Genomic DNA, 126,850 nt, shown 5'->3' on the forward strand with positions numbered 1-126,850 from the left:
AATCATAGGCTTTGATACAGAAAATGAATTACCCTTTAGGTTTTGAAAAAGATTCAAATGCAAATGACAAAAAATGACAGAGGTTGTGTCCCTTTGTGTGAGTTATAAATTAAAAATCACTTGCCCTAACCGGTTTAGCTCAGTGGATAGAGCGACGGCCTGCGGACTGAAAGGTCCCAGATTCGATTCTGATCAAGGGCATGTACCTTGGTTGCGGGCACATTCCCAGTAGGGGGTGTGCAGGAAGCAACTGATTTATGTTTCTCTCTCATCGATTTTGCTAACTCTCTATCCCTCTCCCTTCCTCTCTGTAAAAAAAAAAAAAGAAATCACTCTTAGAAAACTAGACACGGCCATATATATCTTTGATTTCAGAGAGGGAAAGAAATGGAAACATCAATGATGAGAATCATTGATCATCTACCTCCTGCAGGTCCCCCCACTGGGGATCAAACCTGCAACCCAGGCATGTGCCCTTGACCGGGATCGAAATAGCGACCCTTCAGTCCGCAGGCCCAGCTAGGGCTTCTTTAATTTTAAAAAAACCAACAACGTTTTTTATTGATTTTTAGAGAAAGAGGAAGGGAGAGGGAAACATTGATGAGAAAGAAACATCCACTGGTTCTCTTGCACACCCCCCACTGGGGATTGAGCCTGCAACCTGGGCATGTGCCCTGGAAATCAAACCAGTGAACTCTTGGTACATGGGTGGATGCTCAACTACTGAGCCACACCGGCCGAGCTCATTTTCATTCAAACATTATTTCAGCACTCCATCCTGAAGTTACCTAGCTTAATAATAATTTTTAAAAATTCCTGCAAATGAATGTTTGGATATAGGTGTGATAAGTGCACCAAAATGTATGTTTCTCCAAGTCGGGTTGGTCACTCCCAAGTCCACACTTTACTGCTTTAAGCTGGCACCACCGTAAACACGGGAGGTGCTCCCAGGAGGGTTCTTTCTCACGGAGGCCTGGAGCGCCTAGCCGGGTGGTTGTGGGGTCTCCAAAGAGTCAGGGCCAGAAAATCAGTCCCAGGCCGCCTGAAGGAAACGAAACCACAGTCCGATCACCTTGACTGCACACTCTCCAAGATCGTCTCTCGATTCTTCACACGGACAGCAGGAAGGTGCAATCGCAGGCACCCCAGCAACCAGCTCACACCGAGAGGACGTCGAGCGTCTGCCAATGCGCCTGCGCCGGCCGGCGGGGGCGGGGCGTACGCGGAGCGTGCTGGCGGGTCGGGCGGGGAGTAACCGCAGCCGGGCTTCGCACCTCAACTGCCGTGGCAGTTGTGCCCCGGAGTCACTCTTTTAAAAGTCCTGCGACGCTGTGTGTTATGCTTCCGGGGGGTCTTTAGTGGGTTGCGCCAAGCGGAGCATTGGTGAGTATCCGGCGCAGGGGCGGAAATGGTGGCTGGGGCAGGGCGAGCTCAGGAAGCCGGTGGTGCCTCGCCCCGACCACCTCTCGTCACCTTTGACCAGGAAATCCTCTCTTTGGCTTCCCCTCCACCCCGGCTTTCCCCTGGTGCAGACTCCGAGGTGGTGTCTTAGGGCAGTGTGACTAAGTACATCGCTCGCGACGAGCATTATTTAGGGAGTTCGATTCCACTGATATGGCGTCGTCTCTCTCAGGTTCTCACAATGTCAACGGTCAAGGAGCAGCTTATTAAGAACCTGGTTGTGGAAGATAAAACCTCCCACCAGAAGATCACCGTCGTCGGGGTCGGTGCGGTGGGCATGGCTTGCGCCATTTGTATCTTATTGAAGGTAAGTGATCAGCCCGTTCTGGGCTGAGGGTCAAGCGCTTCGGGGCCTTGTCGATGGATGAGTTCAGGTTTGCAGGGCTAATCCCTTGGCCGCAAATATGTATCCTCTTCATCTGACTCTTTTTTCCCTCTTGGTCGTATTCCTCTCCTCTGATTTTGACGCAATTTAAGAAACATTTAGCCCTGACCGGTCTGGCTCAGTGGATAGAGCGTCGGCCTGTGGACTGAAGGGTCCCAGGTTCGATTCTGGTCAAGGGCATGCACCTTGGTTGCGGGCACATCCCCAGTAGGGGAGTGTGCAGGAGGCAGCCGATCGATGTTTCTAACTCTCTATCCCTCTCCCTTCCTCTCTGTAAAAAATCAGATATATATATTTTTAAACATTTACTTGGAGCTTACCATTCTTAGACTAGTTCAGATTTATTTGTAGGCACGTTGTTAAGCATTATGACATTGCATTATAACAGTTCAATCCATGAATTGTCTTCCTTGAGGAGGAATGGATGAAAATTATATTTCCCAGTGGCTTCCACTTTACAATAAAAAAAAATGGTATGACATGCTCGTTATAAAACAAAAAGTACACGATTTGATAAAGTTATTTTGAAATGGAAGTTCCTTAATTTTCCTTTCTGTTTCCAGAGCATCGTTTCATGTGCTTATTGGCCGTTTGTATATCTTCTTTGGAGGAATGTCTATTTAGATCCTTTGCCCATTTTGCCCGTCCAGCATGGCTCAGTGGTCGAGTGTCTACCTATGAGCCAGGAGGTCATGGTTCGAGTCCTGGTCAGGGCACGTGCCGGGGTTGAGGGGTCGATCCCCAGTGAGGGGCGCGCAGGAGGCAGCTGATCAATGATTCTCTCACTTCATTGATGTTTCTGTCTCTCCCTTCCTCTCTGAAATCAATAAAAAAATACTTTAAAAAATCCTTTGCCCACTTAAAAATCCAGTTATTTGTTGTTTAGTTGCAGGAGTTCTTATATTTTAGATGTTAACTGCTTATCAGATACATGATTTTTACATATTTTCTCCCATTCCCTTAGTTTCCCTTTACTCTCTTGATTGTGTCCTTTGATGCACAGAAATTTTTTAGTTTAATGTAGTTCAGATTATCATTTTTACTCTTATTGCCTGTGCTTTTGGTGTCATATCTAAAAATCATTGCCACATTCAGTGTCATGAAGCTTTTCCTCTGTGTTTTCTTCTAAGAGTTTTATAGTTTTAGGTCTTCGATCCATTTTGAGTTAACTTTGTATATGGTATAAAGTAAGTGCTCCTACTTCATTCTTTTATATGAAAATATGCCATTTGTTAAAAAGATAACCTTTCCTGGTTGAATGCTCTTGGCACCCTTGCCAAAAATCACTTGATCATATGCATTAGAGTTTATTTCTAGGCTCCCTATTTTGTTCCATTGCTCTATATGTCTGTATTCTATTACCTCACAGTTTAGATTACTGTAGTTTTGTAATAAGTTTTTAAATCAGGAAGCATAAAACCTCTGTTATTTTTCAAGATTCGCTATTCATGCCTTCTCCCTCCTCCTCCCCTTTCCTTTCCCCTTCTCTCTCCCCTCCCTTCCCCTTTTCTCTCTTCCCCTTCTTCTTTCCTTCCTCCATCTCTCCCTCCCCACTCCCTCCTTCCCTCCCTCCCTCCTTCCTTCCTTCCCTCCCTCCCTTTTTCTGAATTTGTGGGGGGGGGCGGTTTGCCCCCAGTTTGTTTTGGAGCTCGAGCATTGGCCTCATCTTGCCCATTCAGTGCTAGCAGCAGCAGCAGCAGCCAGATTTTGCCTCCTCCAGAGTTCTGAGACTAGTTCCTGAAGCACCTGTTTTAGTCTTTCTGTGCCTTCAGCCTTAGGGGTGATAGTTTCAAGCTGTGGTTACAATCTTTGGGTTATCTCAAGTGTTACCTTTTTCTTCTTTCATCCGTCCAACATCTGTCTAAACAATTTCCTATATTAAATTCCTTCGGTTGAAATGCTTAGAATGGTTTCTGTTTTCCTGTTCCAGACCCAGACAGATACATAGACTGATGTAAAAACAGATCTGTAAACATATAGTTTTTTAAAAATCAGCTAGCCCTGGCTGGTGTTGCTCACTGGATAGAGCATCAGCCTGCAGACTGAAGGGTCCTGGGTTCAATTCTCCATTAGGGCACATGCCTGGGTTGCTGGCTTGATCCGCAGTGGGGGGCATGCAGGAGGCAGCCGATCCATGATTCTCTCTCATCATTGATGTTTCTATCTCTCTTTCTCTCTCCCTTCCTCTCTGAAATCAATAAAAATATATATTTTTAAAAATCAGCTAGCCAAAAGTTTCATTCTTCTGGATGAAACTCCTTATCCTCCTCCTATTCCTGATATATGACACATAATTTAGTAAATTTTAGAATTTACAGTTGTCCTTTAAGATGACATGGTATCTGATTTGAGAAAAAACCGTTAGTAAATAGGGACTTGTATCCTTTTTTGTTATTGCTCACCTTTGGAATCTGGCCACTGGAATCTAAGGGAATACACTCCTATATAGTTTTATATTCTGTTGAATCTGATGAAAACCCAATTCAAATTAGAGTAAGCATATAAAGAGACTATATATATTGTTCACATAACTGGAAAATCTAAGAGCAGAGCTAGCTTCAGGTACTACTAGATTCTAGAATTCATACATATTGAGACACAGTATTTGTATATCTTGGTTTATATTTCCTCTATTGGCTTAATTCTCAGGCAGGGTCTTTCTGTGTAGTGGTAAAGATAACTATACAGTTTATTCTTAAGAGTCTTATGTCATTCTTAGAGCTATGATTCCAAAGAAAAATGACACTTAATTTTCCATCTTCCACTTCAAACCTTATAGACATTGTGCCCATTTGTTATGCCTGGGCCATATGCCCATTTGTGAACTAATTTCTGTGATCAGAAGGAAGAATGGAACAATGGTTTGGGTCTGGTTATATGCACATCTACTGTTAGGTTGGAGGGCTGATATTAATTGTACTGTACTGACCTACATGGAAAGGATTCCTATAGGTGGCTACTTTTCTATTTGGCCATAACGATGCATACTGAAAACAACTTTAGCCAATTTAGAAATAAGGCATATGGGCTAAATATAGTAAAATCCTTGGAAAGAATTTAATAATTTCTCATAGGCTTTATTTTTTAAATTGATTTGTAGAGGGAAAGAGGAAGGGAGAGAGGGATGGAAGAGGGGAAGGAAGGAAGGAGGGTAGGGAGGAGAGAGACAGAGATAGAGACAGAGAGACAGAGACATCCCTTTGTTGTTCCACTTATTTATGCATTTACTAGAGGCCTGGTGCACAAAATTTGTGCACAGGTAGGGTCCCTAGGCCTGGCTGGCGACCAGGGCTGATGGGGGCCTCCTACCTACTGGCCAGGGACTTCCTTCGTTCCGTGCCAACCCCGATGGCCAGTTCATGTCATTGTGATCAAACTCCCAGTCTCCTGGTCGAACTCCTGAGGGGATACTTTGCATATTAGCCTTTTATTTATATAGACTAGAGGCCCAGTGCATGAATTTGTGCATTGGTGGGGGCGTGGCCCCCGGTGGTCAGTGTGCGTCATAGCGACTGGTCGACTGGTCATTGTGGTTGTTCTGCCATTCGGTTGCTGGGCTCTTATATGTATAGATTGTATATGCCTTGACCATGTCATCTTACTGCAACCTTGGTGTATCTGGACATGCTCCAACCAACTGAGCCAGCCAGGGCAACAGTTTTAAACTATTATCTGAAGTGGAAGAAACACAATTCTAACAAAATTAACAATTATATGAAGGCAAAACAACGACTTTTTATTATATGCTGTTGTTTACCATGACTTCTGGCCCATTCTAGGCATATTAAAAAACTATCATTTTTTGGGGGGGGGGGGTGCGGTAAGAGATCAACCAAAGGACTTGTATGCATGCATATAAGCATAACCAATGGACACAAGACACTGGGGGTAGGGGAGGCTGGGGGAAGGTCAGGGGGAAAAAAAAAGGAGACAAATGTACTACTCTTTGTAATATTTTAAGCAATAAAAAACAAAAAAAACATCTTTTTTATATAATTTTTTCTATTAAAAATATAACTCTCCTGCTGTAGCCAGTTTGGCTCAGTGGATGGAGCATCGGCCTGCGGACTGAGGGGTCCCAGGTTCGATTCCGGCCAAGGGCATTTACGTTGATTGCGGGCACATCCCCAGTGGGAGGTGTGCAAGAGGCGGCTGATCGATGTTTCTCTCTCATCGCTGTTTCTAACTCTCTATCCCTCTCCCTTCCTCTCTGTAAAAATTCAATAAAAAAATATATTTAAAAGTATATATATATATATATATATATATATATATATATATATATATATATATATATCTCCTTTGAGTATAAAATAGCCACACAAAATTTTTTCTCATTCTCCTAAAATAAGAACATTTTCCAGAATATCTTATTCATAACTTTAATGTATTTTAGGATTTGGCTGATGAACTCGCCCTTGTTGATGTTGCAGAGGACAAGTTGAAGGGAGAAATGATGGATCTTCAGCATGGCAGTCTTTTCTTTGCTACTTCAAAGATTGTTGGTGGAAAAGGTTAATTTTAGTGTTTTTTTTAAAATTTTTATTTATTGATTTGAGAGACAGGGAAGAGAGGGGGGGCATTGATTTGTTGTTTCACTTATTTATTCATTCATTGGTTGATTCTTATATGTGCCTTGACCAAGAATCGAACCCAGAACCTTTTGGTGTATGAGATGATGCTCCAATCAATGAGCCACTCAGCTAGGGCTATACTAAATTCTTATGGTTTTCCTTCACTTTTATTTTTCTCATACTTAAAAGGACAATTTTTAAAATATATGTTTTTATTAATTTTAGAGAGAGAGGAAGGGAGAGGGAGAGAGAAAGAAATATCAGTTGGTTGCCTCCCACACATGACCTGACCAGGGACTGAACCTGAAACTCAGGCATGTGCCCTGACCAGGAATTGAACTGGCGACCTCCTAAGACATAGGTAAGTGTTCGACCACTGAGCCACATCAGTTGGGCAGGACAATTTTTAAACAACTTGCTTTTAATGTCTTTTTAAGATATTCAAATTAATATTCATAGAAACAATTATTTTAAAATATTAATTTTGAAATATAATAAGAGTTTAAGTATAACAAACATTAGTGCATCCCAGTGAAATATTACCAATTCAGTTGATACATTATATAATATCTATTCAAATCTCATTCAGAAATTGAAGTCCAAGACTAGCCTAGACAAGGTGCTTTTTTAAAAAATATATATTTTATTGATTTTTTACAGAGAAGAAGGGAGAGGGATAGAGAGTTAGAAACATCGATGAGAGAGAACACATTGATCAGCTGCCTCCTGCACATCCCCTAATGCGGATGTGCCCACAACCAAGGTACATGCCCTTGACCGGAATCGACCCTGGGACTCCTCAGTCCATAGGCCGACACTCTAGCCCATGGGTGGGCAAACTTTTTGACTCGAGGGCCACAATGGGTTCTTAAACTGGACCGGAGGGCCGGAACAAAAGCATGGATGGAGTGTTTGTGTGAACTAATATAAATTCAAAGTAAACATCATTACATAAAAGAGTACCGTCTTTTTTTTCTTTTTTTTTTTAGTTTTATTCATTTCAAACGGGCCGGATCTGGCCTGTGGGCCTTAGTTTGCCCACGGCTGCTCTAGCCACTAAGCAAAACCGGTCAGGGCTATTTTTTTTTATTTTAAAATTTTGTTTTATTGCTTAAAGTATTACAAAGAATATTACATATGTCTCCTTTTTTTTTTTTTCCTTGACCTTCCCCCGGTCTCCCGTACCCCCCAGTGTCTTGTGTCCATTGGTTATGCTTATATGCATGCATACAAGTCCTTTGGTTGATCTCTTACCTCCCCCCAAACCCTCCCAGCCTTCCTGCTGTAGTTTGACAGTCTGTTCGATGCTGCCTCTGTGTCTATTTTTGTTCATAGGTGAAACAGTTTTACAACTGATCATCAGATTTAGAAGGTAGTTTATTTTCTTTTCTGGATCAAGAATGTGCCTGTGATCTCAAATCCAGTCCCTTCTAATTAGAAATAAATACATTCCTACTCTTGGAATCCTGAAACAGATACATACATTTTCAGAGTTTTAAGCTTCTGATATATATAGTGTTTCTAAGAAGCCAGAGAGTTGATTTGCATTGCCTCAGGCCTTAATAACAAATGAGAATGTCTGCTTAAAAGCATAGTATGTTCTATTTTTTTTAAAAAAAGCTGTTTGAAACTTTTAAGTCATAGTGATAAGACTTCCTTCAGGTTATTCAAAATAATATCACTACATGGAAAGTCTATTCATTTCCAAATGCCAGACATGAAAGTATATAAATGCTTTAATACCAAGATCATACAATACTCTTTTAAAGAATTAAGGAACAATGATTATGGCAGTCATGATCCAAATATTGTCTTTTGTTTTTCTTTTAGATTATCGTGTATCTGCAAACTCCAAATTAATTATTGTCACAGCAGGTGTACGGCAACAGGAAGGAGAAAGTCGTCTTTCCCTGGTTCAACGTAATGTGGATATCATGAAATCAGTTATTCCTGCCCTGGTCCAGTATAGTCCCGATTGTAAGATGCTTATTGTCTCAAATCCAGGTGAGTCTTTTCTCTTTAACTGCATAAGGATGGTCTTTCCAGACCATTCCTTTTTTTTTTTTTCCCCCTAGTGCAAGGGGAAGTTTATTTAGCATGCAAAGCAAAAGTACACTTAAAGAGGAGACTGGAGCAGAATGCTCAGAGAGGTGCCTTGGCCCTTTAGAAAGAAAGTCACAGAGGCAGAAGAAGTGAGCCAGCTGGGCTGTGTGAACTCAGGAATCAAGTTACAGAGGCAAAAGAAGGGGCTTGAAGGGGGTTAGCCCAGGATGTGCTGCTGTAGCCCGATACTCCCTTAGTTGCAAGTCTTGTGGGGACCCTAACAGAAAAAAAAGAAAGATACAAGCTTGAAGAATAAAGGCATGGGCAGGCTCTGGAGAGAGAGCATGTACTGGGTTCTTTATTTTAAGAGTTTATTTTTATTTTTATTATTATTATCATTATTATTATTATTATTACTACTACTACTACTACTAGAGATCCGGTGCACAAATTCGTGAATGGGTGGGGTTCCTTAGCCTGACCTGAGCCCTCTTGTAATCCGTGACCCCTTGGAGGGATGTCGGACTGCCGATTTCGGCCAGGCCTTCGGGGATTGGGCCGAAACCAACAGTCCGATATACCCCTGAGGGATGTAGTAGTGCCAAAGTGGCAGGTGGCTGGGGAGAACCCCAGCCGGGGCCGGGCACAGCTCTGTTGCCACTCACCCTGGCCCTGTTGTGCCTGCCACTGCCACCGCCACTTGGTAGTGCTGCCGCAGAGGCGGAAGAGGCTCCCACCGCCATAGCTGCACTCACCAGCCGTGAGCCTGGCTTCTGGCTGAGCAGTGCTCCCATTGTGGGAGCATACTAACCACCAGGGGCCAGTTCTTGCATTGAACATTTGCCCCCTGGTGGTAGGTGCGCATCATAGTGACTGGACATTCCAGTCGTTCTGGTCATTCGGTCATAATGGTTGCTTAGGCTTATATATAGATAGATATATATATAGATTTTTTTATTTTCAAGAAAAACAGTTTTAAATATAATGTTACATGCAATAAAAATTAATATTTCAAGAAAAAAGATTTTAACAGATTGTATGCGGGAAACGTATTTATACGTTTTACCAGTGTAGTAGAGCACGGGACACGTATTAATACGTTTTTTATAGACCAGTGGTAGAATGCAGGTAACGTATAAATACGTAAACTAAAGTTATCGTAATTTTACTGAATGTTGCCATTTGCGCAAAAAAATTAGCAAAAGTGGCCCGCGCCACCTGTTACCGCATGATAAAAACTACCCGCAAACAATGTGTTAAATATAATAATACCAAAACTGTACTAGCATAGTATCACAAAAGTTGTAGGAAATATTTAAAATCTGCAAATAACAGGATTACTTCTATTCGAAAATATATTTTTCTCTTTTTTTTTAAACAACTTTATTTTTTATTTATTTATTTTTAAAATATATTTTATTGATTTTTTACAGAGAGGAAGGGAGAGAGATAGAGAGTCAGAAACATTGATGAGAGAGAAACATCAATCAGCCGCCTCCTGCACATCTCCCACTAGGGATGTGCCCGCAACCAAGGTACACGCCCCTGACCGGAATCGAACCTGGGACCCTTCAGTCCACAGGCCGACGCTCCTTCCACTGAGCCAAACCGGTCTCGGCAAAACAACTTTATTGAGGTAAAATTTATGCACAATAAACTACCCATTCAAAATATATAATACAATGATTTTTTCCAGCTTTTTTGAAATATAATTGCCATATAACATGCAAGTTTAAGGTGTACAGTGTAATGATGATTTGATACATTTACATATTGGGAAATGATTACCACAGTAGGGTTAGTTAACAACTTCAACACATACAGTCATCCCTTGGTATTCTCAGGGCATTTGGTACCTCTGTGGATACCAAAATTGGACATCCTTAGCACTGCGCAGAGGCGGGAGACACTCCTGCCACTGCCGCTCTGCTTGCCAGCCTGTGAGCCCAGCTTCTAGCTGAGCATCGCAACCCCTGTGGGAGCGCACGGACCACCAGGGGGCAGCTCCTGCACTGAGCGTCTGCCCCCTGGTGGTCAGTGTGTGACATAGCAACCGGTCATTCTGCTGTTCGGTCAATTTGCATATTAGACTTTTATTATATAGGATACTATTTGTCTCTAAATTTTGCGTTACCCAAAAATAAACCCACACCTTTATAATAAATTAATATATGACAAAGGAGGCAAGAACATACAATGGGATAAAGATAGTCTATTCAATAAATGGTGTTAGAAAAATTGGACAGATATGTGCAGTAAAATGAAACTAGACAACCTTCTTACACCATACATAAGAATAAACTCAAAATGGATTAAAATTTATATGTTAGACTCGAAACCATAAAAATCCTTGAAGAAAACATAGGCATTATAATCTCGATGCTCAATCACTGAGCCATGCCAGACAATATGCCACATATTCTTCATTCATTCATAGATAGACACCTAGGTTGCTTTCATATCCTGGCTGTTGTGAATAATGCTGCAATGAACATGGGAGTGCAGGTATCTTTGAGATACTGATTTAATTTCTTTTGGATATATACCAAGAAGTGTGATTGCTAGATTATATGATAGTTCTGTATTTTAATTTTTTGAGGAACCTTCATACTCCTTTTTATAGTGGTTGTCCCAGTTTATATTACCATCAACAGTGCACACGGGTTTCCTTTTTTCCACATCCTCACAAAATGTCCCTAAATATTTTATGTTTTTGAGGCTATAAAAGGAGTTCTTTACATTTCATTTTTGTTTATTGTGAGTAAATAGTAATACTGTTGATTTTTATGTATTGACCTTGTATCTTGAAAAATTGCTAAATTCACTTTTTAATTCTAGTAATTCTCTTTAAATTTTTGGGATAGTCTCTATATCAGTGGTTCTCAACCTTCCTAATGCTGCGACCCATTAATACAGTTCCTCATGTTGTGGTGACCCCCAATTTCATTGTTACAGATTGAACATAATTAAAGCATAGTGATTAATCACAAAAACAATATGTAATTATATATGTGTTTTCTAATGGTCTTAGGCGACCCCTGTGAAAGGGTCGTTCGACCCCCAAAGGGGTCACGACCCACAGGTTGAGAACCGCTGCTCTATATATTATCGTGTCATCTGCAAATACAGTTTTACCAGTTTTAATTCTTTCTTTTCCAATTTGAAGACCTTTTTACTTTCTTGCCTCATTTCACTAGTTAGCACTTCTAGTAAAATGGTGAATGTAAGTAGTAATGACAGACAAATGTACATCACCCTGGAGGCTCATTTACTCCCTTTTTAAAAAAAAAAATTTTTTTATTGATTTCAGAGAGGAAGGGAGAGGGAAAGAGAGATAGAAATGTCAATGATGAGAAAGAATCATTGATTGGCTGCCTCCTGCTCACCTCTTACTAGGGATCGAGCCTGCAACCCAGGCATGTGCCCTTGTCTGGAATCGAACCTGGGACCCTTCAGTCTGCAGGCCACCGCTCTATCTACTGAGCCAAATTGGCTAGGTTCCTCCCTTTGTTTTGGTAGCTTATTAGAGAGTTGGATCAGCTAAATTGAGCCATTGAGCCAGCCTATGTAAAAACAGCAAGGTCTTAAGCTGATGTCAGTATTACTGGCATGCAAGGTTCTTTTCAGGGTCCTAAGGATATATCTTGGCTCTGGAAATGCATGCTGCTTACCACTGTTCGCAGACCCAGCTATCCTTTGATAAATTCCTTGTTATTTAAGGAAACTAGGGGTTCACTTCCCCCTCCAAAGCTACATACAGATATGTAACACAATGTGCTGGTGGAGCTCATTTTTGTTCTCAGAGGAGTTTCAAGAAAACAGCCAGCACATCAGCCAAGAGAGGCTCCTCTGCACTTGGCCATTTTGTATACAGAAGATCTGTGCCTAGCCCAGGGGGGGGCAAACTTTTTGACTCGAGGGCCACAATGGGTTCTTAAACTGGACCGGAGGGCCGGAACAAAAGCATGGATGGAGTGTTTGTGTGAACTAATATAAATTCAAAGTAAACATCATTACATAAAAGGGTATGGTCTTTTTTTCTTTTTTAGTTTTATTCATTTCAAACGGGCCAGCCCGCGGGCCGTAGTTTGCCCACAGCTGGCCTAGCCTATGCTGTGGAATAATGAGAATTCAGTGTACATAGAGTGGCTCCCTACTTCTCTGCTTCTAAGATTTTTCCAGTAAATACTATTTATATGTATGCCCTCTGGTAGTACATAACGGTAGTAGTATTAGTGTCCGTGATACCTTGTATAAGTGTTGAGAGTGGACATACTTGCCTAATTCTTTATTTCATGGCAAAGACATTCAGTCTTATTGATTATGATGTTTAATGTGGGCTTTTTTCCCCCTAGAAATTCACTTCTCTTCATAATTGTGGAGAGTCTTTTAAAAATCATGTATGGGGGTTAAATTTTATCAAATACTTTTTTCTGCATCTATTGATCCTTTTATCATTATACTAGAAACCTGGTGCACGAATTTGTGCACGGGTAGGGTCCCGCCGTCTGGCCAGTGATTGAGGCCTATCGGGGGTGCTGGCTGGCCAGAGGGAGGGACCCCGGGAGGTTGGCTGGCTGGCCCCCCAATTGGGGCCTATGGGCAGGGCAGTTGGCAAGGGTAAAAGGGCTGTAGGAGGTTGGCTGTGGGAGCGCACTGACCACCAGGGGGCAGCTCCTGCATTGAGCGACTGTCCTATGGTGGTCAGTGTGCATCATGGCAAATGGTCGACCGGTCATTCCGGTCATTCTGTGGGGAGTGGGCCTAAGCCATCAGTCAGATATCCCCTGAGGGCTTCCGGACTGTGAGAGGGTGCAGGCTGAGATGCGGGACCCCCTCGAGTGCACAAATTTCGTGCACCGGGCCTCTAGTATTACGTAAGGGTTAATAGGCACAGAAAAAACATTCAACAAAATTCAATACCTAATCATGATTTTACAAGTGAATCTCTCAGTAAACTATGTGTAGGAGGAAATTATTCTGATAAAAGATTTAACCTATAAAAAGATATAAAAGATGCAAAACCTATAACTAGCATCATACTCAGTGGAGAAAGACTTGAAAGGTTTCTCCCTGCTAATAAAATCAGGTAAGACAAAGATGTCATTTCACCACTTCCATTTAACATCATGCTGGAAGTTCTGGCTAGAGTCACTGAACAAAGATTTATCAGACAAATACTTTATTTATTTATTTTTAAATATTTTTTTTATTGATTTCAGTGAGGAAGGGAGAGGAAAAGAGAGATAGAAACATCAGTAATGAGAGAGAATCATTGATTGGCTGCCTCCTGCATACCCCACACTTGTGGATAGAGCCTGCAACCTGGGCATGCATCCTTGACCGGAATCGAACCTGGGACCCTTTAGTCCACAGGCCGACACTATATCCACTGAGCCAAACCAGCTAGGGCTCAGACAAATACTTTAGATCAACTATTATAAGTATGTTTAAAGAGCTAAAGCAGCCGAAACTGGTTTGGCTCAGTGGATAGAGCGTCGGCCTGCGGACTGAAAGGTCCTGGGTTCGATTCTGGTCAAGGGCATGTACCTTGGTTGCAGGCACACCCCCAGTGGGGGATGTGCAGGAGGCAGCTGATCGATGTTTCTCTCTCATCGATGTTTCTGGCTCTCTATCTCTCTCCCTTCCTCTCTGTAAAGAATCAATAAAATAATATTAAAAAAAAAAGAGCTAAAGCAAACCAAGCCTAAAGAAGTAAAGGAAATATGAGACTGATGTCTCACTACATATTGAATATTAATAAGCAGAAATTAAAAAAAAAACTAAATAGAAATTCTGAAGTTGAAAGCTAAATGAAAATTCAGTATATAGTGTTTAACATCAGATTGAAAAGGCAGAAGGAGAAGTCAGTAGACTTGAAGATAGGTTAGTTCAATGTTAGGGCCTTCTGAGTTTCTATTGATGCTTTTTTTCCTTTGGTGCAAACTACCTTATTTTGTTTCATGCCTCATAATTTTTGTTAAAAACTGAACATTAAAAAAATGATAGTATGAAAACTGTATAAATCAAATTCTTCTCTCCTAGGGATTTTTGTTGTTGATGCTTGTTGCAGCTGCCTTTTGTTTATTTCATGACTTTTGTACACTCATTCTGCAAGTCTGTATTCTTTGTTGTGCGTGGCCACAGACATCTTTTATCTCTTTGTTTAGTGATCAGCTAATGATTGAATGGAACTTTTAAAAAATGTGGAACCAAAAAGTATTTCCCAGTCTTTGCTATAGGCCTCTGTGTGCATGTTGGAGCATGCCTTCAACACTCAGCCAGTTTTACCACTGTGCCCTTCACTTCCTGCTTGTGCAGAGCCTCAAGGTCATACAGAGCTTAAGCTTAGGATCTTCTCATGTTTTTCCTGACATGCACACACTGGCACACTGCCCTGGGTATGCATGTGATTTTTGTCTAGGTAGAAAATGTTGGTAGCTTCGATGAGGCTTTGGTGATAGAGAGGAAAAATCTAGGCAGCCTTGAGGTAGAATTAACTAACTATAAAATATACAGATAGGCACATACTTTATCTTAAAAGAGAATTTAAAAAATTCTAATAGTGAATAATTTAACCTCTTAAAACCTATATGAGAGATTATCAGTATTTCCTTGTTGAATTGCTTTGCTTCAAACTTTGTAATCAACACTAATAAAAGAGAAAAATGGTAATTGGCGTACGAGCTACCCTTTTCATTGGCTAATCAGGGCTATATGCAAATTAACTGCCAACTAAGATTGGCAGTTAACTGCCAACAAGATGGCGGTTAATTTGCATATGTAGGCACAATGCAGGGAGGTGAAAGGGAAAGCAGGAAGAAGCCCCCTGCCACTGACAGTGATAGGAAACCCAGGGGGGAGCTAAGAGCTGGGGGGCAGGGCAAAGGCGGTCCTGGGGCCGCCTTTGCCCTGCCCCCCAGCCATGATCGGAGAATCAGGCGCCTTTTCCGCCCTGGCCAGTGATAGCAGGAAGTAGGAGTGGAGCCAGCGATGGGAGCTGGGCATGGTCGAAGCTGGCAGTCCCGGGAGCTAGGGGTCCCTTGCCTGGGCCTAAAGCGAAGCCCACGATCGTGGGGCCGCTGCAGCTGCGGGTCCCCGCTGCCCTAGCCGGACGCCTCAGCCAGAGGCGTTAGGCCTGGGCAGGGGCGGAGCCTGCAACCGCCCAGAGCTGGGGGTCCCCCGCCCAGGCCTGACACCTCTGCCGGAGGCCTCAGGCCTGGTCAAGGGGCCGATCCGGTGATTGGTGATCGGAGGGTGATGAGGGTCAACTCCTCTGGCTGAGGCATCAGGCCTGGGCGGGGGGCGGAGCCGGGGATTGGGGGGATATGATGGTCCCCTTGCCCAGGCCTGAAGCCTGGGTCAGAGGCATCAGGCTTGGGTGGGGGGTGGAGCAAGCGATCAGAGGGAGATGGGGGTCCCCTGCCCAGGCATGATTCCTGGGCCAGAGGCCTCAGGCCTGGGTGGGGGCCAGAGCCAGTGATGGGGGGAAATGAGGGTCCCCTGCCCAGGCCTGACACCTCTGTCAGAGGCGTCAGGCCTGGGCAAGGGGCCGATCCTGCAATTGGAGGGTGATGGGGGTCAACGCCTGAGGGTTCCCAGTATGTGAGAGGGGGCAGGCTGGGCTGAGGGACACTCCCCCCCCCACACACACACCCAGTGCACGAATTTCGTGCACCGGGCCCCTAGTAAATTTATATTTGACTAAGACATTTGATCTGTCTATTCAGAAAAGAAAACTGTAAAAGGAAGTTACTATAAATCTTTTTGTAACAAGAAATTTTTCTTCCTAGTGGATATTTTGACATATGTGGTCTGGAAGCTAAGTGGCTTACCTGCCGCTCGTATAATTGGAAGTGGTTGTAATCTAGACTCTGCCCGTTTCCGTTACCTGATTGGAGAGAAGTTGGGTGTCCATCCCACTAGCTGCCACGGTTGGATTATTGGAGAACATGGTGATTCTAGTGGTAAGTATAAACCCATTTTTATTATGTAATCACACTTATCTATAATGATGCTTTATTTTCTTTAAAGTCTATTTTTTGTGAAATTAATATAGCTGTAAAACTTTTGTTTTATTGGTATTTTCCTGGTGTACACTATCTTTTTTGATTTCGTTATTTTCAGCTTTTTGCATCATGGATTTAGTTACCACTCATTAAATTGTGCATAGAGCATATAACTATTTTAAAAGCCAGTGAATGTTTCTCTTATCTGGAGCACTTTCATTTATTGTTATTTTTTAAACATTACAAAGGGACAATACTGGTTTTTAGTATATTCACCGAGTTGTGCAGTCATCACCACAATCTAGTTATAGAACATTTTCATCACCCCAGAAAGAAACTTTTGCTCCTGAGCTCACTCCCACCCCAGCCCCACTCAACCACTAATTTACTTTCTGACTCTGTAGCTTTGTTTATTCCAGACTTTTCACTTAAATAAATTTATATAATTTGTGTTTAAACTGTTACTTAGGCCATACCTATCTTTTTCTTTTCTGAACTTAAACATTTAAGCTCTGCAGCACAATTAGAACTTTATACTTCTTACAGTGTTCTCTAATTGTATCATGTTTGAATCTTCTGTCCAAAGTGGCAGTAAACCCATTAATAATAAGGATCATTGATTCAGTTATTCATTTGTTTAGTCAAAACATTTAATAAGTCCTTCTTGTCTGTTGTGTTTTTTAAAAAAATATATTTTATTGATTTTTTACAGAGAGGGAGGGAGAGGGATAGAGAGCTAGAAACATCGATGAGAGAGAAACATCGATCAGCCACTTCCTGTGCACCTCATACTGGGGATGTGCCTGCAACCAAGGTACATGCCCTTGACCTGAATCGAACCCAGGACCTTTCAGTCTGCAGGCCAACGCTCTATCCACTGAGCCAAACCAGTTAGGGCTTGTCTGTTTTTTTGTGTGTTTTTTTTTTTACTCCAAATGTCATCCTATATAATAAAAGCCTAATATGCTAAGTGTCCAACTGTTTGTTCTACCGTTCAACCAGTTGCTGTGATGCACACTGACTACCAGGTAGCAGATGCTCCGACTGGTAGGTTAGCTTGCCGCTGGGGTCCGACTGAACGGGACTGGGGGAGACGGGCCGACACGCTCTGGAGCCCTCCCACGGTCCTTCACCAGCCCCAATCATGCACTGGTGGGGACCCTCAGCCAGGCCTGTGGGGATCAGGCCGAAACTGGCTCTCCAACATCCCCCGAGGGGTCCTGGATTGTGAGAGGGTGCAGTATTATAACAAATACTTTTGATTTGACTTAGACAAATACTTAATTTGACCTATTGGCTTGTGTTACTGTTCTAATTCAGCTCTTCCTCCTGGAAGTCATTAAAAATAAAATTTCCTAGTTATGTTTTTATTTTTCACTTTTAATATTACATTATTTTATTTGAAAACAAAGCAGTGTATTTTTAAAAATATATATTTTTAAATTGATTTTTAGAGAGACAGGAAGAGAGAGGCAGATAGAGATAGAAACATCAATTAGCTGCCTCCTGCATGCCTCCTACTGGGGACCAAGCCTGCAACTGGGGAGTGTGCCCTGACGGGAATTGAACCAGCAACCTCTTGATGCATAGGTTGATGCTCAACCACTGAGCAACACTGGTTGGGCAACATATTTTATTGACTTGAGAGAGAGAGAGAGAGAGACATATTAGATTGAGAGATTTGTTGTCCACTTATTTATGCATTCTTTTGTTGATTCTTATATTTGCCCTCACTGAGGATTAAACCTACAACCTTGGTATATCAGGATGATGCTCTAACTATGCTATTTGGCCAGGTTAGCTTCACCTTATTCTTTAATTGGATATGAGATTCTAGATTGACAGTAGTTCCCCCTCAGCTCTTTGTTACTGTTGAGAAGTTTGGTGTTAATTTGTTGCTCTTTTCCTGTTTTGCTTGTAATATTTTATCTTTTTAACCATCCTTTTCTTCGTGGATTCTGTAATTGTACCTTGCTTTAAAATATCTCCTATGTCACATAGTTACAAATAAATTCTACTACATATTTTTCTAAAGCATAATTCTATTTTTTACATTTCCCCTTTTGGCCATTTGAAACTTATTTTTATTATGTGGTATAAGGTAGTAATCTAAGTTTATAAAAAATTACTAAAACAACCGAAGCAGTGCTAGGAAGAATAGTTCATTCTGAGATACATTTCTTTTTAGTGCCCTTATGGAGTGGGGTGAATGTTGCTGGTGTTGCTCTGAAGACTCTAAACCCTAACTTAGGAACTGATTCAGACAAGGACCAATGGAAAACTATCCATAGACAAGTTGTTGAGAGGTAAAGTACTCATTAAGTTTCTTAAAGCATTAATAATCAGTATTAAGAACAAATGTCACAGAAAAAAATATAGTTGATCTTTGAGTTTTGTGTGGTAAATGATTCTAATCTCATGAAAATCCTTGAATTCTGACTTATATTACCCAATGCTTTATTTGGCGGCATTTTCACAAAGCAAATGTGCTTTACAAGAACTCATATGTGTTTGAGGGTAATTTAGCAAGTAATTATGAGCACTTTGGAACCAGCTTTCCTAGGTTTGAAACCTGACTTCACCACTTATTAAGTAGTGTGATATTGCCAAGTTATTTAAAACTTCAGAAGCTCAGTTTCCAAGTTTTTAAAATGGGGATAATAATAGAGCTCACTTTAGAGGACTGTTATGAAGTGTAAATGAGTTAATACACATAAAATGCTTAGAATAGCACCTAGAACTTAGATTCATCAAATGACTCGAAAAAAACAACACGAAGCCGATGCAGATGATCAGAAGTTAACTGGGTGTATTTATAAATGAAGTGTCTGACTCTGTGTAAATCAGCTTTAACAGCCCACATGATTCTCCTTTATGCTTTAGCCAAGTCACATATTAGTAAAAGTTACACAATCTAAAAATCACTTCTGAATCCTGGCTCCTGGGAAATGGATGCTTTATTTAAGGTTGATGAGCTTGGAGCTCTCTCACCAAGGCTTTGGGCTGTCGGCTCTCCTAGACAAGTGGACATTATGGTGAGGGAGGTGCCCAGAGGGGCCCTGCCCTGCAGCCACGCGTGCTGTGTTGATCCCCGGAAATGGGCGGGCACGGCTTGTCTTCCTAGGCCAGTGATGGCTGGCGAACCTATGACACGCGAACTCATTTTTTTGGTTGATTTTTCTATGTTAAATGGCATTTAAATATATAAAATAAATATCAAAAAAAAAAAAATTAAAAAAAAAATAAAATAAAAATCACTTCTGGATATTCTAAACTGGAATATTAAATTTATAAAAGCTCAAGTGTAATGTATATTTAGGATGTCAACTCTACAAAAATGTATAATAATTAGGGCAGAGACTAAAAAGGTACACAATATAGCAACAGTGATTATGGGCAAGTTTTTATTTTTTAAATGCCTTTTAGTTTAAAAAAATAAATTATTTTTTGATCATAAAATCACATGATCACCTTAATCCATATAGAGTTTCAATTGGGAAGATGACAAAGTTCTGGATAAGATGATGGTAATAGTTATACAACAGTGTTTATGTACTTAACTAGTAGCCCATCGCGCAATATCATGTACAGTAGACCACTCGCTGCTTCCACGGGAATCTGCGGGAACCACAGGGAGCCGCACTGCTTCCACGGGAGCCGCATTCATTCCTTGGGAGGTGGGAGGGAGCCGTGCTACTTCCGCGGGAGGCGGGCCCGCCATCTCCTCTCCGGGCTTGCACTCGGCCACGGAGGCTGCAGGCCAGCCCCCTGTCCCTGTCCGTGTCCACTCCGGCTCTAGGGGGCCGGCCCGAGCAGGGCGCAGCGACAAAGCAAGAATTCTGCCAGGCTGCTCATGCTGCCCGCTCTCAGCGGCCGCCCCCGCTTCCCCAGGACTGGGGGACTCTGGTGGGGCTGAGAGGACTGCGCACCACTATCTTTGTCATGGAGTGACAGTTAATTTGCATACAATCCTTTTATTAGATAGCATACCAATGAACTGTATACTCAAAATGGTTAAAATGGCCAATTTTACCACTATTTAAAAAAGAAAATAAAGTACATGGCTATACATAGTGTTTTGAAGTTCAGACTGTCAAGTTAATGAAGCATAATAAGCTTTAACCTAGCATTAAGTTTATCAAGCTTGGTGAAAGGACACTGGACAAAAAACACAGTTTAGAGCAGTGATGGCGAACCTTTTGAGCTCGGCATGTCAGCATTTTGAAAAACCCTAACTTAACTCTGGTGCCATGTCACATATAGAAATTTTTTGATATTTGCAACCATAGTAAAACAAAGACTTATATTTTTGATATTTATTTTATATATTTAAATGCCATTTAACAAAGAAAAATCAACCAAAAAAAATGAATTCACGTGTCACCTCTGACACACGTGTCATAGGTTCGCCTTCACTGGTATAGAGTATTAGCATTTTAAGGAGGTATTACAAGTGCTCAGGTGTAGCTTTCAGGCCACATCACTATCTTGTATGTTTTAAATACCAAATACTATAACATGTTACAGATCAGTACTTGTTCCAGTTAGTCCTCTCAACAATGCAGTGGCCAAAATGGAATTATTTGCCTTTTAGTCATTTAGCAGAGGATCTATAATAATAAAAAAAAATCCTCAGAGTACTGCTAGTATTTATCTAAAAAATGACTCAACTCTTTTATAATCTTTGATTTTCCAGTACCTAACCAATAATTGCAGAGGAGTGAGATCAGGATTTAATAAGATGTCCTTCCAGGTTCCCAATAGATCATGTAATTTAGAACATGGATCAGATGTCTTAAAATATCAGCCTTCGAACTGCTTGTTCTCTTTGCTCCCTTTAGCTTTCCTTTTATACCAAAAATTTTATTTTCATTAGGATGGTTAATAACAAGTAAAAGATTATGTTTTTAGCCATTTTTTCTCAATCCTCTTTCTCAAGCCATTTTTTGTTAATCCTACCTGGAGGATATTTTTCCATTGATTTTTAGAGAGAATGGAAGAGGGGCAAGAGACAGACAGAGAAACCTTGATGTGAGAGAGACACATGGATTGGTTGCCTCCTGCATGTACCCTGACCAGGACTGGGGATCAAGCCTGCAACTGAGGTACCTGCCCTTGACTGGGAATCGAACCCGTGACCTTTTAGTCTGAGGGCTGATGCTCTAACCACTGAACAAGCCGAGTAGGGCTCTCAGAGCGATTTTGTTAATTCCTGAGAGGATAGATCTGTCATCCAGATTCCACTGGTTAAATTTGTCCCCAGTTATCTATGCAGAGCTTTCTACTTATATACCATCAATTAATGACTTTCTAGGCATAATCTTCCTCCCTTTCCTTTTACTTACCCCACAGATGCTTGGTCTGAAAGCTAATCCTAATTTGACACCAATTAAGAGTCTGAAAGCTTATTCTAATTTGACACCAATTAAGAGTCTGAAAGCTAATTCTGATTTGACACTAATGTGCATGAATTCTAATAGTACCTCTGGTTCTGGATTGACAGTCAAATCCCAGCACACCACAATGAGTACAGTCCAACTGTTATGTGCTGAGATGTTCCATTTACACATCAGTCTTATATTTTGCAATCAAGTATGTTATGTGCAGTCCTGGTGCCTTGAAATTATGTGTAGGTGGTTGTTAGATAACCTGATAGGAATAACTATGCTGTACATTCTGTGTTTCCTATCGTATGTTCTTTTCTCAAAACTAAGTAAACTCAGTGCTATCTTAAAACCTCCTTGTCTTTTGAGTCAATCCAAACCTGAGACCACTGTTGGTGGCAGTACAAAAATATAATACATATATATTGTAGACAACAAGAATATTCAGGAAAGCATAAAGAAAATAATAGCAGCCCAGCTGGCGTGGCTCAATGGTTGAGCATTGACCTATGAACCAAGAGGTCACAGTTCAATTCCTAGTCAGGGCACATGCCCAGGTTGTAGGCTCGGTCCCTAGTGTGGGCCTGCAGGAGGCAGCCAATCAGTGATTCTCTCTCATCATTGCTGTTTCTATCTCTTTCTCCCTCTCCTTTCCTCTCTGAATTTAATGAAATTTTTTTTTAAAAGAAAATAATAGCACATGTAAGCCTGTCACTAAAAAATAATCACTATTCATAACTTGGTGGATTGATATTGTTCTAAAGTTTCTGTGAAAATGTGTTATGTTCTCTCCTGGCTGGTATTTCTCAGTGGATATAGCATCAGCCTGCTAACTGAAGGGTTGTGGGTTTGATTCCTGGTCAAGGGCACATACCTGGATTTTGGGTTTATTTCCAGCCATGATCACGGGATGTGGGAGGCAACTAATTGATGTGTCTCTCTCACATTAGTGTTTTTCTCTTCCCCTCTCCCTTGGTCCCTTCTACTCTCTCTCAGTGGAAAAAAATACCCTCCGGTGAGGATTAACAACAAAATAAAAGTATTGTGTATTTTACAAGTTTGAGATAAGAAATTACATAGTGTTTAGGACTGTGTTATTTTCTTTTGAAAATGTATCATGGCCCAGCCAGTATGGCTCAGGGGTTGAGTGTCGACCTATGAACCAGGATGTCACAGTTCGATTCCCTGTCAGGGCATATACCCAGGTTGCAGGCTTGATCCCCAGTGTGGGGCATGCAGGAGGCAGCTGATCAATGATTTTGTCTCATCATTGGTGTTTTTCTCTCTCTCCCTCTCCCTTCCTCTCTGAAATAAATAAAAATGAAGAAAGCGTATCAACATTTTCCCAAATTTCCATATATTACTGGTTTAATGATATATTCTTAGGAAAAATATGTGCACATGGCTTAAATTGTATACATTGCACCCCAGTAACAATTTTTAGTGGCTAGCAAGATATATATGCTAACTTTCAAGGTGAACAGATTCTGTGTTTGGATATTTAAGCAATAATATAAAATACACAATATAACATACAGATCATATATTGTAGAATTGTATACCTAAAACCTATGTATTTTTTAAACCAGTGTCACCCCAACAAGTTCAATAAAAAAGTTAAAAAAGCAATAATACAAAAAGTTTAAAACTAATTTTCATCTTGAATGGCATATATGCTTCAGTATTCTGCCTTTATAAAAGGAGGGTGAATTATTTAAGTGATAATGAAGTCTATGAGAGTAGTATTAAAATTTGTATTATTTATAACTGGTTTCTAGAAAATTTTAATGGAGTGGCATTGATATGTAGGTTGCTTCAGAATGGATGCTTGCAATATATTCTTTTCTCTAAGTTGACTTCTCATTTATTTGCTTTTCTTACTTTCTACAACTGTAGTGCCTATGAGATTATTAAGCTGAAGGGGTACACCTCTTGGGCTATTGGCCTATCTGTGACAAATCTGGTAGAATCCATTTTGAAAAATCTTAGGAGAGTGCATCCAGTTTCGACTATGGTTAAGGTAGGCTTAAATTGATCTTTATTATCATTAATGTTTGTTGAGTCCTTACTATGTGCCAGGCATATACAAGGTGTTATAATGGTGAACAAAAAAGACAGAGATCCTGCCCTTATAGAAGTTAATGAAAAATGGACTTAATAAAACAATTACAAAAGAAAATATCTAATAATAAATTATACTAAGTGCTATAATGAAAAACTAAAAAGTGCTAAGAGTACACAAGAAGAGAATTTAACTACTCTGGGAAGGGGCATGGGTGGTCGTTAGGGAAGTCTTCCCAAAGAAGTAAAATGACCTAATCCAAGTAATGAGTAGGAGTTAATTTGGAAGGCTGGATTAATATTCCAAGTAGAGGGAACACATGTGCAAGAGGATCTTAGGTAGATTTACGCAGAGAAAACTGAGGATCTGAAAAAAAAAAAAGGGGGTCATCTGTTGAAATGCAGAGAGCAAAGGGAGTGATGGGAAGTGCACAGTGAAGGGAAAAGCACGCAGTCAGGCCACCAAAAGGAAGAGGGTAGGCTGAGGGGTGGCAGCAGGTCATGGTCATCACACAGGGCCAGGCGAGGCCCCAGGGGTCTAGGACCTTGTTTTCAGCCCACTCACAGCCCCCAAATGGCATGATGGGAGGGGCATGCATTCTCCAGTTCTAGTCGGAGAAGCCCCTTCTAGAGGAAAGAGAGAGAGAGAAAGTAGAGAGAAACAAATTCCTGGAACACTGGCAGGGAACCGGAGGGCGTTCTTTCCCAGCATAGTGACCTTCTTTCTGATGCCACCCAACATCTGGAAGCTCATGAAAAAACTTCAAAAGTCACAGAGAGGTGACAACAGGATGGCCAAGTACAGGGAAAGTAAGGGAAGGTGAGTGGCGCTGGAGCTGGAGCTGGAGCTGGAGCCTGGCTGGGAATGGAATGTGGACTGACAGTCTGGTGGGGCAGTGGGCTTCCATAGCTAGGCACAGACCAGAGTGGAGTGAATGTGAGTACAGCCTGGAAAGGGGCCCTCAGAGGAAGACGTGTGGTTGGTCTGATGGAGCTCATGAGGTTGAATATCAAGTGGCTACCAAATGAGGAAGCTGGACTTCCGTGGAGGAGGCGGCCAGAGAATCCCTCTGTGGGTGACTAGAGCAAGACAGGAACAAGGTGTATACCCTGAGCTCCTGAGGAGAGCCCAGAAATGGTGAGAGGGACGCTTGGTTGAGTAGTGCCTGTGGGCTTTGAGCTATTGTGGGAAACTGGGAGGCACCACTCTAGAATCAAGGGACTTTGCCCTTCTCTGAATGCTAGTTCCTGGTAACTGTTTATAATCAGACCTGGAGGAATAACAAGACCTTTCCGTCACCTCCTCCAACCCTAAACTCAACCCCAAGGGTGGGGTAGGAAAGAGTGATGAGTGATGAGAGACAGGGAGGTCTGAGGGGTCTATTGGGTCTTCTTATCTTCCAGGGATAGTAGGGAGAGGCAGAGGCTAGTTTATGAGAATGCAAGCATTGTGTGAGTTGTGCAGGGCTGTTTTTTGAATATATTCTTATTGATTTCAGAGAGGTAAGGAGAGGGAGAGAGATAGAAACATCAATGATGAGAGAGAATCATTGATCGGTTGCCTCCTGCATGCCCCACAATGGGATTGAGCCTGCAACCCGGGCATGCGCCCTGACCAGGAATTGAACCGTGACCTCCTGGTTCATAGGTCGATGCTCAACCACTGAGCCACTCGGACCAGGCAATTTGTGCAGGTTTTAATAGGCTTTCTGGCAGCTGCTTCTGTGGCCTTGATTCAGCTGCTGGAGTGGAGGGAATATTAAGGCTGGAGACCAATGTTTCAATAGGACCAAGATAGGGCAGTGGTCATGACTGCACCTATGCCATGGGCCCTGTACATCATGGGAGGCTCAGGGTATCAGTCAGGTTGGAGCAGTGGATAGAGGTATCCTGGAAGGTAGGAGTATATTCCATTGGCAACTGGTGGGTGCCCTGCTAGGCATGAGAGGGTACCCATACCCATAGGTTCCATTGGAGGCTCACTTCTGGAGACTTGAGATTCCATCTGTGGCATCTTTTGTCCAAACTCAGTGGCACACCATGGTGTAAAAGTCAATTTATACAAAACAGAGCCTTCTCAGCCATTTCTGCTTCAGAATTCACTGTTCTCTTGATGTATCTCAAACACAGGCTGCTTGATTATACAGTTCTTTATCAGATGAAATGACATTATGAAGGGAGGGGCATGCATTCTCCAGTTCTAGTCGGAGAAGCCCCTTCTAGAGGAAAGAGAGAGAGAAAGTAGAGAGAAACAAATTCCTGGGCACCCTTACCCTTAGATAGAAGGATGACCTGGTAGGGGGTGAACAGTGCCTTTCTTGGTCCCCTTGAGGCCTCTGGCACGATATTCATGATACTGAACACAAGTTCCACATGGTCATAGGACATTAGGATGCTCTTGGTATTGTCAATGATCACTTAACCACCCGCTGAGGATTCTTGTTGTGCTCCAGTATACTCTTATTCTTAAGAAGCTTTCTAGCACAGCTGCTTTTCCATATCAGGTTAACTGAACAGTAATCTAATTTTGCCTTTTAGGGCTTATATGGAATAAAAGAAGAAATCTTTCTCAGTGTCCCTTGTATCTTGGGGCAAAGTGGTATCTCAGATATTGTGAAAGTTAACTTGAATTCTGAGGAGGAGGACCTTTTTAAGAAGAGTGCAAACACACTTTGGAATATCCAAAAAGACCTGGTATTTTAAAGCCTTTTAATGTTCCACTGTTTTATAGAACAGAAGATAACAAACTGTGTATTTTACATTTTGAAAGTATTTTCATCTGATATGAAAAATATAAGGCGGCATTGGAGACCTATAGCATACTCCAGCCTCTCAAGGGTAGAAAAAGGAAGTGGTAAGGAAATTTATCCTCTTTTATGAATCTCGCATTGCTCTATTCTAAGATACCCAACCTGTACAAATCTAAGAGTGGCCTTTGGGTTTAATAAAATATATATAACAATCCATTATAATATAGAACTTAAGATTTTTTTCACAAAACAAGCACTTTTTCTAGTATTGAAATTTTATCTTGTGCTTTCTTCCCTTAGGGAAACAGCATATTCACTTGATATTGCTTCATGTGTCTATGTGTAATTTTTACTGAGTGCTTATTTTTAAGACCATGTATTTCAGAAGGAAAATAGAAATATACCTTTTTGGTGTAAAAAAATTTAAATATCTTCAACCCTGCAAGTATAATACCAATTAATCTAAATTCAAATTGTGGATTTGGTGTCTTTGTTGAAATACTACACCGGGAGCTTAGACCATCACATTAGATATAAGTGAAAATTAAGCATTGTGGAAAATAAATATAAGGAAATGTCTTGGTTTGTGTGATTAACTGAAACTAATGTGAAACATGGAACCTCTGATTTCCAACTTTCAATTTGGAAATCGATTACATTTCTTTCCAATTCGTTCAGCAAATTACTATTATTCTTGCTGTGTAATGATTATAAGTCAATATGACATGATTTCTGCCCTCCAGTATCTTACAGTGAGTATTTAAGGTACATCAACTAATTAATTATTAATGTATGCTTTATACAAGTCAACTGATAGCTCCCTCTTTGTGTCCAATCTAGGAGTGAATGTTCTTCTTTTGATTTATATATACAAATATATGTGTATGTACATATAATATGTAACATATGTATTTCCTTTACTCCACAAAGAATTAAGGCAGCTGTAGGAAATACCAATGAAACAAAAGCTAAGAAATCAGGACCAAGGTGATTTACAAATTAGACTAGAGCAGTGGGAAAAGTTAGAAGGCAGCTGTGCCGGCCCTGAGGACTTGCATGGCTCTAGTGCAGGTGTACCTATTGCAAAGAGAGTCACAGTTCACCCTCTTAGTCTTGCTACTGTGATAGCTTTCATTCCAGTCATTTACTACCAAACATGATTCGTTCCCTATTATTTTGTTATTTAAATTTTTATTGATTTCAGAGAGGGAGAAAGAGAAACATCAGTGAGAGAATTATTGATCGGCTGCCTCTTGCACACCCCCTATTGGGGATTGACCCTGCAACCCCAGGCATGTGCTCTTGACAGGAATTGAACCCAGGTCCCTTTAGTCCACAGGCCGCCACTCTATCTACTGAGCCAAACCGCTAGGGCTATTTTGTTGTTTTTTTAAAACACACACACACACACACACACACACTCACACACTCACACACTCACACATACTTCCCATGAATACACAAAATATAGTAATGAGTTTAGGTAGGATCGAGGGAAAGGGGAATCTTCTGTGGATTTTGCCTTGTTTTAAAAGCTCCTCTTTGTATTCCAAATTACAATTTCATTTTAGGAAATCCTGGCAGAGATTGAAAAGCTGTAAATAGTTTCTACAGTGAATATTCTAGGAAGTACAACTATATCATGTATTCTCAGTGGGGGCAATATCACCCTTTGGGGTGTGTGTGTGTGTTTAAGTGAGACTCTTAGATATTACAAGGGTTTGGCTCTGTAAAGCTCAGCCCTACCAGGTAAAATCTTATTACTTAGTATCTAATTTCATGAGGTGGGAGGAACCGAATGATTAGGGGAAAATGTCTAAAAAAGCTCTTGAGGGAGAGATAATGAAAAAAAAAAAGTTAAACACTGCCCTACATTTATAAAATCATTTGTCAGATATGTATTGTCTATTATGATTCACAAATGAATTAGAAAAACAGTTAATTATGTAGAATATGGCAGAAGAGATGTGGAAATCTTGGTTTATTTCAGACTAAGGGATAAGTGGGGAATTTTGGATTCTACACTCAGATAATGAATTGTTTTCCCTTCCATTTGTAGAAATGGTTATCAGCACTGCACTGATCAAATTCTTAGGGTTTCATATCTTATTTAAAAATCCTGTTGCAGGCCCTAGCCAGGTAGCTCACTTGGTAGCTCCCCGTATGTTAAGGTTGCAGGCTTGATCTCTAGTCAGGGACCATATAAGAAGCAACCAGTGGCCTGACCGGCGTGGCTCAGTGGTTGAGCATCGATCTATGAACCAGGAGGTCGAGGTTTGATTCCCGGTCGGAGTATATGCCTGGGTTGTGGACTTGATCCCCAGTGTGGAGTGTGCAGGAGACAGCTGATCAGTGATTCTCTCTCTCATTGATGTTTCTATCTCTCTCTTCCTCTCCCTTCCTCTCTAAAATCAATAAAAATTAGAACAAATCCATGTTTCTCTTTCAAATCAATTTTTAAAAATTAAAACATCTTCATTGCATAGAGGGTTGAAAAATTATTATATTTTTCTACTTAAGCTCACTTTTGCGAGTGGTAAAAAGTAGTCCTGAGGGGTTGTGGGCTCAGTCCCCAGTAGGGGGGCATGCAGGAGGCAGCCGATCAATGATTCTCTCTCATCATTGATGTTTTTATTCTCTCCCTCTCCTTTCCTCTCTGAAATCAATAAAAAATGTATATATTTTTAAAAAGTAGCCCTGTGGTATCTTTCTCCTACAGCCCTAGTGAAAAATTCCCAATCAAGTGTAAAAAACCCTTATTGTATACATCTGGACAAAGTTTGGTTAGAAATAGTTGGTTGTTCTTTAAAAAAAATTTAAAAAATATATATATATTTTATTGATTTTTTTACAGAGAGGAAGGGAGAGGGATAGAGAGTTGGAAACATCGATGAGAGAGAAACATTGATCAGCTGCCTCCTGCACACCTCCTACTGGGATGTGCCCACAATCAAGGTACATGCTCTTGACTGGAATCGAACCTGGGACCTTTCAGTTCGCAGGCTGACGCTCTATCCACTGAAGCAAACCAGTCAGGGTGGTTAGAAATAGTTTTACTTGGACTCTCCGGTGGTTGGGTTCTGGGGAAGCTGTATTCCTTTTGATAGCTGAGGCCCGCTAGTTCAGTGTGCCTGCTGCACCTCCTGCAGTTGGAGCCCAAGGAGCCTCTGAGCCTCTTTGAAGATCGCCAACTACAGATACCTCAGCCCATCAAATGTGCATAGGTGACAGGCATCAGAGCCCCTATCTCAGACCTCGTGCTTACGCCAGGTGTGCTAGGCCCCTATGAAGGGTGCACGAGCTGGGCACAGCTTCAGTAATCAACGGTTTTCCTCCTCGGACCTCAGCCAGCTTTTCTGCATTCTCATCCTCTACCTCTCCAGTGAGAGCGGCCATAAGCTGGGCCGCAGAAGTCCTGTGCACCAGCAGGTGAGAGGATGCAATGGGAGCGAATTTCTTACCCTGGGTCCCTTGGGGGCGGGGGCTGGCCTTTCTCCCGTGTGAGTGTGGCTGGAGGTACCTTGTGCCTGGCTGTACTTGGCCTTGGGCTGTACTTGGCTCTGTTCTGGAGCTGACAACTAGGGCAGGGGGAGGATGATGGTGGAAGGGGAGTAAGAGCCAACTGGCTGTAGTCTCTTTGGTGAAGCAGCCCCCTTTCCTTCCTTCATTCCCTCTTGTAAACACCTTCCTCTTCCTCTCCTTGCTTTGCCTCCTGGATGCTGGGCTGCTGGCCAGAAACTACCCAGCTTGATAGTCAACTTTGTCATTCCGTTGTGTCTGAAGCACCTCCTTCCTCACTGGCGCCCAGGAGTTCTCTACAGACCAATTTCTGATGTGGATGTGACTTTGCAGTTTTCCTCTATTAGATTTCCACGATGGCGACTGCCAAGCATGAACTTAAGAATTGCACTTCAGAGAAGGCCATTCATCACAGTAAGATCCCCGTTATCGGAACTGGAGCAGTTGGTGTGGCCTGTGCAATCAGCATCTTATTAAAAGTTATGTGCTTTGTGCCATAGCGTTAATCAAGGTTTCCTCTGTTGGAGGTAAGGCTACCACATGTGGTTGTACAAGTGTGTCCAGTTCAAGGGTTGAGCGGGAGCCCTACCTGGCTTAACCCAGAGGAAGAGGTGACCTTTTATTTTAAATCCTTACCCAAGGATATGTTTTTATTGATTTTAGAGAGGAAGGGAGAGAGAAACATCAATGTGTGGGAGAAACATGGCCGGTTTCCTCTCGTATGTGCTCTGACTGGAAATAGGACGACACTCCTAACAACTGAGCCACACCAGTGAGGGCCAGGTGCCCTTTTTAATTGCTCCACCCACAGTAGGCTTCTTTTTCTAGTGCTTATGATAGTATCATGTGTTAGAAGCATCTATGTGAAAGCATGTTGACATTAGACTTTCACTCATTTGCTTGACTAAGAAATTGAGCTCACAGCCCTAGCTGGTTTGGATCAGTGGATAGAGCATCAGCCTACGGACCAAAGGGTCCTGGGTTCAATTCTGGTCATGTGCCTTATATATTCTTAAGTAGTGATGTCTGTCTTACTGCTGAGCCTAACCCAGTGTCTGCCATCTAGTAGGCACTCACTGTTGACTGACAATATGTGCTTTTAAACTGATGCTACATAGACTTTACTGTTAGTGGTAAAATTGATTTAATATTAACTTCTGGATCTCTGCACTTTACCTTAAATAACCAACCCTTCTAAGAAATTTCTAGTAGTAAACTGCCTACTCCCTAAATATCTTGAAAACATCTCAGAATTAGGACATTCACTTTTTTATAACCTCATGAGCCTTCTGTTCTACTAGATGAACTCTGCAGGACAGTACAGTCATTTAGTGGTCCCAAACAGAACTACTTGCCAGGAAGGCGGACTTCAAATGACAATAGAAGAGTAGTTCATTGCCCTAGCTGGTTTGACGCAGTAGACAGAGCGCCGGCCTGCAGACTGAAGGGTCCCGGGTTTGGTTCCGCTCAAGGGCACATATTGGTTTCAGGCTCGATCCCTGGCAACCAATCGATGTCTCCCCCCTCCACTCTGTCTAAAAATAAATGGGAAAATATCCTTGGGTGAGGATTAACAACAAAAGAGTAGTTCATCGCACCTTCTTCCCCAGTTGTGGCCAGACCATCTTGCCTAGTTAACGTGAGTTCTTAGGTGTAGAGGTTGGCCACTTTCTTCTTGATAAAAAGTTATGGGTTCGTCAGGCCTAGAGAGGAAGCAAATCTAAGTAGGGACTGATTGGCAGGAGGGTATCACTCAGGACGTCTTAAGGTTTCATGGACTTTTCCTAAAAATGTTCAATAAAGAAGAGAACAGTTATGCAACAAATTTTATTTAGCAGTCAGTCCGAACATTCAGCACAAAAGTTTACAGAGGATAGAAAGTGCATTAATAAAAGCCAGTCTTTACCAAAAGAAAACAGAAAATATATTATTGATTCAAAATATTTTACACTTGAGTGATAAACTGCAATAACTTATTCTGGTCACCTACTGATCAGAGAAAGAAAGAAGAAAAGAATGCCTTAAGAAGAGCTCGTCTCCAGCTGGTGTCAGAGAAGTCAGTAAAGGTCACTGAGACCGGCAGTCTTTCTTGCTTTTTGCATTAGTGCTCTCAGCTGGAACTGTTTACGGGACAGAAGACGTACATGCTGGAAGTGGGGGGAAAGTTTCAACAGTTTAGAATGGCTTTGGCCCAGGTATAAAGTATCAGACAGTCTGTAACAAAGATGCGACCTGAGGATCCTAAACTCATTATATCAACCTTCCTTTGAAACCAATACTTCATTACATGTGGTTTTTTAAACTCCACTAGATTCATGCTGGTAGATTGTGTTAAGGAAAGTAATCTTCTGAGACCTTATAAAGATATATTTCACAAGAAAAGCACCATATTGCAGAATCTAGCTCAGGAATTTGAGCTACATCTTGAGACTATCAAGATGCCAGGGAAATCTGTACTGTGATCCTAATGAAGTTACAAAAAACTTTGATAACTATGACTGTTTGTCCTTACTTGGCTAGGAAGGGCAGGGATAAGCAACGCAAGGCCAGCTTTTGTCCCATGCTTAGCAAATAGCATACCTCTCTTGCCTCCTCTCCCTGTGCATCTGTCCCTCAGCTATGCCACCTAAGCAGGGGACAGTGTATGGAAGGGAGTCCCCTTTGGTCTCGTGTTTATACCCAACCATCATGAGCTTGCACAAGGTCCAAGAGTGGTTTGGGCCCTCACTGAGATAGGCAAGATCATCGCGTGACCGCTCGACTAGCCTCACATGTACAGTGAACCATCAGCAGCAGCCAGACTGAATATCCAAAGGGTGGCTACTGCTCTTCCCAAAACCATGCTGCTTATCACCCAACAAAGAACAGTAGTCAGATTTGGCTTACAGGATCTTTTCTTTGTGCCTGTACAATAGCATTAAGCCTGAAACAACCTGCATTCAGAGGGCTTTGGTACCAGCAAGGCAGCCCTAACTTTGCAGGGCTGGAAAAACTGGTCTAAAATTATGTAAACTTAAGAAAATTATCAGAAAAATAATGGGGGTGGAGGGTTGTCAGTGATTTCATTTACATGGTATGACCAGAAAGAGCCAATGGAAATGTGAGTGTACCTCCTGACCCACCCGAGCTCAGCTGTAAGAACGATACTCAGTGTAATGCTTCCGGGGGGGGGGGGGGGGGGGTCACTAGTCCACTTTCCTTCCCCTGCTCAGACAGGTCCTCAGCCTTTGTACGTGAGAAGACACTGCCATATATGTCTACTTGCTCTCTTTTGGGGAAAATGAGGAATTTTAACCCACACCCTCCAGAGAAACTCTCTTGGGTTTGTGATTTTTAAGATCAGTGTCTCTAAGATTTCCAAAATCTTGGAAAGCAGAGTGAGGAAGACATACCTTTAAGAAGACATCCAGGTCTATTACTCCCCGCCTCAAGGCTTCTCCCAGGTAAAAGATAGTGTCTTCAATAGCATTTTCTTCTGCATACAGATTTAGGATCTGTTTATATAGTGGGGCTGTCGGAATGATAACTTCATCAATATCGTTGTTTTCAGATTGATTTTCCATTTTTTCCAGAGCAGAGCTGAGTTCTTCATCCTTCTTTCTCAAAAGTTCTATGTTTTTATCAACCTCAGCCTGAAAACAGAACAGTCCAAGCATGATGACTTTATACTAATTGTGTGTAATTATCTGCTTGTCAGACATCTACAACTCATGGATGAGATTAATGTTTCATTCAGCACATTGGTCAAAGGTAGAGGAGAAGGTATGATGAGTGAAAGCGGGATAATGTTGGAAATACCTTGAGCTGAACCCTTTCAGTGGCAGTGATAACCTTATCACTTACCACTGACAAATGATATTGCAAAATAAACCATCAGACAAGACACTTTACAACCAGCGGTTCTTTATATGAAAACTACAAGATACCTTTCTTTCAAACAAGTGGGCATCTGCCACAAAGGGATTACGCTTCCTCAGTCTACAGAGATTCAACAGACAGAACCCTACACAGTTGAACACAAGTCACAAGATATCACAGGCGGTAGCTGCAAGCTCTGAGATAGGCAAGATCACTTTCCTGAACTTTTGAAAATAGCTGGCTACTGGGAAGCTCACTTTACACTAGAACCACCCCAAAGCCCTCAAAACATTCACTAACTCTTAACCCTTTCATCAAAACTGCACATTTATTGAAATGAGTTGTCCCTTGCGGGGATGAAAGTAGAGAGTGAAGCTGGCACTCAAATTATGTTATTGCCTCTATTTCATTGTTAAAGTCACAGGGCTGACTTATACTGACTATCTAGGGCACAACAGGCTGATAAAATGTAAGAAAGCTTAAGAACTAAAGGTTGCAAACTACATTTATATCTTTGAACTAAGTCAGAAGGGCTCAATGGAGATGCTTTAAATATAGCGCAAACAACATTTGGAAACAATACAAAGAACTAACACTGAGGTCTGCACCAGGGTCTGCAGATCTTTACCATGGCTAAGAGCTCTCAAATTCTTATTTCCTGGTAACTGGCAAAATCAAGCACTCAAACACACAGTCCTCCTCTGTGTCAAAACACCACCCCCCAGGGTGAAGGTGCCAGCAAAAATGCTCTAAATACCATCCACCTTCCAATCAGATATGAGACACAGGCTCCATTTAAACAAAGCTATACAGAAGCTACCTTCAAATGTGTGAAGATGTATAAGTTTCTGAACTGACTGTATCCTACAACGTCCAGTGTAACGAGGTAACACTGCCTCTACCATTCAATCTAAAAATTGCAACTATTCAGTGAGTTACTTACTACTTCTTGATCTAAACGGGTAACCATCTCTTCCAGTTTTTGGTGACCTTTTTTCAGGTCTTCCTCTGTTCGTTTCAGGGCATTGAGCTCTGCCTGAGCGCGATCCATTTCCTCCTTCATCCGCCATCTCAGTTTGTCACTGACCGCTGAGATGAGAGAAGCTCGAATGGTGTCCTCACTGATTGTACCATCCCTACTGGGACCTGTAGGAGAATAGGGCAAAACACACTTATTTCCCAAGTCCTTCTATTTCTTTCACAGGAACCTTCAAAAACAGGACAAAGTATAAGCTGACACTTTCGAAGTAGGAGGAATGAAGAACGTTTAAATGTTACAATTCCATAAATAACTTTGAAATCTGAGTTGATTCAGAAATACTTTTCCTTCAAGAGGTTATCAATTCACATATTTCTCAACAACAAAGTTATACCAATGAAAAGCATTTTATTTAGGCCAAGACCATTCTCAGGCCTCACTGCTAAACTGAAGGAGACAGGAACCCATGTGAGAAGCCTGTAACAGGACAGACCAGGAAGAGTCCCTAATGTACGGGTTAATAAGGCTTCCCTTCTGCAAGGCTTTATTCCTTCACTTTTTTTTTGAGAGCGGGAAAGGAAAGGAGGGAGACAGGGAGGAGAGAAGGGGGGAAGAAGAGAGAAAAACTTGAATCGCCTCTCATACACACCCTACTAGGGATGGGACTGGCAACCTGAATATGTGCCCTGGTTGGGAATCGAACCTGCCACTTCTTGGTGCATGGGACAGTGTTACAACCAAATGAGTCACACCAGCCAGGGCTACTCCTTTCTCTTGACCAGAACCAATGAGCAAGACAATGACATCCAGAAAATCTCAACAGCTGATAAACTTACTCTCGGATTCTTTACTATTCTCTTCTAAATGACTTTTCCTAGCCAGTGTCTTACATAATGTCCTTGCACATTTCAGATCAAATAAATGCTGCAGATATTTTCTTCAAAAGGTCCTGGGTGGTGAAGGCCTGGGAGGGGTGGGTGCAGGGTGGATGGGGTCAATGAGAAAAAAACGGGGCAGGGAGGCATCTGTAATACTTTCAACACTAACAACACATTTAAAACCAAAAAAAAAAAAAAAAAAACACCCACAAAATGTCCTGCATTTAACATAAGTAAGGATTCTCTTTATAATTATCAATGTTTTTCACTTAAGGTCCTAAATCAGCAAATGTATAAATGGCATTTGATTTTCAATTATGTTCGATGATGGAATACTATGTGGGGAATTACTCTAAGTATGTTTACCTTTTATTGCCTCCAATGCATAGGAATGATTACAGACTAAGGAAGTATACCTCCACTTTGAGCTGAAAATTTTTATCACCTTGACAATGAATTCACTCATCAGGGAAAAAGCCCCTTTAGTTTGTAAGAATGTACCTAAACTCTCACCACTTGTTTCCATCTATTACAAGCCCCTTCCTGGCCCCAAGTTACAGATGTAAAAGGAACCTGCTGTCCAAACCACAACACAACCAGCTCCACACATGCTCTTCAGTGTCCCATTTGATCACAACTCCCACTATTCCATAAACCGGTCTCTTCTCCCAGAAGCTGTTCCATACCCAGGTTACCCTGAGTGCTCTTCTGGGCCTTCGAAAATGACATGGGGAGGAGACGTTGGTGTTCTCAGGGGTCATGGGTGTTAAAAGTTTTGCTCCCCACCCCTTTCTCTTGTTTCCACCCCAGAAGGACTGTTTTTGTTTTTCTAAATTGAATTTTCTTTCTCTTGCAAGTGAAAATTAGTACAGTGTCTCACATGGCCAGGTTTTCCTGAGGAGTGTCCTTTGTCCATCTGTTCAAAGGACACTGCTTATGCACAAGGAAGAGCCCAATATCAGATTCCTAGTTCTACCTACCAGGGTCTCGACTTCTTTCCACTAGAAACTTATTGCTGAGGAGAGCCCAAACAGTATCCATCCTACCAGAGGCAATTCCTGCTTTTGGTTGATTACTAACACACAAATCCATAGTATATACTTTCTAGAATTCACTTCTGATCTTACCAAAGTATTTCAGCTTATTTCATTTTTCTGAGAAACAGAAGTATTAACTCAGACAACCTGTGCTTTGGAGTTCAGAATTGTAAAGCTAGAGGCTAATCATATTTTCCCAGTTAAAACTGAGGTCTTATTATTTATGGCTTCTTAGTACCTAACTTTTCCAGAGTGTTCTCAGGAATTTACCAGCTACTGCATCACCTCTAGGCTCCCTTCACTCAATTTTTCTTATTTTCCTCTCAGATCTATCAGATTACCAGGACTTCTAACTCCAAAGGCCTCATCTGCCAAAATGTAACAAAAATCCTCAGAACATTTTCAAAGAAGATTGAAACCATCAGATGGAAGTCTTCACTTATTCTCTCCTTTGGAATAAGAATCCAGACCCCTTTAAATACGTGCCTGATTTCTCACACTTCAAAAGTACTAACCTTTCTCAGCAAGACAACTTGCTTTCTTCCAGATCCCTTTGAAGGACCAGGTGCTTTTAAGCTTTCATGTATCCCTCTTTCTAATTTGCACGCGTCTAAAAGCACAGTGACTGCCTTATCTCCTCTGCTTTTGTTCTGGTTCACTGGTTAAGCTCTGTTCTTGGCTAAGGAAAGGTCCATTGATTACCTCTTTCCTAACCCCAAACCTCAGATAATCTTTGAACTCGTTTTCTCTAGTTCTTACCTCTGAGTTCTAGTCCACTTTTAGCCACCATCACTGTAATCCATGCACATTCTCAATGCCTGTGACATTGCTTCTCTAGTTCATGAAAATTGGCTTTGAGGAGATTAAAAAAAATCTTGCTCCTTTTATGTATAAATTGGAGATATATAGCACATAAACAGATATACAGTATAAACTATGGTATTAACAGTTCATGGGGGGGGGGGGGGGGGATGATTAAGAAAAAAATGTCTAAAAAGGTTCCTGAGGTTAAGAAACACTGCTATAATCCATCTGTAATTCTTATTTTTACCAGAAATTTTGTTGCTGTTGTAAACTTCTACTTGCTGGCCTTCACATCAAACCTCATTCCTAAACTTATGATCTACACTTGCTACAACATTGAAGTTATGCTAATTAAAACCTATGAAAGGCAAACTTCTTGAAGGTCCTGTAAATAACGACCTGCTAGATCAGTGGTCGCCAAACCGGTGGTCCGTGAGGTCCGAAAGATTGTTGACCGCTGTGCTAGATACTGCTTTTTTCCATAACCAGCTCTACCTCTTCCATTAACAAACTCTGGTCATTCTGAATTTACAAAAAGTTATACTTAGGATAAAGTTTCAGATACCCATCTCTAAAAACATTTAAATCCTGGAATTTACACTGTTTCTCTTATATGTTAAGACAAATGCTACCACATAGCACCAAATAAGTTCCTAGCTAAAGCCATTAACACTCAAAATGGGAACCCCACTGTGGCAGCAGTTGCCTGGTTTTCTACGAAGACTACAGTTCATCTATGGAGGCTAGAAATGCCAAGACAGACCTATTCCTTTCCTCTCACAGACAGACCATTTTACACAGCATATTTGAGTACTTTAAATCCACCTGCTGCCGAAGCCGGTTTGGCTCAGTGGATAGAGCGTCGGCCTGTGGACTGAAAGGTCCTGGGTTCGATGCCGGTCAAGGGCATGTACCTGGGTTGTGGGCACTTCCCCAGTGGGGGATGTGCAGGAGGCAGCTGATCGATGTTTCTCTCTCATCGATGTTTCTAACTCTCTATCTCTCTCTCTTCCTCTCTGTAAAAAATCAATAAAATATATTTTAAAAAAATCCACCTGCTTTCTAAAAAGAATTATAATTAAGATCTGAAATGTAAATGCCAAAAGAGAAAACCCACACTGAAGTTCAAAATTCAATAAACCCTGACATTTAAAGAGATTGTTTACATAAACAACAAAAAATATGGTGGAAGATTCTCCTCCTCTGGTTTCCTTCTCAAACAAAGCAATTCCCCCCCACCACCCCCTTAAACATCTTAAGAAAAAATTTTAACATTCTTTAACATTTTTATTGCTTTTAGAGAGAAAGAAGAAGGGAGAGAGCGAAACACTGTTCCACTTATTTATGCATTCATTGGTTGATTCTTGTATATGCCCTGATAAGGGATCAAATACGCAACTTGGCGAATCAAGAAGATGTTCTAACCAAATGAACAACCTGGACAGGGAATTTTAATATTTTTTTACCTGCTAACAGGGGTGGAAAACGTCTGGCCCACGAGAAATCATTTGGCCTGACCCTGCTAAGGCACTAGATCTAGTGTGCAGTATATTGTATTATAATTTCATAAGTGGCATTGCTACAATGGCAGGATTACAACATATAAATGTATCAAAGTAGCATGCTGTACTCCTTAATTTACACAATGGTACAGGTCAAATTTATTCAATAAAAAAAGTGAAATGTACTCTTCACAACAGGAGACTCACTCTCCTTATGTGGAGAAATACAATTTTTAAGGCTACTTACCAACAGTGGTCACGGGAGGCTGAGAAGGGTACTGGGAACTTGTTGTGGCAGGATACGGACCACCAGGTGGGTAAGGACAGCCTGGGTAACCACTAAAGAGAAGAACGGAAAACATTAAATATTAAGATGACCCAACACTACAGTGTCTTTAGAACCCCATTCAGGAAGTTAAACTTGACAGGTCATTCATTTACTAGTTCATGACTTCACAGTTTTGGAGCTACAGGTGTCTATTCAAGCAACGTTCTATAGAAATTCCATAAATAAGCCCTAACCGGTTTGGCTCAGCGGATAGAGCATCGGCCTGTGGACTCAAGGGTCCCAGGTTCAATTCCGGTTAAGGGCATGTATCTTGGTTGTGAGCACATACCCAGTAGGGAGTGTGCAGGAGGCAGCTGATTGATGTTTCTCTCTCATCGATGTTTCCAACTCTATCTCTCTCCTTTTCTCTCTGTAAAAAAATCAATAAAATACATATATTTTAAAAAATGTCCTCCTCATCTCTAGAGGCTAAGGATGTCCAATTTAAAAAAAAATTCCATAAACGACACTAGCTTTAGTCTCAAAGTGAATGCTTAAAATGCTCTTGCTTGGCCCTGGTTATCTGAAGGTAACCTTCATAGCAACAGAAAGCAACTAGACGCAGTGGTTCTCAACCTTTCTAATGCCGCGACCCTTTAATACAGCTCCTCATGTTGTGGTGACCCCCAACCATAAAATTATTTTTGTTGCTACTTCATAACTGTAATTTTGCTACTGTTATGAATCATAATGTAAATATCCGATATGCAGGATGTATTTTCATTGTTCGCGACCCACAAGTTGAGAACCGCTGAGTCTAAGGGCAGTTCAACAGCATCAGAATGGGAAGCAAAAAATATTTTGTGAGAGAATTTTTTCATTCTGATTTCCTAGCAAATAGGGAAATTACACTATTTAGTTTTTACCTGTGGTTCATTGATAACCTTTGTTAATATTTGATCTGAAAATACTACCTAAATAGTTTTAAAATTTTTCTTCTCATTCTATAGAAACTTTGTGTTATTCGTGCATTCACATAGAGTTGGAAGGAACTTTCCTTAGAAGCATTCTCCTCCTATCTTCTAACATTGTTTCATAAATACCATTTACAATATTCCTGACAATAGTATCACTCCTCTTGCATTCTGGAGCCATTACTGAGTAAAAGAAGAGCTATCTGAACACAAGCACTGTGATACTGTGAGACAGCTGATTTGATAACTAAGAGGGTTACTAGGTGACTAATGGGCAGGTAGCGTATACAGCATGGGTACACTGTACAAAGGGCTAATTTATGTCCTAGGCAAAGCGGAGTGAGACAGTGCAAGATTTAATCATGGCACTCAGAACGCCATGCAGCTGAAAACTTATAAACTCTTAATTTCTGAATTTTCCATTTAATATTTTTGGACCATGGTTGGCTGTGGGTAACGAACTATGGAAAGCAAAATCGCAGATAAAGGGGATTACTGGACTATTTTCTACCTTTGCATGTTATTAAGCAATTTGCCCTAGGTACCAACTCTCTTTCAGGTTTTTAAAGAGCCCTTTTTGATCTAAGTGTATTTTTTAAAAAAATTTCCAACATTTTTATGTTCCTTTTTCTTTATGTATCTCTTCAAAATTTACTATTATATTTAAGGCACCATGTCAGTACTTGAGGCAGAAGCTAAGATGTGAATCCATTTCTTCCTCAAGATATTACTAATTTTACAGGGCAAGATCCCTGTAAAAAAAAATCTTGCCGAAACCGATTTGGCTCAGTGGATGGAGCGTCGGCCTGCGGACTGAAAGGTCCCGGGTTTGATTCCGGTCAAGGGCATGTACCTGGGTTGTGGGCACATCCCCAGTGGGAGATGTGCAGGAGGCAGCTGATCGATGTTTCTCTCTTTTTTTTTTTTTTTTTTTTAAATATATTTTATTGATTTTTTACAGAGAGGAAGGAAGAGAGATAGAGAGCTAGAAACATCGATGAGAGAGCAACATCGATCAGCTGCCTCCTGCACATCTCGCACTGGGGATGTGCCCGCAACCCAGGTACATGCCCTTGACCGGAATCGAACCTGGGACCTTTCAGTCCGCAGGCCGACGCTCCATCCACTGAGCCAAACCGGTTTTGGCCGATGTTTCTCTCTTATCGATGTTTCTAACTATCTCTCTCCCTTCCTCTCTGTAAAAATTCAATAAAATATATTTTTTAAAAAATCTTGATAGGATAAAGGAAATAACATGCTAAATCAAAGTTCAGGAGAAGGAGAACAGAAAATCAATACTAGTTAGAGGAGATCAGGGAAGGTTTTGGGAGATGTGTAATACCTATGAAAGTTGTACCTACCTAATTCTCTTCAATTCCCTTACTCATAACTCTGTATTTTCCAGCCACACTAAAGTGTTTCCCTATTCTTTCCTGGTTTTTATTTTTATTTTTATTTTTTTGGCTTGCATAAAACTTGAGTGGACTGGACTTGATAATAAATTTCCTCTCAGTTATCAAATGTTATTACTCTTTGCTGCTCCATCTACTTCTAAACACCTAATTTTCTTAAGGTCATCATTAAAAACCAGTACTTGCATTTATGAAGCTATCTCTAAGCTCCCACTTCCAAACCAGATGTGACACCTTCTTTTAAAGATCTGTTTATTTATCACAGCACTTACCATTTTCTGTCTTTTCTGATACCAGGAACTGTTTTCTAATACTCTTTTTAAAATTTCTTTACTGGTTAAGGTATTACAAATGTGACCTCATCCCCCCATTAACCCCCAACCTCCCCCCCACACTCATGCTCTCATCCCCCTGTTGTCCATGTCCATTGGTTTGGCTTATATGGATGCATACAAGTCCTTTGGTTGATCTCTTCCCCTTACCCACCCCCCCTCCCCTACTTTCCCTGTTGGGATTGATAATCTGATCGCTGTTTCTGTCTTTGGGTCTGTCCCTGTTCGTCAGTCTATGTTGTTCTCTATATTCCACAAATGAGTAAGATCACGTGATATTTATCTTTCTCTGACTGGCTTATTTCACTTAGCATAATGCTCTCCAGTTCCATCCATGCTGTTGCAAATGGCAAGAATTCTTTCTTTTTTACCGCAGCGTAGTATTCCATTGTGTATATGTACCACAGCTTTTTAATCCACTCATCTGCTGATGGGCACTTAGGCTGTTTCCAAATTTTAGCTATGGTGAATTGTGCTGCTATGAACATAGGGATGCATATATCCTTTCTGACTGGTGTTTCTAGTTTCTTGGGATATAGTCCTAGAAGTGGGATCACTGGGTCAAATGGGAGTTCCATTTTTAGTTTTTTGAGGAAACTCCATACTGTTCTCCACAGTGGCTGCACCAGTCTGCATTCCCACCAGCAGTGCAGAAGGGTTCCTTTTTCTCCACATCCTCTCCAACACTTGTTGTTTGTTGATTTGTTGATGATAGCCATCTGACAGGTGTGAGATGATACCGCATTGTCGTTTTGATTTGCATCTCTCGTATAATTAGTGACTTTGAGTATGTTTTCATATGTCTTTCGGACTTCTGCATGTCCTCTTTCGAAAAGTGTCTATTTAGGTCCTTTGCCCATTTTTTGATTGGATTGCTTATATTCCTTTTGTTAAGTTGCATGAGTTCCCTGTAAATTTTGGAGATTAAACCCTTATCAGTGATATCATTGGCAAATATGTTCTCCAATGCAGTGGGCTTTCTTGTTGTTTTGCTGATGGTTTCCTTTGCTGTGCAAAAGCTTTTTATTTTGATGTAGTCCCATTTGTTTATTTTCTCTTTAGTTTCCATTGCCCTAGGAGCAGTATCAAAGAAGAAATTCCTTCGGCATGTTTGCGATTTCGCTGCCGGTGGATTCCTCTAGTATTTTTATGGTTTCCCATCTTACGTTTAAGTCTTTTATCCATTTTGAGTTTATTTTTGTGTATGGTGTGAGTTGGTGGTCTAGTTTCATCTTTTTGCATGTATCTGTCCAATTTTCCCAACACCATTTATTGAAAAGACTGTCTTGACTCCATTGTATGCTCTTGCCTCCTTTGTCGAATATTAATTGGGCATAGTGGTTTGGGTCGATTTCTGGGTTCTCTATTCTATTCCATTGATCTATATGTCTGTTCTTGTGCCAGTACCAAGCTGTTTTAAGAACAGTGGCTTTGTAATACGGCTTGATATCTGGTATTGAGATCCCACCTACTTTGTTCTTCTTTCTCAGGATTGCTGTAGCTATTCGAGGTCTTCTTTTATTCCAGATGAATATTTGAAACGTTTGTTCTAGATCTGTGAAATATGCTGTTAGTAATTTAATGGGGATTGCATTGAATCTATAGATTGCTTTGTGTAGTATGGACATTTTGATGATGTTGATGCTACCAATCCATGAACATATGTTCTTCCATCTATTTATGTCTTCCTCTCTTTTTTCAGTGTCCTGTAGTTTTTCCCATATAAGTCTTTTACCTCCTTAGTTAAGTTTATTCCTAGGTATCTTAATTTCTTTGGTGCGATGGTAAATGGGTTTGCATTTTTAGTCTCCCTTTCTGTAAGTTCACTATTGGTGTAAAGAAATGCCTTAGATTTTTTTTGGCATTAATTTTGTATCCTGCTACATTGCCGAATTCATTTATTAAGTCTAATAATTTTTTGATGGAGTCTTTAGGGTTTTCTATGTACAGTATCATGTCATCTGCAAATAAGGACAGTTTTACTTCTTCTTTTCCAATTTGGATGCCTTTCATTTCTTTTTCTTGTCTGATCGCAGTGGCTAGTACTTCCAGTACTATGCTGAACAGGAGTGGTGCTTAAGGGAAATGGTTTTAGTTTTTGCCCATTGATTATGATGTTGGCTGTAGTTTGTCATATGTAGCTTTTATTATGTTGATATATGCTGCTAATACACATATCAAAACTGGGACAACCATTCTTGACATACCTTTTAGTTTCCTTGTATACATCCTGCAGATGCTAAATAAAACTGAAAAGTTCTTAAGATTTGGAAGAGACCTTAGAGATCAACTAGTCCAACTTTTTATAGCAAGAATAAAGACTCTCAAAAAAAGAAAAGAAAAAAAGTCTCTCATAGCCATTGTTTTAAGATAAAGATTCTTCTTCAGTCACTGATTTATTAATTCTCCTTTAGGACAAAGGGAGAAGAGAAAGAGGTTCTGGCTCTTCTGCCAAGACCTCTTATACAGAGAGATATCGATGGCCATGTGAATACAGTTACCTTCACACTCATTAGCATGGTATGCTTTGAGATGAAAAGTTATGTTTCACAGGAAAAAAAATCAAATCTTTGAAAAATAACTGTCTCAAAAAGAAACTTCTTACAAACAATCTCACAAAACACACTTTTATTGTTACATATGATAAGTGGGTAAAGGTTACATTTCTGTCAACATCTTCATTTTTATTGACAAGTTTCTTTGCAATGGCTTTATTATTCAGAAGTCCATTTCCCTCTTGTCCTTCCAACAACTATTCCCTACACATCTTAAGTTCCTTCTTACTAGCAACTGCTAATTATAGGCTGTAATTTCAGGGCTTCATACAGGATTCCAATTCTAGAACTTAATCAGAAAATTAAGGGCCTCAAAAAATCTAAAACGTACGACTGCTTATGTATTATAATCATAGGAATCCTTCTCTATTGCACCTGACAGATGTTCATCTAATCTCTGCTTACCTGTCTAATGTGACTGAACACATACTACCTTAGAGAGCTAGTCTCTGAGATTAAGAGAAAGACCCAGAAATAAATAAGTTTCCTAAATTTAAGTTATAAGATCCTACATATTATATATGTAAATCTATATATTTAGCCATAGCAGTAATCTGTTCAGGAAATCTGACTGCATTTATCTGTGAGGGTTATCTGGCCCTAAGAAGAGTTAGCAGGGTAAAAATTTCTTGTTAATTGTTATAGTAGCTGGAAATCTCATTCAGGCACCAGTATGTGCCAGTCTTTCATTTGAAGTCTGCCCAAAGACCACCTTTCAAAACTATTCCTAGATTACCAATGGAACAAGTACACATTTAAAGAGGTTGGGTTTTTTTTGTTTTTTTGTTTTAAAATATTTTTATTGATTTCAGAGAGGAAGGGAGAGGGAGAGAGAGGCAGAAACATCAATGATGAGAATCAGTGATTGGCTGCCTCCTGCAAGGACCACACAGGAGATCGAGCCCGCAACCTGGGCATGTGCCCTGAATTGGAATTGAACTGTGACCTCCTGGTTCATAGGTCAACGCTCAACCACTGAACCACACTGGCCAGGCCAGAAATTTAAGTTTTTAAAAAGGGTATTAAAATATTATTCTCCTGGTTGAATTCGTTAAAAGTTGTATTCCTTTAACCTTTGAGTCACTTACACTGTTCCCTAAGGGAAGCAGCAAGAATTTCAAGGTCCAAAGCCAATCAAAGATCATTGTCATTGTCCTCTCCCTTTCCTCTCTATAAATGGGACAGAGCACGTTTCTCTAAAATGGCAAAAACTCCTTTAGAGCTGTGTACATACCATAAAATTCTAATACACCCAATTTTACTTTCATTAAATTGTTAACTAAATTTAGTTTAATGCCCTGGCACCTATTATTTTGACTCTACATCAACAGAATTTCTAAGTTATTAAGAAAATAAATTTTTGATTACCTGGGATTGGAAGGGTATCCAGATGGGTATGAAGAGATTCCACTGGGCATGCCTGGCATGTAGGAAGCTGAAAATAAGTTTTAACATTTTAAAATAATATTCATAGTTCTGGTACATAAGTGATCACATGAGATATACATCACTGTCAAACCGTAGCAAAATTTCACACAGTTAAAGAATCAAAAATTTCATACACTTAAAGAATCCAAATCTCAGCACAAAACAAAACAAACACTTCACCCACGTTAGTTCTTTACTTCAAGCATAATGCTCTGTAAATCACATAATTCTCAAAGCATTAAACAAGAGTTAAGACAACACAGGTGACAATCCCAACAAGGACTACTGGCAAATAGGTCAACCTGGTCAGCTCTGCAAGCTCTCAAGAAGTCTCCAATTTGAGACAGGAACTGGTTTAATTTGGAATTTAGAAGAAGGTAACTCTGGTCCAATGTCAGCTTCTTAGTGACCTCTGTATTATATCTAAGAAATCTTATTATATTTCTTTTAAGACTATGTTGACCGATTAGCACAGCTGGTTTTGTTGGCTTGATTGAGGACTTTAAAAGACTTCAAATTACTATGAGAAGTCCTGTACAAAACTTACATTCAGCTAGAATAGTTTAAAACAAAAGCTTGGGAATACTAGGGGAAAAAAGCTCAAATCTAGCAAGCCTAAAGAATGTTTTACATATGTTTTAAAGAGAACACCAATGACAGAACTAGTCAGTCGTGCCAAGAGGCTAATCAACATAGAGGAAGAAAACAGAACTCTGATGTTAAATGGAAATGAGCTGTCTTAGAATCAATGTCCTCAGTGAAATTTTTCTCACTGAACATAACAATGAATTATCCTTAATCCAATCAGTATTTTAGTGCCTTCTATGTGACAGGCACTGGGAATTTGATGGGAAAATAAAAAGGAATTATTGGCCGCAAATTGCTTATAGTCTAGTCAGGGAGATAAGCAAGCAAGGAATAATAGTACAGAGTGATGTGTTACGACAGAGGAAGTCATACAGGAGGCAGGTAATTTAAACCTAGGAGGTGGGGGTAAACAAAAGTGATCTAGTAGAGGAATGGTATATGAAGGCAACAGAGGTGGGAGAAGTATGCTGGACTCTCACCCAGGACCACAGAAGTCTTTATCGGAGTTGCCGAGCATACATCTCTGAGTACCAGTGTTCATAGTCTTCTAGTTAGGATGAATCTATCCATGTCCTAAGTAAAATTTTTCTGAAGCTAATGGTGTTCAATGCTATTTCAGAAAGATAAGAACCTCCCAAAATGTCACAATTAGTAGATGACATAAAATATCTTTTTTCCTAGGGGCTAAGCACAGTTGATCTTTATGAACATCAAAGGATGAGGCCACTATTAAGTGTCAGCAACATACATAACCAGTTAATACCCCCATGCTAGTTTCTCTCTCACACATATAAACCACCACCTCATAGTTACAAGCAATTTTCCTTTTCTGAGGTTCTGAAAAGCTAACAATTCTACCAAAGCCTTCAAATTTTGATTTTGGGAAACAAATGCTATTTGGAGTGAACACTGGCAGGGAAGCATATAATGAAGTGAAGTCATTTTAGAGCCAGAACATAATGGGATACAAATACAATAATGAATAGGGTTATTTTAAGGATTAAATAACAATGAATATGAAGTGCTTAACTGTGTCTCATTGTTATCATTCAATAAATATTTTTCTAAAATAAATATTTTAATTGATTTCAGAGAGGAAGAGAGAAGGAGAGATAGAAACATGATGAGAGAGATCACTGATCAGCTGCCTCCTGCTTGCCCCGCACTGGGGATCAAGCCTGCAATCTGGGCATGTGGCCTCCTGGTTCATAGGTCAACCAATAAGCCATGCTGGCCAGGTCCATTCAATAAAAGTTGACTGTTAGTTGTCAAAAACGAGATTTGAACATAACACTTTTTAAAGCGTGAAAGTTACCCTAAAATAGATCAAAAGTGTTTTCATGCAGGAGACAGCCAATCAATCAATCAATGATTCTCTCATCACTGATGTTTCTATGTCCCTCTCCCTTACTCTCCAAAACCAATAAAAAAATGTATTTTTTAAAAAGTGTTTTGACTAATGATAATAGTGATATAGAAGTATATGATTTCTCAACTAGAAGATATTTATTTAAGTATGTACCCAAATTTCTGAGCTATTCCTTGATGCGGGGAACAAAATTCAAACTTTAATTTCTTTAAAATTATACCTAATAATATTGTTTAAATGTATAAAAATATTAAAACTGGAGAGGATGGGCAATAAATTGGTCTTTTAGTTAGTAATTTACTTAAACTAGTTCTAGATCATTTCGCAAAATTGAATTCCAGTAGTACCCTCTTCAATGTGGTCTCTTTCTAGAACGTTATGCTTCCAATGTCAATATAAAACTGAAAAAAATTTAGGGGAAAAATGTTGCTCAGGAGACTGCGTAAATTTCTGAAAAGGCTAGCTTTATCTTAAGTAGTCACCGCTATGTTATTTGAGCAAATAAACATGAATAATGAAATAAGAAATATTTGATTTTTAAAAGACATATGAGCAAGATTACATAGTCTTGGGTACTGGAGACAACAGAATTTAAGATGAATAATACCTAGAATTTTCATTAAAAGAGGTACTAAATTCTAAAACCAAACTTACTCTGGGAAGGCAGGAAAGGAAAAGTAAATGGGTTCAGAAAGTTCTTTCTATTAAATTTGCATTCAGTTTCTGAGTCAAGATACTCCTCAAGACAGAATGGATTAAAAAGGAAGAATAATTTTCAGCAGAAAAATTAAAGCTCATGTAATCTGACTTATAAGATAAATAAGTCTGGTTAATTATAATCTTAAGCAAAATTTATAAAATATAATCACAACTCAAAACAATGAAATCAATGCAGGTTTATTAAAATCAAACAAGTACAACCAATTCTCAATTATCCAGGGTGATTTTAAGAATTATTAAAAAAAAAAAATAGTTGAGATAATGTACACCAATTAGGGGAGAACTGGTATTGACTCTATGACCCCGTGCCTTTCCCTCAAAGTAAAATCATGAATTGGCTGTACTAAAGAGAAGAAAACTGAGAGCTAGATGTCCAATTGTGTATACCCAGAATAGCTGAATGTGAATGATTTAAGACTTTGTTTTTGATTCTTATCTACAACACTGACCCTGGAGTTGCAAAGGAAAGGAGAGTTCAGACTACCTTTCAAGTTTTATCTGCTTCCATAAATGACCAAATAAGGCTATTCTATGGCATGCATAATTTTTAAAAAATTCTAGCTCTACTCCAGCATTCTTTCTCCCCCATTTTGGAATGCAGCACACCAGAGTTAGATTTCTACCCACAAACGAAAGCCCAAATGCCAGTCTTTGGTGGGAATCTGTACATGCAGATGTGAGGCCTCAGAATATCTCCAAAAAATCCACTAACTTGACAAGCTAGAAAGCAAAGTGAAGTCATTAAAAACATTTTGTTAACAAGGTTTTCTGTCTTTTGTTTCTGAGTTTAAAAACCAAATCTCAATTCTACTTACTATTTGGTGGCCCTGTTGCCTGGTATGGTGGATAAGACGCTGAAACTGTAGGTCGAGAGAAGACTGGAGGTTCATCTCCAAACACCACAATCATGACCTGAATAAGCCCCAACAGGTCTGACTGAGGCTAAAAACAAAAAACAAATTTAAGTCAGCTACAGATTTAATTTTTGGCAAAAAGGAAGTCTGGCCATTTCTTACCAGTTTTCAACTCAGCTTGATAATTTTCTTTGCAGCACCCCCAAACACAAAATTTTCATTGAATTAATAGAGCTATGTGATTTTTTTTTTTACTTATTACTTATTTATGTGTAGCAAGTCTGCTGCTTCATGTATAGTATTCCCCACTTATCTAAGATTTCACGTCTGCAGTTTGTTACCCATGGTCCTAAATATTAAATGGAAACTACAGAAAAAGAAGTTCATGCTAGTTTTGCTGCAACACTTCAAACTGCAAAAGTTATGGCCACAGTGTGTGATAAAGTGGTTTAGTAAAGATGGAAAGGGCATTAAATTTGTGGGAGCCCTGACTCATAGCTTAGTTGGTTGCTGGTTTGATTCCTGGTCAGGGCACATGCCAGAGTTGCAGGCTCATCCCTGGTGAGGGGCATGCAGGTGGCAGCTGATTGATTTTTTTTTCTCCCTCTCCCCTCCTCTCTCTTTAAAAATCAATAAAAATGCCCTAGCTGGTTTGGCTCGGTGGATAGAGTGTCAGACTGCGGACTGAAGGGTCCCAGGTTCGGTTCCGGTCAAGGGTATGTACCTTGGTTGTGGGCACATCCCCAGTAGGGGGTGTGCAGGAGGCAGCTGATCGATGTTTCTAAATCTCTATCTCTCTCCCTTCCTCTCTGTAAAAAAATCAATAAAATATATTTTAAAAAATAAAAAAAATAAAAATCAATAAAAAAATCTTTAAAAATAAAATTTGTGGATAGAAGACATGAACAGAAAATGTGCTCCAACTGACGGTAACATGTTGCATCAGAAAGCACTGAGCCTCTCTGAACACTTCATCAAGGGATTCTCTGAAACAAGTGATCACGTTCACATAAATTGTATTATAGTATAGTGTTATAACTGTTAATCTCTTACTGTGCCTAATTTATAAATTAAACTTTATCATAAATATGTATGTATATGAAAAAAGCCACATGATATATGTACTTCGGTACTATCTGAAGTTTTAGGCATCTACTGGGGGTCTTGCAATGTAACCCCAATGGATAACAGGGGGCTACTGTATATTAAAAAAAGCAGTAACCAAAAGAATATACTGCAAAATTCAGGTAGTAGTATTATTCGTTTGACTCCATAGAGCTAACCAAAACATATCTCAAATGAACAAATTAAGTGTTCTGTTACAAATTCAGGAATGAACACAGCAGTAGTCACAAATATTAAGGCCTTTAAAAGATGATGTTACCTTGGAAACACATATTCTTAGATTAATTTTTATTAAAGATAGTATTATAAACTCTGAAATCATAAGCAGGCTATCTCAGAAATCACTTGACCAGAAATCAAACCCAAGACCCTTTGGTTCTTGGGCTGACGCTGTAACCACTAAGAAAAACTGGCCAGGGCTGGTTAGCTTTTTAGCATCTTGTCTTTGAAGCTTAGGAATCCAGCATATCCCTTAAGGGGAAAATGCAGATTATCTTGTTTATTTATTTATTTTTAATACATTTTTATTGATCTCAGAGAGGAAGGATGGGAGATAGAAACATCAATGATGAGAGCAAATCATTGATTGGCTGCCTCCAACTTGCCCCCTACTGGGAGTCGAACCCACAACCTGGGCATATGCCCTGACCAGAGTCGAACTATGACCTCCTGGTTCCTAGGTCGACATTCCGCCACTGAGCTATGCTGGCCGGGCCTGTTTATTTCTTTGTAACTTCCCCTTCTCCCAAATTTTGGTTCCTAAAGGACTGGCTGTGTTGGCATACAGAACAACAACTGTTGTCTTTTCAGCCTTGTGAAATGGCTAGAAACTCTGCAGGTTTCTTTGCCTCTCAGCGAAGGCCCTCTGCCCAGATTCTCAGCCTCTTACCCTGTGGCAAAAATTACTAAATACTCCCAGGGGAAATTGGCAGAATGTCGGCTTATCTCTTGCAGTTCTCTTCACTAGTGGATCTTGTCCCTTAAATCTTATTGCCTCAACAGTTTTCCAAAGCCTTAGAGATGTTGTTTGTACTTTGTGTTTTTTTCTAGTTATTTTGATAAGAACACTGGTCTGCCAGAGCTTTACCATCAGAGGTAGAAACAAAAGTTTCCTATTACTTCTTGAAAGAAACACTCTGAGTAATGAGATTTGAACAGTTAAACAAATATATGTCATCAGTATACTATTTTTTAAAATGCACTTCCTACTGTATGAATTCTACCTATTCTTAAAGGTTCAATTCAAGCAAATAAAAGTGACTGTGTGTATTCTGTAAATTACCAAGCTCTATACAAACATAAGATATACAGTCATGTGACACCTAACAACGGGGATACATTCTGAGAAATGCGTTGTTAGTGATTTCATCATTGTGTGAACATCACAGAGTGCACTTTCACAAACCTAGATGGAATAGCCTACTACTGTAATTGTATATGCTATACTTTTATATGACTAGCAACGTAGTAGGTTTGCTTATACCAACATGACCACAAACATGAGTTATGCATTGTGCTATAATGTTAGGATGTCTACATCACTGGACAATAGGAATTTCCAGCTCCATTATCTTATGTGACCACCATCGTATATGTGATCTGTTATTGGTTGAAATGTTGTCACAGGGTACATGACTATATTTGTTCTGGAGAGCCTTTTCTGATTACTCAGCTCAGCAATTGTGATCTTATATGAACTTATCTCCTCCCTGGAATCCTCTTTGAGTGTTAACAAAAAGTAGATGCCAGTACGTAAAATATATAAAATACAACAAATTCACAGAACACTGTTAATACTTACATGTTTCCATTCGTGTAGATAAGGAAGATATATTTTCCCATTTGCATCAACATGCTTTCCTGTTTTAATAGTCATTGAACTAGTAGGCTTAACAAAACAGATAGGGGGATTATATGGGTATGTGTCCAGCAGCCACAGGCATATTGGAATATTATATGTATTACCTGAGAGAGAAAGAAACTACAGTTACTCCATTTTTTATTATTTTTCAATAATGGCTTAGTAGACGAGCAAGAGAGAGCTATAAGTAAGTAACACTTTTTAAAAATCACAACAAATATTTTAATATTTCAAAGTTCTGTTTAAGATCAGTTTCTTAAATTTTCAGTTTGTAAAATACATCAGTAGGATTCAGTAGGTAATTGATCACTACTCTGCTAAGTGTGTGCTTGCTGCCCTAAAAGCATTCTTCATGAATTATCTTTCAACTCAATCCATTCGTTGCTACTTGACCCCCGACATTTCAGTTAATAATGTTCACTGAGAAGGGTCATACAAGGAAGACCATGGATTATGGTATCCTATCAGAAAGTGATAAAATTCTGTTGCCAAAGCTAACCCAACAAACAGATGCTGATTGGTGGCCACAAGTTGACCAATTCATATGGCATTTTCAGTGATAGTTATTCAATCAATGACGTCATCTTGTTCTCTTTGCTTTATGTAATAGAATCTCTTTCAGTTGAGAAATCTGACTTTAAAGCCTCTATTTTAGCCACTATACTGTGCAGCTACCACTGTTAGAAAAGTCTGAATGGGGTGGAATGCTGAACTAGGAGGCATGTAAGATTCTAGTTTTAAGATTCTCTGAATCTATGAAACGTCAGCACAAGGAGTCACTTATTGATATACTGTATGTTGGTAGGAAGGGAAAGAGTAAGCTGAAATAGTAGGTGCTGCTGCCAAATGAAGTTCAATTTCAACAGATGTTAAATCTCTACATCATCATGAAAATCATGAGGAAATAGGTTTAATTTACTTTTAACTCTTTGACAATATATTATGTGAATCAAAATGCATCTATACTGGAAACATAAATTACATAAGATACTTACCTCTATAAAGCACAGGAACTGTTCCAGTGAGGTTCATTAGTTCCCTGGAACTGCCATCATTAAAAACTGAAAGGAAAGAATAATGATTTAAACATGAGCATTGTAGATGTTCCCATTAAGTTATTCTTTCAGAAGTGCTGGTTAAAACTCATTATTACCCTTGAAATGCGTTAACTTGTTAAATGTATCATCCATTTTAACAAATAACAGAGTATCCTTTGTTGATTCACTCAATGTGACCAGTTTTTAAATGAGTAAAGAAAAGATGCTTTGAATTACTTGGAAAAATGAATATGAGTGCTATAATCACAGTAATTATGAGCTCTGCTTCCCCAACTAACACGATTATAAAATTACGTAAAAAACACTATGAACTAATACCATACTAAATGTTAAATATCATAAAATTTTAGATTCCCCATGTTTAGCCCAAACATAGCATCAAACCAGTTTTTAAAAAGAGTTTTCACAATGAAATATAGACACCTCTTAATACGAATATTTCTCATACCATGTCACACAAGTTTTTCTAACTATAATTGATTAAATAAGGCACACATAATTTGTATTATATTGGCTGCTATTATTTGTAATGATTTGGAATTACCTCTGTACCACATAGGGAAAAGGCTGTAATGGGAAGTACAAGAACAAAATACTGTTGACCTTTAGTTCTTTTACTTACTACTGACAATTACAAACTATGGTGTAATTTATTCTGATTTTGTGGTTTTGTTTTCTTTTTTTAAAAAAACACATCTTATTTAAATGATGACTTACTTTATTCTAAAAGCATATTGATGATAATGGTTTGGACATGGTCTGGCCATATAACGCTAATGTAAGGTTTGTTCAATGATGTTGGAGTCTTTGTTACTCTTTTAGCATGAAGTAAAAACTGTCACAGTAAAATTCTAGCTCCAGTCCCCCTCCATCCCACCCCACCCCATTGAAGCCAGTTTTAAATAAACTAATTTGGTAAGACAAGTTTTTTTTTTTGCAGATCTAGGTACCATTAGACAGTACGTGGACATGAAGTAGAATCGTGCCCTAAGTTTGAAAGAAAACTTGAAGTTCACGTCTTTGTTGTTCAGGAAACTCAGGACTGATTGTCCCTCTGTTGCCTCCCACCTCTCCTCAGCAGGATCCTAATGTTTTCAAAGCTCTAGGGGTGAGGGGAGTTTAGAGTGAGAGTCTCAGCTACAAATTCAGCTCCTTGTCCTCGGTGCCAAGGGTCTCCTAATGGACAGGAGCTCTTGGCCCTGGCACATAAGGTGTGGGGCCAAAAAGACTATTTTTAAAAAAGGAACAACTTTAGGCATTGTTATTTCTTACTTAAAACCCAACTTCACTCATCTCAATAACGAAACTGTCACCTACGCACGCTACAGAATTAAGCATATTTTAAAAATGTTTTCCTCATCTACAAAATGAGTGATGGTCCAGCATATAGTTGCTGAATGTCTTCCTAAGAATATTCAGAGATGCTGGGAGTAGGGAGGAATGTGTCAGTAGCTAATTAACTTTAGGATACCCTACAATATATTCTCTCCCCTCTTGGTGAGGTAGCATATTAAAGGCTCCGAGAAACATTGCAACACTGCTGCAAAGAAGCCCACTTAACTCTGTTTAATCTGTCACTACTCAAACTTAACCACAGAACCCAAACTCCCAGCAACATTCTTCACAACTATGGATAATGCTTTGGGAAATGATTAACTAAAACATCTTTAACATCCCCTCTAGGTCTAAATTTGCAGAGCTATATCTTAGAGTGCCCTTTTAACACTTAAAATAACTAAACAAATATAAGACATTATTATTAGATCTTGTAATTTTCTATCCCTCCAACACTTATATTAGGTGGAGGTTTAGTCCTACAATAGAAAAAAACAACAATCTTAAAAGGAAAATGAAAAACCTACAATAATTAACAAAAGGAGCAAACTCAAAGTAAGTGATTGATATTTTATTATGTAAACTCACCATAAGAATCCAATACAGGTTTGAGATCTTTGTATAATGTAATAACATTGATAGTTTCACGTACAGTTAGGTCTCTGTATTTGTACTGAAAAGCAAAATCACAAGAATTTAGTTTAAAACCAATGTACATATTTTACTGCTAGGTTAATTTTCTTAAAATCTTATTTTTTAATAGCACTCTTCTTAAAAGTATAATGGTTCTGACTAATCATTAACATTAAAGCCTGAAAAACTTAAAGTTATTTGTGTAAAGCAAGATGGACTAATGGTATAAATATACCTCCATAAATTGCTAAAATTACATAGGAGGGTATTAACTAAAAGTTATATTTAAGTTGGGAGCTAAGATAATGTTCAAAGGAAAAAGTGATCTGTAATATATAAAAAGATAATATAATGTTGTATGTCAACTGTACCTCAAAATAAAATAGGTCAAGACAGGTGCAGCAAAGTACTATGATGGGTGCAGGGTCCCCCAATCAGATAAAGAATCAAGAACCAGCCCGAACCAGTTTGGCTCAGTGGATAGAGCGTCGGCCTGTGGACTGAAAGGTCCCAGGTTCGATTCCGGTCAAGAGCATGTACTTTCGTTGCGGGCACATCCCCAGTAGGAGGTGTGCAGAAGGCAGCTGATCGATGTTTCTCTCTCATCGATGTTTCTAACTCTCTATCCCTCTCCCTTCCTCTCTGTGAAAAATCAATAAAATATATTTTTAAAAAATAAAGAATCAAGAACCATCACCTTGCCCTAGCTGGCTTGGCTCAGTGGATAGAGCGTCAGCCTGTGGACTTGAAGGGTCTCAGGTTCGATTCCAGAAAAGGGCACATACCTGGGTTGCGGGCTCCATCCCCAGTGGGGGGCGTGCAGGAGGCAGCCAATCAATTATTCTCTCTCATCACTGAATCTATCTCTATCTCTATCTCTGTTTCTATCTCTCTCTCCTTCTCCCTTCCTCTCTGAAATCAATAAAGAAATATATTATAAAAAAAAAAAAAAGAACCATCACCTGTGTCTAGGGTCCTGGCTATCAATTCCTACAGGAACCACACCCAACTGAAAGAATAACACCTGAAGCTAGTCCTCCACCAGAGTATGAAATTTCACAAATTGATGCTACTTACTATTCCTATCATCTATTTATTGGCTGGATAGAAAAGATGCTGGTACTCGGAATTAATATTAACACTGGTAGGAGACTCAGTTTTTCAGATATTGGGCCAAAAAACTAAAAGATAGGAAGAATGCCTTCTTCCACCTCTCCCCTACATTCTTTTTGTTTCTTAGGGTAAAGAGAGGTTAGACAGAGAGGGAGGCAGGTGCCTCTAGAGCAGCGGTTCTCAACCTGTGGGTCGCAACCCCTTTGGGGGTCGAATGACCCTTTCACAGGGGTCGCCTAAGACCATCGGAAGACACATATATAATTACATATTGTTTTTGTGATTAATCACTATGCTTTAATTATGTTCAATTTGTAACAATGAAAATACATCCTGCATATCAGATATTTATATTATGATTCATAACAGTAGCAAAATTACAGTTACGAAGTAGCAACGAAAATAATTTTATGGTTGGGGGGGGTCACCACAACATGAGGAACTGTATTAAAGGGTCGAGGGATTAGGAAGGTTGAGAACCACTGCTCTAGAGGAAGCCTAGAAATCTTAATTATGGTTTTAAAATTCAAAATCAATATCTGAATATTGTTGTCCATATATACTTAATACTATGTTATCAATTTAAAGATCAAAAATTGCATGGAAAAGACACTCTTCAGTCACATAGTATGTAAAACAACGTACTGTTTTTTAAAAAGTGATATATAAATGTTACAACATAGGTCTGGGCCACAATTTTCTAGGGCTCCCCAAAACTTTCTTGACAATTAAGAATAACTACTTTATCAAAAGAAAACCAAGAAGACTAGAAGATACTAGACAAACAAGAGAAGAAATATTTTGAAAACTGTCACTTTCCGCCCTAGCTGGTTTGGCTCAGTGGATAGAGCGTAGGCCTGTGGACTCAAGGGTCCCAGGTTCGAATCCGGTCAAGGGCATGTACCTTGGTTGTGGGCACATCCCCAGTAGGGGGTGTGCAGGAGGCAGCTGATCGATGTTTCTCTCTCATCGATGTTTCTAACTCTCTATCCCTCTCCCTTCCTCTCTGTAAAAAATCAATAAAATATATTTAAAAAAAAAACTGTCACTTTCTCTATAGAGGTTATGTTCTCTTCAACCAAAGACTACAGACGAAGAAAAAAAAATTTTTTTTTTCAAAGAAATAAGCTTATAAACGTAACTAGAGGCCCAGTGCACGAGATTCGTGCACTAGGGGGGTCCCTCAGCCCGGCCCGCACCCTCTTGCAGTCCAGGAGCCCTCAGGGGATGTCTGACTGATGGCTTAGGCCCACTCCCTGTCAGTCAGACATCCTTAGCGCTGCTGCGGAGGTGGGAAAGGCTCCTGCCACTGCTGCTGTGCAGTGCAACCACCAGAGGGCAGCTCCTATGTTGAGCATCTGCCCCCTGGTGTCAGTGGACATCATAGCAACCAGTCATTCTGCCGTTAAGCTGATTTGCATATTAGCCTTTTATTATATAGGATATTTTATTAATATTAAAAACTGTTTACATTACTTCAATGTCTATCATTCTTTTTTATTTACATCACTGTGTTTTTTTTCCCCAGGTCAGTTTTTTTATTGTTGCTGTTGTTAATCCTCATCCAAGGATATTTTTTTCCATTGATTTTTTTTTTTTTTTTTTTTTTAGAGAGTGGAAGGGAGTGGGAGAGTCTCAGAGAAATCAATGTGAGAGACACATCAGGACACCGGTGATTGAACCAGCAACTCAGGTACATGCCCTTGACTGGAATCGAACCTGGGACCCTTCAGTCGACAGGCCAACACTTTAACTACTGAGCTAAACCAGCTAGGATCTATCATTCTTTTTTTTTTTTTCTATCATTCTTGCTCTGACAAATATCCAAAGCTAACCCAGTGAATTACACAAGAATCAACTCTCAATTACTTCACATCTTATTCCAATTAGGTTTGGTAAATATAAGGGGGGAAAACAAACGCCCAGTATACGCTGGTATCAGGTGCCATATTTGAAGTAATTACCAAAATAATTCATAGCTTTAATAGACAAAATCCCTGGTGTGTTTTTTTTTTAAAGAAAATTTACACTAGTCTCGAACTGTGAGGATTATAAATTAAGTTCAAAGCAAATAAATTCATATTATAAGCACACAATTAAAGATATTTACTTTTATGGCCAATAAACATGAAAAGATGCTCAATGTTACTAATCATCAGAGAAATGCAAATTAAAACCATAATGAGATATCACCTCACACCTGTCAGAATGACTATAATCAATAAATCATTAAGTGGTGGGGAGGATGTGGATAAAGTGGAATTCTGATGCACTGCTGGTGGGAATGCAGATTGGTGCAGCTACTGTGGGAAAACAGGAGGTTCCTCAAAAAAATAAACAGTGGAATTGCTTTATGACCCAACAATTCCACTTCTGGGTATATATCCGAAGAAACCAAAAACACTAATTCAAAAGAATATATGCACCCCTATGTTCATTGCAATGTTAATTACAATAATCAAGGTATGGCCCTAGCCCAGTGATGGCGAACCTATGACACGCGTGTCAGTGGTGACACGCGAACTCATTTTTTTGGTTGATTTTTCTTTGTTAAATGGCATTTAAATATATAAAATAAATATCAAAAATATAAGTCTTTGTTGTACTATGGTTGCAAATATCAAAAAATGTCTATATGTGGCACGGCACCAGAGTTAAGTTAGGGTTTTTCAAAATGCTGACATGCCGAGCTCAAAAGGTTCGCCATCACTGCCCTAGCCGGTTTGGCTCAGTGGATAGAGCTTTGGCCTGAGGACTGAAGGGTCCCAGGTTCGATTCTGGTCAAGGGCATGTACCTTGGTTGCGGGTACATCCCCAGTAGAGGGTGTGCAGGAGGAAGCTGATCAATGATTCTCTCTCATCACTGATGTTTCGATCTCTCCCTTTCCCTTCTCTGAAATCAGTGAAAATATATTTTTAAAAAAGATATGAAAGCAACCCAAGTGTCCATCAATAGACAAGTGGATAAACAAGATATAGTGAATAAACGCAATGGAATATTACTCAGTCATAAAAAAGAATGAAATCTTACCATTTGTGACAGCATGAATGGACCTAGAGGACATTAATGCTAAGTGAAATAAGTCAGACAGAGAAATACAAATACTATATGATTTCACTTTTTATATGGAATCTAAAGAACAAAACAAACAAACAAACAAAATAGAAACAGACTCATAGATACAGAGAACAGACTGATGGCTACCAGCGGTGAGGGGGCTGGGAGGCTGGATGAAAGAGGTGAAGGATTAAAAAGTACAAACTGGTAGTCACAAAACTGTCATGGGATGTCAAATGCAGCGTAAAGAACACACCCAATAATACTGTAACGACTATGTATGGCGCCCGGTGGAAATACCTGAGGGAACACTTTGCAAAGTATCTGCTTATCTAACCACTATGCTGTGCACCTGAAACTGATACAAAATAATAAAGAATGTGAACTGCAATTGAAAAACAAGATTTAAAACGTAAATGAAAAGATAGTTGCTCTGAGCAAACCAAAGCCCCTGAGATGGTAATGCAATTCTCTCTATTTCACCCGAGGTAGGGAGAGACTGGTATTTTGGCTCCTCTGGGCGTTTTTGCCTAAATGGAGCCTGTTCACCAAGTCACTGCTCCCCCGCGGGTCGGGGCCGGAGCTGTGTGAGGAATACAAAGCAGGGAGACACAATCTCCGGGGCTTCGAGGGACGGGCCAGAGCTGACGATCCCTACACTGGAGTGCAGGGCTGCCCCAGATCGACAATTAAATACAACCTTCTCTTCGTGTCTATAAAAACGAAAACGAAAACTGTTCTGCCCCACAGACTGCTCCGAACTCAACCCAAAGAGAAGGGGGCGGGCCGCAGGTGGCAGACGGCCTCCACCCCGCGCCTTTGTTGACAGCCGCCGCCCCCCACCCTCTCCGGCCCGGCATCGGGAACGGGCACCAGGCGACCGGAACCTCTGGGTCCGGGCCGCACAGGCGCCCGAGGACCACACCGGGGTCCCGGCCGGTGGGCCGGGCAGGCTCGCTGGACTGGTCGGGCCATGCCGGCCGGGCGCGGAAGGCGGCGGTGGGCGCGCGCCGGGGCGAGCGCGTCGCGGCCTCACCTTGGACACCATCTTCTTGAGCTGGCTCTCCGACACGGCCATGGCGGCCACCGCGCCGCTCCGTCCCCGCAGGCAGAGGGTCAGCCGCGCCGGGGCCGCCCAGCCCGCCCCACAGCACTGAGCACCAAGCAGTCAGCCCCCCGCCGCCCCGCCCCTAACTACAGGAAGTCGGCCGCCACGACATTCTTTCCGCTTCCGTTACGTCACTTCCGAGGTCAGCGCTGAAGCTGGGTGGTTCCCGCCCACCCGCTGCTCAGGTGCGGCTGGTAGCGCCCGTGTTGTGCGGCCGCTGGTGCCGAGGGTCGCGACCCGGGGCTGGGGAGATCTGCAGGTGTTTCGCAGTTGCCCTCAGACTTGGGGAGCAGGTGCAGGGAGGACAAGTACTGAAGGTCTTGCCAACGAGCTTTAATGGCTGATTCATCGAAAGGGAGGGCACTGGACTGGGCGCCAGACAACTGCCACTGACTTGCCCTTGCGATAATAGCAATGCACTTCGGGCTTGGGCCGAGGCTTTTCACCGTCTAACACGGGCGGCTTGCATTACGTGATGCCCCGCGTCTCAGGGTGTGTGTTTGTCTGAAGTTTGTAAGTTCTTATACTGCATTCCCAAGGGCCACGTGCAGATTCCTCCTTCACAGGAAGCCTGGCAGTAATTTCTTCAGGAAACCATTCCCCTGGGTCAGAACTTCTCAGTGCCCAGACCTCAATGCTAATACAGGCTGCATTTTACTTTGCACTACATTTGTATCCTAACCTGTCCACTGTCAAAGTCCAAGTCTTTGAGGGCAGGCTTGTCTTCAGATGCTCATTGCCTTGTACAGCACAAGAGTACTTGATCTTGATTGAATTTCTACTTCGGATAAAAGTTGTTCATAGTCATATTAGTCACTGAACATTGCCAGTTTTATAAGTATAATGTTATTCAAGATATTGTAAACTGCAGTATGGTAATTTGGATGATTCAGCCTAATGCTAACAAGGAACAGGTTGTGGTATTAATTCCCTTCCAAGTTGGCACTTAAGTGAAGGCCACATACACAAAGGGTATAATCAAAACCACGTGAAAGCATCATTATAAATTGTTGCATGCAAACACAAAAACTATATTGCTTCTAAAACTATGGACACCATACGTTAGTAAAGCAACAGTTTGTCAAAGGAAACTATAAGGCAGTCTATCTTGCCACTGCACCTCTTTTAAGTCACTTAAAAGCAATCTGGTTTTCAAACAGCTTAGGAGTACCTTCACTTAGGCAGGGGTAGAGAACGTCCAGCCCATCCGTGGGCTGTACAACCCTTGAGAAATCATTTGGTCTGGCCCTGCCAAGGAATTAGGGGTGAGTAAATTAAATGTCTGACCAAATATAGTAGGCAAATTTTTAAGTTGATAATTTTGCATGACCTCGAAAGATGTTATAAATATCCAAATGGCTCTTGGCAGAAAAAAGTTTCCCCACACCTAATTTAGAGCAACTATGTTTTTATTAATTAGGGGAGCGCAATTAATAAAAAGTTTTCTTGCTAAAAATATTTTTTTTAAGTTTGCAAACAATTAACAAAATCCAGTCTCTTCATTTTGCACTTAAGCCACTTAAAATGAAATAACTAAATATCTTGGGGACTATAGGATTATATGAAAGGATCTTTCTCTTCAATCTGAATAAATTTCCTTCCACTCAATAAATTAAACATCTAACGGTAATTTTAAAGTCAAAGTTTATTTTTTCATAATTTTTGACATTTAAGGAAAATCGCAATGTAAAATTGGAAAAATAAAATATTTATTTCTGCTACAATATCAAAGAATCATTTTAATCCAAGCATCACTAAAACTTAGAACAAGAGACATTGCATGATTTTGGAAAAATAAAAAAGTGAAACGTAATAGCAGCATTACAAATGTCAAATTATTACCAAATCATAGTGAGATGGTGGTAGTACTGCTTCTTGACTTGTATATGGAATTTACAACATAACTGATAATATTCAACATTCAAGGAACTGTCTGATAGAATTACTTCTACGCTGTGGGCTTCTGTAGAGCAAAGGCTGTTTCTCATCTTTGAATATTCAGATTCTAACATAGTACTTGGAATAATAATAGGTGCTCAATAAATATCTGTTGTATTGTCATGTTTCTATAATTAATGTAGCAAATTCTTGGCAATTCATCTATAATACAGTATCTTGTGGTTAGGTTTATGTTTTAGAGCATAGTAGACAGTAAAATTATCTAATTTCTCATTAGATATCTGATATTAGAAAAGGCTAGTTGTATTTCTAAAAAATGTAAGAATCGTTCTTTCAGTTTTACGTTCCTATCTCATACAAATGGACAATGAGGATACATTGTTAGAGTAACACCAAAATAATCTACCCATCTAGTGAACTTACACCAGAACTAATGCTCATCTCTTTCAAATGTCCAAGGTTTTTATACTAGTTAATTCTGGTGGGAATCTTTCCAAGCATATTACTTTCCTACTTTTTAAACACAGGATATAATATAAACAATTATATACTGAATATACTCTTATCTTTTCTTAATGATTTAAGCTCATCATTATAAACTTTGTTGTACTAAATCAGCATTAGATGGATGGTTTCCTCTCTATCTAGAATGTGTCTGTCCTTTAAACCATTGGGCTCCTATCTCTCTGACCATTTATTTATGATATGCTTTCAAAGCACCTGGACTTCTTCGCAGAACTTATTACATTTTCAATTGTATATTTATTTGTGACATTTGATCACTGTGTATGCCATACTAGATTATAAGGACCTTAAGGGCTTGTACCTAACCCAGGTTTGCTCACCACTGTACCTGCAGTGCCTGAAAATGCAGTGCTGCGTACAGTGCGCTCCCAGTCAACACTACCTGAATAACCAAATAAATAAGCACCTACTGCAGTGCATACCCCTCTCTGCCATTTGCTGAGGGCAAATCTGGGAAGTCAGGGAATCAATCTTTCTAAAAACTACGTTGGGGGGGAAGTCAGCTCCTACATGAGAATGGAAGGTACAGAACCTCAGCTTTAGGCGCCTGTGGTGACTATTTTGGCTATTAGGCCTTTTCCCTCTACTAGCAATTAGAAAAAGTAGAGGTTGTATGGATAAGTGCCCTTTACCCATGAGATCTTGGTCACTAAAGCTCAGTTTCCTCCTCTATAAAATGAGGATGATAATCCCCACCTCAATGGTTTACAGTGAGGATTCAACAAAATAAAGTGCTCATCCCACTGCCTGAAACGTCAAGTGTTGATGTTGGTTGTTACTATTAGTTGTATGCCACCTCAGTAATGATATGCAATCTTTCACATATTGCCGGGAGCCGGTCCATGCTTGCTGTTTCAAGGGACCTGGCATATATAGCATACGGTTCTTAATATGTTTGCTCACCTTCTTGGCGCTGTGTTTTAACCAAGGTCACCTCTCCGAGAAAGGTTGAATCCCCAGGTAGGGATTTTCCCCTGAAGTTAGGGAGGGAATAAAACCTCTTAACTAAGTGCCAGGCGGGTAATTAATCATTTTAACTATGAACAATCATGCTTAAGCTACATAATCTTTACTCCCTGGAATGGAGATAAGAAACGCCCTAACCTTTGGAATAGAGATTGATAGGATTGGAATCAACTGGTATAAATACAGATGCAACAAGACAACAACAGACAGAACTCAGAAGACAGAACTCAGGAGACAGAACTTAAGAAGAGAGCCAAGAAGACAGAACCTACACAGAACCTACAGACAGAAGAACTTCGCTGGAGAGAACATGGCAAAAGATCCTGGACTGAACCTGACTACAGAAATATGGCAAGAGAACCTGACTAGAACCTGGTGACTGAACATGGCTGCAGAACCTGGACAGAACCTGGCTGGAGATCCTAAGCAGAACCTCTCTGGAGATCGAGACCAGAACTTGGCTGGAGATCCTGGCTAGGCTGCTGATCAACTGAACGCTGTCTCCGTGTCATTCCTTCTTCACCGACTCCGTCTACGCCTTTGGGGACCCCTGGACCTGCTGGGGTTGGACCCCAGCAACATATGAAGATACTGTTATTGAACCATCACCAAAGCATATGTACTCTGATTGTTTCTTTAGGAATTGTTAAAGGATCTGCTCAGAATAATCAGTTCATCCAACCTCTCCCCCTTTAAAACCAATGGCTTTTATGACAACCTATTTTAGCTTAAAAGTAAACTGCTTGGCTTTCATTCACAATCTATTTTCACTGAAAATACACATTTCTCTCTGATTCTACTAATATTACTGTGAATTTATGAGGTGTTAGAACTCTGATAGCCCAGAAAGAGGTTATAGAAAATTTCAAAAAGGACAGTTCCACTGGAAGGTAAACTATACTTTTCCTTCATATATTAAAAAATTCACTTTCCCTTTTACTATTTTAAAGTACATGTAAAATTCTTTTCCATTGTTTGGTAGCTAATTAATTGAAGAAGGAAAACAAAATGCTTTATTACCATTACTACCAACTTTATTTTTATACCTTAAATTGTGGATCCTTTGACTATATACCTAGCACAGATTTGGCAAATCCATACTGACCCTTTGACTTAGCATGTTTACTGTAGCAGTTGAAGAGTACTTTTCTTCTAAAAATATATTACTTTCAAAATATTCCCAAAGTGCTGAATGTGCTTTCAGTTGAGGATACATAATTTTACATGATGCATTTTGCAGATAAAGTTCATCTCTGCTATAGGTTTAAAGAATATCTATATATAAAAGGCTAATATGCAAAGTGTCTCCTCGGGAGTTCGACTGGGAGTTCGATCGCTTGCTATGACGTGCGCTGACCACCAAGGGGCAGTGCGGAACATGGCAGGAGACCAGTGGCAGTGGTGGGGCACTGAGGGAGTGAGGGAAGGGGGAGGCGGGGAGATGGGGAGGCAGGGACCCGATTGGCTCTGATTGCTGGCCAGGCCTAGGGACCCTATCCGTGCACGAATTTCATGCACCAGGCCTCTAGTAGTTATATAAAGAACGACAAAGAAAACCAGATTTTCCCCCTCCTTATCTAACTCCCTAAGAATTCAAATTACAAAACCAACCAAAAAACCATCTACCTTAACCAAGCAGTTTGTAAGGATAAGTAATAAGATACAGAAGTTCTCAACCCTATATATGTTGGCAAAATTAAATGACGCTTCCCTCCAGGTAGCTGTGAACTTTGGACTTAAAGTTTTAACTGTTGCTGGAGATCATGAAGTGAGGAGGCGCTGCTCTGGAGCTTCTCAGTCACTCTGTCTTCTTGCACTGTGCTTTTGATGACTTCAGATACCCCACTGGTTCCAAGGATGCAAGGCAAACTTAAAAACACTTCACTATTTATATCATAATATCCCTGAAATGAATAAAATTAGATTATAATAGAGCTAAAGCACTACAAACAAGTTAATATCATAAAAAATGGTTACTTTCTTGCTTTTATAGCCGTAGTACAAAGTTGAACTTTAAGAAAAAAAAAAATGTTCATTTATTTTCTAAATTCAAGTTATTGTTTCAGATATTTTTTGTGAGATGGGAGGAACTTGGTCAAAGATATCCCCTTTATGGGAAGAGAAGCTAGCCCCCTGCAATATGAGTAGCAAGTTGGGGGCAAAGAAAAAAGACTGTTAGAATAGATTCCCAGGGGAGGGGCACAGAATGGGCTCTGGGTACAGTCCAATGTAATAACCTGTTTTAAGTTCTCCTTTCCATGTTTTATTTCTCCTGGAATTCCTAAGTTTTCAAGAAAATTTGGTTAAGCATTTGTGCCTGTCTTAGTGGTGCTTGAGATGAAGTGGTAAAGGACAACTGAGCCGGAGAGTGCAAACTGATGAACAGCTAAGACTGGTGACACATCAGTCTGGGGTGACCTGGCTGGCTAAGGTGATAAAGGACAACCAGAAGGAGTTTATGGAATATATAAATGCTTCTTAGGAATTCCCCAAAATTACATGGGGGTGAAGAGAAACATAGAAGTGCAGAATTTCCATAGCCAAGCAGGAGAGGGATTAGACCAAACTGTTTCCCGTCCATGTATTACTCTAATATTGAAGATACCTCATTACAATATGAATAGCATCTTTTCAGGTTTTAAGCTAATAATATAAAAGTTTAACCAAATGATGAGAGAATGAGAATAGCAATTACCTTTGCTAAAGTTGATACAGAATGCACTTTCTTTCTATCATTTATAAGACTGTCAACTAGGTCAGCTACTGATAGTCCAACAGACCAGGATCTTTGACCTTTGACCTTTAATAGTTCCATGGCTCTAGGTTATGAAAAAAAAATCAATTCAGAAAATGAATAAAATATGTATTTAGTCTTTCAATTTAAAGTATTAGTTACATATTTTTATAACACAGAAATATGAGTTATACACTAATTGTTAGGAAAATCCACAGATAAACTAATGATTAAGGTTTTCTTAAAATGTTGGATAAGCAGTTCACAGGACAATAAAAATGACTTAACATAAAAAGATGCTCTACCACTACTATTTAACTAAATGTGAGTTGAAACAATACATCAGTTTTGCCTATCAAAATTGGCAAATATTAAAAAAAATGGTAAATACTTTTAGAGAAGCTACAGAGAAAACGGCATTCCCATAACTGCCGGTGAGAGTATAAGGTGACACAATTTTTTAGGAGAAAGATTTGGCAACGTTTGATCTAGAAATTCCTCTTCTAGGAATTTGTCCTGCAATATGCTCAAATGTGCAAAGACATACATATAATTATGTTTGCCTTGTCTGAGACAGAAAAAATTTGGAAACAATTAATCAAAAGTGAATTAAATAAATCTCTATCTAATATAGTGCCATGTAGCTCTAGAGAAGAATAAAGTAGATTTATATGGGCAATATGGAAAATGTCCAAGATTTATTATTAAGAAAACAAAGCGCCCTAACCGGTTTGGCTCAGCGGATAAAGCATCAGCCTGCAGACTCAAGGGTCCCAGGTTGGATTCCGGTCAAGGACATGTACCTGGGTTGCGGGCACAACCCCAGTGGGGAGTGTGCAGGAGGCAGCTGATCGATGTTTCTCTCTCATCGATGTTTCTAACTCTCTATCCCTCTCCTTTCCTCTCTGTAAAAAAATCAATAAAATATATTTTAAAAAAGAAAGAAAAGAAAACAAAGCAAGATAATATGAATAACATAAATCTGTTATAATAAAAAATAATAAAAACGATGTTTGCAGAAGCATTGAAAGAAATGTTTGAACATATGGGCACTAAACTGCTAACAGTGGTTCTTAGAGAATGGAATTACCCCAGCTTTTCACTTCCTGCTTTATAGACATCGACAGCATTTACAGTTTTATAATAGTACACATTGTTTTGGTAACTAATAAAACATGATATAAAATTTAAAAACATGTTTGAATTTCTTCCTTTTAAAAGCTATAAATGCAGGTTTACATAAAGAATCAGGTTAGGGAGGAAGAAGTCTTTCCGGACTTGCCCGCCTGGTCCCCCGGTATTGCAAAATTATCTCTTGTCTTTTCTATTTCATTTGTGTGCGGCTCCTCTTCCAGATATTGAACCCTGAACCACGCAGGACGTGGAAGGAATCACTCAACATCTGGCGCCCAACGGGTAATCTGGAAGTGCAGGTCTCGCTGGAGCGAGAAAAGGAAGTTTTCACCGAGAAGGTGTGGATAACTCACCGAAAAAAGGTGAGGGGAATCTACCGCACGCAAAAGCCCAGGATGGACTACAGAAGCCCGGGTCTGTTAAGTACACTGGGAATGTTTTCTTAAACCAGGCTAACAAACGGGGAAGGATTTGGCTTTAAAAAAGTAGATTCGGTTTTAAAAAGGTATATCTGGCTTTTAAAAACTAAGAAACTGTATTATGTGTTTTTAATTTGTATGATTAAAGTGTTAAAATTTTAGAAGGTAATCTTTTATAGTTTTTTGCATGTTGTTATAAAACATAACCTTTGCTTTTCTTGGGGAAGGTACGTTGGATCTTGGAGGGTTGCCAGGGAGGTTGGTTGGAGCTTGGAAGGAGGTTAGTAGCAAAAAACAAACAAACAAACAAACAAAAAAAAACCTCATTTCAAAAAACTTTTTCCATGGGGAACATAATATCGTATTTGCTAAAGCCTTTTACAGAGGCTTGGGAAGAGTCTCCTCAACTAGTTCCTTCCGCTCCTCCTGGTGAGAAGTGGAAAGACATGTTAGAGGAATGGCCTTCACGGTCCTCTCCACCTCCGCATGCACATCCTAATTCTGATATGCTTAATTCGCTGTCATTTGAATCACCTGTGCAAAAAGCCATCAGAGAAGGATTGAGGGAAATACCGGTGGAAGAAAGGCTTGCTTTCCCTATCATAGAGGTACCTGATCCACAGCTACCGCATCAGGTAATCAGACAACATGTAAAAATTGACTTTAAAATGATAAAGGCTTTACGTGAAAGTGTAGTCCAAAATGGTCCAACAGCTCCTTTTACAAGAGAAATTATGCATAGTATTTCTGAAGCTTTCCTAATCCCTCAAGATTGGTATTCTCTAGCACGTGCAACTCTGGATGGAGGAGATTATTTACTATGGAAAGGAGAATTCTTGGAGAGATGCCAGGAGCAAGCCCAAATAAACCGCGGGCTGAATGCTCAAATAACTTACGAAATGCTAGCAGGACTGGGACCATACAATGATGTGCGAACCCAGTTAGATTATGTGCAACTGGCATATGAGCAAATTAGAGCTTGTGGAAGGAAAGCGTGGTGGACTTTACCAACAAAAGGGGATTCTGAGGGAGCTTTTAGTAAATGTTTACAGGGGCCTTTAGAATCATTTTCTGATTTTGTGGCTCGTCTCACTCGAGCAGTGAGACGACAAATTCAACATGAGGCAGCAGGAGACATTTTAATTCAACAATTAGCCTATGAAAATGCCAATGATGATTGTAAAAAATGCCTGATGCCTCTGAGAAGAGGTAGCACCATAGGTTAGAGGGCTCCAGTTAACTTGTCAACTTAGTATTCTGGAGACCCAAAACTGTAATTTAGATAAAGTGCCTAAGTTTAACCCAGGTCACTCAAGGGTTCTAGACCAAAACTGTAATTTAGATAACATGCCTAAGTTTAACCTAGGTCACCAAGGACTCTAGGTAGTGTGTTCACCCAAAACTGTAATTTAGATAGCATACTGTCTCTGCTTCTGTAAAATTCCTTTTTTTTTGAAAACTAGGTTCCTCATTCCAAACCTTGAGTTTAAAATTTAAGTTGTCACGACCTAGAGCAAAGAATATTCTTACATGGTGTTGTTCTACAAGTTTTGTTAATAATTTTTGATACTTTTACAACAGTATGTTGTGTATTTATTCCAAACAAAAAAAAAAAGAATCAGGTTAGAATGGATTGTGCAACATACTCCCCTTATCAATAAGAGAATATTCTTTCCAGTTCAGAACTATATGCTGAAGTTTTAAAAAGCTAAAAATCTCCACCACTCAGACTGTAGGAAAGTATGTCATTATATGATGGTGAAACAACAAATGGTGTGAAAATATATGTAGAGTCCAACCTATAAGCTCTATACCCCCAGAAGGCCTCTGAATAAAGCAAAAGATACAAGGATCTGTGCATTATACTTTGTTTTTGCCTGCACTTATAATATGGCTTATCCATTCACATTAGACTAATTTCTAAATGTATTTATGTGTGATTAATAAGTACATTTCAAATTTTAAGTGGTATGAGAAGTTTTCTTCTACATTAAAGAAAATTGTCAAGCCCTAACCAATTGGGCTCGATGGATAGAGCGTTGGCCTGCGGACTGAAGGGTCCCAGGTTCGATTCCGGTCAAGGGCATGTACCTTGGTAATGGGCACATCCCCAGTCTGGGATGTGCAGGAGGCAGCTGATCGATGTTTCTCTCTCATCGATGTTTCTAATTCTCTATCCCTCTCCCTTCCTCTCTGAAAAAAATCAATAAAATATATTTTTAAAAAAAGAAAATTGTCAATATCCTCAGATGTTTAGATATGGGAGCAGTAAATCACTGTCTATAAATCAGGAACCTGTTCAACATTTAAAGAAATGTCAAGTGTGTATCTGAAGTTAGGTTTGCAAAGCACTCTGATCCATTTTCAGATAAGAAACAATAGAAAATATTGCTCCCTTGTATTTTTGGATTTGTCCATACTAGCTAGTTTTGTCTGCAGGAGCCTGGTAAGTAAATGTTAGTTAGAGAAATGTAAATTTACACTCAGTGTTACCTGCTGGACAGCTGCACCTGAGAGTTATGACTCATGACTTCTTCTTGGCCACCCCATTTGGTAACTAAAAAGTGAAAAATCAATATATTTTGTTAATAACTCTTTTAGGATTAAGATGTGATAAATGATTGTTTGCCATCAAGGGTACCCACCTTCTAGCAATAGTTACATTTTCCACTAATGACACTAAATGTGCTGTAGTGACAGCTGGGGTAAGACTTTGAGCTGCAATCCCCAAAACACAAGATCCCCAAAGTCTACTTGCAGCCTCCTTACCTGTTCTCTCTCATCAACAATAGTTCTACCTGGGCCATTTTACTGTCCACATAGAAAGCCTTCCTTCCTCAGCAGGCTGCGAATAACAGGCTCTCAAGTATTACAAACACTTGGTATTTGTTCTGCTGGGACCCACACAGACTCATTTCTTTCACCAGGTGAGGAATAATTTCACCATCTATTCTAGGCTAGATTTCAAACTTCCTAATGTAAATCCATGCTAGTTTAGGGAGCTCTTTTAAATACTGTGTCTAGTATCAATCCTAATCTTTTTGGTTCCATTCTTCAAGAACAGTAATCCTCTGGAGCCCAAAATTTGAATGAAAAATGACCACGGGACAGCACTTTTCCTTTACATATAACACCTTCCCCTTTGGAAAGATGGATGTGTACGTAAAGCAGATGATCTAACACTCTGTCCTGAGGTCCAGCCTTGGATTTCTAGAACACCATTCGAAGGAGCTACCTGCAGTTTACAGCTGAAAATAGCTGCTCCAAAGTACATGTTTTGCTGACCATCTAATTTGGTATGGCATCATATGAATGACCTTTGATCACAAGATGGTGTCAGGATCATTCCTTCATCTCAAAACACATTTACTGAGACCATTCCAAGGAACCTACAGTCTTGTGGGGTAAGACTGGTAAGTATGCAGTTATAACATAGTGTGATAGTGTTTATAATAGAGGCATAAACTTACTTAACCTGGATAATTAGGAAAGGCTTCCTGGGAGAGGTGGCACTCAAGCCCAGTCTTGAAGGGTAAGCAGAAAGTAGCCAGTGAATGAATATTCAGGGAAAGGAAGCATCAGGTGCAAAGGCAGGGAGACATGAGAGTGCATGAACCATTCAGGAAATTGCAAGTTGACCATCTGACTAGCATAGAATGCCTGGCTTAATGGCAGAAGATGAAGCTGGGGAAGGAAGCAGGAAACAGATCCTAAAGCATTTTGTACATTATATGATTTCTCGCTAGGCTGTAGTTGCCACTTGTCTCTGAAATAGTTGGAGAATAATTTTACTTACACACCTGCTATTATTATGTTTCCAAATCCTAATGTTGCTTTATTCAAAACATAGTTCTACATGTTTTTACCAATTTTTTATTCATAACCATCTTGCTGATTACTGTAATAACAACTACTATTTACTGAGTGTTTACTTGATGCCGGACACTGTACTAAATGCTTTAAGTAAATTATCTAATTAAGTCACAGCAAGAAAAAGCACAGCTTTGGAGTCGACCAGGGTTCAAACCTCAGTTTTGCCATTACTACATGTGTAACCACAAACAGATTAGTCAACCTGAGTTTTAAGCTTTCTGATATATTAATTTGGAAAACCACCATCTCCTTCTTAAGTTGAGATATGCAAACCATTTAATACACATAGTATCCACTCAATCTATATATATAAAAGCCTACGTAACCAAATGACCAGTCACTATGATGCGCACTGACCACCAGGAGTGGTCAGTGCACAGGATTGGGCTCAACGCACAGGAGTGGGCTCCCTCCTGTCTGGATCGGGCCTGCGGGGATGGGGCCAAAACTGGCTATCTGACATCCCTTGAGTGGTCCCAGATTGTGAAAGGATGCAGGCCAGGTGAGGGCCTCTAGTATAATTATAAATGCTATTACTGTGGTAGTATCACTTATACAAAAATATAACCAGTTGATATCTATAAAACCAGCAGAGGGAGCCTCTAATCCATTTCTGGCTTCAGGGCCAAGCTAAGTATACCAATCCATTGCTATCACTATCTCTGAAAAAAAATAGAAAACAGGATAAAAAGTGATCTGATAGTGGTATCTAAATGAAAGGTAGGGTTGGGGAGTACATAGGTAGTTTCAGTGGTATCGGTACTGTTCTTAATAATTGAGTGTATGCCGAAACTGGTTTGGCTCAGTGGATAGAGCGTCGGCTTGCGAACTGAAGGGTCCCAGGTTCGATTCCGGTCAGGGGCATGTACCTGGGTTGCGGGCATATCCCCAGTGGGAGGTGTGCAGGAGGCAGCTGATCGATGTTTCTCTCTCATCGATGTTTCTAACTCTCTATCTCTCTCCCTTCCTCTCTGTAAAAAATCAATAAAATATATTAAAAAAAAATAATAATAATTGAGTGTGGATTCGTTGAGTGTGGATACATATATATATAAGTAGTCATTTGCAAGTTAGGAATGTTTATTCTATTATGCTCTAAAACAGCGGTTCTCAACCTGTGGGTCACGAACAATGAAAATACATCCTGCATATCAGATATTTACATTACGATTCATAACAGTAGCAAAATTACAGTTATGAAGTAGCAACGAAAATAATTTTATGGTTGGGGGTTACCACAACATGAGGAACTGTATTAAAGGGTCGCGGCATTAGGAAGGTTGAGAACCACTGCTCTAAAACATATATATACATTACATTATATACTTTTGTATGTGTCAAATATTACATATTATACTTAAGTAATCTCAATTCTCATGTACCTACATCCCTCTATTTCTAGTTCCCATTTGAGAGCTGAAGGCAAATTTACCATAATATTCCTTATGCTTTTATCCTACTTCCCTTAGGCCTTTCTCACAGGAAGTCAATATTGCCTTCTAGTACAGTCATTTCCTATATTATATGCTAAGCTTCCTAAAAACAGGGTCAGGTTCTTATACATCTATATAGCTCTAACAGCAGTCAGCATAGTGTCTTAGGTTTACTTATTGTCACACCATCCTTTATTTTCTCTTTACAATTTGTGATATTAATGCAACTATATTTATGAAATGTTCTAATTCATTACAAAATTGTAACCTATTTGGGGGACTGGTTAAATAAATTTTGATATATCCAGTAGTTAAAAAGAATGAAATGCATATATAGTAGTCATTTGCAAGTTATCAATACGTAAAAGGGCAAGGTAGAGAATAATGTATGATATATATTTTATACATCTGCTTCTCTATGCACAGAACATTTCTGTAAGATTACATAAGAAACTGGTAGCTGTGATTGCTTTTAGAGAAAGGGGTGTCTGGCATACAAGGGAGACTTATTTTTCACTGTATACCTTTTTGTACTATTTAAATTTTTTTGCGATGTGAATGTATGATTTTTTTCAACTAGAAGAACAGCTTAATAATTTACACTTTTAATAAGGAGAAGGTGCAAACACAAAATTCAAACTAGATCAGAATAAACAGCAGTTTCACAAAAGAATAAGCATCGTGAGACAATATATGGTTATTCACCATATAGCTAACAATAACTTTTAGCTCAAAAGACTGAAAAAAATCACTGTGGAGTGATGTGATCTGGAAAAGCTTCATAGTATAATAAGTGGGGTTTGACCGAAATCTTGAAGGATGAGATTTAAATATGCTGAGAGAGAAGGAGAAGGGAGGAAAATGAGGTGGGCAAAGATCCCTGTGGCTGAAGCAAAGCTGTAGAGTGGGGCTAGGCAGCACAAGCCCTGGGTTTTAGACCAGGAAAGCTATAGGCTCCTGGGCAGGTCACTCTTACCATCCCTGTATCCATTTCTGGGTTCTTAAAGTGTAACTGATGATCCCGTGGGTTCCTTCCAACTCTTTAATAACATGACTACCTCCATAACTATAACTGCGAAGGAAAATGAGGGCATTCCTTGAATACTGTGGGACTCCTTGAATGCCAACGAAAGGAATTTAATGGTTGATCACAGAAAGCCAGTAAACGTTTTTGGAAGGAGGTATACGATTTAGGAAGACTGAATTATAATGAAAGCATTTGTAAACACCGTGTAAGTTTTGGCTAATATCATTATTAATTTGGCAGACTAGAGGAGAAAGAGCAAACTAACTGGGAGATTTACAATAACCAGATAAGCAAAAGATCAACCTGGACCAGAATTCAAATGGAGTAGTGAGTAAAATTCAGGTCTTGGGTTTGTTTGAATCCCTAGACATTCATTACTCTAATACATCTGGCTCCAAGTTCTTGTTTGCTACCTTTTTCTAGGGTCCTATTGATTAATGTTTAGCATTTTGAACCTGGAAAGTATTTCTGCTTGAATTACACTGTCAGGCTTTGTAAAAGTTTACTCTATAGCACTCAACTCTCTAGGTAGCCAGTGCAGATTTATACATATTTAAAATACGACTGTATTTTATTAAAATAATTTTCTTAAAAATTATACAAATACCACATATCCATAACAAAATTAGAAAACACAGGAGAGTACACATTTTTAAAAATTACTTCTATCCTAGACATAACAGCTGTTAATATTTGGCATCAAAGCATATAGGAAGCTTTAAATTTTAAGAAAATACTTTTGAAGGAATATAAAACCTGACTAAGGAGTCTTGCCTAATTGTAAACTTACAGAAAGGTAAATATAAGTAGGATAACACATTTGAGGTATCTATTCACTAGACAGAGATGTTACAGAAAAGGCACCCAAATGTGGAACAAAACCCAACTAAGCTCCACAATTCTTGAGTCCCCAGTTATATCTGAATATCATGGCCACTAGTGATTTAGATTATCAATATAACTAGTAAAAATGTACTTCTTACCTTTGTCTTCTCCCTGCTCACCAATAACCCACACTGGTTTTCCTGAAGTCTCTGCCTTTAAAACATTTGTAATAATATACTGTAACCTCTGTGAGTCCAGATTGCATCCAATTCCAATTACTCGATTTGCAGGAAATGCACTCAGTTTCCATGTCACATAAGTCATGATCTCCACTAAATATTGCACACAAGGTAAAAATGTAAATATTTTAAAAAACATACTTCTAGCCTAGTTCATAAACAAATATTATTTTAATAAGTATATTAGAACTTGTATATATTCTTCTTAGGTCCTAAATGCACTATAAGGTATATTTCTAACGTATATTTTTAAAAAACCACCCGGTTTCAGCATGATTTAACATAACTTTGTTGCTAAATATAAAGCGGAGAATAATTTCCTAGAATAGTTAAGCAAGAAGGATAAAAACTGGGTACCGAAAACCAGAAGATAATTTTTTTTCATTGATCAAGTTATCTTTATATCTATCTTAAGCTGAGTTTCTATCTTTAAATTAAAATACTGATTCATATACCACCACTACTTTTTTTCTAATATGCCAAAAGGATGTCAAGAATTAAAGAGACCAGAGTTCCTCAATTACTATAAGAAAAACAAGTGAAATGCATGCCATACTCCTACATGGGGAACATGTAAAAAAATCTGTTCACCAACTTGAGGCCAGTACCGCACCTAACTCTTTAAAAATATTTCTTTCTTAAGTAAAACAGTTTCAAATAATTTAAATTCAAAATGTTAAAAATGTACTCTGGCATGCTCACTAACATTGTATGACACTTCAGAATTAAAAAAACTCTTTCACATAGCCACTGCATTTTTCTCTTGGGAGTTTAACCATTTTCTCACTGAAAAGCATGGCTAACAACCTGGAACATAATAATAATAGTATAATATAAAAATGATAATTTGTAACCTTCTAGTTAATGCTAGTCATAAGAAGTCACTGTATGACAGAATATGGAAATACTGTATTGTTCATTATAAGAGCAATTTAATTGACTAGTCATCCTTTTATAATCCAGTTTTATGACTTTTATCAGTAATAGCAATTCTACTGATGCACTGGATCATCAAATTCATTTAAAATAAAACCTAGTACCTGGTTGAGATGCAACAAGCAGGACACTGTGTTGACTATAATGTCCCAGAGCTGGGACAAGGGCTCTGAACATATCCACATTTCTCTGCACCACATCAAGGTAGGACTGAGAACTACCCAAAGAGTTAACGGTAAAGATGACCACTTTGGAATGAGCAGAGGCAGACAAATCTAATGAATAAAAAGAAACAGTATGAGCTCAAGGTATATGTTTTAATCAAGGTTGTGTTCATAAAGAAGGTTTTTCTTCTCTCCAAGTAGAGACCTTTTCTGCACACCTACCTCCAGATCAATCTTATCTCAATAGGAAGTATACAAAGTGCTGAAGTTTGCCACCAGAAAGAGGATTAAGGAGCAACAGTGTATTCCAAGGGGGGAAAGAGAGCAATAAAGATAAACCAAACAAATTACAGGATCCAGAACCCACAAAAAAGGAATTAATTTTTATTTAATCCATCATTTTATTAGGGAAAATAAATATGTTATAGGCAAAAAAAACTTAAAATCAATTACATCACTCATTTTTAAACTTTTAGGTGTCCTAAAGTTCCTTAAAAGTGATTCAGGGGCCGAACCAGTTTGGCTCAGTGGATAGAGCGTCAGCCTGCGGACTCAAGGGTCCCAGGTTCGATTCCGGTCAAGGGCATGTATCTTGGTTGCGGGCACATCCCCACTGGGGGGCGTGCAGGAGGCAGCTGATCGATCTCTCTTGTCTCATTGATGTTTCTAACTCTCTATCTCTCTCCCTTCTTCTCTGTAAAAAATCAATAAAATATATTTTTTTTTAAAAAAAGTGATTCAGGGGCCATCTGGGAGGACTGGGAATAAGTGAAAATCAGAAGGCTGGTAGGCATGGCTCCAGGCCATTTATTTCAACTTCTCCAAGCAGAGTAGTTCTGCTGTATCTATTTAATTTATTAAGGAAGGATTCTACTCCAAAGAGGGGATAAAAATGGTTTGAAAATCTTCACATGAAGATAAAATGTCTCGGCTCAGTTTTTACTGACTTTTTCTTTTTTTTTTTTTTAATATATTTTTATTGATTTTTTACAGAGAGGAAGGGAGAGAGATAGAGAGTCAGAAACATCGATAAGAGAGAAACATCGATCAGCTGCCTCCTGCACATCCCCCACTGGGGATGTGCCCGCAACCCAGGTACATGCCCCTGACCGGAATCGAACCCGGGACCCTTCAGTCCGCAGGCCGACGCTCTATCCACTGAGCCAAACCGGCTTTGGCCTGACTTTTTCTTATACTGAATGAAGCCCAGAGTCGTTGGGTTTAGATTCTTCTTTCAATGGAACTTAATGCATTAGCAACTGTTATGACTTAGAAAAAGCTATTCTCTGGAGTTCACTGCTGCCCAACTGGAGTGGCTCAGTTTTGAGCATTGTCCCATGCACCAAAAGGTTGCCGGTTCAATTCCAGTCAGGGCACATACCTGGGTTGTGGGTTTAATCCTCCTCGGTCAGGGCACATATGGGAGGCAGCTGATTGATGTTTCTCTCTCTCTCCTCTCTCTCTCTCTCTCTCTCTCTCCCCCCTCCCCCCTTTCCTTCCTTTCTTTCTCTCTCTAAGCATGTTCTCAAATGAGATTTTAAAAAAACACCACTGGTTTTGGAGTTCACTGCTATGATCCTCAAACATACACATGCTATTTTACAACATTACTTTCTGTTACACAGTGTGTTTTAGAGTAAGTACATGTCAAAACAGTGGCCAGACATTAGCAACATCAGATACAACAGAAAAATAATGAAACAACTAAAATGGTATCAGTTTAATCAACCTTTGTAAATGAATACTGGCATCCCAGGGAGACAATGAGTAGATGCCAGGGTTTAGTCTTAATGAAGCCTCTAAGGCCATCTTTCTACAAAAGTTTATGTGCAATGTGTCCACTGGGAAATGCACTACCCAATTTTAGTACATTATCTAATGCAACTGTGGGGATGGTAGCTCCAAAAACTGACTCATGGATTTTAATTATGGTTCTTCATAAACTATAATTAATTCCTGTGTTTTAGTGTTCAAAATAGATATCTGGTGGTCAGTCAAAATCTCAAGAATTAGAAGACTGTAGATCTGGAAGGGATATAGTTAACACTTTCCTACCACTTTTGTGTGTCAGGTATTGTTCTAAGAGCTTTCCCTATATTTACTCATTTAATCTAAGCTAAAAGACACTATGGAGTTAATATCATCCCCATTTGACAGATCTGAGGCACAGAGAAGTTAAGTAACTTGTTCAAAGTCATAGAACTTGTAAGTAGCAGAGCCAGAATTTAAGCCCAGGCAATCTGGCTTCAGAGTACTGTTTAGCACTGTCCTATGTTTACAGATTTAGTCCTATACCCTCATAAAGATGAGGAAATTGATACCTGGAAAGATTAGGTGGCTTGTCAATATTATTAAATATCAGTGAATAGTTCAACTTACGATCCTGTAATTTGGCATCAGCCTACCTTGCCAGGAACATTTCTTTTCTTTTCCCCCTTTAGCTTCCTCTACTTTAAATGATAAAAATGCCTCACCCTCAAGGCTGATCATTAGTGAACAGAGTAGAAGCTGTCTAATATTTCAAAAGTGCAAGAAAGGCTTCCTACTCCATATGTCAAGCTTCCAGGCATCTGTAATTTTAAAAAGCACCTCAGGTAACTTGGACACAAGTTATCAATCCATAAACCATGTTTTAGGAATCAATGACTATTGAGAAAATCTTACTTGGCTAAGTTTTAGAACTATTGACTTTTTTCTCCATGCACACACATGCTTATACCTCTATACACAAATATTTATGCGTGTATATGCAGAGACTATTCCTGGAGTAAATAAGAAATTGGTAATAAACATATGTTTGAAACCCAAGCTAAGCCCCTTACTGTGTGACCAAAGCCACGATCTCTCTGAATCATTTATAAAATAAAGTAAGAGAAGTAAGAAACTATAAATATATATAAAATAACATATGTTATTGATTCCCTAAAATAATGGCAGTGAAACAAGCATAATAGTGTCTTCAGTCAGAAAATGACATGATTAAAATAATACCATAGGAGAATTATTCCATTAGCTGTGTTTAACAATGAATAAAAGTAATTGAGAGAATGGAAACAGGAACCCTTATACACAGTTAGTTAGAGTATAAATAGGTACAACTTAAAAATACAAATTTTAAAAACACATCCCTTTTGACCCAGTAATTCTACTTTATCCCACTAGTTAGAGAAGTGCACAAAGATTTTTGCATTACAATGTTCTCTGAAGCATTATTTGTAATCATAAAAATACAAACAACATAACCTGGCTGGTGTTCTCAGTGGTTAGAGCATCAGCCCATGCACTGAAGGGTCTTGGGCTGGATTCCCAGTCATGGGCACGTACCTGGGTTGCAGGTTTGATCCCCGGGCTGATTGGGGTGCATGTGGGAGGCAACCAATCAATGTGTCTCTCTCACATCAATGTTTCTCCCCACCCCCATCTTTCCCTCCCTTCCACTCTCTCTAAAAAAAAAAAAAAAAAAAAAAAAAATCAATGAAAAAAATATCCTCAGGTGAGGATTAACAAAAATAAAATAAAATATCCATATGGAGCAAAGTAACAACTCTAAGATGATCAGTCAATGGTTATGACGGGAACATTACTAAAATTTCCAAATGAGTTTAATTTCCCAAAATTATTAATGCACTTTTTCATAGCATAGATTATATTTATGAAATGTTAGTTAACCTTGTATTTTAAATTACTTCATGTCATAGTAATTAAATATTATCAGGAATGTGCAACCAAAATTAACATGGGCAACATGAAACTTGCCCCAAGATAGTGTATACTCATTCAACATTTCCTATTTGGTGGCAAGCACCATGCTCTATATATCTATTCCAAGGATTCTATACTTGCAATGATCTAAACAATAGTTATTGATGGTTAATGAGATCATAGGAAGAAATAATTTCCTCATGTCTTAAGTGGCCTCACAACTTCTAGGGCCCATGTACTAACAGTTCCCTAAAGTACTTTGGAAGAGTTAAGATGTCCCTTAAGAACTTCAGTACCTAGAAATGACAGGCACAAGAGAATATCCAGCTCCCCCAGGAATCCTCTTTATGAAGCCTACAAAAGGATCATTAAAGCAACTATTCTACTCTTTCTAGAAAAGGAAAATTAACTCATTGTGTCCTATAGGGATCTAGAGGCTTGCTAGAATTGTTACACCAATTTTTATAACCTAAAGGTATTATATCAACTTTTCTGACCCACTGTTCTTAGTACATTTAAGCTTGTGAAACCATGATGTCTCAACATTTTATTTGGAAAACATGGTCAAGGAATACAAGGAACCCAAGCAAGGAAAGGGAAAGGCAAGCCAAACAACCACAACGTGTTACAACCTGACTTTTGCTATAACCTAGATTTGGAAGGTTGGAGTAAACAATTTTTAATACAATGGTCTTCCAATTTTTTTGATCATGCATCCCTGATAATGATAATAATAATTTTTTATATATATATATATTTTGTTGTTGTTGTTGTTGTTAATCCTCACCTGAGGATATTTTTCCATTGAGTTTTAGAGAGAGTGGAGGGAGGAAGTGAGATAGAGAGAGAGAAACATCTATATAAGAGAGACACATCGATTGGTTGCCCCCCACATGGGCCCTGACAAGGGCAGGGGATCGAGCCTGCAACTGAGGTACGTGTCCTTGACTGGAATCAAACCTGGGACCCTTCAGTCTGAGGGCTGATGTTCTATCCACTGAGCCAAACCAGCTAGGGATAAAATATTTTTAAGTTCACATCCTCAAATAAAGCATTTACCTACAGATATATGTCTGCACTAATATATTACACACATTATAAAGTACATGCAAAATTTTTACATTAAAAATATAAGATAAAATTACTTCTTTAGCATTAAATTTTTATCTATTGCTACAAAACCCTTTTTATTGTTATTAAAACTTATTTTAACAATGTATTTTTAGGGAAAGCAATGTTAACTGAATTTTTAGAAAGAATATTGGTTTAGCACTTTTGCTGTATACCAAGAAGTATGTATTATTCCCACTTTAGAGATGATAAAACTGAACTTTGAAATTATATAATCTGACAAGTGTCAGAGCTATAATGTGGCAGAATTAGGATGCAAACTCCATCTTTCCAACTCTAAGACCAGTATTCTTAACCAATATATTATGAAAAAGGAAGCAATCAGAGAAAACAAATTCATATTAAAGTGAGACACATAGAAAGAGACAGTTTCCTCATATCCTAAATGGCCTTACCACCTCCAGGGTCCATGTACTAAACAGTGTCCTAAAGTGATTTGAAAGAGAAAGAATAAATCCCTTTGATCAATCTGAATATTATTTGCTTATCTGGCTCTTGTTAATATAATCAGTTGCAGTCCCTGTATGACTCTGAGTAAATCACTTAACTTATTTGAAATCTTAGTTTCCAAATATGTAAATTGAGGGATTTCGACTAGGTGATCTTTAAAGTACCTTCAGTATTAAAATTCAGAGCACAGAGGATTTTTAGGCAGTGAAACAACTCTCTATGATACAATAATGGTGGGTATATGTCATTATAGATTTGTCCACATCCATAGAATGTACAATGCCGAGAGTGAATCCTAATGTAAACTATGGATTTTGAATGATGATAATGTTTCCAGGTAGGTTTATCAACTGTATCACTCAGGTAGGAGATGTTGACAATGGGGGAAGCTATGCATGTGTGGGAGCAGGGGGTATATATGGGAAATTCTGTATCTTCTGCTCAATAATGCTCTGAACCTAAAACAGCTGTAAAAAATACAATTTATTTAAAAATTCCAGGACTTAAATACAAGAGCAAATGAGGCATGCATCTGTTAAGCAGAGAAACCACACCTTTGCTGATCTCCACATTAGGCAGGCTGAAGATCTCAAGGTCCATCATCCCTCCTTTAGTCCCTTCTGCGAGGTCTAAGAGGACAAGTCTGTCTGCAATGCCCTGTACAGTACAATAAAAAAAGAACAGCATTACACGGGGCATGTCCGGTTACTCAGTTTAAATTCATTCAGAAGTGAGGGCTAAGGGAGAATGCAGAGGCTTCATATGCTGTCTTAGGAATCAAAAGTAACAATAATAATGAAAGGGACATGCAAGCAAGAAATTATTATGAATACTGTGATCCTTTAGGCTTGACTGGAAACCAAGGTGATGACATATGCTGGAAGCAAGATCTCAAATGCTCTCTCTAATCTTTAGAATATCCTTATATTTTTACATATTGTATCATTATCCTACATGTACTAATAAACTTATAGGGTAATTTATATAAATGAGATTGATAGATTAAAGGAGTTATTGTGTTTTTTATTGTCATTTATTACTATAAATGACAAAAGGAACATCCTAAAAGTCTAATTACCTTTGTGGAAGGTCTTTTTCCAAAACAGTAAGGGATTTAAGGCTCTCTCCTATCTTAGAGTGCAGGAGCAAGAGTCCCCAGGGATCTACCTGACTACTGGAAAGGAAGTGTGGAAGTTAAGAAAACAACCCAGCTGTACTACCTATTCGCTCTGTAATGCTGGGAAAGTCACTGAACTTGGCCTTACTTCATGTGGTGTGAGGATTAATTATGTTACACAGGGCTGGCAGAGAGCAGTCCCCTCTAAATTGTACCGATTAATTTTATTATTGTTAACCATTTGTAAGAGAAATGCAAAGAAAGCTGAGTTACCTTTTTTAATTTATCATACATGGTAAGATCCAAAAGTTTAACAACTGTAAAACAGGTATTTTCATACAAAGTGGGTATGAGAATAAACTGGTATAGTTGACATGGGGGATAATTTGACAATTTCTATCAAAATTGAAAAACACAAAACTCCTTTAATCCATCAATCTCATTTATATAAATTATCCTATAAGTTTATTAGAACATGTAGGATAATGATACAATATGTAAAAATATAAGGATATTCAAAAGACTAAGAGAGAGCATTTGAGATCTTGCTTCCAGCATATGTCATCACCTTGGCTCAAATAAACTCATTTAAAAACAAAAAGTCTAGAAACAACTTAAGTGTCCATCAGTAACAACAATAACAACAAAGCAGTTTAACATAGTGGTTTGGAGCACAGCTTCTCAAGCTTTAAGAGATCACATTTAATAGATCAGGGAAGCACAAGGGATTTTGTTAAAATGCAGATTTCTACCATAGGTCTGGAGTGGGGCCTGAGATTATGCATTTCTAATAAGCTCTCAGGTGATGTCAATGCTGCTGGTCTAAAAGCCACATCTGAGTAGTAAGGTTTTAGAATATAGGTTCTATAAATAGACTGCCTAGCTTCAAATCCTCCCTCCATTTACTAACAGTGTGACTTTGGCAAGTTGGTAACCTTCCTATGCCCTGGTTTCTTCATTTGTAAAAATGGCAGTAATGATGGTATCTAAGCCATAGAGTTGCTGTAAAAATGAGTCAAGTGTTTAAAATGAGTGAAGTGCTGGCACCTACTTAATCATTCAGTAAAGGTTAGTTATTGCTGCTACCACCACTGCTACATACTACTGTCACTATTATGGCTATTATTGCACTATTTGAATATTGTTATCCTGTATCAAAATATTAATGTTCAAAAAGAAACATGGAAAAAAATTTCCATCTAGACAGCTCACAAAGAAATACTGACAGTGAGACTCTGCTAACAACTAAAGAAACATGACTTTAAGAGGCCTTCCTGTACTTAACAAAAACAAAGAAAACTGATAAAACTCAGTACTGTTAGGAATGGCAAAAATCTGGTTGATATGCACGTTTTTATTAGCAGCATAAATTTGTATTGCCTTTCTGAAGAGCAATCCTGCAATATGTAATAAGTGCCATAAAAACCATTCATGTTCTCTGACTCACTAGTATGATTTTATACACACCTAAAAAAAAATCAGATGAGAAAATAAGCAACTTGTAAAGCAATGTTTACAGAAGCATTCTATTCAGTAACAAAAGAAGTGAAAAAAATTCCAATTCCAATTAAGAGGGAACAGTATATTCTGACGGAGGATGGTGGAAATAAAACTATGTGTCAAAAGTTAGCATATATTGTTCTGAGCAGCCAGCTTTAAAATTTTCTAGCTCCCTAGATACAATGTAATCATTTGCTGAAGTAGACCCTACCTCCAAGACATATGTGATTCTTAAATGGAAGAAATTAGATGGCAAATAATCAAATTTTAATAGAATAGAAAACCAAATGCCAACTACCAAATAAGTATATGAAGGGACAGCTAGTCTATCCTGGGCTATATCCCTCAAATGACACAGACATGCTGTTACCATGATTCTGGGCCCTGGAGGGTCTTTTGAACCACTCTGGAAGGGGATTGAAATGCCTTTCTGAAAATAATTTATATGGAAACAATCTAGTAAAAAGGACTGATAAAAATAAATCTCAAACTATCAACTCAGGAACTACGATCATAGAAGAAAGCAGAGTAATTACACAAAAAAGGCAACTGTAAAAGATATTCTAATTTCAGAAAAAGCTAAAATTAACTTATTAAATAAGAGTTTAATTAAAACAAAGAATTTGTGATGAAGTCAGATGAATGTCAAATTGAGGTTTCCCTTGAATTAGGTTGATGACCCCATTATTCAAACCACTTTTTCAAAGCCTATTCCATGACTAACTGCTAATAAAGAGGCAACATCCCTAATGAGTTTTTAGCCATTTTTTTTGTCAACTAAATATATTTTAAGGCAAAATGAGTTTATTCCACATGAAAAAATTAAACATAAACTACCTAAAAGCATATCAATATGATATATATTTATAACTACTACTAGAGGCCCGGTGCACAAAATTCGTGCACGGGTACAGTCCCTAGGCCTGGCCTGGGATCAGAGCCATCTTCCCAGGCTGCCTGCAGCTGGCTCTGCCCCCCACCACCACCCACCTACAGTTCCCCATTCGCCATCAGGGGACTGGAGCCTGACGGCTGGGGGAAGGGACTGAGGTCAGCCGTTCCCGCCTGCTCGCCGGCCCCGCCCCAGCCATGGGTTGCCCTCTGTGTGGGGGGCGACTGGTGGGGCGGGAGCCATGGCCTGGCACCACCCATGTCCCCCTCCACACACCCCCAGCTCCCCATTCACCATCGGGCGATGGGAGCCAGCTGGCCAGGAAAGGGACCGAGAGGTGGTCAGCGTGCCTCATAGTGACTGGTCAAGTAGTCGTTCTGGTCATTCCACCATTAGGGTCAATTTGCATATTACCCTTTTATTATAAAAGATACTAACATACCTTTGCTGAAATTGCTAATGTGCAGGCAACTCCCAGTTCTCCACCTCCAACCACAGTAATTTTCTTTACTGTTTTATTCTCATGATTTGCCCAGTTCTTTGAATTTATGTCTGAGATACCTACAAAGAAAAGTGAATGATCATGACAATTTAAAAATAATATCAAAAACCTTTTTAACATCTTTCAAAAAAATACACCAAGCTTCAATAACTTAGGACAGAAAGCATGGTGCTAGCCCATAATAGGCACTCAAAAATACCTGTCAAACAAATGGTATACTAGGAAAGCTAGGAATCTCTTATTAAATATTCCACTAAATAAAGACAACCCTTTTATTTTTTAAAAAATATATTTTATTGATTTTTTACAGAGAGGAAGGGAGAGAGATAGAGAGTTAGAAACATCGATGAGAGAGAAACATTGATCAGCCGCCTCCTGCACATCTCCTACTGGGGATGTGCCCGCAACCCAGGTACATGCCCTTGACCAGAATCGAACCTGGGACCTTTCAGTCCGCAGGCCGACGCTCTATCCACTGAGCCAAACCTGTTTTGGCAAGACAACCCTTTTAAAAAGAAAATATCTTTCCAAACATTTAAAAAATATTAAATAAGACTAAAAAACAGGATTTCCACAATTCTGGAAAATATTCTGATTCTTACTGCTGTGGTTTAAAATGCAAAAATATTTAACACCTCACAAAATTTTGCAAGTATGGGTAGTTTACTTTATAATCAGTGAGAATCACAGATTTTCTGGTCCAATATATTGAAATGAGGCAAAAAGATACATAAAGATACAATGGAAAAGTTTTGGGATCATTAATACAGGGGTCAGCAAACATAGGTTTATAGTTCTGAGTACATGAAACACAGAGTTTTCCCTGTAATATTTATTTGTATTCTTTTTATTGTTATTGTTATTATTATTATCACTTGTATCCATATTTATGATGTATCTTTTAGGTAATAATGGCTGGCAACTTAACCTACTTTTGCCCAGCCCTGTATATTCAAGTGGTTTTATACAAAATACAAACTATTTTATCAGTATAAGGGTAATCTTTTATGTATTTTTTAAAACTCCTCACCCAAGCCGAAACCGGTTTGGCTCAGTGGATAGAGCGTCGGCCTGAAGACTGAAAGGTCCCAGGTTCGATTCCGGTCAAGGGCATGTACCTGGGTTGTGGGCACATCCCCAGTAGGAGATGTGCAGGAGGCAGCTGATCGATGTTTCTCTCTCATCGATGTTTCTATCTCTCTATCTCTCTCCCTTCCTCTCTGTAAAAAATCAATAAAATATATTTAAAAAAATAAAAATAAAAAAAATAAAACTCCTCACCCAAGGATATGTTTTTATTGATTTTGAGGGAGAGAGAGAGAGAAACATCAATAAAAACCATGACCATTCAGTTTACAGGACAACACGCCAACCAACTGAGCCACACTGGCCAGGGCTAATCTTTTACATTTTAAGAAAGCATATTCCTTAGAACTGTATAGTTAGGTAATTGGAACTATGGTAGGTAATACTTACCCTATGATATATGTACAGGAATTTTTAATTCAATACAGACTTGTGTGTGTATATATGCATGTGTATATATGTACATATGCATGTATTTATTTATAAAAATAAAGTAGCAGAGAGTAAAGGCTATCAATGAGAAATTATAAACTTATAACACTCTGAATAAAAATACAAACCTTCAGTGATTTTTGCAATATAGGCTAGCAAATCCACCTGCCGTGCCTCATCAGATGATGATAGAGAATACAGGGGAAGTTCCTCTTGAAACTTGGCAATCATTTCTTTAATTAATCCTACAACAACAGATTTAGGCTGCAGAATATACACAAAGGGAAGAGTTATGCAAAAATTTTGCTAACGAGTACTATCTTGTTAATCTATACATTGTTATAGTCAGCCAAAACAAACTATTGTATTATGTTCTCATTTTTGAACACTACCATAGAAATTATACCTTCAACTGTTTCATTACTTTTACCTTCAATTATTTTAATACTTTTCATTGAAAAAGTACTTAATTCTTTTAACTGAAAAATGAAGGGAGAAATGCTAAATCCACATCTCCAAAATATAGGGTATAACATGAATGTGCTTATGAGCAGAGTATGTTTGGGAGCTGTCTGTCTTTGTTTAAATTTTTACTTTGAAACATTTGCAAACCAAGAAAAATTGCAAAAATAGTAAAAGAATTTCCATGTATTTTTCACCCAGATCACTAAAATTGTATCACATTTGCTTTCTTGGTCTCTTTCCCTCTTTTCATTTTTCTGAACCAATTAAGAGTAAACTGCAGATATGATACCTCTTCATCCCTAAATACTGAGGAATAGAGTAAAGAGATAAAATGGAGTCAGTGTAGTCAAGCTGCTAAATCACTAAAATCAAGTAAGTTGAAGCATGAGGAAATGATTCTATTCTTGTTTTGTTTTGTTTTTTGTTTTTAAATATATTTTATTGATTTTTTACAGAGAGGAAAGGAGAGAGATAGAGTTAGAAACATCGATGAGAGAGAAACATCGATCAGCTGCCTCCTGCACATCTCCTACTGGGGATGTGCCCGCAACCCAGGTACATGCCCTTGACCGGAATCGAACCTGGGACCTTTCAGTCTTCAGGCCGACGCTCTATCCACTGAGCCAAACCGGTTTTGGCTATTCTTGTTTTAATGAGCCTGGAAACCTAAACTTTTGAACTTTCCAGTCCTGTGTCAAAGCCTGGATATACATCAAAGCTCCAGGTAACTCTCTCATTACCCTCTAAAAGACTAAGGAAAGAATGGTTATGTATCCAGATAACATTTAAATGCTCAGTTAAAACAAAGCACATAACAGATTATCTGACTTAATATACCAAAGGTCAAAAACAGGCAAAACTACAAATAAATATGTATATTACATAAGACTCTTCAATAGAGAGGGACTAGGAAATAATGCCCAATACTTGCTAGTAACTTTACATGTGCTTTATCAAGCAGTAAACAACTATAAAAAGACTAGAGGCCCGGTGCACAAATTCATGCACTTGGGGGGTGGGGAGTTCCCTCAGCCCGGCCCGTGCCCTCTTGCAGTCCAGGAGCCCTGGGGGATGTCCGATTGATGGCTTAGGCCCGCTCCCCGTGGGCCGTCCTTAACGCCCCACAAGGCGGGAGAGGCTCCCCCCACACTGCTGTGCTCACCAGCCATGAGCCTGGCTCAGGGCTTCTGGCTGAGCGGAGCTCCCCATGTGGGAGTGCACTGACCACCAGGGGGCAGCTCCTGCGTTGAGTGTCTGCCCCCTGGTGGTCAGTGCGTGTCATAGCGACCAGTTGTTCACTGTTCGTTTGATTTGCATATTAGCCTTTTATTATAAAGGAGGATAGGGAGCAAACAACAGTTGGCTCTTAGACTCAAAGAGAGCAGCTTCAGGCAGGCTGCTGTCATCAGGGTTCTGGGACTCAGGTATCCCTGGGAGCTCAATTTCAAATTACTCTTAATGACCATATGAAAAATATCATTGAAAGAAAATTCAGTAACTTATTTGTTACTTTTATTCACTAAGATCCAAGATAAATACTCAAAAAAATAAGAACTATTCAAAGAAAATCCAAATTGATCTTACATGGCTCCAGTTTTGGAGGTAGGGCAAGTATATTCTGCCTTGAGCATCCACATGTTTTCCAACTGAGATTCCCATATTTGCAGTTGGCTTTAAGAAGCAAATGGGGGGAGCAAAAGGGTGAGAATCCAAAATCCACAAACGAATTGGTATGTTATATGTATTACCTATTTGAGACAAAATAAACATACTTCAAACAATAAGGCATGCACACTATGTATGGTATAGCTAGGTGGCATTTTAAGATGTGTAGTCAAGTTTATATATAAAGAACTTATGTAAATTGAGGCCTATTTTTCTCATTTCATCTACATTAACATTGAAAATATATTCCCATTAAATCACCAGCATAATATTTGAGGAAATTTAATTAAGACATCCAACTCAATTCAATAAATATATAAAGGACCTACTATGTCAGGAGTTTGAGATACACAATCTTCTATATGTAATCTTCTTCACTCTACCCAAGCAGAGCTATAGTACCTATCTTGACTGGTAGTGGACACATATTTTTATACTTCTGCACTGAAGTTAGTTGCTTACAGTTCTGTTTCTCACTTTACACTATAAACTTCTTCCTAAGAGAGGATTATGTATTATTCATTTCTATAACCCCTTCACTAAAGATAGTGCCTAACGTACTGGCTGCTCAATACAAGTCTCTTATATAATTAAGAATGACTGAATTAATAAATAAATGAAAAAATAAATGAATGAGTAAAGTTGAATCTGATACTGGCCCTCAAGTTGCTCACTAATTGCAGGTACTATAACATACCAGCTAGTTTTGATACATAGAACTTAGAGCTGAAAATAACCTTAATAGTCACATTGTCCAGTGGTTCTTAAATTTTAGTGTACTGAGAAAGGAAGTTGCATATAAGTTCTTCTGATTGTAATCATGTAAGTCATGCCTACCGAGAACCAAAATCTGACTGCCTTGGTTGTCAGGAAGCCCAAAGTGAAACCTAATGTAAGTATAAAAATAAAACTTCAACTAGAAATCTCATCAATTACCTTGGCTGTTTTATTTTATCTCCTGATATTTATTACTGCTCCCATAGCTTTATTGCATATGTCTTTCGCTGTACTTAAGAACATGGATGCTCAGAAGCAAGAATGTGTAGGTTTCACTCATTACTAGCTGCATGATTTTAGGCAACTTAACTTCTGTGTCTCAATTCCTTCTTCTATAAAATGTGAATAATAATAGCTCCTACATCATAGGGTTATTGTGAGGATAAAATTAGTTAATGTATGTAAAATGCTTAGAACAGTATATGATATGGTAAGTACCATGACGGGTTGGCAGGGTTTGCATTTTGAAAATTGAAAATAGGCCCATTATAAGTAAAAATATTTTCTTTTCCACTGCAACCTTTTCTTACTAAGGAAATCCTCCTTCCACTGAAAGTTACTTTTTTCATCTTGCTTACTGCTCCCCTAAGCACAATGGTACTCAGAGGTGTCTGCAAATTAGAAACACTTAAGGAATTTCAAAACATACCAATATCCAGGCCACTCTTCTAAAGTTTCTGATTCAATGGAATGGGGACTGGATGTCATTTTTAAAAAGATTCCCATGTAATTCTGATGTCCAGCTAATACTGAAAATTAGTACATTACAGAAATATCCTAATACCTGGTCTACTATTTCATATTAGCAGTTCTCAGAACCACACTCCTCTTCTACTTTTGTCTAACTATTAAAGAAATGTTTTTTTGAGGTATGTCACCACAATAAGTCTAGTTAACATCTGTCACCATATATAGTGTATTTACAATACAGGTATAGAGAGAAGTAGCTATTGGTCTGTAGATAACTCTGTGATTATAAAGTCATGTGATCATAGCACCACAAAGTAACCATTTATATTGGCCCATTTGATAATGAGAAAGATAATACATTCTGACCTTCTGATCAGCAAGAAGTAACTAGCGTGCATCACGTTGAGTTAATATAATTCTAGTCAAAAGCAAAGGGGGAAAAAGGTACTTCCAATGAAAAAGGTATTGCAGGTACCACTACTACCTTGAAAGGCCCAGCCAGCATAAGAATCAATGACATAACTCCATGGCACTAGGAGAGTCAATGAGGGGCATCTTACCAATGGCAGTAAGATAACTGTTATGCCCTCCTGTTACCTCCCACATTGTCCTAGAAACTGAAATGCTACTAAGCAATGATTCGTTTAAATTCACAAGCTCCTCCATTAATATGCAAATACCTTGAAATTATTGGGATGGGTAAGAATTGTGAACTCAATCAATCAACCAACCAGTCCTTGGGGTGGATAGGAATTCCTTATCTCTCTTTCTAACATCTAACCATAAGAAATGCAGAACAGGTCTGAATATTATGGCACTAAACAAATTTAAGTTCTTATTGAACTGCTCATTTAGAAAATTCCCACAATTTCTCAACATCCACACTTACCCTGATACATCACAGGAACAGTACCAGTGAAATTCAGCAAGTCTTTCTGGGAACTATCTTTGAAAACTGAAAGGGAAAAAAAAAGCCTCAAAATGTGCAATCAGAAGTAGGAAGAGGAATCAAGTCGACTCAATGGCAGGTAACGCATATATGCACATACACATGTACAGAAAACATAATTTCTAAATACCATTGTCTAGGAATCAATAAAAATGTTGACAAAGGAAAATTACTACTTTTTTTTTTTTCTTAGAAAGCAGAGCAGGTAAACACAGGACTTTGATACTGAAATCCCAAGTTCTAGGCCCACCTTCCCCACTTAAAGGCACGTTACTTTTGGTTACTTTAATCTTTTTGACTTTCAGTTTGATCATCCATAAAATAAAGATAATAAGGCTGCATCATAAAGTTGTTATAAGGGTCTAATGAGATAATGTAAAAAGAAGTAAAGGATTATAAAATGTGAGGACACTATTAAATAATTGTCACATGTAACAAAGCAGTTACAATCACTTTCAGAAATCAGGTTATAAGTTTTAGAATAAGAAAAAAAATGTTAGCTTATTTTTTAAAGTGACCTTTTAGAAAGATCAATAATTATTTTCTTTGGTTTCTCTAATTACATTATTCTCAACCTTTATTCAATCTTCACATCCCTGAAATTTCATCAATGACTAGGACACACTGATGGAGAATGAATGCCCTAATCTCTGAACTGAACTAAATATAGAAAAGACTACCTTTGGCTTCAAACTATCATACTGCCTTGGAACGTAGTCCTTTTAGTACCTCGGTAACTATACTATTCTTGTTTTTAAATGGAATGGAATAAATAGAAGAAAAAATGCCAAAGAGTCCACAGTATTTTAGCTATGTGTATATGGGTTCATGGCATGAAATGTATTTCCAAGTGTAGGCTGTGGTCAGAATTTTTGAAAGATAGTAAATCAAAATCTTTCTTAGGTAGCCAGACTCTCTGTATTAAGTGAACAAGATAACTAAAACTTCAACCATGTATGTGGTAAGCAGAATCATGACCTCCAAAGATATTTAATACCCTAATCCTGGGACCTCTAAATATGCTAATCTTACTTGGCAAATAGACGTTTTAGATGTAATTAAGGACCTGAGGTGGGAAATTATCCCGTGCTATTGGAATGGACGGAATCGAATCACACTGGTCCTTAAAAGTAGAGGACCTTTCCTAGCTGTGGGTAGAGGGAGATCGGACTACAGAGGATGGTAAGAGAGACGCAACATTGCTAGCTTTGAAGATGGAGGAAGGAGACCTGGAGCCAAAGAATGAGGATGACTTTAAGAAACTGAAAAAGGCAAGGAAATGGATTCTCTCCCAGAGCCTCCAGAAGGAACTGAGAACTGCCAACACTTTGATTTTAGTCCACACTTTCCATCTACAGTGACCTGTGCTGGACTTCTGGCCTCCAGAATTGTAAGATAGTAAATATGTATTGTTTTAAGTCATTAAATTTGAGCTAATTTGTATGGCAGCAATAGAAAATTAATACAATGTAAAATGTATTAATTTAAATTTCTTCAGAAATCACAGGTAACAAAGTGTAGTTCAAAATCAGGGGATAAAAGAGAGAAATTATAATTTTGTAGCTCACTAGGAACAAATAATAGTTGACATAATGTAGCAAAAACTAGAGAATACAATTCTTACCATAGGTGTCCATGGAATATCTGAAATGTGGGAAAAACGTATTTACATTCTTTAGTTCTTCCACAGTTAGATCCCTGAACTTGTACTGAAAAGAGAAAAATGAGCATGGGATAAGAATAAATCTATAGATGACAGAACAATTACAATCAACATTTAACTGAACACTGACTGTGTACAAGGCTCTGAGTTTTACAAACATGAGTAGTAATAACAACCCTATAAAGATGAACATGAAAGCTAGAGAATACAAATAACCTGCTGAGTTAGTAAATTAAGTAGGGAAGCCAGAGATGAAACCTAGGACCCGGGCCTTGAATCACTAAATCAAACTGCCTCCAAACACCTCCTGAAGGCTTAAGAAGTAGGGCAGGTGTATCTATCACTCCTGTCACCACTGTTCAAGATCCACTCTTATTCTTGAATACCTCATTCATTCATTCACTTGACACACCTTAAATTTCCCTTCCAACCCTCCTGGTACTGCATCTTGGGTTTCAAAGGGAGAACAAAAAAAAAAAGCATGCATAGGTTTGCAGTCAGCCTGAGTGAACTGTCTCCTCACTCATCCAGATGCACTCCCAGAAACGTGACCTTGGTTGCCCTGTGGGCAAAATCATCTAATTTCTTTGAATTTTTCTTAATTGCAAAGAGAAATAATACCTACCTTGTAGACTTGTGCTGAGGATTAAATAAAAGAAAAAGTATGTTAAGAGTCTATTACCATTCTAAAAAATGATTTTGAGGAATCATTTACATTTACAACAATCCAAATGTCTATCAATTGATGAATGGATAAAATGTAATATATCCATAACACGGAATATTCAGTCATAAAAATAAAGAACTGCTACAGCCTGGCCGGCGGAACCAGGGGCTCACGGTTCCATTCCTGGCCAGAGCATACGCCAGGGGTGGTGGGCTTGATCCTCAGTGGGGGGCGTGCAGAAGGCAGCTCATCAATGATTCTCTCTCATCACTGATGTTTCTATCTCTCTCCCTCTCTGAAGTCAATAAAAAAATATTTTTTAAAAAAAGAATTACAACTAGAAAACTGATGAGAAGAGGGGCTGCCTCAGACTATCCAATGGTTTGGAATCAGAGAGCCTGAACCGGAAACTGGTGCTGGCGGAGCCCCAGAAATGTAGGTCAGACTCGTGGGTCAGCCCTCCGGCCAACCTTCCAAGGCTAAGCGGACCTCCTCTGGGCCTTCCAGCCCCGTCTTCCTGCCTAAATCTACTCCCGTCCTTCCTCCGCCGCAGGGTGACTGAGCACCTCCGCCGGGGGGAGGCACAGGCGAGGCGGCGGCGTTCAGAAGCACCAGTAAGGGGTGCAGGTACACAATGACCCCACGATGTGATGGATCATCGCTATTTCTGAAACAAGCGGAGCGAATGGATTGCCTCTGGCTCCCAGGTACTGGCATCTGAGTTGGACCTTACAGAGGCCGAGTGAACACTGCAAGTCAACAAAGAGTGGGTGGAACAAGCCATCAGCGGAGAGAAAAGGGAGCGGCTCCAGGGACAGGCAGGTGCCAGAAGCTACCAGAGCCGAGAGACGCTGGAGGCGTGAGGAGGTCTCACACCGCAGGAGGCTGCGGCCTCGGAGCTGCGGGTGCAGCCGGAGCGCGGCCCCGGGAGGGAGAGACCGGGGCTTCCCCGAGGCCTCCCCCCGCAGCCGACCTCGGGCCAGCGCCCCCTCCGCTCCAAGCCCCGCAACAAGCCGGGGACACGCCGCTGGGGGGCGGCCCGGCCGGGGGTGAAAACGCCCCGAGGCCCCAGCACCAGCCCGGCGGGCTGCCCGCACCTTGCCCAGCAGCCGTCTCAGACCCTCGCAGTCGAACTCCATCTCCAGGCGGGTTCCCGAGCCCGATCCCGCGACCCCAGCCCCTCGGCCTCCTTTCGCACCGGCTCCTGGACGGCGGCCGCCGAGGACCAAACTTCCCGGGAGGCGCAAGGCCCCGCCCCTTCCCCGGCTCGAAAGTCAGCCCGCCTCCAACGCCCCACACTCCGCGGCGGTTCCGAGGGAAGTGGCGTCCAGTTTGCGGGAAAGAAACTTGGGCACGTCTATGAAGAGAGGACTAGCAAGGACCTGAGGAGAAGCAGTCAAGGAGCTGGAAGAGAGTTCCTAGAAAGAGGTGTTAAATTCAGTATCGGAAAAGATCAAGGACGAATATTGTAGTTGGATTTAGGAAGAAAGAGATCATGAAAGTTCAAAATCAGAATGTCAGGGCCCTAGAATAGGAAGCCAGCAGGAGCGTAGTGGAGAACTGGGCGATGGGGACAGCCCTGTGAGGAGGATGCCGCATCGGGGGAGGGGTTGCCTTTTTTTTTTATCAAGGGAGAGTCCCGTAACCATATGGGTGGTAGACAAAGGCAACAGCCAGGTGAGAAAAAAACAAAACAACACACACACACACACACAAAAAACCCATTTTGAAAATAGGAGAGAGGGTAGATTGGTGGATTAGGTCACCTGAAGAAGGAAGGCGAAGTTATGCAATATACTGGCTTGTTTGGTGATCTTGACTTGTGAGCTACCTGCTTTGTGTTCTTGGCTGGAGCTGGAGCAGGAGCAGGAGATATTTTTTAACTGTCAAGAGGCTGGGCTGGCAGTAGGGTGATTGTATTCATTGGAAGACCTAGAGGCAAGAATGCTGTGACTCAATTAGGGGAAGAAGGTTGAAAGGCTGGAAGGAGCATTTATGCATTCAACAAACTTTTGGTTAAGCATTGACTATTGGCTAGATATTTTTCTAGGTCTGATGATACAGAAGTGAACAAAATACACAAAAACATCAGCTTTCCTAAGGCTGATGCTTTTATTTGTAGGAGGAGAGCAAAATAATAAATACAATAAATAAGTAAATGAGAGTGCATGTTATAAAGTAATTTTGTGTTATGGTAATACAATTTTAAAAGGCAGCATAAGGAGATCAGGGTAGGTCCCCTTGAGGGCTGAAACAATAAGCATTTCATAGAGAGTATTCAAAGCAAAGTCCTAAAACAGGCATGAGCCTGGGGAAGCTTGAAACAGCGAGGCCAGTATGGCTGGAGTAGAATGAAGTAAGAAGTGAGGAAGCAGAAGTAGGTTAACTCAGAGAAATAAGAGGGAGCTAAGGCAGTGATTCTACCCTGTGCGGTCCCCAGACTTACAGCCTCAGCATCACCCACAACTTGTTAAAAATACAAATTCTGAGACCCCACCTCAAACCTACAAACTCAGAACCTTAGGGGAGTGGGGTTGAGCAGTCTGTTTTAAGAAGCCTGGGTAATTCTAACGCAAGAAAAAAATGTGAGAACCAGCGTGAGTGCTTTGCAAACAATTGTGACTGGCTTGTCAAATGCCCTTCAGCCAGAGACCAGCAGGCACACACTCACACTTAAACAAGAAGGGTTGATTACTCCATAATTACAGGATTTGGGTTTTGGGTGATTTGGGAGACATGTAAGAAAGCAAAGCTCCACTTTGGGTTGGGTGCTGTCCGAAAGGACAATTCTATGATTGGTTATCTAAAATATCTATAAAGTGGACAACCTAGAGTGATGATAGAGCTGTGATAGGTTAGAAAAAAAAGCAGCAATCACTTATATTTGCAGAGAGAAGAGGATGTTTGGTATTTTGTGGGTTATGCAGTGACCTTATTTTTGCTTAGACAGAATTATGAAGTGGCCTTGTTTTGTCTCATTTTGTCATGGTCCGAATGACCCATCTGATGTTGGTTTTCTGTGAGCCAGGAGAATCACATAGCCTAGCTACGAGTGCCAAGTCAGCTAAGGACACTGAGACAGAGCTGGGTCAGCCCAGTTCCAATGTCAGGGGCTGCTTTTCTATCTGTTAGGCTTTTACTCTGAAAGAGGAAGCCACCAGAGGGTTTTGAACAGAGGAATGACCTGACCTGACGGGTAGTGAGTATGAGTCGTGTGATCAATGATGTCACAATGCCCTACTAGACTCCAACTTCTCTACTAGGGAGTTCTGGATCCCTTGGAGCCAAGGACTGGAACTGACATGCGAGACCTCTACCAACTGAGGGTTCTTTGAGCACACTCCTTTGCCAAGATTTGGTGAAAAGTCTTTCACTCTGCAGTTGTGTCTTAGAAATTCTTTTATCATGATCGTGCTTGGCTGGATGCTTTTTGTTGGCCTTGCATGTTACATGGGCACGTTTCCGGAGTTTATGGTAAGTAACGATTCTGCCTGCAAATTCCTGGTAGTCAGTCCTGGCTCTCGCTAACCCTCCCAGCTGGGGTTTCTGACCAAATGGGAAAGATAGTTGAGATCTCACCGCGAATTAGAAGTCAGGATGTGACGGGAGCCAAGTTAGTTTCCCAGGCTACTTCCCATCCCATTGGGACATCTTTAAATCCCCCTTACCCTTAGGTATATAGCGTCACTTGTTTCAAAGCATTATGGGCTTTGTCAGGGCTCTGCCAAAGATAGTGCCCACCTTCTGGATTTCACTAAGTCCAGGCCAAGTTGCTGATCAGGAGAGGGAAGATAGGCCTTGGAGGGGACTTTCAGCCGTCCTTCCAGTCCTATACAGAGACAGTTACCTACTGGACCAACAAGTGGAGCCATGTCTGCCTTTACATTTATTTCTGATTCAGACTCCAACTCTGAGGTGGAAAGAGAGGTGGCCTGTTCAGGAGAGCAAGGCCCGACGGAACAGCCAGGCTTTGGATGAAGATCTACAACTGTGAGTGGTGGTCATGTCTGTTGGGCTGAATTCCTCCCTTTCCAGAGGACTTGGTAACACCTTGAAATCTCAGTGGAGACTTTGTATTCCTCTGGAGAATATGATAAACCGTAGAAGGGGAAATGATTAGAGGTAGATAGCAGGGAAATAGAATTGGGGGAGCACTGCTGAAAAGCAGATCAAGGTTCAAAGATTTGTTAACAACTCTGGTCTGTTTTGAAAGGAAAGGTATTCGTTTTGAAAACTGTTCCCATCTATTAACTTACAAGCTCTATAATAAATTGGGCCAGCATTTTAATGCCCCTTTTGGCAAATACTGAATTGGAGTTAAGGTGAATTTGGGTTAAGTCCCAACTGTGCAACTTACTAGCTATGTGACTTGGGAAATTTTAATCTCTGTGAAGTGCAGTTTCTTCATCTGTGTAATGGAGATATCTCAGGATCTTATTAGTTGGATTATATTTGGGAATTCATGTAAGGCATTTAATGCAAAGCTTGATAATTAGCATTTAGTAAATGCTAACTTAAAAACTAAGCAAAATCATGAACCAGTCAACCAATCATGAACCAGATTAGCTTGTGGCAATGACCTCAGCTGTTTATCCAAGGCCACACAGGCCAACTTGTTTGCGAAGCTGGGATGTAAGCATAGATCTCTGGCTTTAATAGCCCCTCACACTCATTCTGCTAGACCAGCCTACCTGTAGCAAACATTAAGAGTGTCCTTTTAGCAAATCAAATCATCCCCACCCATTTTATTCAGACCTGTTTTTTCAAAGATGTTACCACAGTTAAAGAAACTTACTTCTGAGTCTTAGTAATGTACCGACTACAGGAGCAGGTTTTCTAGGCAGCTACACTGAAGGCAGGGGTATCGAGTCTCAGCCAGCCCCAGATACTCTAAGAGCAAGTGCTTTTCCCCCCACTCCCTCTGCCCCAGAATTCCTAGGAGTGTATTGGCACAACACAGTCACACCTCTGTGGGGGTGGGGATGAGAATGGAGGCCCTGGGCACTTGTTTAGCTGAGCCGTTGCCACACTGTGTTCCTGACCAAACTGCTGAAATTATCCTGTGCCTCAGTTTCTCCAGCTATAAATTGAGTGTAATAGCCCATGTTCCTTCTTTTCCCTTCTGAAGGAAATTGTAATGAGGTTTACCTTGCATGAAAGTTTAACTGTGCTAGTTCACAACATTCAAGATTTTTCACCCTGTCCAGGTAGTCCAGTTGGTTAGATTCCCCCATCAGGACATATACAAGAAGCAACCAATGAATGCATAAATGGAACAACAAATTGATGTTTCTCTCTTTCCCTTCCTCTTTCTCTCTAAAAATCAATCGATAATTAAAAATTTTTTTTCTTTGAATAGTCCTAACAATCTTATCTAAAGTAATTGCTCATAACATATCTAGCCAATTAACCCTTCCAGTTAATCCAGGGTATTTTTTGTTTTGTGTTTTACATAAGAATTCTTTTTTTTTTTTTTTCATTTGACTGCATAAAGCTGAAAGTCAAAATATTGTTAGGTGATGAGTTAATAAAGATCGGATGCCAGCTAGATCCCAACTGCATAGAGTCAGCCACCAGGGAACAGGGTCGTCCTGATAAGGGTTCTTCAGCCCCAACACATCTGGCATCCTGGCCAACCATCCTATACTCACTCTGACTGGTCCCCAAGGTCACAGGAGCTGATGTCACAATTGGTATCTGAGCCCTGCCCCCCAAAATGACCATGGCAAGCCATTTCAGTTCAGACTAGACCACAAAGCTCCAGCCAGGAGCTATCATGCTGGGCCATCCACCATCAGGCCTTGAATGAAGACAGCCCAATTCCCAGGACTCAGGGAACACAACACACCTTTCAGAAACACCTATTTGTCCCTGCACACACCACCAACTGAGCCACAATGATTGTTGTCTTATGGATGCTTCTCATTGCAGGAACAATGTGGAAGGGATATAAGTATCCCCCAGGAGGGGTAAGTGTGCCCTCAACTTTGTTCTCTATTCCTACTTTGAAATGTGTTCCCCCAGATCAGCGGTTCTCAACCTGTGGGTCGCGACCCCTTTGGGGGTCGAGCGACCCTTTCACAGGGGTCGCCTAAGACCATCAGAAAACACATATATAATTACATATTGTTTTTGTGATTAATCACTATGCTTTAATTATGTTCAATTTGTAACAATGAAATTGGGGGTCACCACAACATGAGGAACTGTATTAAAGGGTCGCGACATTAGGAAGATTGAGAACCACTGTCCCAGATAAATAAATTAAGCATCAAAATCCAACTCTAGTAACTTTAGAAACACCCTCTTCTTTATTTCAAAGAAGTTATGTAGCTTACCCACTTCTATTACTATTCACTTTCCACTTACAGTTGGGAGACTTCCCCCCCCCGTCTTTCATGATCTTTTACATACATTTTCCTAAGAGCCTCTATTCTTTTTCAGTCTCTTTCAAATAAACTGGCGGTGTAGCGGTCAAGATTTCTCAGGCCCACTGTCAAAGCTGCCTGACATGGATGACCTAGTCTTTTCTCATGGGACATTGTGTATGCCGTCTTCAATACCATTTCTTAGACGAGCCCACACGAACAACCCCACTTAACTCTCCCTCAAGTAAACACTGGTTTGTAATGGTTCTGGTGGCACATGTCTCTCTCCTCTCTCCTCCTGTTGGACCTTGGATATTTGGCCTTTCTCTGCCTCATCAGCTCCAATATTGCTAAGCCCCTCTGGCAACTGAGATCAGAGGCATTTGGTGACAGAATTGGACGCAGCTACCCCTGTCCGCTCTTGGCAAGGAGAGCAATGACCTCAGCCCACACTAAGCATGACCCACCTGACATACTTTTCTCCCTTCAGATCCCACTGGAAACAAGCAAAGATGATCCTGGTGAAGCAATGCAGCTCTGAAGCCCTCCTGACCCGCTGGCTGTACAGTTCCTGTTGTTGGTTTCACATAAAGTAATTGCACATTATTTTTGTCACATTTTATGTAAAAAGTTACCGTACTTTTGAAGATAAAGACTTGGTATTCTGTTAGCTCAAAAACAGGGAGAGGGAGGCTGGGGAGGTAGTTGGGGGTGGATGGAAGTGGTTGATTACCTTGTTTCATAGTCCCTAAGACTGGTAGTAAGACTAAGATATCCAGTTCAGTTTCTCCTGTGTTCTATATCCCTAAGGATTGAAATTTTCAAGAGCTCTTTAGACCTATTTCTCAAGTAATGCCTTTCTCCTGGGTCCCGGATTGAAATTATGTTAAAGGGCTAGAGATTGCAGCAACTTTAAGCCTGTTCTTTGGGGGTATTTCTCTGTGGCCTTCCCACAAGTATTATTAAGAACCCAAAGCTTCCACCTTGGGGGGGAAAGGTCCTCATTTTCATATTAGGTGTAAGATACTCAATTTTACATTATTTTAATCCTTCCAGTAACCGAGTAGTAGCCTCATTTCACAAAACGGCAAAAATGAAGTTGAGAGTCGTAAGTAACTTACCAACCCACGCAGCTGAGTTGCAGTGAAGGTTAAGATCCTGGCCTTTTCCTAGCATGCTTTTGTGCGTCAAGGAAAAGGGCCAAACAAGAGACTGGGGTATCTTAAGATCTTGACTGCCTCATGGTCCAAATGTCTTCTTCATCTGTGTAGCCAAAGAAGTGGCCTGATGATTCTTTTTGCACTGACTGCTGCTTAAACAGGCAAGTGTAGAAACAAAAGCTAACTGCTTAGTCCTCATTATGATGCAGTTTATGAGACCAAGGACAGAAACTAAGTATGAGATCTATCCAGTTGCTGGGTGTCTGAGCCTTAGGTTATTCTGAATAAGCCCTCTAGTGATTTGGAGCTTTCTGACCCTAAGGGGAGATGGGGAGGGAGGAACAGCTCTAACAGGCGTAAACATAGTACTTTTAAAATAAAATGTATAAGTTGTTCCCATTCTGTGGCTGCTTGGATGACTGATATAGTTCCATCGTCAGGAGTGCACCCTTACCAGCATATCTTTTTATGTACACATTTTGTTTATGCCTATTTGGTACAGATTTGCTCAACTATTTTGTAAGTGGCTCTATGCACTGAATGGATTAACCTTTTTTTTTTTTTTGTGGAAGGAAATGTGAATTCAAAACCCATGAGCAAAACTTTGTAATTTCTCAGCCTAGCATACTAGCATCTCTTGTACTTGCGACTTAGTCTCAACACATTTCATGAAGTGACTGCATTCTTCGGCTGCATGGTTGTCCCTCATGTATGTATTCCTAAAGATTCATCTCAGGTCTTATTATAGGGGATCAGAGCTTGCTTTTCTTGATAAGTATATACCCAGTTCTTTTTCCCTCCAGTTCAGAGGACACCTCCAAACAGTTCTCCTAAGTTGGGTGCCTTCTGGAAGCTGGTGGGAGAGATGATAGGTCACTAGTAGGGTCTGAACAGATGTGAATGTATAAGGGAGAATGAACAGAGGCATGTGTATAAGGAGACAAACCCCATCTCTGAAGTCTGATGAGTCTACTGGGGTTTCTAGCTGGAAATATGTTCAGGGTGATGATATAGGAATATGAGTTTTGGTAAATAAGTGCAAACCAGGGAGATATCAATAAAATATTTTTAATGCCTACAATTTCTTTTATACATAAATTGCAAAACTTTCACCTGTATATGCAAAAGTAGATTCTCTTGCAGGTCAACAGCACCAGGTTAACAAGCTAAGCTATGTAAATGTTTCTAAACTTGTTTAGAAACAATGTTTATGTAAAAGAAATGATGGATTTAATAACTTCAAAGAAACCTATATATCCCATTCTTAATCATACACTAAAACCTGAATATTTATTTCATCACATTCACTCATAAAATAAATAGTCTAATATATTCAGCACATTGAAAATAAACCAACCATCTCTCTTCATATATTTATTCTCTTCCCAAACATGTTTTGGTCTCCTGCTATATCTCAGAAATGTACCAGTAGCTGCTTTTAAGTTACAAAATACAAAACAGTAATTTATTTCTTGGGAGAAAATCTTGGGGATTACATTAAAAAAAATGAAATTTTGAGTTCCCATAGACTTCCTTTTTTGTTAAGTCTTTGAACCTTTTCACGGCACACATGTAAGGCTGCCTATGACATGGGGTACCCTGCCCTCCAAATGGACATAATTGCATTTATAGTATAGAGACAATACAAAGACAAGTCCTGAAAGTAGCCTTAAAAGAAAGTGCCCTTGCTTTGACATAGCAACCATCAAAAGCAAGCGGGACTGTGCAATCAGAGGCATACGAGTTTTATGAAAACTACTTTCCTTTCACGTCATCTGTTAGAGAATACCACACCCATGATCATGTAACGTTATTACAACCGTGAAATAACATTACTACATTCGTGCATTAACATTATCCAGTAAAAGGCACATCTTCAAATATTGAATAAAATCTGAAAGTCAAAACGGAGGATACATTGAAAATCAAGCACTTAATTTGTAAACCTTGATAAAATAACAGCCCATTCCAGTTTCTTCAAAGGTTTGTGAACTTTGTGGTCAGGAATTACAGAATAAAATGGAAGACAGGATTTGGAAACAAGGCCAAGATTAATTTAAACGACTCAGAACTTTTCAAAAAAAAATGAACCACAGAAGTGCCCTTTTATAATGTTGATGTTGCAGATTACTAAAACTCAACATCCATATTAGAAACACTCAGAAGTGACAGACGCATAAGGACACAACCTGACTTCTTACCAAGTTCTAGAACTTCTATCTAGCACAATGGTGCCTTTCTGTACACATGTCATTGAGTAAAGTGCTAGGAAACTTCAAGCTGCCAAGAATCTTTCCGTTGTGACAAGCACTTGATTGTAATTGCCAATTTCAAAGAGTCTAAATATTGAAAAAAAATTTATCCAAGAAAAATGAATTTAAAAAGAAAAAAGAAAAATGAATTTGAAGGGGTGGAGGAAGTACATGGCAGCAAAGGAAATAATGTTCCAAACCTGTTTTATTACATGGAACATCACACTACCCTCAAACCAGTTTCACTGGACTGAAGGTATTTGAGATCAGTGAGGCAGTCAATAGGATTTTCTGCCACCAGTGTAACAGTCTATGTGTAGCATTAGGAAGGGTGCTATTCCTAGTGATGAAGACACCTTTCATTGGACTCAACTTCAAAATTAAATCCTTGCACTTTCAAAGTGTGAAACTCAATTCAAAATGAGTCAGGGTTAAGGGACTGAGTCACATGGTCAACTCATTAAGGAAGGTTAAAGTGTTCTGTAAGCTTTTGTCCCTCTGTCCCCAACCCTCCACATTTAGCATCAAGGACAAGTGCTCTCTATCATCAGCATATCTCATTTTCTGTCACTGACTTTCCTTGAGACTTAGCTTCTCTCCAGCTAGAACCTAAGTCAGACTGAGAATTGCTTGCATTTGAGGCTTAAGAGAGCGTAAGTCTATAGAGAGGACTTGAAGAAGGATAAGGAAGCAAGTTCCACAGCCCAGGACACCACCAGTAGCAGGAAACATCCTTTTCAACCTGGGGAAACAATCTCTTCACAGTGCATAGTTTGAAATAAAAGTGCAATATGAGTAAAAAGAGGCGGTGGTGCGCTTGATACACATGAATTTAGTTTTTGGTTTTTGCCATTAATTGCTAAGGAATTTAAAGATAAAAATGCAAAGTCATTAACATCAAGAGATACAAGGGCACCTTGGATTCCAAAGTATCTTCATAATGGAGGAGTAAGGGTCGCCTCACGTGTCACTTGCTTATTTTTTAAGCTATTACTCTTTCAACTCTAATCTTTGAATAAAATATTTTTTCTTCAATATAAAATGACTTTTTAGATAAAATTCAGCACAGTAACATTGTCTATTTTACAATAAATCTGAAAGGAAAACTTGGAAAAGAATATTCTTATACCAAATGGCATAGCTTGTTTTTTAAATTGAAATTTTTTTGGTTAATTGCCTAATCACCTAAATCAGTGAATAAGAATGCTCAGCATCCAATCCATGAATATAGAATACAATATAATTTATTCTACTTTTTACTTCAAAGTCACAGAGATGACATCCATATAATTATAAAGCCTACTCTACATTTTCAAGTTCTCAATCCAAACATATAGATTAGAACAGGTCACTTTATTCCTGGCAACATTCATGGAAGGGCCAGATTTCTCATAAAAAGACAAAATAAGTTTGATTGGGAGCCAGCCATTGCCCTACTCACCCATCAACAGAATTATGGAAGTCAAGAAGCAATCTTTTTTTCCTTTTTAAAATAGCAAAGGAACAAAAGAAGATTGGCTGACTGTTGAGTGGGCCCACATTAGAGTGCATAGCTCATCAGGATCAAGGCCGGAACCTGTGAGCAGTTAACTTCCTAAGAGCACTCACTGGGCATTATGTCATCTGCACTACAGATTTCACCCCAGAAAGTATTTGAAAATACTTTATGCTCAAAATAAACAATATCCATTCTTTGTCCTTGAGGACCCAAGTATAAATCTAAAATGAGAATGGGCTTCTTCAGTCCAAAGGCAGGACTTCTTTGCAGTAGAGTGTCTCCAGAGTTTCACAAAAATAAATAAAAGCAGCAGCTAATGTCTTTTCAGCTTCTTGACCTTTCGGCATTTCATTGCTTCTTCCTCCCGTCTCATTTCCTCTAAGTCCTCTTGCATACCTAGTCTTAAACTGTCAAAAAAGGAAAAGAAAAAATGGTATTTGTCAATATATGTACATGAAATTGCTTTCCCTTCCCTTCCCTTCTTTTCTTTTCAGAAAAGGACTGTTTATTTCAATACTGCTGGTAGTATGGGAGAGCAGCAGGTCATCCACAAAAATCTGCTCTGCCGCCCCGCATAAGCCAGCTGCTTATATAGGGTAGGACAAAGATTCTACTTTCTTTAAAAAGCAAGAATGAAATTTCCACTGAGAGCTCAGATGGAATGTAGTATGTACTCAAAATTACTACCAAGAGCCATGCTATTGCCTCAAATTATAGTGGAAAAAAGACCTCACAGCTTGCCTGCTATGGTTCAGTGGTTTGAGCATCGACCTATGATCCAGGAAGTCATGGTTTGATTCCCAGTGGGGGGTGTGCAGGAGGCAGCCGATCAATGATTCTCTCTCATTGATGTTTCTATCTCTCCCCCTCCCTAAAATCAATAAAAATATATTTCTTTAAAAAAGACCTCACCACCTCAAAATTTTATTTTCCTCTTAAAGTAATAAAGTAGAATTCTCAACAGATCTTAAAAATAAAAAAAAAAAATACTTATATAAAAATAACAACATTCCATGCTTGTCCCTTACCAACACTTTAGCTTGATTCCTAGTTACAGGACAAGGAAGGGCAAGAGGGAGAAAAAGGTTTAAGGTTTAATGTTCTGGGTTGAGACTGAAGTCAATTATTTCACCAAGTAAATGCTATAAACAAAGTACTAGTAATCATTGGTTACCTCTACCCAAGAAATTTTCATTACCAGGTAGCCAAACGGGAATCAGACAGAGGGAATTTAATATCCCTCATCAGGTCCCTGAGGCCAGCAGTGGCACAGGTTAGGCAAGACTGAGATGTGTCTGATGTCAAAGGGAATCAGGATGGGGAACAAAAAAACCAAGACCATGCTATGCTGGGATCAGAGGTGGCTTCAAACAGTTGTTATGTGCCTACATGGATGAGGCACTGCCGTAGGCAATGTGTCAACATTATCTTAATCCTCACAATACCCCAAGCAGTAAAAACAGTATATTCTCATTTTACAAACAAGAAAACAAGAATTAGAAAAGCTAAGGAATTTGTCTAAAGCCCCACAACAAGCAAGCAGGACTGGAATTCAGAATTGTGTGGCCCAATGGTACAACTGAAGCAGCAAACAGGAGTTTTTAGGACATGCCAACACAAATGTAAGTTTTTTGCTTACCTCTTTGCTTCTTCCTTCTGCTGTTCTTTCCAACTACTCTCCATGTAACGTAAGGCATAATCACTTTCATCTTTGTATCTGAAGAGAGGGAATCAAAATTGTTTAAAAAAATAACAAAAATTCAATTTTCTAAAGGAACTAAATCGTGCTGTTTTTAAAATCAACATCTTTACAACTAAATCAAACACACTTAGGGTTCCTCCTCCTTGCTTGGCAGGGAATAGGGGAGCAAAGGATGGGTAGAGGTGGATTTCTGAAGTAAAGGCAAATTAAATGAGCCCTTATTACTCCCAGAGGCAACTATTCCTGAATCTAATGCTGATGAAGGTATGAATCCAATGCTTACTCAACTCACCTCTACTTACGTGATAGTTTATATTAAAATCCTGAAAGCACAATATATGTGAAAATTATTTTGTATATATTTCATTTGAACTTTATGACCATCATGAGGAAGGGAAGGACTTTTAGAAAAGAGACTGAAGCACATAGGTTAATGGCTTGACCAAGAATACATAGCTTAACTAATGTGGTACAGTCTTTCTGTTCTATACACATAGCACTTCATTTAATCCTTCCAAATATCATTTTACATAAAATAACTTACTCAAGTTTACCTAGCTAACAAGTGGCGGAACTTCCACTCAAACCCTCATCTTTCCTCTGCTTCTCAAACTTTAATGTGCATATCACCTGGGAACCTTATAAAGCTGATTTGGACTCAGCAGATATGAAGTGGGGCCTGAGAGCCTGCATTTCTAACAAGCTTCCAGGTGATACCAATGCTACTGGTCCAGGGAACCACACTTTTGAGTAGCAAAGTTCTTTACACCAAAGAAAAGCAGGTGTCAGATCAGATCAGCTTTCAACATAGCTTTGTGGATGGCTTTCTGATTTCAAAGCCAATCTGTTTTCTACCATACCACAGTGCTTTACTCACATTAAATATACATCTTAAAGAAAACTTTTTAAAAGGGGATAGTTTTTGGCACTCATGCAAAGAGCTACACAAATAATTCTGAGTTAATTCTTAAATAATAAATACTAAAGAAGTAAAGCTAAATCATGCAAGAATTCCTAGCTAAGAATTGCATACAATACCTCAACTATTAATGTTTATTTTTTCTCTTTGCATGAGTTATTCAAAATGAAAAGTATATATATAATTCTTCTTTGGCCTTACTTTTTTCGGTCATAGCCAAAGATTTCGCGAATGTGCTTGGATATTTCTTCCTGAGATTCTCCTTCATCTTCGATAAAATCTTCCATTTCAGAGTCATAGTCCTCATCTTCCTCCTCTTCATAGTCTCGCTGTCTTTTGTAACCACTAGGGAAGGGAAGCCTTTGAGGACCTAAGAATAGAAAAGCCATTATATATAAGAGCATTAAAACTTGAAATCGTCCCCCGCTCCCCTCAAAAATAATAATAGTTTCAACAAAGTTCTATGTAAACTGACATTTTGAGAAGTCATTAAGATGGTCTTCTCAAAAACCCGAGCCAGCAAGCGAGTGCACGGCATGGAGTCATTCCTCCATCATCCCTGATGCTTCACGGTATCCACAAGGAACAGAATTCCTGTATGTCCCAGGACTTATTGTGTCTTACATTTTCTAGCTTAGTAGTTTCCATTCTTCTGGACTTAAAAAATTGGCAACATTAAAAAAATTACAAATAGCTATAGGATCACTAACTTTTAATTTTGCAAAGACAAGACACCATAGGTAACAATCTACTATCTATTATCATCATTAATGTCCTTACATTTATAAAAAGTCCAACAAAGTAGGAAAGATTCTCAGAATTATGGGTAACTGGTCAAACTGAGTAAAGTTTGACTTTAGGAAAAATTCACTATATTATCCTTATTTTTGTCATTTTTCCAAAAGACTGATTAAAATTTAGCAAAAGACTGACACCGACCAATAGACCAGCATCTGGAGACTGCTTTCTTGTCCTTGATTACAGACACTCCTTTTGTTCTTCTAAAGTTTTAATATGCATGGCTTGTCTCATTAGCTCAGAGCTTCTTTCTCAGCTTCGGCATTACTGACATATTGGGCCGGATAATTCTTTGTTATGAGGAAGCTGTCCTGTGCATTGTAAGATAATAGCAGCATTCCCGCCTTCTGTCTAACAGATGCTAGTAGCATCCCATCCCCAGTTGTGTCAATCAAAAATATCTCTAGACATTGCCAAATGTTCACTAGGGATCAAAATCATTCTCGGTGGAGAACCAATGTTGAACGATTTAGGCATATACACTCACTGTCTTACAAATCACAGAGCTAAGGTTATTAAACTTGGAGACATTACTGGGATAAACACCCAGGACCTAGATAAGTCTCTTTCTAAAGACTTTTCCAAGCCCTGGCCGGTTTGGCTCTGTGGATAGAGCGTCGGCCTGCGGACTGAAGGGTCCCAGGTTCGATTCGGGTCAAGGGCATGTACCTGGGTTGCGGGCACATCCCCAGTGGGGGGTGTGCAGGAGGCAGCTGATCGATGTTTCTCTCTCATCGATGTTTCTAGCTCTCTATCCCTCTCCCTTCCTCTCTGTAAAAAATCAATAAAATATATATTTAAAAAAAAAAAAAAGACTTTTCCAAACTATAATCACTAAAGGAATTCTCGGGCACAGACAAAAAAAACCCAAACAAACCAGGATTCTGTCAACATACGAATACATTAAAGGCCACACAGAAGGATTACAGGGTCCCTGGTTATATTTTTAAAAGGTGTGTTTTCCAATTTCCTAGTGACAAATAGATACTCTTGGGGAGGGGCAATTTTACCTTGGGCAGATCTGTAGCCAGCCAAGGCAGGCTTCATTCCATTCATCTGTCCATTGCTGGGCCGGGTAATGATATTCTTAGAAGATATTGTTTCTGAGACAACAGTGCATTTGGGCTTATGGGGGGGACCTGAGCTACTAACTATTCGCCCAGGTCCCAAGCTGCTCACTGGTCTTCCAGGGCCTGAACTACTGACAGTCCGTCCAGCTGGAACTGAGCCACTTACTGATCGCCCCGGGCCACTGACTGACCGCCTGGGGGGCACTGAGCCACTCATTGGTCGTCGGTCATGTGGACTGTGCACAGGCCGCCCAGGGCCACCAGAGCTGACCACTGACTTCCCAGAACCACCTGAGCCACTGATGGGTCGTCCAGAGCCACCTGTCCTTCCAGGAGGATTTGAGTCACTGGCTGGCCTCTTGGTCCCACTGACTGATCGCTCAGGTCCTGAGCTGGAGCTGCCATCCTGGCGCTTGGGCACGGAGCCAGAACTAACTGTAGGCCGAACACTCACTGTGCTGGGCCGCCCAGGAGCTGGGCTGGAACTGCTGCCTGGCTGCTTGACACCTGGACTCTTAGCCTTATGTGGGGTGACCACGGGTCCAGGTCTGGAATGGGTAGGATGGGGAGGAGATTTTTTGGCTTTGTGCTCAGTAACAGATTTCTGCATCCCTTTAGCAGAAGTCTTTGGAACACTTGGTGAATAGGTGCTCGAGTGGGTCTTTCCAGCCCCATTGAAAACAGGCCTGTCATGGTCCTTCCGAAGCGAGGGTTGGGAGCAGTTGCTAGAGCCTGCTTTGGTCCTCTCTCCTGGCATGGATTTGGATGAAAACAAACCTAAATGTTTCTCATTAGCTGCGCTGGGTCTGGATTTCTTCTCATCACGAGGAAGGGGAGTACCCTTGGAAGAAGGATGCTTGTTCCCAGAAACTCTGCTAGGTTTTGTGCCCATACTTTCTGTCTGAGAGGGTGCCTTTTTGGTTGGAGGTAGTCTTGCATCTGCCTCAGGTTTCTTTTTCCTATGCCTTCGTTCAAGAAATTCTCGCTCCCTAAGTTCTTGTGCAGTCATCGGCCGCTCTTCTGTTTTCTTCACCACCTTGATTTCCACTGGTTCGTGCTGCTTTTTCTCAGCCAGCCTGAGTAAGTCAGTGAAGTTCATGAGTGGTGGGGCACTTTTAAGGGGGACCTTTGGTTTACTTTCAACTTTGGGAGGAGGTTCTTGCTCTTCTTCATACTCCTGTTCTGATGCTGCTTGATTGTATTCTAAGAATTCTTCCTCTTCTTCCATCTCATACTCTTGGTCTGTTCCCTGACCATGGCTTTCCATTGCCTGTCTTTTCTTTGACTTTTCCTCAACAGGAACCCCATTGTAACCATAAAAATTGTCCTTTGTCCTCTTGGCCATAGCTCTTGCTTTCTTGTCATGTTTTAACTCAATTCGCTTTTTCACTAGTTCTTCTTTTCTCCTTTTTTCCTCTAAGGCTAAAAGGGACAAAAAGAACGTATTTTAAGGTCTCAAGGTAACAGTGTGTTTATAAGCAATCAGTTGGTGGCCAAAACATAAGCAACATGTAGTTTGAAACAATATAGTTTGGCCCTGACTGGCGTGGCTCCGTGATTAGAGCGTCGGTCCACAAACTGGAGGGTCATGGGTTCGAATCTGGTCAAGGGCATGTACCTGAGTTGCAGGTTACCTGCTCCAGTTGGGGCACACACAGGAGGCAACCAATTAATGTGGCTCTCTCACATCGATGTTTTCCTCTCACCCCTCTCCCCCTCCCTGTCCCTTCCACTTTCTCTAAAATCAATGGAAAAAATATCCTCCAGTGAGGATTAACAAAAAACAACAATAAAAAACACCAATACAGCTTGGCCGGCGTGGCTCAGTGGTTTAGCATTGACCTATGAATCAGGAGGTCACAGTTCCATTCCTGGTCAGGGCACATGTCTGAGCTGCAGGCTCGATCTCAAGTAGGGGGCGTACAGGAGGCAGCTGATCCATGATTCTCATCATTGATGTTTCTCTCTCTCTCTCCCCCGCTCCCTTCCTCTCTGAAATCAATAAAAATATATTTAAAAAGCACACACACAAAAATCAATACAGTTTAAAGACATCTAGGAATCAAATGAGAAAGTCATTTGAATGAGTATTAGTTGAGTCATCTGAACACAATGAGTGGGTTACATATGGGTTTTTCTATATGACTAAGCGAGAGACTTGACTTTTAACTTTAAATATAGAAAATAGTTCATACCAAATATACCAAGTTAAGGGAATATTAGTACCAATTTAATAGTTATTAGAATCAATGAATACTTAAATTTATTAAATCAGTTTCCTTCTCATGAAGTAAAATTACTTCGAGTTTACTAGTTTTCAAAAATTGCCTCTATTTTAATTTTTTAGATAATACTTTTAATAATAACCCAAAAATTAAAATACAAAATAGGCTAGAAGCAGATTCAGAAGATATGATTGCTTTTCCCAAAAAGCTTTTATTTAAGGGGGAATAAAAGTTAACACCCATACAAATGATCAATGCAAGAACATGACCTGATTGGTGTGGCTCAGTGGTAGAGTGTTGACCTATGAACAAGGAGGTCATGGTTTGATTCCCAGTCAGAGCACATGCCCAGGTTGTGGGCTTGATCCCCAGTAGGGGGCGTGCAGGAGGCAGCTGAACAATGATTCTCATCATTGAAGTTTCTATCTCTCCCTTCCTCTCTGAAATCAATAAAAACATATTAAAAAAACACACACAACGTATATACTGCTATAAATAAATACAGCTGATTCATACACATACTCAACAAATCCATTAGCCTGTTATGTTACTACGAATATCCATTGGTTAAGTATAAGCTAGCTGTGAAGGTGGAAGACTTTAAAATTGAGAATAAGCCCTGGCCGGTGTGGCTCAGTAGTTAGACTGCCCACGCACAGAAGGATGGCAGGTTTGATTCCGGTCAAGGGCAGGTACTACTTGAGTTTCAGATTGGATCCCTCATGGAAGGCAACCCATTGATCTGACTCTCTCGCATCAATGTTCCTCTCTCCTTCCCAGGCTCCCTAAAATCAATGGAAAAAATATCCTCACCGGAAGACTAACAAACAGAACAAAAAAACCAACAACAAAATAAAATTGAGAATAAGGCTAGAGATAACGTACCTTTTCGTCTGAGCTCCTCCTCTTTTCTTCTGAGAAAAGCTTGTACAGCTGCTGACTGGACACCCTTAACTTTTGGGTCTTTTTTGGCAGGACCCACTGCCAAACTATACCTTTTCTACAAAAAAAAAAAAAAAGTAAAAGTTATAATCAATTCAACTTTAAAAATATATTGTCTATTAGGTGTAAGGCACTGTGGCAAGCAATAGAGAGGTTTAAGTATTGACTGAAATACCTATTCTGAATAATTAAGACATCAAATAACCCACATTAAAGCTTAGCCATCAAGGTTCAGGCTAAATATGACTAATTTTATGTGCAGTTTTTCTGTAACATCCCAAATAATGCATAAATGAGAAATTCAGTCCAGGCTAAAAAAAAAAAAAAAAAAAAAAAAAAAATTCACCACTTAGAACACACTGCTTTAAAATTCTGATTTTAAAAAATCAGCCTTCTCCATTACAATGAGGCCTTCCTGGAGGTAAAGGTTCATAAAAAATAGAACTATTAGGCATCTTCGGCTGGGGCTCCATGACAGCCCGTGAGCCCCCTTTCAGAAGAGAGACGCAATTTCAGGCAACAGTGTACTGTGAACTGTGATGGTTAATTTTTTGTGTCAACTTAACTAGGCTAAGGGATTCCCAGAAAAGCAGCTGGTAGAACATAATTTCTGGGTGTATCTGTGACATTGTTTCTAAAAGAGATTAACATTTGAATGAGTAGACTAAAGATTGCCATCACCAATCAATATACATTTTTTAAAAATCAGCCTTCTTCAGAATTAAGCATTTCAAGTCCAACTTTTCAAACAAGCAGAAAAAACTACTACTCACACCTATAGTCTTTCCTGAGTACCCTACTCCAGCTGATTTTCTAATAGGGACACATGGCTACATAGTTTTGCCTACAACATGAAACACAGATTTTACTCTGACCACCCAAAAAGTGCTAACATTATCCTGGCACAGATGACATCTCTCTGGGCTTCACTTTTTATATAACTGCATCGGGAAATGACTAACACTAGAATATTGTTAATTTGAACTGTGAAAAGAAAAACATTTCCATTTTATAAGTAACTATCATTAAAGAAGTGTGATAAACAGCTAGTAACTCAGACTGAGATGATTCATCTCTAGGACCATCCCACATTAAATGTATAGGCTAGGAAAGAAGATGTTTCAAGTGCCTTCCCTCATTTGTCTTATTAAGCAGATGACATTCTTATCCATTGAACCTGTTGCTGTATTAGTTAAAAACGAAACACTAACTCTGAGAACAAATTCAGATACATAGGAACCAAAAAGTAATTCCTCAAGTGGGTATGAAATTCCTGGAGGAAAGCCAAAGGATCCATGCTTACCATATGGCTGTCCAATACAAGGCATCTTGAAACAGGCTTAAGTTCCAGCTAAGTCAGTCTAGAAGCAACTGGCCAAGGAAGCAGGCCCTGACCAACCTGAAAATCCTGCATAATAACAATGCTGAGAACTGACACATCCCTGACAGAGAAATCCCAAGAGCATCCAGAGTTCTTTCCCAGTCCCCTTGGCTGAGTCATAATGAGATCCTTAAAATAAATAAATAATAAAAATCCTTATCCCCAATCCACTTAAGGAGAAAAGGAGAGGTAAAGGGAGACTTAAGGGAAGGAGCACATTGTTTACCCAACTAGGTATATAAAATTGTCCTGGTTTACAAGAATAGATTTGCCTGCCAAATCAAAGCTTATATACAGTGTTGCCCACAGAAAAATGCCAATATACAGGTTAGTGTTAATTCATTTATTTATTTTTAGAGAATCTTTTTTTTTAAATTGATGTTTAGAGAGAGGAAAGGAGGGGGGGAGAGCGAGAAACACTGATGTGAGACAGAAACATCGATCTGTTGCCTCCCAATGTGCCCTGATGAGATGGAACCTTGATCGGAATCGAACCTGCCACCTTTGGGGTATGGGACAATGCTCCAGCGAACTGTGCCACACCAGCCAGGGCAGCGTTAATTATTTAAAATAGGATTGGTTTGTTATCTAGATCAGGGGTCCTCAAACTACGGCCTGCGGGCCACATGCAAATACAAATATTGTATTTGTTCTCGTTTTGTTTTTTTACTTCAAAATAAGATATGTGCAGTGTGCATAGGAATTTGTTCATAATTTTTTTTTTAAACTATAGTCCGGCCCTCCAACGGTCTGAGGGACAGTGAATTGGCCCCCTGTTTAAAAAGTTTGAGGACCCCTGATCTAGATATTATAACAATGAGCACTTCCTAACCTGGTTTCAGGATAAACATCTTTCTTCTTCTTCTTTTTATTTTTTTTAAAAAAAATATTTTATTGATTTTCCACAGAGAGGAAGGGAGAGAGATAGAGCATTAGAAACACCAATGAGAGAGAAACATCAATCAGCTGCCTCCTGCACATCTCCCACTGGGGATGTGCCCACAACCCAGGTACATGCCCTTGACCGGAATTGAACTCGGGACCTTTCAGTCCACAGGCCAACGCTCTATCCGCTAAGCCAAACTGGTTTTGGCAACATCTTTCTTCTTAACCTGGGACTTGGGATAGGTAATGGGATTATGACTAGTGCAAAGCGACTCTTCACTGAATACAGGTACCCAAAAGGAAAACAATGTCAATGGGCACAATTTAACACAATGCTTACCAAGCTTCAGACATTCTCATACCATATTCATGATTTTTCTCCTTTCAGTATGCCATCTGTATTATTATTTACTAGAGGCCCAGTGCATGAAATTCGTGCGTGGGAAGGGGGAGGGGAAGGAGGGGGTCCCTCAGCCTGGCCTGCACCCTCTCAATCCAGGACCACTGGCTCCTAACCACTCACCTGCCTGCCTGATTGCCTTTAACCCCTCTGCCTGCCTGCCTGATTGCCCCTAACTCAGTGGTTCAACTACTCGCCTGACTGCCTGATCACCCCTAACCACTCTGCCTGCCTTCCTGATCACCCCTAACTGCTTGCCTGCCTGATCACCCCCAACCACCTCTGCCTTGGCCCCTGCCTCCATGGCTTGGTTGGGAATGACATCTGGAAGGTCGTTTGGCTGTCTGGTCTAATTAGCATATTATGCTTTTATTATTATAGAGTAATTTTAAGAAAATACGTAGACTTAGGCTGAATCGGCCCTGGTGAGGTTGAAATGGCCCTGGTGAGGTTGAGGCGGCCCCTGTGAGGCTGAGATGGCCCCTGTGAGACTGAGACGGCCCCTGGGAAGCTCAGAAAAATACCACATGAACTCACTCATTTATGGATAATAAGGACCATTATAGACTGATGAACAAAAATGGATACAGAGGCAGAGCAGCATTGAGCAGACTGTCAAACTACAGTGGGAACCCTGGGGAGGGTTGGGGGGGGGGGGGTAGGAGATCAACCAAAGGACTTGTATGCATGCATATGAGAATAACCAATGGACACAAGACACCGGGGGATGGGGGAAGCCGGGGGAATGTCAAGGGGGGGGGGAAAGGAGATATGTGTAATACTCTTTGTAATACTTTAAGAAATAAAAAAAGAAGAAAATACGTAGACTTAATACCATGACTTAATATTACAGCTTTACCTCAAGTAATAATATCTATGAAATGACAGGTTAGAAGGCTAGTTATATTTTTCCAAATCATATCACGATATATAACTATTTAAAAAAATAACTATTAGAATAAAAAGTATTTGTGCATCAGTTTAAAATCATGGTAGAGCCAAAGCTATATATACAGCACTTTAGGAAACACAAACTAGGAACTTAAATACAGAAAAGGCAGAGCACAAGGAAGAAACAAGGAGGGGATTTTCAGGAACTCAGAATCACTAAGAAAAACAATCCTGCGCTAGCTGTGTAGCTTAGCTGATTCCTGATACGCTAAGGTTGCGGGTTAGATCTCTTGTCAGGGCACTCACAAGAATCAACCAATGAATGCTTAAGTAAGTGGAACAACAAATAGATGTCTCTTTCTCATCAATCAATAAACAAAGCTAGCATAAAACTGACCATCAAAGCTACATATTGTATATTTTTTTCTTTCAAAGTTTTTATCTGAGCAATGCCCCTCTCCATTTCATAAGTTAATAGAAAAGTCAACATTGACTACAGAATAAAATTACATTACCATCATTTAAATTTACTTATATAATTGTTCATTTTTTTTAACTTCTAGGATATTCTGCTTTTACTCCAAAAGAATTAAAATGATACCCTTGTTGAAGCATTAATGGGCATAGAAACTAATTATCTCTTAATTAGTTAAGCCAGAGAAATAATTATAATTTCTCAGTTCAAGGATGTTAGGAACCAGCTTAGAAAGCATTCTCCAAAAGGTATTCTCTTGGCCTTTGAAGGTGTCTATTTTCAAACTTAAGAGAGTCAAGTAAAAATTCATGGGGGTTTTCAAAACTTAAAAAAATCTTATATACTTTGTATAATCACTTATTTAATCACTAGGGGCCCGGTGCACGAAATTCGTGCACTGGGTGTGTGTGTGTGGGGGGGGGGAGTGTCCCTCAGCCCAGCCTGCCCCCTCTCACATACTGGGAGCCCTCAGGCGTTGACCCCCATCACCCTCCAATCGCAGGATCGGCCCCTTGCCCAGGCCTGACGTCTCTAACAGAGGCGTCAGGCCTGGGCAGGGGACCCTCATTTCCCCCCATCACTGGTTCTGCCCCCAGCCCAGGCCTGATGCCTCAGCCAGAGGCGTAGACCCCCATCACCCTCCGATCGCCTGATCGGCCCCTTGCCCAGGCCTGACGCCTCCGCCAGAGGTGTCAGGCTTGGACAGGGGACCCCCATCTCCCCCTGATCACTGGCTCTGGCCCCCGCCCAGGCCTGAGGCCTCTGGCCCAGGAATCATGCCTGGGCAGGGGACCCCCATCTCCCTCTGATCACTTGCTCCACCCCCCGCCCAAGCCTGACGCCTCTGACCCAGGCTTCAAGCCTGGGCAAGGGGACCATCATATCCCCCCAATCCCTGGCTCCGCCCCCCACCCAGGCCTGATGCCTCGGCCAGAGGAGTTGACCCTCATCACCCTCCGATCACCAATCACCGGATTGGCCCCTTGACCAGGCCTGAGGCCTCTGGCAGAGGCGTCAGGCCTGGGCAGGGGACCCCCAGCTCCCCGTGGTTGCAGGCTTCGCCCCTGCCCAGGCCTGACACCTCTGGCCTAGGCGTCCAGCTCGGGCAGCGGGGACCCGCAGCTGCAGCGGCCACCCGCAGCTGCAGCGGCCCCGCGATTGTGGGCTTCGCTTTAGGCCCAAGCAAGGGACCCCTAGCTCCCGGGACTGCCAGCTTCGACCGTGCCCAGCTCCCATCACTGGCTCCACCCCTACTTCCTGCTATCACTGGCCAGGGCGGCAAATGCACCTGATTCTCCGATCATGGCTGGGGGGCAGGGCAAAGGCGGCCCCAGGGCCGCCTTTGCCCTGCCCCCCAGCTCTTAGCTCCCCCCTGGGTTTCCGATCACTGTCAGTGGCAGGGGGTTTCTTCCTGCTTTCCCTTTCGCCTCCCTGCATTGTGCCTACATATGCAAATTAACCGCCATCTTGTTGGCAGTTAACTGCCAATCTTAGTTGGCAGTTAATTTGCATATAGCCCTGATTAGCCAATGAAAAGGGTATCGTCGTACGCCAATTACCATTTTTCTCTTTTATTAGATAGGATTTACTTATGGCCTAACCTTTATTCCTTATTTTATGATATCTATCACTATGTAATGTTACACTGAGTATATGATTTTATTTATATGAAATGTCCAGAATTGGCAAACCCATACAGATTAGTAGTTGCCAGGGCTGAGTGGAGAAGGGGATCGGGGAGAAATGACTGCTTAAAAGGTAAGGAATTATTTTTGAGGAAGATGAAAATGTTCTGGAATCAGATATTGGTGATGGAAGCACAACTCTGACTTTTACACATTAAGTGGGTGGGTTTTATGCTATGTGAATTATATCACAATAAAAATGTTGAAGAAAGCCTCAAGCTGGAATTACAACATATTCTAGTTATAAGGCAGAAGAACTGCTTGGCACTTTCCCCTACATCAGATGGTCACATTTAACTCTAGCAGCAGCACATCAAGATGCTCCCACCAATACTGAATGTGATTCAACTCACCAGGCTGCTTCATTATTTCAGCTTCATGAAAAGCAGCTAGACCAGAGTTTCTTTCATCCTAAGCATATCCATTTCATTATACTGTAAGCCAACTCAGTCATTTGCTGGACCCCAATGAATGATCCATAACAGTGAAGCTTATACCATTTAAAAACAGTATCGGAGATTTTGCCAAGGTTTATAATTTTAAAGCCAATAGTCTTAGAACACACAAAGTCACTTTAAAACATATGTGTTCTTTGCATTGAAACTATACTGTCATGGTCATATTAAGAAAATTGGGGGCTGTAACCGGTTTGGCTCAGTGGATAGAGCGTCGGCCTGCAGAATGAAGGGTCCTGGGTTCGATTCCGGTCAAGGGCATGTACCTCGGTTGCAGGCACATCCCCAGTGGGAGGTGTGCAGGAGGCAGCTGATCAATGTTTCTCTCTCATCGATGTTTCTAACTCTCTATCCCTCTCCTTTCCTTTCTGTAAAAAAAAAAAAAAAAAAAAAAAAAAATATATATATATATATATATATATATATATATAAAATTTTAAAAAAAGAAAAGAAAATTAGGGGTGGGGTGAGAAGGTGGAGGAGGGTTTAGGGGGGATAAATAGTGATGAATGGAGACTTGACCTGGGTGGTAAACACACCATACAGTGTACAGATGATGTGCTGTAGGATTGTGCATATGAAACCTGTATAAAACCAAAAAGTTGCTATTCAGGATTGCTATGGCATTACATGTAAAATTTACTATTATTTTGTTTATAATATCCTATCTAATAAAAGAGAAACATGGTAATTAGCCGTACCTCTGCTACCCTTCCCATTGGCTAATCAGGGCAATATGCAAATTAACTGCCAGCCAAGATGGCGGCCAGCAGCCAGGCAGCTTAAAGCAAACATGAAGCTTGCTTGCTTCAGTGATGGAGGACTCCAATGTTCCCCACCTGCCCCTGCCGGCCTGTGAGCTTGCAGTTTGAAACAGTGTTACAAATATAGAAGCTAAACAAAACCCCAGAAACCTGCTTTCAGCCAGCAGGGATCTCAGAGCTGGAGTTGAAACAGTGTTTCCATTATAGAACCCAAACAAACCAGATACCTGCTTTCAGCAGCTGAGGCCTAAGAGCTGGAGCCAAGCCTCAGAGCTAAAGCTGGCCCAGAATAAAAAAGAAAAAGAAAAAAAGGAGCGGTTGGGAGCTTCAGTCACCCGTGAGCCTGAAAACAGCCCTCAGCCCCTCACCCAGACTGGGCAGGCACCCCAGTGGGGACCCCCACCCTGATCCAGGACACCCTTCAGGGCAAACCAGCCGGCCCCCACCTGTGCACCAGGCCTCTATCCTATATAGTAAAAGGGTAATATGCCTCCCAGCACCAGGATCAGCGGAGCAGCTAGGCCTCCTGGCCCCTGGAGCAGTGAGACAGGGGCAGCACCCAAACCCCCTGATCGCCCTGCAGCTCTGTGTGTGAAAGGGGGCGGGGCCACAACCTCCCTATCAGCCCTGCTCTGTTCGTGACAGGGGAAGGCGCCCCAACACCCTGATCAGCCCTGCTCTGTGCCTGATAGGGGGGAGCTCCCCAACCCCCTGATCGCCCTGCGGCTCTGTGTGTGACAGGGTGCGGCACCCCAACCCCCTGATCGGCCCTGCTCTGTGTGTGACGGTGCGGCGCCCCAACCCCCCCCACGGGCCCTGCTGTGTGTGTGACGGGGTAGAGCCATAACCTCCCCATCGGCCCTGCCCTGAGTGTGAGAGTGGCGGAGCCCCAACCCCCTGATGGGCCCTGCTCTGTGTGTGACGGGGGCAGCGCCCCAACCCCCTGATTGGTCCTGCTCTGTGCGTGACAGGGTACAGAGCCCCAACCCCCTGATTGGCCCTGCTCTGTGTGTGACCGAGGGTGGCGCCGCAACCTCCCCATCGACCCTGCCTTGAGTGTGACAGGGGACGGTGCCCCAACCCCCCAATCGGCCCTACCCTGATCGTGACTGAGGGTGGCATCACAACCTCCCAATCTCCCTGCTCTGTGCATGACAGGGGGCGGCGCCCCAACTCCCCAATCAGCCCTGCTCTGAGCCTGACCAGGGGCTGCACCTAGGGATTGGGCCTGCCCTCTGCCACCCGGGAGCAGGCCTAAGCCAGCAGGTCGTTATCTCCCGAGGGGTCCCAGACTGCGAGAGGGCACAGGTGGGCTGAGGGACCCCCCCCGCCCCCAGTGCACAAATTTTTTGTGCACCGGGCCTCTAGTTTAAATATAAGCAGAGCTAATGACAATGACTGGTTACATCACCTTGATCAGCTGTTATTCTGCATTCAGTTTCCCACTGGGAAATATAGCGTGCCAAATATTTCTAGGCATGATGCAATCCTTTCTTTGTTTTAACTAAAACATTATAAAAATAACTAGTTCGTTTAAAAAGAAAACAACAGAAAAAAAGAAAGATGTCCCATGGGGAAATAAATGTTCATTAATTCTCAAGTCAGATGACAACAGACACCTCTTAAAAATAAAGCCCTGCAAAGAGTTGGAAGTGGCTATACAGGTGTTTTAGATTTTAGCCTCCCTTGGATTTCATTCTAATCAATGCTAGTGATAATTTCCTGTAGTAAAGGTCTGCCATAGGAACTATGAAGACTAAATCTGAACATCAAGTCTGACAGGATCCAAATGGAAGATAGAGAAGAAGATGGCTAAAAAGGAAAAACGAATCATGCACTAGAGAGGGATGATGATGTCACTGCCAATTATGTCAAAGATCTGGTTCTAGAACATCAATCAATCAACCAAGTTTATGTCAAGCTGGGTGTGTGTATGTGGCTTGAAATGTTTCTTGATTTGGATGGTGGCTTACAAGGATATTTGTTTTATAAGAATCTGTACTGCCTTAGCCAATTTGGCTCGGTGGATAGACTGTCCGCCTGCAGACTGAAGGGTCCTGGATTTGATTCCAGACAAGGGCATGTATGTCAGTTGCGGGGTTGCAGGCTTGATCCACAGGGGTGCGTGTGGGAGGCAACCACATCAATGTCTCTCTCTCTGTGTCTCTCCCCCTCCCTTACACACACTCTAAAAATCAATGAACAGGAAAAAAAAAAAAAAGGATTAAAAATCAATGGAAAAATATCGTTGGGGGAGGATTAACAAAAAAACAACCACACACACAAGAACCTGTATTACACTGTACCATATGTTATAATTAAAAAAAAGAAAACAGGGCTTGGGAGACTTCATATCAATTAGGCTTTCGTTCTCTTTTTTATTTTAAGATATATTTTATTGATTTTAGAGAGGAAGGGAGAGGGAGAGAGATAGAAACATCAATGATGAAAGAGAATCACTGACTGGCTGCCTCCTGCAAGCCCCTACTGGGGATCGAGCCTGCAACCCAGGCATGTGCCCTTGGCCAGAATCGAACCTGGGACCCTTCAGTCCGCAGGCTGACGCTCTATCCATTGAGCCAAACCAGCTAGGGCTAGGCTTTATTTCTTTAAAATAATATGTATATGGCGCCTGGCCCGTGTGGCTCAGTGGTTGAGCGGGCAACCTATGAACCAGGTGGTCACGGTTCAATTCTTGGTCAGGGCACATGCCCAGGTTGAGGACTCAGTTCCCAGTGGGGGGCATATGGGAGGTGGCTGATCAATGATTCTCTCTCATTATTGATGTTTCTATCTCTCCCTCCCTTCCGCTCTAAAATCAATAAAATTATCTTTTTAAAGAATATGGCAAAATATTGATGTATATTAAATGTGAGGTGTGGGCATATAAGTATATGTTAGCATTCTATGTGTTTTACAAGTTTCCAAAAATTTAAAAATATGTATTTTGTAAAAATGTGTGTCTCCAGTTGATTTAAAAAAGAATCCTGCAGAACCTGGAGATTATTATCTAAGCAAAAAAAGCCAGTCAGAGAAAGACAAATACCATATGATCTCACTTATAGGTGGAATCTAATGAACAAAATAAACTAACAAACAAAATAGAACCAAAGGCATGGCTACATGGAACAGACTGACAGAAGTCAGAGAAAGGGGGATGGAGAGATTGGATGAAAGAAGATGAAGAGATTAACCAAAGAACATATATGCATAACCCAATGACACAGACAACAGTGTGGTAATAGTGGCGGGGGAGGGCAGGGGCTGGCTGGAGATGGGTAAAGAGGTAAAAGTGGGGGGGGGGGGCATGTAATAGTGTCAACAATATAAAATAATAAAGAATCCTGCAGAAAGAAAGAAAGTATTTTTTCCTGGGCCTTATTATGTATACATTGTTTGCATTGATGGTGTGCTCCAAAAGACTTGACGTCAAGCTAATGAAGAATGTAACTTAGAATAACTAGGTGAATCAAGTTGAAGCAAGATCACGGATTAAATTTAAAGTCTTGCTCTACATCAGTTTCTCTTGTGATGTAAAAGGATAAGGATTATAATGCTGCTAACTAAACCAACTTTTAAGCTTACTAGCTTTGGGGGGATGGGTAGGGGAAAGCATGCTTTCATAACATATATGCCTGTATTCATCTATTAAATTTTAAATGACCTCACCAATTTACCTGTTTATCTTTCTGCTTCCAATCTTCATTATTCAAATCATAGGCAGATCAATAAATAATGCATATAGTCTGAAATTTACACATATTCTGAAATCTGCTTCTGCTCTAGCAACATTTGCCTTTCTCTCAGAGGCTAATGATTTTTAGAGTAAGAAATGACCAACTCTTGGCCCTGGCTGGGTAGCTCAGTTGGTGAGAGCGTGGTCCTGATACTCTATCCCAGGTCAGGGCACATACAAGAAGCAATCAATGAATGCATAAAAAAGTGGAACAACAAATTGATTTTTCTCTCCCTTCATCTCTCTCTCTCTAAAAATAAGTATATAAATTTAAAAAAAGAGTCCTGGTTGGATAGCTCAGTTGGTTAGAGTGTCATCCTGATACACCAAAGTTATGGGTTCGATCCCCCATCAGAGCACATACAAGAATCAACCAATGAAGGCATAAATAAGTGAAAAAGATTTGTGTGTGTGTGTGTGTGTGTGTGTGTGTATTTTAAAGACTATTTAATTCTCCTACAGACTATTCCTGGGCATCAAAGATAGTATTACCACCCATTTTTCACCTACACTGAAACTCAGGAAGATTTAGAATTAAATATGGACCTAATGCAAAGATCCAGTACTACAAAATTCAGTATTGACTTGTCTAGGAAATTTACAGATGTAGGAAATAATTCTGTTGTTCAAGGTGTCAAAGGTTTAAGCCCAGAACTTCAACCTGCATAGCTAATGAGTCACGGCTGAAGGGAATGGATAGTAAGAGTACTTGGGATGGAGATGGTGGGGACAGATAATAAACGGATGGATATGTTTTATTTACCAGTTATTTTACTATCATCAGATCACTGTTTTAAAAAGGGTGGGACAGCATCAGACGACAAGAAACGTACAAGAGAGAAAAAAACACATATAGACAAAATTCTAAGAAATGCAGACCGCAATGAGAGCGCAATAAATTCCAGCTGAATTGACTTTAACAGAGCTGTTTGAGTTCTACATCAATGATTAGAACCGCAGGTATCACAATGCAATTTACCGGTTTACAGCTGTCTTGTGGGGACCATCTGAGGACCCAGAAATGACTAGCTTATGCAAAGCAGCTACAATCCCGCAAACCAGGCACTCTACCATTTCAGCGTTTCGATTTTAAAAGCAGTACACCACCGCGGCGAGTACCAGCGAATTGGCAAACATTGCCAAGCAAATGAGACCTAGATTTCAAACAAAGACAAACCTGGAAGGCCACAAGTAAACGGAAGCCAAAACTAGCTCACCCATGCTTAAGTTAGCCAAGGAAATCGTGGAATCTGCTCCATGTCTCTTTCCAACACAAAAAGTGGTCCTTGGGAAATAATCACTTCGTTTGTGAAGTGGGTGGGGCCACAAATCAGAAGAACTTGTTCGGGAAAAACGCTAAATGTTTGACCCGAAAATCGGCGGGAAGTCAAGCAAAAGGCTATCAGGCCAAGTCTCTAAAACCCCTGAACTCTTCAATACACATACTTGCTCCCCACTCTGGGCAGAAGTTTATACCGAAGCCAGAAAACACAAGCGCTAGATCCCACTGTGTGCCAGGCACGACTCCACTCACCAGCTCCTCGCAGCTGTAACGCACCCACCCCGCACGGCCCTGGCTGCAGGGGGACCTGGGCTGGCCAAGCCCCGCACCGGGAGGCTCCCGCCTCGTCTCAAGCCCCATCTGCACCCGGAGTTCCCAGAAGTACATGCCCAAGAAAAGTAAGCAAAGCTGTTCAGGTCTTTCCTCTCTCGGAGCCGAGAGGCGGATGCCTCGAAGTTCCGCCCGATCGATACACATTCCCAACTTTAAAATTAGAATCTCAGGGGCGTCCCAGTGGCTACTTACCGGTACGCTGTTGGTTCCTTGTCCTTTAGAAGCTATCATGAGAATTTCCCTGAAATCCATGTTGACCGAATCGGATAGAATGGGCCAGGCTCTCGGAGAGCAGGGAGAAGGCGTCTTACCCCGGCGGCCAGCGGCAGCCAAATGAGCTGGCTCGCCAGCTTCTTCCCTAGCTCTTCTCGGCACGACCACTTCCGGCGCCGTCCAAGGAGGTCTGCCCGCCCCCTGCCCCAAATGGCCTATATCCTTACAGGTCCATCGCTGCGCTCGCGAGTCCCTAGCGTAACTTCCGCTTTCAGGCTGGAGACACGTAGAGACGTGGTACGTGGCTAATGACGTCACTCAAAGGGGCGGGACCAAGTCCTTCATCGACCAAGGAGACGCGGCCCAGTAAACTGTGGGGTGTGGCTATGGCAGAGCGCCCTATTCTAGCGGCCCCCGAGTGTAGCCTGACAATCTCGGTCCTCCGAGCGAGCTCCGGGTGGGGAAAGCGAGGGGGTGGGTTTACCTACCGGGCCTGGGTTCGATGTGTATCCCGGATGG

The 126,850-nt window shown here is 40.2% G+C and overlaps 5 protein-coding genes and 1 long non-coding RNA gene across 17 annotated transcripts; 3 read left to right on the plus strand and 3 right to left on the minus strand.

Annotated features, from left to right (window-relative positions):
- The first annotated feature begins 602 nt into the window (after positions 1 to 602).
- LOC132241042 (L-lactate dehydrogenase C chain) lies at positions 603 to 38,548 on the plus strand. 4 transcript variants are annotated; one of them, XM_059709102.1, is made up of 8 exons: positions 603 to 1,383; positions 1,634 to 1,768; positions 6,243 to 6,360; positions 8,251 to 8,424; positions 16,257 to 16,430; positions 18,661 to 18,778; positions 23,753 to 23,876; positions 26,456 to 28,012. In XM_059709102.1, exons 2-8 carry the CDS (start codon positions 1,643 to 1,645, stop codon positions 26,618 to 26,620), a joined length of 999 nt encoding a protein of 332 aa, XP_059565085.1. In that variant the 5' UTR covers positions 603 to 1,383; positions 1,634 to 1,642; the 3' UTR covers positions 26,621 to 28,012. The 4 variants fall into 4 exon arrangements, with proteins under 4 accessions (XP_059565085.1, XP_059565083.1, XP_059565082.1 ...); XM_059709100.1 differs by lacking the exons at positions 23,753 to 23,876; positions 26,456 to 28,012 and adding an exon at positions 37,266 to 38,548 and having other exon boundaries at positions 606 to 1,284; XM_059709099.1 differs by lacking the exons at positions 23,753 to 23,876; positions 26,456 to 28,012 and adding an exon at positions 37,266 to 38,546 and having other exon boundaries at positions 607 to 1,383.
- On the plus strand, positions 29,611 to 32,192 carry LOC132241043 (uncharacterized). Its single transcript, XR_009454449.1, has 2 exons — positions 29,611 to 29,744; positions 31,888 to 32,192. It is a non-coding gene; the product is annotated as an uncharacterized LOC132241043 (long non-coding RNA).
- TSG101 (tumor susceptibility 101) lies at positions 31,997 to 61,126 on the minus strand. Its single transcript, XM_059709098.1, has 10 exons — positions 60,964 to 61,126; positions 55,712 to 55,796; positions 53,726 to 53,791; positions 52,671 to 52,834; positions 49,706 to 49,832; positions 46,154 to 46,220; positions 39,492 to 39,583; positions 34,988 to 35,190; positions 33,579 to 33,818; positions 31,997 to 32,333 (listed from the first exon to the last, which is right to left on the minus strand). Exons 1-10 carry the CDS (start codon positions 61,003 to 61,005, stop codon positions 32,244 to 32,246), a joined length of 1,176 nt encoding a protein of 391 aa, XP_059565081.1. The 5' UTR covers positions 61,006 to 61,126; the 3' UTR covers positions 31,997 to 32,243.
- A 3,859-nt stretch (positions 61,127 to 64,985) lies between these two features.
- Positions 64,986 to 96,128, minus strand: UEVLD (UEV and lactate/malate dehyrogenase domains). 6 transcript variants are annotated; one of them, XM_059709106.1, is made up of 12 exons: positions 95,995 to 96,128; positions 94,192 to 94,276; positions 92,508 to 92,573; positions 90,071 to 90,234; positions 88,150 to 88,285; positions 86,444 to 86,562; positions 83,047 to 83,149; positions 77,150 to 77,320; positions 76,029 to 76,202; positions 71,206 to 71,269; positions 67,121 to 67,244; positions 64,986 to 66,329 (listed from the first exon to the last, which is right to left on the minus strand). In XM_059709106.1, the coding sequence occupies exons 1-12, from the start codon at positions 96,034 to 96,036 to the stop codon at positions 66,162 to 66,164; spliced, it is 1,416 nt and encodes a 471-aa protein (XP_059565089.1). In that variant the 5' UTR covers positions 96,037 to 96,128; the 3' UTR covers positions 64,986 to 66,161. The 6 variants fall into 6 exon arrangements, with proteins under 6 accessions (XP_059565089.1, XP_059565092.1, XP_059565094.1 ...); XM_059709109.1 differs by lacking the exon at positions 95,995 to 96,128 and adding an exon at positions 90,481 to 90,648 and having other exon boundaries at positions 90,071 to 90,157; positions 94,192 to 94,251; XM_059709111.1 differs by lacking the exon at positions 77,150 to 77,320.
- A 62-nt stretch (positions 96,129 to 96,190) lies between these two features.
- MISFA (mitochondrial sheath formation associated) lies at positions 96,191 to 103,487 on the plus strand. 3 transcript variants are annotated; one of them, XM_059709116.1, is made up of 5 exons: positions 96,191 to 96,325; positions 98,161 to 98,371; positions 98,799 to 98,887; positions 100,829 to 100,866; positions 101,756 to 103,487. In XM_059709116.1, the coding sequence occupies exons 2-4, from the start codon at positions 98,303 to 98,305 to the stop codon at positions 100,848 to 100,850; spliced, it is 180 nt and encodes a 59-aa protein (XP_059565099.1). In that variant the 5' UTR covers positions 96,191 to 96,325; positions 98,161 to 98,302; the 3' UTR covers positions 100,851 to 100,866; positions 101,756 to 103,487. The 3 variants fall into 3 exon arrangements, with proteins under 3 accessions (XP_059565099.1, XP_059565097.1, XP_059565098.1); XM_059709114.1 differs by lacking the exon at positions 100,829 to 100,866; XM_059709115.1 differs by lacking the exon at positions 100,829 to 100,866 and having other exon boundaries at positions 96,287 to 96,574.
- Positions 103,488 to 104,940: 1,453 nt separating this feature from the next.
- On the minus strand, positions 104,941 to 126,609 carry SPTY2D1 (SPT2 chromatin protein domain containing 1). Of its 2 annotated transcripts, XM_059709105.1 has the most exons (7): positions 126,311 to 126,609; positions 115,135 to 115,341; positions 113,775 to 113,889; positions 110,605 to 112,086; positions 108,998 to 109,166; positions 107,815 to 107,892; positions 104,941 to 106,582 (listed from the first exon to the last, which is right to left on the minus strand). In XM_059709105.1, the coding sequence occupies exons 2-7, from the start codon at positions 115,135 to 115,137 to the stop codon at positions 106,489 to 106,491; spliced, it is 1,941 nt and encodes a 646-aa protein (XP_059565088.1). In that variant the 5' UTR covers positions 115,138 to 115,341; positions 126,311 to 126,609; the 3' UTR covers positions 104,941 to 106,488. The 2 variants fall into 2 exon arrangements, with proteins under 2 accessions (XP_059565088.1, XP_059565086.1); XM_059709103.1 differs by lacking the exon at positions 115,135 to 115,341 and having other exon boundaries at positions 104,942 to 106,582; positions 126,311 to 126,608.
- Positions 126,610 to 126,850: the final 241 nt, after the last annotated feature.

This window comes from Myotis daubentonii, chromosome 9 (assembly GCF_963259705.1).
Source record: "Myotis daubentonii chromosome 9, mMyoDau2.1, whole genome shotgun sequence".
In the NCBI taxonomy this organism is placed as follows: domain Eukaryota; kingdom Metazoa; phylum Chordata; class Mammalia; order Chiroptera; family Vespertilionidae; genus Myotis; species Myotis daubentonii.

Coding starts and splice junctions, on each gene's coding strand:
- LOC132241042 (XM_059709102.1), top strand. CDS start 1,643: ATGTCAACGGTCAAGGAGCAGCTTATTAAGAACCTGGTTGTGGAAGAT. Junction 8,425..16,256: donor GCTTATTGTCTCAAATCCAG/GTGAGTCTTTTC, acceptor TTTTCTTCCTAG/TGGATATTTTGACATATGTG. Junction 23,877..26,455: donor CAGTTTCGACTATGGTTAAG/GTAGGCTTAAAT, acceptor TTTGCCTTTTAG/GGCTTATATGGAATAAAAGA.
- TSG101 (XM_059709098.1), bottom strand. CDS start 61,005: ATGGCCGTGTCGGAGAGCCAGCTCAAGAAGATGGTGTCCAAG. Junction 53,792..55,711: donor ACCTGTATTGGATTCTTATG/GTGAGTTTACAT, acceptor CTTTCCTTTCAG/TTTTTAATGATGGCAGTTCC. Junction 35,191..39,491: donor GCCTCCCGTGACCACTGTTG/GTAAGTAGCCTT, acceptor ATTCTCCTACAG/GTCCCAGTAGGGATGGTACA.
- UEVLD (XM_059709106.1), bottom strand. CDS start 96,036: ATGGAGTTCGACTGCGAGGGTCTGAGACGGCTGCTGGGCAAG. Junction 92,574..94,191: donor ATATTCCATGGACACCTATG/GTAAGAATTGTA, acceptor TTTCCCTTTCAG/TTTTCAAAGATAGTTCCCAG. Junction 67,245..71,205: donor CAGGTGCAGCTGTCCAGCAG/GTAACACTGAGT, acceptor TTCATAACCTAG/AGCCATGGAACTATTAAAGG.
- MISFA (XM_059709114.1), top strand. CDS start 98,303: ATGATCGTGCTTGGCTGGATGCTTTTTGTTGGCCTTGCATGTTACATG. Junction 98,372..98,798: donor GCACGTTTCCGGAGTTTATG/GTAAGTAACGAT, acceptor TTTCTGATTCAG/ACTCCAACTCTGAGGTGGAA. Junction 98,888..101,755: donor TTGGATGAAGATCTACAACT/GTGAGTGGTGGT, acceptor TTCTCCCTTCAG/ATCCCACTGGAAACAAGCAA.
- SPTY2D1 (XM_059709103.1), bottom strand. CDS start 126,370: ATGGATTTCAGGGAAATTCTCATGATAGCTTCTAAAGGACAAGGAACC. Junction 109,167..110,604: donor TGGCTACAGATCTGCCCAAG/GTAAAATTGCCC, acceptor TTCTATTCTTAG/GTCCTCAAAGGCTTCCCTTC. Junction 106,583..107,814: donor CAGAAGGAAGAAGCAAAGAG/GTAAGCAAAAAA, acceptor CTTTTTTGACAG/TTTAAGACTAGGTATGCAAG.